We start from the raw sequence: 144,179 nt of genomic DNA on the forward strand, positions 1-144,179 counted from the left end.
TAAGCTGCAGGAAGCCTGTTCAGTGTGAGTGGAGAGCAGCCAAGTCTCCTCCTCTGATAAACCTCCATCTGTGCCACTGAAAACAGTTCATCTGACTGCAAACATGTTTCCATTTGGCACTTCAGTCTTTACTCTGAGATACAGGAAGTGATTTCATGCTCAAATTATTTGTGATTATTTATTTAAGATTCATAAAATTTTTATTTAACGGTGAAGGACTTGTGTAGCACCGGTGTCACACCGCTAACTGCGCCACTGGACCAGTTCTAGGCTCTAAGGAGTGGGGAGCAAGAATAACACCACCAGAGACCGCTGCTTTAAGTGGAACAGGCCGGCAATTTACTGAATGCAAAAACACACACATAAAATACAATACATAAAACAAAAATTACCCTGCAGGTTCTTAATAAGGAGGCAAATATAATTGAAAGGAAAAAAAATAAAGAGTATGTCACTCTTTCTTTTTGCTCTTTAGTTTACCTAGCTTATTTTGATAAGACTAATTTGAGTTAGTTAAACCAGTCTTTTTTTCCTAGGTTGCATCTATTTTAAGATTCCTATTTTTCTTCCTGAGTTAACTCAATCTCCTTTCTTTTAGAGGTAAGAAAAATACCTTCAAACACAATTAAATCAAAGTGGACCACAACTATTCAAATCACATTCAGACACATAAACATATGAAAATCAAAGTATGGCACTTTAAATTCAAGTTCAAGTCAAAATGTAAATTCAGGTACTCAGTTCAGTGAAAAGCTTCAGTTTGACTCAGTCCAAAAAGGATAATAATTCAATCAGTTCTCAGTTCTGGTCAGTTCAGTTCGAACTAGTTCCTGATATTCCTACCCGCTCCGGCAGCGAATCACCACACGCAGGAGAATCCCTCCCTAATGCGATGGAGAAGATGAATTGAAGGTCTGGGTCTGGCTCGCCATCTTGAATCCCGTCTGTGAATGTGCACGCCGCACACGGCAAACCAATCCTCGCTCCGACCGAGCTTCCAACCAAGCAAAAAACCTGACCTGTGTAACAGGTCACAAACACAATAAAACTCTTTTTAAATCCTCAAATTATACAAATAAACTCTTCTTCATAAACCCAATATATTAATCAGGTAACAGTTTATGACAGAGCATTTCTTTGTAACGGCTAAATTTTTTTAGCATTAGCCCTCCGCCAAAAGAAAAAGTACGACACGGTGAAAATGCAGGAAAATAAACATAAAACTCACCAAACCCGATGTAGCTTAGTTCTCATAAAATCCCCGTCAGTTCCCGACCAGGTAGATTATGTTTTTTTCACCATAATATTAACTTTTTTCTGTTAATTAATCACCGCTCTTCTCTCTGACTCCTCCTCTGCTCTCTCCCTCCGGTCTGTGTACTGCAGCGTCACTCAGGTGCTGCGTCTGTAACGCTAGTTCCTTAAAGGGGCAGTGACGTTATTTTCTGTCTGCAGACTTTTAATCAACTGTTTATTCTTTTTTATGTCAGATTTTAACATGGGTTACATCCTCCCCTCTTTACCTAATGCACGTCCCTGTGCATTTTGAATTTATACTGTCATAACTCTAGGAGTTTTTGGAAAGCTAGGTTCTTCAAGAGAATCTGTAAACACATCACTCAAGGTTTGAAATAAGGACTGAACTATTGTAACCAACGGGTTTCCTAGCTCAGGATAAGTCAGTCTTTTAGTCGGTTTTCTGTCTCTGACAGGTCTTCCCGAACAGTCACTTTCATTTTGGTTGTCCGTTTGACCCAGATCGCTTGTGTTTTCTTTGCTCTCCTGAGCAGGTTGAGTAGAAGGATGGACATTATCCAGGTCTTTCTCAGGTAGGCTTCCAATTTCCTGTTCAGCGATTGAGTTTCTCTCTTCAGGATCAGGTAGGTCTTTCTCTTCAGTATCAGGTAAGCCTAAATCATAAGTTTCTACTGGAGGATCTTCAGGGAAAGCTTTGGCTACGTCTGAAGGATCTTGCTCAACAGCAGTCAAGTCAGGTTCTGGTTCATTCCTTTCAGGTAAGTATTCCGTAGATTCTGAAGTCAGGTTGAAACCTAGTGTTTCCACTCTTAGGTTTCTGCGATAGTGATATCCCTCAGAATCAGACTGGGATTCATCCCCATCAGCTCCATTTGATGTGTCATTTTTAGAATCTTGTCGAGTTCTTGGTCGCCTTACTGCTTTTGGTGGGTTAGTTTCGCTTTCGACCGGGGTCGCAGGAAGGAAACCACATGGCAGCAGGAGGTCACGATGAAGAGTTCTTTGTGGACCATCTCTTGTCTCAGGTTTCACAACATACACTGGGATGTCTCTGGACTGTCTCAGGACAACATACACATCGGACTCCCACCTGTCAGCTAACTTGTGCTTGCCTCTGAGACGGACATTTCGAACCAAGACTCTGTCGCCTTCTTTCAAGGTGGAGTCAACAACATGCTTGTCAAACCTTGCTTTGTTGCGATTGGCTGTCTTTTTAGCATTCTCAGTTGCTACTCTGTAACTGTCTTCAAGTTGAGATTTCAGGTTGCGGACATATTGCGAGTGAGAGCCTGGCTGATGATTGACTGGTAGGCCAAAGGCTAGGTCAACTGGCAGTCTCGGCTGACGCCCGAACATTAACTCGTAGGGGGTAAAGCCGGTTGTCTCGTTCTTAGTACAATTATAAGCGTGTACTAACGGCCTGACATACTCATGCCAGTGACTCTTCTTCTGGTTTTCAAGGGTGCCCAACATGTTGAGCAGGGTCCTGTTGAAGCGTTCTACAGGGTTCCCTCTCGGATGGTAAGGCGTGGTTCTTGTCTTTTGAGTGCCAATGAGCTCACACAGTTCTTTTATTGTTTGAGACTCAAAGTCAGGACCTTGGTCACTGTGGAGTCTTTCAGGAATGCCATAATGAACGAAAAAGTGGTCCCACAAGGTCTTGGCCACTGTCCTGGCTTTCTGATTTGGGGTGGGGACTGCCACTGCATATTTCGTAAAATGGTCGGTAATGACCAAAATGTCTTTTGTGTTACTTGAGTCCGGCTCCACACTGAGAAAATCCATGCACACGAGTTCAAGTGGTCTTGTAGCCACAATGTTGATGAGTGGTGCCGCTTTTTCGGGCATGGTCTTACGTCGTATGCAACGGTTGCAGTTTCTGACTTTATTTTCCACCTCAGTTGACATTTTGGGCCAATAGAATCGCTTCCGGACAAGATCTAGCGTGCGCTCTGTGCCCATATGGCCCATGTCGTCGTGGAGGCTCTCGAGGACTACGGATCTCAGGGCTTCAGGGAGTACAAGCTGGTAGTGAGTCTGAGCACCCTCTTGTCGCCTGCGATACAAAACACCATTTGAGACCTCCAGTTTGTTCCACTCCCTCAATAAGAGACCAAGCTCAGGAAGTTCTTTCCTCAAGGAGGGTGGAGGTTTCTCTCCTGACTCCACTTGCCTGATGACTTCACCAATGCAGAGATCAGCATTTTGTTTGTCTCTTAGTTCAGCTGGTGCTAATGGTGGAATGACAGGTAAGCCACCAAGCTGATCCTCCTCTTCAAAGCTTTGAGGGAGAGCCTTTGGGTGGTGGGCAAGTGACACAACCAAGGCGGTGCTGGGTGATGTTTCCCCAGGGTGATTGTTGATTACTTCATGGACCAAATGCTTCTCACAGATGGCTTTGATGGTGCTTTCATTCAGGTGTGCATAATCAGCCTCTGACAAGTGTCTTTTTGTGAATTGTTGTATTCTCTCCAACTCTTTTTGTGATGATGTGTCATCAGGTACTCTGCCGTGAGGACGTCTGGACAGTCCGTCCGCGTCCTGGTTCTGCTTACCGGCTCTGTACTGTAGCTGGAAATCGAACGTCGACAGAGCGGCCAACCATCTGTAGCTCGTGGCGTCGAGCTTAGCTGAGGTAAGAATGTATGTTAATGGATTGCTATCTGTGACAGCAAGGAATGTGTTTCCGTACAGGTAATCCTGGAATTTCTCTGTTACTGCCCATTTAAGGGCGAGAAATTCTAATTTGTGAGCGGGATACCTGGACTCACACCTCGACAGACCTCGGCTCGCATAAGCAATGACGCGCTTCTGTTCCTGTTGCTCCTGGTAGAGAGCAGCACCGAGGCCCGACGTGCTTGCATCTGTATGTAAAATGTAGGAGAGCTTAGGGTCAGCAAACCCGAGAATGGGTGCGGTTGTCAGCTTTTCGATTATAGTGTCGAACGCTGTTTGGCAAGCAGGTGTCCATCTGTCACCAAAGAGGTCCTTTGGATTGAAATACTTCTCAGGGTTCACTGTGGTTTTAGCGTGCTTTCTTAGTGGTGGATAGCCAGCAGTGAGCTCGTTAAGTGGCTTCACGATCTTAGAATAGTCTTTAATGAACCGGCGGTAGTAACCGCAGAAACCCAGGAAGATTCTTAGCTCCTTCAAGTTGTTTGGTTTTGGCCAGGTTTTTAGTGCTGCTAATTTGTCAGGATCGGTCTCAATGCCCTTTTGAGACACAATGTGCCCGAGGTACTTTACAGAAGTTTGGTAGAACTTGCATTTCCCTGGTGACAGTTTCAAGCCAAACTCTTTCAATCGGTTGAGCACGTGCATCAACCTCTCCTCGTGCTCCTCCAATGTAGAGGAGAAGACGATGAGGTCATCCAGAAAAACTAGGACTTGCTTCAAGTTCAACTCTCCCATACAACGCTCCATGAGTCTCTGGAACGTGCTAGGGGCATTGGTTATCCCCTGAGGCATTCTGTTGAACTCGAAGAATCCTAGAGGGCAGACGAATGCGGTTTTGTGTTTGTCTGCCTCCTCCATCTCTATTTGATAGAAGCCCGATTTGAGATCGAGCACCGAGAACCACCTGGACCCGGTCAATGCTGAGAAGGACTCTTCCAGATTAGGTAAGGCATATGAATCCTTTACCATTTGTGCATTCAATTTTCTGTAATCTATGCAGAGTCTAACATCGCCATTCCTTTTCCTGACGACTACGATCGGCGAGGAGAAAGGTGACTCTGATTCACGGATGACTTCTGCATCGAGGAGTTGCTGGAGATGGGTACGCACAGCTTCTATGTCCTGCGGATGTATAGGTCTTGGCCTGTGTTTGAATGGTGTCTCGTCACCGAGAGTTATATGGTGTTTGGTTTTGTCAGTATGGCCAAAGTCAAGCTCGTGCATTGCAAACACCTCTGGCATGGAATTCAACTTCTCTTTTATCCTCTCCTTCCACTCGTTGGGTACAGGAGAATCAGTAAAGTCAAAGTCGAGATTTGGTTTTTTGTCAGATTTTGTAGGAGAGTCTGAGTCAGGGGTCTTGACAGGTTGAACACTCTTGACAGCGTGTATCTCTGCTATCACAGCTTTTGGGGGCAGAGTGACGTCATGCTGTGACTCGTTTCTGAGTATGACTGGTATGCAGCGTGATGGCTTTGGTGGTAGACTTACCAGGCTATCTGTCACCAGGATGCCACCAGGCAGGGACGATGACTTTGGTGACTCCACCATCACCCACTTTCCAACACCAGATGTTGTGCAGCTCACTGATCCTTGAAGGACCTTAGTCTGTCCAGCTGAAATGGTCTCGAGGTCCCTACTATGAAGCCTCACCACTCCCAGGCTGGAATCAACAGACTGTTTTTTCCGGATTTCAAGGGTCTTTAAGACGACTTTGTAGCCATAAGGAAGAGACTCAAAGTTCTGAGGTGCGATCTCTGCATACTTTTCATAGAGAACATCCAAAGTATTTGTGCCTATAAGCACTGATGACAATGTGGAGCGCATGTCAGGTACAACCAAGACCAGCGTAGGTACCTCGATGTCGACTCCAAGCAAGCTCTTTGGGAATCTGATGGTGGCCTCAACATAGCCAAGGTAAGGGACGCTTTGACCGTTGGCTCCTTCCACTTCAAGCAAGTCGTTCAAGGAATTGAGAGGCAAGTGAGACAGGTTCTCTAGATAGAAAGAGTTGGGGATCGTTGTTACTTGGGATCCTGAATCCAACAAGCAACTACAGTCTTTGTCAGCTATGGTCACTTGTGCGGTGCACTTGGCTCCAATCAGACCTTTTGGCAAAGTCACTGACTGTCTTTGTGTGTGAGAGTACACATGGGCTCTGTAAAACTCCTTTCTGGGACACTTTGCCTGTGCTCCAGTCCCCGTTTGTCCCACAACCGGAACTGGGTCTGGTTTAAAGGATCAGGCTTTGAAGTGCCATGTTGACTGTCCCATGCTAACTGCTTTTCTTTTAGCAGCTTCCTCTTCTCAGCCACAAGAGATGGGTTTGGCTCACTTTCACACTGAGGCTTAATGTGCCCATCCTCTCCACATCTAAAGCAATACCAGGGCCTTGGTCTATTGCTTGTGCTGTTGTTTGCACCTCGGCTGTGGGGCTGCAGCCTTTGAGATGTGTGAGTGATAGGTGGGGAATGTGTGTTAGCTGTTGGGGGAGCTAGTGGTCTGGTAGCTGATTTAGCTTTTCTACTGTCTTTCTGTGTGATACGTGTGAGCTGAGACTGTAGATCAGCTATTTGTTTCTTTAAGTCTTGGATTTCAGACCTGTGATCAGGAGCTGGCTGAGATGAGCTGCAGTCTTCTTCACCCTGCACATAAACACCTTGATAATGAGAAGACACTCTTGGCTTTGAAACATTGAAGTGCTGTTTCATGCGTGAAGCTTTGGAAGAACGTTTATTTTCTGCTGTGCGGAGTAACAGGAGAAGTTCAGCAAAGGTAGGTGGATCCTGCTTCTTCTGTTCTAGCTGGAGTTCAGCTATCAAGATGTTATCCCAGCAGCCCCTGACAAACTGCTTAAGAAGATGCCGGTCAAGGTCGCTTGCAGTTACACCTCCCCTTCTGAGGGTGGTGCTCAGCATCACCTGCAGCCGTTGTAGATAAGCTGAGGGTTTCTCACCATTATCCTGCATTGTGTTGAGATACTTTGCAAAGAGGTCGTCTCCATCTTCGACTGTGCTGAAAGCAGAGTCTAAGATCTCTAAGTACACACTAAGAGGAGAATCAGGTGTCAGGTGCTTCACAATATCAATGGCGGGTGATAAGAGACTTTCAAGAAGCTTTCGTGACTTGTAAATATCAGACTGTGTTGTGTCTTTAAGAAGAAGTTCCACATTGGAGCGCCATGTCTCATAATCCACTTCACTGTTGGGACGTGGGACACGCCCAGAGAAGGGTCTGAGTCTCAAGGAAGTGTGCACCTGCAGAGCAGAGTCTTCATTTCTCACTATGTGCTCAACAACTACTTTTTGTATGTCAGGTGGATTGACGTCAGAAAGTTTCAGAGCAGGCAGTGTCTTTTCCTTAGATGATGTCGACGGTGGGGACCAATGATGTTGAACATGCTGCTGTGGGGTCATACTGGGCAGGGAGCTTACCTGCGCAGCATTTTCGGGAGCATGTTGCTCTGGGGTATCAGGTGAGTTCTGCTCTGCATCTTCATCTTGGGACTCTGAGTGATCTAGATCAACAGTCTCACTGATGAGGGAGAGCTCCTCTCTGAGGACAGCTGCAAAGTCTTTACCAGTCTGTTTTGCAATGTCCTTTAACTCTGAAAGGTAAGTCTGTGTAGCTGTCTTGCTAGCTACAGGTGTGTAAACATTAGCTAGGGCTCTGATGTGGTAGGTGACGTCAGTCTTAGTCTTACTGTTAAGCCTGTATGGCAATGAAGGTAAGAGAGATTGCACAGCTGTACCATACACATACTCTACGATAACCTGTTTGGCTGAATCTGGTTCAGTGAGATCCACTGGGATTACTCTTTGAATGGAACCATATTGTTTCAGGAAGTCACTTAGTTCGTCATCAGTTTCTGTATCGGTCATGCCGCTAACTATGACTGAGTTAGGGATTTTTACACTACTGGTTTGAACGACATCCATTTTTTCTTTTTTTTTTCTGATAACAATATTATACGGTCTCTGGTTTCTAGTTTAAATGCTTTAAGCCACTCCTGGCTGGCTCGCCACGTTTGTAGCACCGGTGTCACACCGCTAACTGCGCCACTGGACCAGTTCTAGGCTCTAAGGAGTGGGGAGCAAGAATAACACCACCAGAGACCGCTGCTTTAAGTGGAACAGGCCGGCAATTTACTGAATGCAAAAACACACACATAAAATACAATACATAAAACAAAAATTACCCTGCAGGTTCTTAATAAGGAGGCAAATATAATTGAAAAGGAAAAAAAATAAAGAGTATGTCACTCTTTCTTTTTGCTCTTTAGTTTACCTAGCTTATTTTGATAAGACTAATTTGAGTTAGTTAAACCAGTCTTTTTTTCCTAGGTTGCATCTATTTTAAGATTCCTATTTTTCTTCCTGAGTTAACTCAATCTCCTTTCTTTTAGAGGTAAGAAAAATACCTTCAAACACAATTAAATCAAAGTGGACCACAACTATTCAAATCACATTCAGACACATAAACATATGAAAATCAAAGTATGGCACTTTAAATTCAAGTTCAAGTCAAAATGTAAATTCAGGTACTCAGTTCAGTGAAAAGCTTCAGTTTGACTCAGTCCAAAAAGGATAATAATTCAATCAGTTCTCAGTTCTGGTCAGTTCAGTTCGAACTAGTTCCTGATATTCCTACCGCTCCGGCAGCGAATCACCACACGCAGGAGAATCCCTCCCTAATGCGATGGAGAAGATGAATTGAAGGTCTGGGTCTGGCTCGCCATCTTGAATCCCGTCTGTGAATGTGCACGCCGCACACGGCAAACCAATCCTCGCTCCGACCGAGCTTCCAACCAAGCAAAAAACCTGACCTGTGTAACAGGTCACAAACACAATAAAACTCTTTTTAAATCCTCAAATTATACAAATAAACTCTTCTTCATAAACCCAATATATTAATCAGGTAACAGTTTATGACAGAGCATTTCTTTGTAACGGCTAAATTTTTTTAGCATTAGCCCTCCGCCAAAAGAAAAAGTACGACACGGTGAAAATGCAGGAAAATAAACATAAAACTCACCAAACCCGATGTAGCTTAGTTCTCATAAAATCCCCGTCAGTTCCCGACCAGGTAGATTATGTTTTTTTCACTATAATATTGACTTTTTCCTGTTAATTAATCACCGCTCTTCTCTCTGACTCCTCCTCTGCTCTCTCCCTCCGGTCTGTGTACTGCAGCGTCACTCAGGTGCTGCGTCTGTAACGCTAGTTCCTTAAAGGGGCAGTGACGTTATTTTCTGTCTGCAGACTTTTAATCAACTGTTTATTCTTTTTTATGTCAGATTTTAACATGGGTTACACTTGCAACACAAACTCAACAATAAAACAGCAAAAACATGAGGATCAAAATCATTCAGTACAAACTAACAAAAATAAGATAAGAACTGATTGTTTTCTGACTGCTGCAGAAATGCTAATCACTAACATGAACTAACAGCTAAAACACTGAAAGAAGGTTACAAATTACAAATACTGCAGCTAAATACAAATAACTAAATGCTAGAATAGAACAGAATGCTTTTGTCACTATATACAATGTACAATGAGACTGAAAGTACTACTGGCCTACAGCTACTGTTTCACAGCTCCCTCATCAGATCTTTACAGGAGATTCCATCAGAATTCTGTGGAGCCGGATCTCAAGGTTTTTAAGTTTGACCAGAAGAGGATCTTTGTGTGTCTGCAGATTCATTGTGATCCAGTGATGGGAATGATTTCAGGCCTGCATGATCACGCTGATGTTTGCACAGAGCAGATAATGAAGTGAATGTTTTTGCACATTGGTAACAGTGAAACAGTTTCTTTGCAGCGTGGGATCGTTTGTGTTGGGAGTATGAAGTGAGATTCCTGAAGCTCTTGTCACACTGGTCACAGCTGTAGTTCCCTTCAGTGTGTGTACTTTCATGAACGTTACGATTACCTGATCGTGAGAAGCTTCTGTCACAGTGTCTGCACTTGTATGGTTTCTCTCCTGTGTGGACTCGTTTATGCACTTTAAGGTTAGCTGCTGTGATAAAGGATGACCCACACTGGTCACAGAGGTGCTTTTTAACCCCACTGTGGAAGAGCTCATGGTGTTTTAATTCACCTGTTGTGGTGAAGCTTCTCCCACATTCTTTGCAGTACTTCAGTTTGTGTCCAGTGTGTCTACGCTGATGTGTTTTTAGGCTCAGTTGCTGATTGAAAGTTTTCCCACAAAGGTCACACCGAAACGCTTTCCCACCACCACAGCGATGACAGGGTTGAGAACTGGATCCATCTGTGTGGCTTTGCTTCTAAACAAAGACACAAAGACAGTGTAAGTCAGGGAATTCCTTCAACATTTTTATCCTGTACGTCGCCTGGAATAAAGAGCATCTCTGCCAACGTCCAATTACATTTTACTGTTTACATTACAACACTCAGCTTACTGGGATACAATATTACAGTAATACTCATTTATTATTATAATAGTAAAATAATGTTGATGTTGTTGTGCTACAATAATAATGTCACACTATAATAATACTAATGTAATACTATAAAAATATTGCAGTATTGCATTACCACCACTGTAAAGGTGCAATAACATCAGTGTAATACTAGGACCAGAAGACCACAGTAATACTACAATATTGCTAATGAATGACTATATAACCACAACATATTATACAGAGTACATTCACAACAAACTGTGGGACTCACTATAAGTGAGCAGTGAGTGATTTTGGACACAGCTATGTCTGTTCATTTTTCATACGGCTCATTTCATACAGACTTTCTCCTGCAGCCTTCAATCAAGTCATACTTTGACTCTGTGAGCTGGAGAACGGTGGAACAAAGAGAGGACATGAGAGGAAGATGAGATTCTTTCTAAGGTAAAGACTGCTCAGCAAGTGTCCTTTGATAAACTACTAATTTAAAGCTTACAGGTAACGTTATCATTCATTTTAGAGTTTTAGTCAGATATTGGATCTGTACATGATGTTTCATCTTCTAGAAAGTTTTCTGAAAGCAAATGAAATGATAATTCATGTTATTCAACGTTTATAGTGGACAGTAAGTGCAGGATAAACTGGGTAGTTTGCAGTGTTGTGGTTCAGTTTACAGTGATGTTGGACTGCTGCAGGGCAGACTGTGGGATCCTTGGTCACTGCTAGGTTAGGTCCTGGTAGCAGCAGAGACATTATGAGAGAGAGACATGGAGCTCAACTCTGAACTGAAATTTCTGACTAAATATTAGATAGAAAGATGGTGAAAGTATAACTACCAGGAGAGAAGCTGTTAAAATCTTATTTGTGTACAAAGTCAGAAAACTTTAGCTGATTTTATCAGATCTGGCTGAATATTCTGTGCATGAAGTTTTTATGTCCCGTTGATCTTTGAAATGAAAGTTAATTTAGATAATGCTTCAAAATAACTGTAAGTGCTCCAGTGTGTTTCAATATGGCTGCAAAGTAACAGGACTCACTTCTAGAAGGAGTCATCAGTTTGAATTTAAGCTGATTGTGTTCTTTAGGGACACTTGCCAAACTCCAGCAGCCATAATGGCAAATGTAACATGGATCTATATATGGTAGGAAGAGGTTACACCACCCAGGAAGCTCCGCCCACACACAGCAACAGGAAACCAGGTGAGTCAAAGACAAACAATGTAAATGGTTTTTACCTGGAGAGAGAAGAATTTATGCCCCAAAGCAAGGATTTAAACAGAAACGTTTCGATAATTTGTTCTGTGGTTGTATATTTTCTAATTAATTTTTTATAACACTAAATTTTTTTATTGTATATACACCTGACTGAAGAAGGCTAAAGTTACAAGATCAAAATAAAAACACATACCTCACAGTAACTGCACTTGTAGAGTCTCTTTCTGCTGTGGATCTGTTGGTGTGCTCTCAGGTGCTGTGGAAGTTTAAAAGTCTTATTGCACAGGTCACATTGATAAGGTCTCTCCTCAGTGTGGGAAAACATGTGGCGTTGTAAGTGTGAGTCTCTTCCAAACAGTTTGCCACACTGATCACAGCAGTACACATCATGTCCAGTGTGAATGCGTAGGTGTATATTTCTGTTCTCTTTGCGGCTGAAAGTTTTTCCACAATAGTCACAGCTGTATGCCTTAATTCCAGAGTGGGTGACTTGATGCCTCTTTAAGCTGCTACTGCGATTAAAAGCTCTGCCACACTGATCACAGCTGTACGGCTTCTCTCCACTGTGGATGAGTTGGTGTTTTTTTAAGCTTCGAGCCCAGGTAAAAGACTTTCCACACAAGTGACAGCTGAATCGTCTCTCTCCAGTGTGGATGACTTGGTGCATTTTTAATGTTTTGACCTGGAAAAATCCTTCCCACACTGATCACAGGTGTATTTTTTGTCTCCCTTCCTTCTGTGAGGTTTGTCAGCATCCTGAGAGCGCTGACTTGTCACTCCATGTTGGTCCTGCAGTGACAGAGATACAAACAGAGGCAGTGAGTGAAATGCAGTCGTGGAACAAACGCAAACTTCAAACTCTATTAACACTAGAGTTTTTTTGGAGCCTCCAAAGATCTATTAGGACTATTACTTCCACCTACTGGTGAAAGTAGCACATTACATGCAGCCTTGTACAAGCAGGGGTGAAAGTTAGCCGGTATGGTCCGGTACTGTGTACCACTAAAAGATTCTGCGCCGGTACTTAGTACCGGCAAAAGTTGGGGCGGCTGTCTACTGTAAAGCCGTCATTCACAACCGGTCACGGCTGTACTTTGGGTCAGAATAAATCCGCTAGCAATAAGCAGTCTAAAACACGATGTAATCAGTTAATAAATTACTTTTTTTTCTCATTTCAAATAGTTTCTGAACTGTTCGTGCTGTGCTGGTGCCTCAAATCTCTAGCTTCTCTCCCCTCAGAGATCGAGGACAGCCACATAAAATGCACTGCATCCGTTCCGCTTACGGAAGGATGCAGTGCATTTTATATGGCAGGCTAGACCCTCCTATTTTGATTGACACCTCGTTCGGCCAATCATGTAATTGGCTGCACCAAAATCAACCGAAAAGCTACGGGACACCCCCTGGTTAGTATTGGCTCTGGAAAACCCATTTCTTAATATGATTGGCCGAATGAGGTGTCAATCAAAATGTGAGGGTCTAGCCTTTCATATAAAATGCACTACATCCCGGAGGACAGGACACGGCCACTTAACGGGCAACGACATGGGTTTTCCAGAGCCAATAATAAGGGTGAAGTTTTTTCAGGTGATTTTGGTTTGGCTAGTTAACAGGTTAAAACGTTCACCACTACGTGTAATGTCGGTCTGCTTGTTACAAACTATCTCAATTAGAAGAAAATAGAGATTAACTAATTGTGTTTCATGTTATTTTGCTCAATTTCAACAATACAGCACAGCTCACAAACACTGCTTATGATGAGAGATTTCATATATATATATATATATATATATATATATATATATAGTACCGGCAAGAATTTAAAGCTACTTTCACCCCTGTGTACAAAGGAAAAGAACAGGAAACGTAAATTTATGTAAAATGATTTCAAAGCATTAATTGGACATCCTGGTTATAAAGAATCATAACAGTCCAGCTTCAAAATGCCAAAAATGGGACAACACTGCAAATGGATGAAAGCCATCCTGGAAATTTGTTTTATCTGTGAGCTTACAGACACATCCTGGTCAAAGATGAATCCAAGATTCCTCACAGGACTACTGCAGGCCACATGAATGCCATAAAAGGACAGCAAACACACACTTTTTCCAAGTACTGTATGAATATATTTTCTAACAAATAACAAAGCAAATATGAGCTCTCTCTCACTGAGTTTCTGATCATACTGACAGACAACCTCCACAGTGTTGAACTGCAGTTTGTGATGGTAGTTGTTCTGCTCTGCAGCCTCTGTGAGTTTGGTGTAGCAGCACATGAAGCAGCTCTCCACCTTCTGCAGCTTCTGCTTAGAGTGACCCTAAAGCTTGAAGCAGATCTTCAGAGCAGAACAAGGACTACTGCCACCAGCTGCAGTCCAACACAGTGGAGTTGGAGTGTGTTGAATCACGGGATGAGAGACTCTGGGGATCACCACAACAGCAACGTCAACAGCTACTGGTACAGCATTTCCAAACCAGTAAGAACTGGAATCAAACTGGTTCAAAAACAATGAGATCTAATGAGGAGAGAGTGGAAAAGTGCTATGAAAATATGAAATGTGTAATTATAACAGTAATGAAAATGACATTATAGATCAAATACTGCTCAATGAAAATGATGTATTGTATGATAAATTGTGGGTTTGATCTGAATCTTGATTATTGTCTTTGTTTCAGTGTCCTGTTAAAATGTGACCTTTTTATTTGGTCTTGTTGTAACTTCAGTGCTAATTGGGACCATAATAAAACAAACCAACAGCAGCTGATGAAGTCACACAGTTTCAATAATAGTGTAACACTGATATTTTTCTCACCTGTTGTGTTGAACTCATTGTTTCCTCTGTAGAGGCTGAAAATGTTCCTCTGCTGCCCCGTCAGACTCTCCTCCTCCTGATAATCAGCTGCAGGAGAACAGATCTGTATTAGAAGCTACCACACTGCACTGTTTGGGGGAATGAGCCCTTTAAGGCTGGATTTGGATTTAGACACTTTTGTGGGATACGGCCGGTTCTAGCCGGCTATGTTAGGGTGGGCATCTAGAAACAGTAGGTCGGAAACTTGTTTGGAACAAAGACAGAAGGACAGCTGTTGTGTGTTGTAATGTTGGTCTTTTTTTTTTCTTATTTTTGATATGTTTATCTTATCCTTAAAGGTTTTGCCAAAACATGTATGTCTAAGAAGAGTGTTTATAGGTCATCGCTCACCGTTGCTAAGCAGAATAACATTGCTGAGTCATGATTAAGGACATGTGAGGACAGGAAGGTATGCATTTCTTTTACAGAGCTATTATTGCTGATTGGAGAAGCTTGTGCCATGATGCACGAACCAACCACTGGATGAACCAATCTGAGACGGCCAAGTCTAAACCACGGCTCTCTCCATCTGTTTTTGAATTGATAGTGCTTGTTGATAGTGCATGTATTAGAAAATTGTTATGTCTGGCTTAGAGGCTTCACTCTGTGGGGAGGGGAGCACAGGCAGCTGCTGGGAAGGTCTGTGTCTGCCTGAACCCATTGCCCGTGTACACGTAATTATTGTGATTCTTTAATATATTAAATGTCTTAATTTTTTAATTAAAGTGTTTTAGGTGTCTTCCTTCTCCTTCCTTGACTACGTGGTATAATTCACAAATGCACAGCTTAAAGCAGATAACCCAAAAGCTGGAGAGGGAATGGCATCTCACTAAATTAGAAGATGCTCATTTAGCCTGGAAAAAGAGTTTGTTGCTCTATAAAAAAGCCCTCCGTAAAGCTAGGACATCTTACTATTCATCATTAATTGAAGAAAATAAGAACAACCCCAGGTTTGTTTTCAGCACTGTAGCCAGGCTGACAAAGAGTCAGAGCTCTGTAGAGCCGAGTATTCCTTTCACGTTAACTAGTAGTGACTTCATGGATTTCTTTACAAATAAAATTTTAGACATTAGAGAAAAAATTATTCATAACCATCTCAAAGATTATTCTTCATGTTCGGCTGCTTTCAGCACTGCTGTTATTTGTTTAGACTCTTTTGCTCCAGTTGATCTTTCTGAGTTAACTTCAATAGTTACTTCCTCCAAACCAGCAACATGTTTGTTAGATCCCATTCCTACTAGACTGTTCAAAGAAGTCTTTCCAATTATTGATGCTTCAATCTTAAAAATGATCAATCAGTCTTTATTAGTTGGCTATGTACCACAGACCTTCAAGGTGGCTGTAATTAAACCTCTACTTAAAAAGCCATCACTTGACCCAGCTGTCTTAGCTAATTATAGGCCAATCTCCAACCTTCCTTTTCTCTCAAAGATTCTTGAAAGAGTAGTTGTAAAACAGCTAACTGATCATCTGCAGAGGAACGGTTTATTTGAAGAGTTTCAGTCAGGTTTCAGAATTCATCACAGTACAGAAACAGCATTAGTGAAGGTTACAAATGATCTTCTTAGAGCCTCTGACAGTGGACTCATCTCTGTGCTTGTCCTGTTGGACCTCAGTGCAGCCTTTGATACTGTTGACCATAACATTCTATTACAGAGATTAGAGCTTGCTATAGGTATTAAAGGTACTGCACTGCAGTGGTTTGAATCATATTTATCTCATAGACTCAAATTTGTTCATGTAAATAGGGAGTCTTCTTCACACACTAAGGTTAATTATGGAGTTCCACAGGGTTCTGTGCTAGGACCAATTTTATTTACATTATACATGCTTCCCTTAGGCAGTATTATTAGAAAGCACTGCATCAATTTTCATTGTTATGCAGATGATACTCAGCTTTACCTATCAATGAAGCCAGATGACACACATCAATTAGTTAAACTGCAGAAATGTCTTAAAGATATTAAGGCCTGGATGACCTCTAATTTCCTGCTTCTAAATTCAGATAAAACTGAAATTCTTGTTCTCGGCCCCACAAATCTTAGAAACATGGTGTCTAACCAGATACTTACTCTGGATGGCATTACTTTGGCCTCCAGTAACGCTGTGAGAAATCTTGGAGTCATTTTTGACCAGGATATGTCCTTCAATGTACATATTAAACAAATATGTAGGACCGCTTTTTTGCATTTGCGCAATATTTCTAAAATTAGAAACATCCTTTCTCAGAGTGATGCTGAAAAGCTCATTCATGCATTTATTACTTCTAGGCTGGATTATTGTAATTCATTATTATCAGGCTGTCCTAAAAGCTCCCTGAAAAGCCTTCAGCTGATCCAAAATGCTGCAGCTAGAGTCCTGACAGGGACTAGAAAGAGAGAGCAGATTTCTCCCATATTGGCTTCTCTTCATTGGCTCCCTGTTAAATCTAGAATAGAATTTAAAATTCTTCTCCTCACATACAAGGTCCTGAATAATCAGGCACCATCTTATCTCAAAGACCTCATAGTCCCATATCACCCCAATAGAGCACTTCACTCTCAGACTGCTGGCTTACTTGTGGTTCCTAGGATACTTACGAGTAGAATGGGAGGCAGAGCCTTCAGCTTTCAGGCGCCTCTTCTGTGGAACCAGCTTCCAGCTTGGATTCGGGAGACAGACACCCTCTCTATTTTTAAGATTAGGCTTAAAACTTTCCTTTATGATCAAGCTTATAGTTAGGGCTGGATCAGGTGACCCTGAACCATCCCTTAGTTATGCTGCTATAGGCCTAGGCTGCTGGGGGGTTCACATAATGCACTGTTTCTTCTCATTCACCTTATTTACTTTGTTTATACTCCACTCTGCATTTAATCATTAATTGTTATTAATCTCTGGCTCTCTTCCACAGCATGTCTTTCTCTCCCCTCAGCCCAACCGGTCGCGGCAGATGACTGCCCCTCCCTGAGCCTGGTTCTGCTGGAGGTTTCTTCCTGTTAAAAGGGAGTTTTTCCCTTTCCACTGCCAAGTGCTGCTCATAGGGGGTTGTTTTGACTGTTGGGTTTTCTCTGTATTATTGTAGGGTCTTTACCCACAATACAAAGCCCCTTGAGGTGACAGTTTGTTGTGATTTGGCGCTATATAAATAAAATTGAATTGAATTGAATTGAATTGAATTGAACTGAATTCCTTCACAAATAAAAAACATGCACTGAGAGCAGAAAGAACCTCCCACATTCCTGTGGGACGGAGATAACAGAGGACAGATTGTGACTCAGTGATTGTGTTTGTGTGTTTTTTCTCTGACTTTGTGAAGTTTGCTGTTTGAAAAACACCTAAAGCTTTAATGATGGGGCCTTTTAACTCACACATTCAACACTTTTTACCAGCTTTCCTTCCTGGCTTTGACTGCTGCAGCTGTGTTTGACACTGGAAGACATTTTAAAATTCTTCTTCATTCTTCATGATTATAGTTTATTCTTTTGGGGAAATGCAGCTTTAAACCTTTAAATGCAAGGTTAATACAGGAATCCTAGAGTTCAATTTATTACCTTTTACCAGCACAAAATTGAGCAGCAGCCTCCTTTGGGGTAGCGGTGGATTTACAGCCCTAAGATGATAGCCCATCTCTCACCTAAGACAAAACTTTATCTTGACTACGACCTCATACACATTAATATTCAAAACGCATTTCAAGAAGACACAGGAAATTCATTTTTAACAATATAAATAAAATGCAATGAAATTCAAGTTTCACAAGCTGATGATTTATTTTCCAATAGAATACTGGTTTGCTGCTGAGGTGTGACAGCAATACTTCTGCTTGTAGCTGACCTTCAGGTTGCTGTTGCAGTGCTTTGTGTAGCACCAAAAAACAAAATAGGGATCTGCTCCCCGCGCACGAATCCACTGCTGGTGAACGGTGGATGCTCGGTGTGATTTGATTGCTGTCACACCGTTACAGATCAAATTTATATTTTTTTCTGCACACTTTACAAAATGCCTCTCGATCATTCCCCTTGACCGGCTTAACCTCTGGGGTCCAGGGTATATTTGGCCATTTTTGACTACTTTTGTTTTTAGCTTCATAGTTGACCTCAGAAACTAAGGTCAAAACTAAGGTTTGATACCAAACCTTGCCTTGTTTGGTATCATATTGATATCATATTTTTATCACCACTGTATAGTTATTCTTTCATTTTGACATACTGTATTAACACATTGGACTTATAATCACATAAAAACATAAAATCAGAGTAGAAAAAAGTTTGATTTTTTTATTTACTGTAAAAATCACAAACATGCTTAAATAATTATTTTTACAACTTAAAATGCAAATATAAGCTGTAAATTTTCAAAACTTGTGTAAAAATATTGTAAATAATGAAGTTATATACAACCATTCACATTAAAATACAGGAAAGGCCTCTGGCGTTTTTCTGTATAAATATCTGCAGAGCAATCAGGACTCACATTAAGATGCTACACAAATTATTTATGCCACCTCAGAAAACAGTTTCTGTCCTCCAAAAGACTGAGAGGCCCATCATAGGCAAAACTTGCCAGTAATGTTGTCTCTTTTACCACTTTTTCACCTGCTCCACAGCAGCCAAATGCACCCAAATGCATCGTGTTACCGCATAATTTTCTGATTGGTTGATATGGTGCATTTTTCCACCAATAGGAAAGAGGTTGTTGGGAATTATTTTGTTTTGTTCTGTTTTGTTTTTATTAGCAGACACTTCCTGTTAGCGAAACTCATGTTTTTGCTGTTTATTACTGCACAAAACGTGCATCGAAAGTGAGGACAATATACAGGAAAAAGAACGGCATAAATTATTGGGCATAACTCATTGGGCATAACTCCAGTTTTACTTGGCTTATCAACGTAATTTAAAAAACTGGTACGTAATTTGAAGTCTGCACTTTCGATTCATGTTGAAATCGAGACTCGGGGATGCAGCATCCCGATGCTACGTCATCTCAAAACGGCAATGTCATTTTGACATCCCAGCGTGTCCGTGGACTCCAGAGGGTTGAGCCAGTCTTTGAATGCCGGGCCATCGAGTCAAAGTTGTGAAAATTTACATTTTCCCATGACGAGGTGCCAAATGACTTGTTAGTCTCAACAATAGACAAATATACGTAGACGCCTCGTTGACTGGGTTGGCCCGCTGATGTGACGTAACTGTGTGTCCGTCAAATTACTCTCAGTGGCAGGGGAACAATATGATAACAGCACCCCCACCAAGGCTGGAGACGGAGCAATCCTGGAAGAGCATATGGAAATAGGCCCCAGTAACCATCACAGTGGCAGATATCCAAGAAAGAGTCTCACACATGAGAGCTGGACAGCACCAGGCCCTGATATGATTCACACCTACTGGCTAAACATTCCAAATGAACCAGCTGCTAGAGGCTAAGACACACCCAGAATGGCTGAATGAGGGCTGGACAGTCCTGATCCCCAAAGCCCCCCCCCCCAGAAGAGACCAGTCCCATCCAACTACCGGCCCATAACCTGCAACATGGAAACTCCTCTCAGGCATCATAGCAGCTAAGATGAGTAGGCATGTGGCACAATATATGAGTGAGGCCCAAAAAGGGATAGGCAGAGAGACCAGGGGAGCAAAAAACCAGCTACTAGTAGATATAGCAGTCACTCGAGACTGCAAGACCCGACTGACCAACCTGTGCATTGCCTGGATTGACTACAAGAAAGCCTATGACTCAATGCTGCACACATGGATCCTGGAATGCCTGGAACTGTATGAGATCAACAGGACCCTAAGAGCCTTCATCAAGAACTCAATGGGTATGTGGAGAACAACACTAGAGATGAACTTCAAATTACCTCCTGTACATGGATGACATCAAGCTGTATGCTACGAGTGAACGAGATGTCGATTCACTGATCCACACCACCAGGATCTACAGCAATGATATTGGAATCGAATTCGGACTGAAGAAGTGTAGTCGGATGGTAACTAAGAGAGGGGAAAAGTAGTCAGAACTGAGGGGATTACACTATCATTTTTTTTAATTACATTTTTAAATTTTATCTTCTCTTGTCCTGATATGTTTTATGTACAGCACTTTGGTCAGTGGTTACTGTTTTTAAAGTGCTTTATAAATAAACTTGGCTTGGCTTGGCTTGGCTATCAGAAGGCAACATTGCAGACATCGAGGACAGCTAGTACCTTGGAATCCCACAGGCAAATGGGAACCATGAAGAGGCTGCTAGGAAAGCTGCAACCTCCAAGTACCTGCAGAGAGTAAGGCAAGTCCTGAAGAGTCAGCTGAATGGGAAGAACAAGATCCGGGCTATCAACACCTATGGCCTGCCAATTGTCAGATACCCTGCTGGGATAATAAGCTGGCCAAAGGAGGAGATGGAAGCCACTGATGTTAAGACAAGTAAAGCTCCTTACCATGCATGGGGGGGGGTTTCGCCCCAAATCCAGCACCCTGAGACTGTACGCTAAACGGAAGGAAGGTGGCTGAGGACTGGTGAGTGTCAGAACCACTGTCCTAGATGAAACAATGAAGATCCATGAATACATCAGGAAGATGGCCACAAAGGATTATGTGCTTAGTGGCAGCAGGAACCTGAGAAAGAAGAGGACGAAGAACAGGAACCATCATGGAAGGACAGGAACCATCATGGAAGGACAGGCCTCTGCACGGCATGTACTACCGGCAGATAGAAGAAGTGGCCGACATAGAGAAATCCTACCAATGGCTGGACAAGGCTGGACTGACAGACAGCACAGAGGCACTAATCATGGCAGCACAAGAGCAAGCTCTAAGTACAAGATCAATAGAGGCTGGGGTCTACCACACCAGGCAAGACCCCAGGTGCAGGCCGTGCAGAGATGCTCCTGAGACAATTCAGCACATAACAGCAGGGTACAAGATGCTAGCAGGCAGGGCATACATGGAACGCCATAACCAAGTGGCCGGCATAGTATACAGGAACATCTGTGCCGAGTATGACCTGGAAGTCCCGAGCTCAAAATGGGACACGCCCCCAAGGGTGGCTGAGAACAACAGAGCTAAGATCCTGTGGGACTCCCAGATACAGACAGACAAACTTGTGGTGGCTAACCAACCGGACATTGTAGTGGTGAACAAACAAAGGAAGAAAGTCATGGTGATAGACGTTGCAATACCAAGTGACGGGAACACCAAGAAGAAAGAACACAAGAAGCTCAACAACTACCAAGGGCTCAGAGAGGAGCTGAAAGGATGTGGAAGATGAAAGTAACTGTGGTCCCCATGGTAATCGGAACACCCGGGGCAGTGACCCCCAAACTGGGAGAGTGGCTCCAGCAGATTCCTAGAACAACATCTGAGATCTCTGTTCAGAAGAGCGCAATAATGGGAATAAACAAATAAACAAAATTTTGAAGCTTAACCTTATGTATATTGATTCATTCTTCAACCAAACTTAAATTAATATTTATCATGTTAAATATTTAAATGTGATTAAAATGCGATTAATTTCGATTAATTAATTACAAAGCTCCTAATTAATTAGATTACTTTTTAAATTTTTTTTAATCGAGTCCCACCCCTAGTGGAACAGAGAGGAGGGTGGAGAAAATGGAAACAGACTGTCAAAGGTGTGGGAGCATTTGACAGAAATATTTTGGTGGGCCTCAGGCCTTATGTTTGACAACCCTGAATTTAACACATCTGAGACAAAAGATCCATAAGATTGAAATGTTTGAGGAAACCTTTTTCCTGGATTTAAAGTGTTTTAGCTGTTAGAGTTCGTGTTAGTGATAAGCTTTTCTCCAGCAGTCAGATTAAAAATCAGTTCTTATCTTACATGTTAGTTTGTACTGAATCTGTTTCATCCTCATCTCGTTGCTGTTTCATTGTTTGTGTTGTCAAATCCTGCAAAGGTTAAATAAAAATATTTAAAATGAAAAGAAACAGTTTAATCATTTGAGCCATGATGTCACTTCCATTTCAATTTTATTTATAAAGCACATTTTAAACAAGGTTGACCAAAGTGATGGGCATGGTAAAATAAAATTACCAAGGACCCACATCAATAAATATACGTAAGAAGTCCCAAAAATATCAAAGATAATATAAAAGCCTCAAATAGCTCTCACTCCAGCGTAAAGCCAAAGAATAAAAATGAGATTTAAGGTGAACTTTAAAAACATGCAGAGTGGAGCTGACCTAACATGAGGGCGCAGCTCATTCGACAGTTTAGGGGCCGCGGCTGAGAAAGCTCGACACCCCGCACCCCTCCGTTCTTAAATCTAGGTTTAGGAACACTGAGGAGGAGCAGGTCAGTTGATCTCAGTGACCCTGAGGGGTCATAAGGTGTTAGTTCAGCCAGATATGATGGAGCCAACCCATTAAGAGATTTTATAAACATAGAATAAAATCTTAAAATGAATCCTAAAACACAGGAAGCCAGTGAAGGGAGCCCAGAACAGAGGAGAGATGTTCTGTTTTACAAGTTCTGGTAAGAAGGCTGAATTTCGGAGTAAAGACTGAAGTGCCAAATGGAAACATGTTTGCAGTCAGATGAAATGTTTTCAGTGGCACAGATGGAGGTTTATCAGAGGAGGAGACTTGGCTGCTCTCCACTCACACTGAACAGGCTTCCTTTCAATTATACTGAAATAATTTCTTAAAGTTGTGGTTTTAATGCTGGTTTTTGTTTTACTTGCTCAGAGTTGTTCCTTTGTTATCAACTTCTCTTTAATCTGCACTGACTGCCACTTTATTAGGTCCTCAGAGATTTTGGTCTATATTGACAGCATCACACAGTTGCTGCAGATTTGTTGGCTGCGTATCCATGATGAGACTCTCCCGTTCTTCCACATCCCAAAGGTGCTCTGTTGGATTGAGATCTAGTGACTGTGGAGGCCGTTTGACTGCAATGAACTCAGAGTCAGGTTCAGTAAAGCAGTTTGAGATGATCTGAGCTTTGTGACACGGTGTGTTATCCTGCTGGAAGCAGCATCAGAAGATGGTACGCTGTGGTCATAAAGGGATGGACATGGTCACCAACAACACTCAGGTAGGCTGTGGTGTTTAAATGATGCTGAGCTGGTACTGAGGGGCCCAGAGGGTACCAAGAAAATATCCCCACATCATCACACCAACACCAGCAGCCTGAACCTCTGATACAAGCAGGATGGATCCATGCTTTCATGTTATTGATGCCACAGTCTGACCCTACCATCTGAATGTTGCAGCACAAACTGAGACTCATCAGACTAGGAAACATTTTTCCAACCTTCTGTTGTCCACTTTTAGTGAGTCTGTGTGAACTGTAGCCTCAGTTTCCTGTTCTTAGCTGACAGCAGTGGTACCCGGTGTGGTCTTCTGCTGCTGCAGCCCGTCTGCTTCAATGTTTGACATGTGCTCAGAGATGCTCTTCTGCATACCTTGGTTACAATGAGTGGTATTTGAATTACTGTTGACTTTATATCAGCTCAGAGCAGCCTGACCTTTCACCTCTGACCTCTGGCATCAACAAGGTAGATTCTCTGCACAACAGACACATTCTCAGACACAGTGTTGCTGTTTGGCTGCAGGTTTCTGTTCTTCAGTCACACGATCCTGAAACAGGACAGCTACACTGCTGACCTGAGATCAGATCCACACGCAGACTGATCCTGTGTTTGAATGCAGTTTTTAGACTGAATCTTTGCTCTCAGAGTTCAGAGAGTCCAAACTTTAAACGGGTTCACTGACGGAGCTGACAGCCAGCTTCACCTGACTCCATGTTAGGTTAAATTAATCCAGCTAACAGAAACATAAACTATTCTGAGCTCACTCTGCAGCCCAGGCCTCAGGTCCACCACTGCCGACTGCTGCCAAGTTCTCCCTTTTTCTCAGCTTCAGAGAGGTGAGGAGGCTCTGATCTGAAAGGCCTTCCACCACAAACAGACTCTGAGGCTTGATTCAGACTCTGCAGGGGGTCTTTGCAGAGCTTTGCAGAGATTATGATTCCTTATATTGATGCTATGATTAGGTTGGTGTGAAACAGGGAGCATAGCAGTTAGAAAACAGGTGAAGGGGGTCAGAGGTCAGACTCCTTCATCCTTCTCCAGCGTGAGGCCATCCTCAGACCCACATGAAGTCTCTGCTCTGTTTGGGGTCAGATCCCCGTCTAGTAGCGCCCCCTGTCTGTGTTCCTGTCTCAGCCCTGTGCTGTTTTCACCTCTTCACTCTCCATCCAGCCACCAGGTGTCCTCACACTCTCCTCCTGCTTTCAGTCACCTGACTCCCACAGCACCCTCACCTGTTTGCATCCATCCTTTACATTACTGCTGTCTTGTGGCCACAGTTGGCTATTGTCACTGAAGCTTCAGTGTGTGTGTGCTGTTAAGAAGCTGGAGGAGGCTGGAGCTTGTTGGGTGGAGCAGCTTTTCTCTGGTTGTTTGTTCATTGTGGATAAACCTGCAGTCTTTGATGGAGACCAGCGTGTGAGACAAGCTGCTGCTGCTCTGCTTTCACTGCTCTCAGATCAGCTGGAAGTTGGAACAACTGCAGAGACCTCAAACAGTCAGAGTGGCCTCATCTCTGTTCACTCCAATGGAGCTTTGTTTTTGAAATATCAGCTAAATATAATATAGAAATAATTGTGTGTGTGAGCTCAGGAGGATTCAGCTTGAAGACTCGCAGTGAGACAGCACCCTGACCCTGAGACTCTCCCTGACAGCTTCAAGCTGCTGATTTTTAATAAAGCCAACATTACGCTTCCCAGTGCTCCGATCTTTGTAAGGAAAAGGAAAGGTCAAAGGTGGAGCTTGAATAGGATTCATTTCCATATTTGCTGCTGTTTGAATCCATAGCTGAGATTGTTGTTTGTAAATGAAGCCAAACATTTGTCTCCTCCTGGTGTCGGTGGGATAAGTGTACATGTACACTGATCTGTGAGTGAGTGCAGCACAGCACACAGCAGCAGAGACTGGATACAAGGAGAAGAGCAGAAAGGACACACAAAAACTGGGAGACATGCTGTTCATTTGATGAGTTTATTAGAGATTTCCATCATGGAGTCATTGTGGGAACTAACTGCAGGGAAAAGAGCAAAGATCCAGAAATCAAATCCAGAGTTTCTCTGTGAAAAACAGAAAGATGTTAAAGACACAAATATACATTAATAGTCTTTAGTGACTGTTCATCCACATCAATGTTTGTGTTGAAGACATCAGTGTTGGTCTCAGTGTGGTTAACAGCAGTCAGCAGTCCAATTAGAAAAACTTATTGTGAAAAGGTGCTCCTGCTGAGAGCTTCCTTCCTGTCCTGCTTCCATCACAGCTTCCAAAAAGGAGTCAAACAGTAAGAGCATGTGGAGAGGTTGGAAAAATGCCATTAAGAAAGAGAAATCAAAGATTTGGATTGATTTGAATGAGCTCAGACTTGTTGAAAATGCAGAGGAGCTGGTTGTGAAGTGAGCTTCAGAGAAACACAACATCCTGATATTCACTGTGAAGCTTTGAGTGGAAACAGACAGAAAAACAACATGTGGATCCTGGAATAATCACAGCTTCCATCTTTAAAGGACTGAAGAGGAAGAAGTTTACAAGGAATCATTGAGAACAGTTTCAAACATCAACTGATTGAATCCATGAATGTGAAAACGTGTTTGTGAGTGAAAGAGACAGACATGTACAGACTGAACTATCTGTTCAACAGTCAGAGTGTTTCTCTAACAGGAGGACGCTCTTTACACTCAGCTCAGCACAGACACACTGAGGAAGCAGGAGACCAGACTCCAAACCCAGGATAAAGAGGTTCAGTGAATGTGGAGTTGAAGGTGTGGAGGTGGATCAGAGTGTGAGAGGAGACTCTGTAGAAGGACAGAGTGCCAGCAGGACAGTCCACAGGCTCTGCCCTGAAAGGAGGAGGGGGGTCAGAGGTTATTTCCTGTCTTCCTCTGAGTGTCTGCGTCTCTGTTTTCTACATGTTTTTGTTCTTGCTCAGCTGCACAGCTAATTTCCCTTTAGGGCCAATGAAAGTGAAGCTGTGAGCACCACGAGGGATGACTGGATCATTGAACTGTTCTCAGATCAGCATCAAAACCCTGCAGCTGCAGGTCTGACCCGGCTACAGGCAGAGGCAGTGATGGCCAGTGGGAGCCTGTTTGAACACTTTGGAGTTCATTCTTTGAAGCTTTCAGTCTGGATGTTGTTGATGAGAAAGAAAGCATTCAAATGCAGCACTGGTCTCATCAAACTTCTTCTCCATCATTAAGTAGAGGAAAAGAAGTGACAGAGTCACAGCTGTGCTTCAGAGGCACACACACACTTGAAGATGTCTGACCTTTGAATATGACAAGTATAGGAAAATGATCCATCAATCAAGGAGATCAGATCCTGTGGATTAGTCTGCAGCACCATCAGATTGTTTTCCTCGGCCTGTTTTTGTCTCGGAGTGTCGTTTATACAGTCAGAAAGACACAAAAGTCACGAGGATTTAACCCAACAGCTGAAATGATTTTAGAACAGAGGATGTCCACGTGTTGGGCTCTTTGTCTTTCAGCAGTGCTTCACAGGATCTTCCAGTTACACATTGTTTTCACACTGGAACAACATTTGAATCTTCATTTGAACATCAATTCAAAATGACTCATTTAAGGGAATTTGCAGCTTTTGTCTCCCAGCTGAGAACTTAGAAGATCTGCAAACTGCAGAAGGTTGTTAAAAGACTTGAAGCTGGAATGAACTCAAAATGGAAAATTGGCTCTGAAATCTGCGACTACATCACGCAGAATAATCACACCAAGAAGAACAACTTCCTCTGTGGAGCTCAGGGGTGGAGCTCAGGGCTGGCTCCGCCTTCTTGTCTGCAGCAGATCTGTATCTCTATCACATCTATATCAGCCTGTGGCTCGTATTCTTCTTCTTCACCAAATCCATGAACCTACTCTGAGGTCTTCCTCTTGTTTCTCCTGCCTAGCAGCTCCAATGGAGCCACTCTCCCTCCTCAGCTCCTTATGAAGGTAAACACAACAATGCCGAGAAGAAGAAGAGGCTCAGTTTTAGTGTGGAGCATAAAATCAATATTTTAACCTGTGATGTTCCCAGTGGATCTTTCTGCTCTGACTTTAGAGGCTTTCTTTTGGCACCAGTAAGAAGATCTAAGCTATGGTGATGAAAGCTGATATGGATCCTTTCAGGAGGAAAAATAAAGCAGTGATTCTGCTCATTAAGTACAAAGATGGTTGAAGTTTATTTGTCCAAAACAAAGCGAGGATGAACCATCAGGACCTGGGATTCAATCAAACACAGGAGTGTTGAATGGAAGGTGGGACAATACAGAAACGTCTCCTTCAGTGTGCTAAATGATCAAAGTGTGTGACAGCTGTACACCTACATATCTGTAATGATTAAAGGCTTTTGAGCAATCCTTAGTGTTTAAGAAGATAGCAGTGCTCATGCTGGTAGTTCCCTCTGCCCGTCTGTGGGGCTCTGCCATGCTTACAGTAAGGCATTAGAAACTACTGATCTGTGACCTTTGAACTTTGAGTTTATTTGATCGATACAAAGAAAGATCAATGCTTTATTCATCCTGCTGAAAAAGACCATCCTAATGACAAATATAGAATCTACCATTTGGAGAGCAGATTTGAAAACATGAAGCAAACTTTGTGTGAGTTTACAGCTGCCATGGCGATAGCAGCATGCTATGTTTATAGCTGATTATTAGGCCGGACATAAGACAGGGAATACTGTTCTTAACCTGTGAGGTTTCAGAGGCATTTGACTTTCTGTACTGATGATATCGGCACTCGGCCCACGGTAACCTCTGATTATAGCGCTATAATTGATATATAAATTATATTGTTTTGCCTCTTTAATCTCTTTGTATGCGATAAGCCTCGGTGATGGAGGATACTCCAGGATGAGTGTCGCCTATGTGTTGAAGGAAGTAATTTTATGAAAATCCCAAATATAATTATTTTATGCATTTCTGCCTTTGCTGATTTAAATGTATTAAACTGCCTTAGAAGAGAGAAATGAAGAAAGTGTTGCTAATCACCACAGAAGAAGTACATTTTGTGTTTCTTTGGTAGCACAGACAGGCTGGGCCTTCTGTGTCTCTGTGTTTGTCATAACAGAGTCCAGAAAGTGCTGGCCAAGGCAGCAAAGGCCGACTGAGGCGCCTGAGGAGACAAACAGAACGATAATGGGAACATCCAAGGTCCCCAAAACCAGCAGCTGATGGGAACCAGCCTGAACCACCATTGCATTGTTGTTGCGTGTTGTTCTGGTTTTGTGTTGAAGAAATCCTTCGCCGACACAGTCTCAATGAACAACATAAGGTTTATTACAAAAAAGACAATGTCAAAACAGATGCTCGAGACATCTGGGTGAGAGAAAGCCAATGATCTTCTGCACACCGAACAAAGAAACTTACAGCCTTATATAGGCTTTAACATATGGTAGACACGCTGCCACACAGACTGGTTCAAACCAGCTTTCTTGGGGGGTCAGAGAATCCTCGGTTTTACAACTTTCCTGGTAAAGATAAAGAGTGAAGATGAGCTCCCAAACTGAGAGGCCCCTTGCTGGAATGTTCCTATATGTTTAGGAGACAACATACATGCAGTTTCACATAGGCATTTCAGACACTACAGCATATTTCAGACATTTTTTTTAATGATGTAATATAATGGGATTACCAAAAATTATATGTCTGGGTCTAGCCAGAGAGGGGTTCAGACTTCATGCCCTGAACCAGCTGATTTGTATTAGCTCAGATAGGTTGCAAGTCTCACCCAGACCGGTCTGTCACTTGTGTGAGTCTTGGCTGATTAAATTCAAGTTATTGATTTTTATTCCATTGTCGTTTGAATCCTTTTTGTGTAAAAGAACACACACATGCATCAGGGCTTAATTAAACTCCAACAAATCTGATGGAGTGCAGAAATACTGAAATGGAAGAAGTCAATGAAACGGCTGTATTTACAGGAACCCTGCAGCATGGATACAAATGTTTCCAGAGGAAATGCTCAACATGGACAATTTTGTTCAGAAGAAGAAAATGAATTTGATTTGTGCTGATCTGAAGACAGATTTATGAAATAACTGATTTCATCCACACAGTGTGCAGCATCAGAAGCTGCTGCTGGAAGTATACCTGGAAGACAGACATGCTTCTAGAAGAATGGTCAAAAATTCCCATAAACACTCCTAAAACTGTGGAAAGCCTTCCCAGAAGAGCTGAAGCTGTTACAGCAGCACAGCGTGGGCCCACATCATATTAAAGCCTCTGGATTAAGAATGAATGTTACTGAGGAGTCACGTGGGCACGCCGAACAAGATGGCAGCTGGTTAGGTGCTCTCCGTACACGACATGTAACTAGTTGACAAGACTGCATAAGAGGCTCCTTTTAAGTGTCATTCTCCTTTAGTGAGGTAGTATTATTGGTTTGTTGGCTTTTTTCTTAAGTAATTTAATCCTGCAATGGCCACCTTGAAGCACCCCAAGGGTACAGGCCACATAACTACCCGTAGCAGCCCTCCACAGGAGGAAGAACAGGGAGAAACACCTCCTCCTCCTAATCTGGCGAGTCTGTTTGCTGAAGTTGTCAAAATGTGTAATGTGCTACAAAATGTGGCTGTGGATGTTTCTACAATAAAGCAGACGATGTCGGAACTGAATACAGCAGTGGCAGCAATACAGGAAAGGCTAACGGAGACACGTATCTCCCGCTTGGAAGACACCTCGGAGCGGCTGCACACAGCAGATGGCGAGAGAAGTAAGCTGATGGAAGCTATGTGGGACCGCGTGCAAGTCCTCGAAAACCACAGTAAGAGGAATAATGTGAGATTTATTGGGTTGAAAGAGACTTTTGTTACTGATGGGACACTTTTGAGCCGTGTGCGGAAGATGCTGACCGAGGGGCTCGGAATTCGAGATGATGCCGAGTTTGAAATTGAGCGAGCCCATCGGGCCCTCGCGTTGCTTCCTGATCCTAACCAAGCCCCGAGGCCGGTGCTCATCCGGTTCCTGAGGCAGGCAGCGAGGGATAAAGTTATTGTGGGTACTAAGGAGAAACCCGGGTTTGTGTGGCGGGGCTGTAGGCTGTCAGTGTTTCCGAATATGACTACAGAGTTGGCGGAGAAGAGGAAGGCTTTCACAGCTGTGAAAAGAAAGCTGCAGGAGCGCAACGTTAAATACACCCTGTCATTTCCAGTGACACTGCGTGTGAGGTGGAAGGGCAAAAATGTAAACTTCAGCTCAGTGAAGGCAGCAGAGAAGTTTTTCAACGAGGAGAATCAAGAGGAGAATGAGCAGCAGGAGGAGATCCCAAATACAACCAACTGATGTGATTTCCAGGAGCCCCACAATGGATGCTGTGTTTGACTGTCGGAGGACGGATCCCCCGCCACCTGTCATCACAGAGGGAGCGACGCAGTGTTCCACGGACCTGATAAGGTCGTCTTTTCGTTTACGTGATGGGAATATACATCACCCATGTAAATTGCTTTTATTTTGGCTGGGTGCACTTAAAGTGTAAGTTTTTGTTTAGGGGACAGGGACACAGCAATATTTGTTTAAAACTGTGTGGTTACAGGCTTAAAACATGCATCAATTGGTAATCTGTAATGACTGGGAAATATATAAAATTTACATCCTGGAATATTATGGATGTGGAAATCCAACTAAAAGGCACAAAATACTGGCTTATTTAAGGGCAAATCAAGCAGACACAATATTTCTTCAGGAAACTCACCTAAATGAGGGGGAAGAGTCCAAGTTTAAAACAGGCTGGGTAGGAAATATTTTTCCCAGCTCTCATTCAACTGCTCACAATGGGGTAATTATAAAAAGAAATATTCAGTTTTCATTGATCAAACAAGTTAAAGACACAAATGGAAGAATGATTTGTGTCCAAGCACTGATAGCGGGGGTGAAGGTTACACTTTGTAATATATATGCACCAAATAAGGCGGACCCTCATTTCTTTCATAACATAAAGAGGGTACTGGGAGATATGGCAGGAGAAATAATATTAGCAGGAGATTTTAATGAAGTTATGGATCCTATTCTTGATAAGAGCACACCTAAAGGTTTACTCAGATCTAAAGGAAGAGATGCAGTCCATATGTTAAAGGAAGATGTGGGCTTAACTGATGTTTGGAGGCTAACTAATCTCTCTAAAAGAGAATACACATTTTATTCTCTTTTAGAGAGATTAGTTAGCCTCCAAACTGATGTTTGGAGGCTAACTAATCAATTGGCTAACTAAGAGGCTCAAGGTGGAGGGTGAATGTCTCGCTCTTACGGGACAAATCTTTAAAAGAACAGCTGGGGGAGGACCTAAGACATTACTTTGAAATAAACATTGGTAGCACAGAACATATTCAAACTGTTTGGGAGGCCTTTAAGGCATTTTTGAGGGGTAAACTTATAGCTTATTCTTCAAGGAGAAAAATGGAAAGTCTATATAAAATTCAAGAATTGGAAAAAGAAATCAAATGGAAAGAAAATAATCTGGCTAAGCATTACAGTGATTTACTCTATCGAGATATTTGTGGGCTTAAATTTCAATTAAATGAAATTTCTAATAAAAAAGTGGAATATTCCCTATTTAGGTTAAAAACTTCATTTTATGAGGGAGGGAAAAAAAACAGGGAGATTATTAGCAAGACAAGTTAAAAAGGAGGATTTCTTGAATATAATACCTGCTATTAAACAAGGAGATACTCTATTAACCTCGGCAAAAGATATAAACAGTGTGTTTAAACAATATTATGAAGTGTTATACACATCCACAGTGTCTGATGAGATAAACCAGTGAGACAGTGAAGTTTTTCTTTCTAAACTCAGTTTAATCAGGTTATCTCAGGAACATGCAGAAGGGTTGGAAGCACCAGTTACAGAGGTGGAAATTCTGGCGGGATAGCAAAGTTCAATGATTCGCCATGAATACAAAAATGGCTGTAACTCAAAGCCATCTTGTCCAATCTGGCTCAAACTTCAGTGGCTTGATAACCATCCTACCCTGAACACATTAATATGCATAACGTCCATAAATGTTAGAGCGCCACCTAGTGGCACCTGGAAATATAATAAAATAGCAAGTTTTTTGAGCAGCCCCAGAGCTACATTTTATCTACACATCTGAAAATGTATAAGCTCATGTAACATCCTAAGACGTACAAAAAAGTCTCTTGGACCTATACACCAAACCCTACAGGAAGTCGGCCATCTTCAATTGAAGGTGTCAATTTGTGCGATTTTCAGGCCTGCTATTTGAATCAATTCCTCCTAGGGCATTTCACCCACTGACACCAAAATGGCTCCAGATCATCTACACAAGTAGCCCATCGAAAGTTATTCATGGTTTTGTAGAATATTGAACGGTGTTGCCATGGCAACCCTCTGAAATTGGACTTTTTTCAATTTTTTTTTTTTTTTTTTTTTTTAGCCTGTCATGTCTGGTAGATCTTGCAAGCAGAACTGTGATCTGAATGCGTTGTTGTGCCAAACATATTTGCTATTTCAAGATGAGCTCTATAGGTTCTCAATAGGCTCTTCTTGTTGATGTTTTAACCCTTTATTTTATTTATCTGAGTTATTTTTCCACATACTATGTAACAGCCAGAGCTGACAGGCTGAAGAAGAGGAAAATAAAGAGAAGAAAAAGGGAGAGAGAAAGGGAGCAAAAAAAAAGGGGAAAGAGCACAAGTCTATTAATCAGATACTTCATCACTTTAACATATAAAAAAAATACTATCAATACTTGCAAAAATAAATTTGTGTGTGAAAAACAAAACTAACAAAGCATGTTACGCACACCAACAATTTTGTTGAGTTGTGATTGAGTGGGCGTTTGTGTCTGTGTCATGTTTGTGTCTGTGTCATGGAACGTACTTACCAATGAGGGCAAAACGCTGCAGCTCCACCCATCAGAAGCCAGAGGCAGGTACGGAAAGCCCCCGGAAACCCAGGCCACCAGCAGCCCACCAAGAGCCAGGAAGACCCCCGGCCACTCAGTCCAAAGACAACCGCACACCTACCCCAGCAGACGGGAGAGGGTGGTCTCAGACGGAGCCCCCCCAGTCGAGGAGCGAGGGCTCCAGGGAACCCAAGGCGATGAGAAGCCAGCCCCCCCCCAGCGGCCAGCCCCCTGCACTGGCCGGCGGCAGGGCTCCCGGGCCCACGGCACCCAAGGACCGCCCGACCCTCCACAGAGCCCCCCCCCACGCCGAAGAAGCCAACGCACTTTTTTCAATTTAAACCCCAGAAAGACTCTAAACATCAGCCCCAGGGCTGTGCTTTCTCCGTGTATCTGAAATTGTGCCTGCTGATGTAACATCCTAAAATCTACAAAAAAGTCTCTTGGACCGATAGCCGAAACCCAACAGGAAGTCAGCCACCTTCACATTAAAGTGTCATTTTTGCAGCATTTTTTTGAGTTTTTCAGGCCTTTTTGAATCAACTCCTTCTAGGGCATTTGACCCAATGAGACCAGTACACCAGCCTTTTTGTTTTGTTTTGTTTTGTTTTGTTTTGTTTTCTTTTCTTTTCTTTTCTTTTCTTTTCTTTTCTTTTCTTTTCTTTTCTTTTCTTTTGTTTTGTTTTTTTGTTTTGTTTTGTTTTTTTGTTTTGTTTTGTTTTGTTTTGGAAATTAAGTTTTGGAAATCAATAAAAAAAGACCTTAATAATAAAAAAGAATGGATGTTACTCAGGTTCGTGTGTGTGTGAAGGCAGACAAGTGAGTACTTCAGTCAGTACAGTGTAGTACTGTTTTGGAGAAAGTCACAAATAAGTGTTGGTTTAATGTTCACATGATCAGTTTGAGTTTCAAATTAAGAGCCAAAAGAGCTGATTTAGAGTTTCCAATGAGCTGCATGTTTTTGGATAATGGGAAAAACTGGAGAGCAAACAGCAGGTTTTTGATGCTGTAACAGGAATTTCCTATTTTTGAGTGTCAGTAAAGTAGCCTCTAACTAATCATCTAAAAATATGCAGGAAATGTCTTTAATTGAGTTTTTCCTTTAATTTGTCCAAATGAGTGAACAGAAGCAGCCTGAGGAGCCACTGCTGCAGGTGTTTCTGGGATGTCTGAATCTAAATGACATCTCAGGCTCAGCTGCTGAGACAGAGACAGTCAAAGAGGCGTCGCCAGCAACAGTGTGTCAGATGTTCCTGCTGCTCAGCTCTGAACTGGCCCCTGACCAATAACACTCATTCCATTGTAGAGAAACACTCAGACTGACTCTGAGAGTGAGAGCAGCTCAAAGCTGAGGGACAAACATGAAACAAAGTCACTGTGAGAACCAACTGGAACCAAACTGAGCTCCAACTAAAGTTTACAGAATCACATCATTCAAATATGAACCAACGTTTCAGTGCAGTGAACTCAGGAAAAGGAGAAAGGACGGATTTGGACTCATTTCTTTGGGAGCTCAGACTCGACTCTGGAGCGCCCCCTGCTGCGCCCCCGGCTCAATCGCAGCCACTTCCTGTTCAGTGGGATTGACCGGAAGTGGGATGGGTCTGCCGTTAAGCGCGCGGGTCTGTGCTCGCTGACTTCTTTGTGTGTTTGGAAAGCGTTGCAGCTTCATCCCGCAGCTTGTCATCTAAAGGTAAGCAGGAGCTAACTTTAATGTGAGTTCAGTTAATCTGGAGCTGAGCTCCTGAATGAGCTCTTCTGCTGCTCTCCTCGGTGTCTGTTCACTTTATTGTGAACACGCTGAGAGGAGAGTGAGAGAGTGTTTGGAGACAAACACCAGCTAATCATTAGCTCAGCATGCTGGGAGAAGGTGGAGCAGAAACTCTGTTTTTCTGCCTGCTCCAAACCTCTACAGCCTCATTTCTATTTGAAGGGAGAACAGGAAATGGATGAGAGCGATCTGCTGCAGTATCAGGGTCACAATAAACTTTATTGTCCAGCTGCTGTGATGAACACGTGAGAGGAAGTGAACTCCTAAAATGATGTGCAGAGAGCAGCTGGGCGGTGAGGAGAGAGAAAAGAGGAGCATAGAGATCCCAGCAGCAACACACAGGACAAAACACAAAGTGCAGGAGACAAAAAGCTAAAGACACGCAGCAGCGACCGCGCTCACTGCAGCTACATCGTTATGTACGGTTCAGTGTGTGCAGGAAAGGTGGGACTTCATGGTGCCTTTACGTGCACCTCGGAAACTGAACAATCTGTGCGATAAACGTCATGAAGTTTGTTTAAAATTCTTTTTAAATTTACCTTTGTTAACCCCTTAACTGGCGGCGCCAAGATCACAAAAAACGCCTGAAAAAGCATACCCAAATTAAATCAGCTGCTGTTCCTGAACTCTTTGGAGTACACACAAAAGTTTAGTGTCTTTGCGAAGCAGACAACCTATATTTTTCATTTATGTAGTCAAAAGCACTGTAACTGTAATGAGTATGTAGCTATTAAGTTTGGAACACAGAAAAAGTAGACAATTTTTGCCTCGCCTAGATTTTTCCTGAATGTTATCATGTAACTACACACTGAATATAGAAGGTATCGACTGGAAAATACATTGGAGCTGTAGAATGAAGTCTTTTTGTTGTGCATTTCGAATTTCATCAAGATAGCACAAAAGCCTATTGTTTTGTAAAGGTTTTTGTGCATTGATGCCCTGGCGTGGTCTCTCACGTGCCATTTGGAGACTCCGAGTGCCACATGTTAGCAGCCTTTGACATGCAAATTTTAAAGGGCTGTAACTCCTCAATGCTTCAACATACAGTCATAAATGAGGGCTCTAATCAAAGATACTACCCTGAGGAATCCTGTACTACACACAAAATTACTGAATAAATCATAAATAAAGCCATACTAATCTAATAAAATATGAATGACACTATTGTAGATTGTAAAAAAAATAGTCACAAAACAAATCACCATTTCTGTAAATGCTATTTTATTTTTCAGAGTAATGTAAAAAAAAAAACCACAGCACAGCAAACTGCAACTATTTACAATTATTCTGCTCTACCCCCACCCCCCCTCACATGGAATTTTCAATGTGCCACTGGTTATAGCAGTCTCTGTTTGGGACAAAGCACAATGGCTTGTCACATGTGGTGCACTGAACTGCAGTTTTCATACCACATACACGGCATTTTAGTCTTCCAGCAGTCTTGTGCCCAGTGATGAACTGTAGCCGGTGTTGTGAGCCACTTGGCTGAGATGGCTGATGATCAGAGGTTCCCCTAATTTGTAAAAGAAGGAAAATGTCAGGCCTTCATGCACCAAAAACCCAGTCATTTTTCAGTGATTCCCTTACACACACAAATAAATACATTGTATATCAAAAAAAGTTACAATAAATGCAGACAGTGCATACACACATAAAATAAAAACCACACAATCCTCCCAGTAGTCCTTGTGTGATACAAAATGTACAACCTCCTCCCATACAATAACCCCCACCCCCAACTTGTAAAACTTTAGACACTTACTGGTCATCTCCATCGGAAAACAAATCTTCTTCTGATGTTGGATCATCAGTTGAACCCGAAAAGTCTGATGCTGAAACGTCGCTCTGTCTCCGTGTGAGCAATTCCATTTCAAGTGCCATTTCGCAAAACTCCAAAACAACGATGCGATCACGACGAATCTCAAATGAAGCTCTGAGACGCTGTCCACCTCACCTTGCCCTTTTATCGGGTGATGCTGACGTAATAGAGAAGCCCGCGAAACCCCTAATCGATACTTACAGTACACCTTTCCCTACCCCCAAACACCTGGCACATTTCAATATGTAAATCACACCACTATACAGCGCCCACGCAAACACACAGTATAAGTGGCGCCACAGCGGCGCACGGTTATATTTTCTGTGTAATGGTGCATGCCAAGCTCAGCATTACATACATATTTACATCAGAACGGCATATAATACGAGGACGAGCTGAGAATAAAAACTTACCTTCTGCCTTCTGAGTAACAGGTGTTCATTTGCAGCGATAAAACTGGTCAAATCAGCGACGACATTCTCTAATACAAAATAATCCACTCTCGTGAGTCATTTAGTCACTTCGTATAATAAATGTAGTCTGTTTTTGATGCATTCTGACAATCCGTTGCCGAGAGAAAACATTGTAAATACTGTTTATGCACGTCAGCGCATAGACTCCTACTTCCTGTTTGGTTTACGCATGGAGGACGCAGCAATAACGCACTGAATACGCAGGGAGTTTATGCCTTCATGTGAAAACACACCCCATAGTGCCATATACCCACGTGTCGGGAATTTTATTGGCTATCCATCTGTGGTTTTAGATTTCAGGTTAGAGTTGACCAATAAGAACGATTGGAGAACATTTGGGGGCATGTCCTTAAATGTCACATGACGCTCTCTGGATATTATTGGCTCTGGAAAATCCATTTCATAACATGATTGGCTAAATGAGGTGTCAATCGAATTCTGAGGGTCTAGTCTGTCATATAAAAGCATCATGAGGGCGAACGGCAGCGTTACTGTGACGCTATGAGGCTTCAAAGTCGGAAATCGCTACAGAGGGCCCGGGGGCGGGCCCTTGCCAGTTAACAGGTTAACAGAAACACACCTCTAGTCACTTTATCATTCCTTTTGATGCATCCTTTTAAATGTTTCAGTACAAACATTGTAACAATAAAATAGGTTGTAGAAGTATACGTTTTATATTTATTTATAGTCTAATTATAGTTACATTTCTAGAAAGGCACAAGTCAGGTTATGGTGTAGAGTTTCAGTACGGTTTGTAGTTACCATATACCTACAGTACAAATTTAACACAGCAGTGTGTATCCATTGTTAAGCATGTGTATTGTTTGTGTAGCTGTTGGCCCTTTTCCATTAGTGCCTACTCTGCTCGGTTTTTAGGGTTTTCCATCAGATGGTAGTACCTGGTATCAGGTAGTTTTTCAGCACCTACTCAGCCAGGGTTCCAGTTGGTTTAGTTCAGCTGAAGATGTGATGTCAGTAGACTGCATGTCAGGCAGTGATGTCACTAGATGAGTCATGAGAGCGACTCTTTAACAAGAATCAAAACCAAGGGAGCAACAAGGGAATTGGCTCCACACTAACCAACACAGACTTTTTTGTGCTCGGTGGCTGAAGTCACCTTTGTGTTGGTGTCACACACAAATGAATCACAGGACTTTCAGGCTGCTTTGCTGACGCGGTACTCAAATGTAAGCGACAATGAACAATACCAAGTCAAACTGAATTGTGCGGTGTAGATTGTTGTGGCAAAGAATGAAGCAGAACAGGGGGAGCTACTCGGCTGTGGTGTCTCCAGTTGTCTTTGTTCCCAGCAGAGTAGAATCCAAAGCTCACTCTCAGCTCTCCTTCCAGGAACGATGATGCTGATTTTCTGTTGTTTTTCACTTTGTGCTTCAAGTCTCATGAGGTTCAAATGGGGCACCAAACTGCAGTTTCTCAGCAGTGGAGGTGCAGCCGTGCAGTTTCTCAGCAACTGGAGACATTTAGTCTGAGTGGATCTGAACTTTCCTTCTTGATGGTTTCCATCTTGCTTTGACTGCAGCTGTAACAACACTGATTCCAGCAGGATGTGTACAAAACATTTTGACAGACAGACAAAGCTGGACAGCTTTTGTTCTGAGGGTTTGGAAAGAGTCTGTCTCTGTGTGTGTCTGCATTCACTTTGTTCCTCTAAGGCCTCGTTCCCAACAGGGTTCCGGTGCCGGTGCCTTTATTTGAATCGTTAGGCGGGTTTTCCACCGTGGAAGTACTCGGTGCTCGGCCGAAAAACGGGTTCGACTCCGGCCCCACAAACTAGCTGGTCTGTAACCAAGAACCCATGACGAAAGCGGCAGAAGGGCGTGACTCTACCATCTCAACATCAAGTTTTCTACCATATTACATGTGTATTACATGAGAAAAGCAAAGCGATTTTTTATGGTTGTGAATTAGGTTTGGCTCTAAAGGCTGAACTTGCTGCTTTGTATCAGTTCATATCACAGATAAAAAGACACAAAGTGCGTACTCGTCATCTTGCTCTAATCGCTGTCTGTGTTTCCCTCTGTGCTGCACACAGATGCTGCAGTAGTTTGGTTTGGACCGTAAAACGTATTTGCAGCACAAGAAAGAGGAGCGTGTTCTCCCACGTTTGTGCGCTTCGGTTTCTGTGTCCAGACGAGGACCCGCCCACACTCATACATAAAGGAGCAGTTCACAGAAACGCGGTGGGAACGCGGGCCCGTTCTTAAGCGTTTCGCCGCTTCATTGGGAACAGCACGAGCACTGGCACACGAACCAGCTCCTCAGCGGTGGGAAAATAGCATCAGAGATGTCAGCACATGAACAGGGACTCCAACCACAAACCTGTGGGTTACTAGTCGGCTGTTCAGACCTTCTGTCTTTGTTTCAAACTAGTTTCCCACCTACAGTTTCTAGATGCCCACCCTAACATAGCCGGCCAGAACTGGCCGTATCCCACAAAAGTGTATAAATGCAAATCCAGCCTTAAAGGGCTCATTTCCCCAAACAGTGCAGTGTGGTAGCTTCTAATAAAGATCTGTTCTCCTGCAGCTGATTATCAGGAGGAGGAGAGTCTGACGGAGCAGCAGAGGAACATTTTCAGCCTCTACAGAGGAAACAATGAGTTCAACACAGCAGGTGAGAAAAATATCAGTGTTACACTATTATTGAAACTGTGTGACTTCATCAGCTGCTGTTGGTTTGTTTTATTATGGTCCCAATTAGCACTGAAGTTACAACAAGACAAAATAAAAAGGTCACATTTTAACAGGACACTGAAACAAAGACATTAATAATCAAGATTCAGATCAAACCCACAATTTATCATACAATACATCATTTTCATTGAGCAGTATTTGATCTGTAATGTATTTGGAAATGCTGTACCAGTAGCTGTTGACGTTGCTGTTGTGGTGATCCCCAGAGTCTCTCATCCCGTGGTTCAACACACTCCAACTCCACTGTGTTGGACTGCAGCTGGTGGCAGTAGTCCTTGTTCTGCTCTGAAGATCTGCTTCAAGCTTTAGGGTCACTCTAAGCAGAAGCTGCAGAAGGTGGAGAGCTGCTTCATGTGCTGCTACACCAAACTCACAGAGGCTGCAGAGCAGAACAACAACTACCATCACAAACTGCAGTTCAACACTGTGGGGTTTGTCTGTCAGTGTGATCAGAAACTCAGTGAGAGAGAGCTCATATTTGCTTTGTTATTTATGAGAAAATATATGCATACAGTACTTGAAAAGTGTGTGTTTGCTGTCCTTTTATGGCATTCATGTGGCCTGCAGTAGTCCTGTGAGGAATCTTGGATTCATCTTTGACCAGGATGTGTCTGTTAGCTCACAGATAAAACAAGTTTCCAGGATGGCTTTCATCCATTTGCAGTGTTGTCCCATCCTTTGGCATTTTGAAGCTGGACTGTTATGATTCTTTATAACCAGGATGTCCAATTAATGCTTTGAATTCATTTTACATAAATTTAAGTTTCCTCTTTTTTTTTCACCAGTAGGTGGAGGTAATAGACCTAGTAGATCTTTGGAGGCTCCAAAAAAATTCTAATATTAATGGAGTTTGAAGTTTGTTCCACAACTGCATTTCACTCACTGCCTCTGTTTTTTATCTCTGTCACTGCAGGACCAACATGGAGCGAGAAGTCAGCGCTCTCAGGAGGCTGACAAACCTCACAGAGGGAAGGGAGGAAAAAAATACACCTGTGATCAGTGTGGGAAGGATTTTACTAGTAAGGGTTCATTAAAAAATCATCAAGTCATCCACACTGGAGAGAAGCACTTCAGCTGTGACTTGTGTGGAAAGTCTTTTACCCTGGCTGGAAACTTAAAAATGCACCAACTTATCCACACTGGAGAGAAGCCGTTCAGCTGTGACTTGTGTGGAAAGTCTTTTACCCTGGCTGGACACTTAAAAACGCACCAACTCATCCACAGTGGAGAGAAGCCGTTCATCTGTGACTTGTGTGGAAAGTCTTTTGCCCTGGCTGGAAATTTAAAAGGACACCAACTCATCCACAGTGGAGAGAAGCCGTACAGCTGTGACTTGTGTGGAAAGTCTTTTACCCAGGCTGGAAACTTAAAAATGCACCAACTTATCCACACTGGAGAGAAGCCGTTCAGCTGTGACTTGTGTGGAAAGTCTTTTACCCAGGCTGGAAACTTAAAAATGCACCAACTTATCCACACTGGAGAGAAGCCGTTCAGCTGTGACTTGTGTGGAAAGTCTTTTACCCAGGCTGGAAACTTAAAAATGCACCAACTTATCCACAGTGGAGAGAAGCCGTACAGCTGTGACTTGTGTGGAAAGTCTTTTACCCTGGCTGGACACTTAAAAACGCACCAACTCATCCACAGTGGAGAGAAGCCGTTCAACTGTGACTTGTGTGGAAAGTCTTTTGCCCTGGCTGGAAATTTAAAAGGACACCAACTCATCCACAGTGGAGAGAAGCCGTACAGCTGTGACTTGTGTGGAAAGTCTTTTACCCAGGCTGGAAACTTAAAAATGCACCAACTTATCCACACTGGAGAGAAGCCGTACAGCTGTGATCAGTGTGGCAGAGCTTTTAATCGCAGTAGCCACTTAATGAGTCATCAAGTTACCCACTCTGGAATTAAGGCATACAGCTGTGACTATTGTGGAAAAACTTTCAGTCAGCTAGGGAGCAGAAATGCACACCTACGCATTCACACTGGACATGATGTGTACAGCTGTGATCAGTGTGGGAAAAAGTGTGGAACAGATGCACAGTTACAACGCCACATGTTTACCCACACTGAGGAGAGACCTCATAAATGTGACCTGTGTGATAAGACTTTTAAAACTCCACAGCACCTGAGATCACACCAACAGATCCACAGCAGAAAGAGACTCTACAAGTGCAGTTACTGTGAGGTATGTGTTTTTATTTTGATCTTGTAACTTTAGCCTGACTGTTGGGAACAACTGTTCAGTTATGATTTTTGCTTCTATGATCAAAAGAAACAAAATTATTACTTTTTGTAGTGACAAACATTTATATCACTGTATTATTTATGATACACCAGTTTCCTGGTATATCATGGTATTATTATTTCTGCATATATGGGTCTTTATGTTGGTTTACAGTGGCTCCTTTTTCAGTCAGGTGTATAAAGAATAAAAATAATTTTATTCTCATAAAAAATAATAAAATACAACCATAGAACAAATGATCAAAACATTTCTGTTTAATTCTTTGCTTTGAAGCCCAAATTCTTCTCTCTGCAGGTAAAAACACCTGTAAGCTTTGTTAGCACAGAGTAAACAGAGCCAAACTACAAACAGTTTAAATATTTGTCACAGGGAGTCGGTCCTTAACAGGCTGCCTGCTCTGCTGTTTGCTTGTGATGCCACTTTTTGTCGTATATTTGGCTCATTTACGTTAATGTTTCCACTGGAGAGCTGGAAGTGGGCCTTTAAAAGAGTCTCATCTTCCTCTCATGTCCTCTCTTTTTTCCACCGTTCTCCAGCTCACAGAGTCAAAGTGTGACTTGTTTGAAGGCTGCAGGAGAAAGTCTGTATGAAATGAGCCGTATGAAAAATGAACAGACACAGCTGTGTCCAAAATCACTCACTGCTCACTTATAATGAGTCCCACAGTGTGTTGTGGTCTATGAACGCAGTCTGGATAGTATGATGGTGGTATATAGTATTTCATTAGCAGTATTGCAGTATTACTGTGGTATTCTGGTACTATATAAAGATTATAGTGTTAGACTGATATTCTTGCACATTTACAGTGGTGGTAATGTAGTACTACAATTTTATTGTAGTATTACATTAGTATTATAGAGTGACATTATTATTGTGCCACTACAACATTAAGGTTATTACAGTTTTAAATGAGTATTAGTGTAGTATTATGGTGGTAGTATTGTAGTTATTGTATCCCAGTAAGCTGAGTGTTGTAATGTAAACAGTAAAATGTAATTGGACGTTGGCAGAGATGCTCTTTATTCCAGGCGACGTACAGGATAAAAATGTTGAAGGAATTCCCTGACTTACACTGTCTTTGTGTCTTTGTTTAGAAGCAGAGCCACACAGATGGATCCAGTTCTCAACCCTGTCATCACTGTGGTGGTGGGAAAGCGTTTCGCTGTGACCTTTGTGGGAAAACTTTCAGTCATCAAGTGAGCCTAAAAATACATCAGCGTAGACACACTGGACACAAACTGAAGGACTGCAAAGAATGTGGGAGAAGCTTCACCACAACAGGTGCAATAAAACGTCATGAACTCATCCACAGTGGGGTTAAAAAGCACCTCTGTGACCAGTCTGGGTCATCCTTTATCTCTGCAGGTGTCCTTAAAGCGCATAAACGAGTCCACACAGGAGAGAAACCATACAAGTGCAGACACTGTGACAAAAGCTTCTTACGATCAGGTCATCGTAACCTTCATGAAAGTACACACACTGAACACACTGAAGTGAACTACAGCTGTGACCAGTGTGACAAGAGCTTCAGGAATCTCACTTCATACTCCCAACACAAACGATCCCACGCTGCAAAGAAACTGTTTCACTGTTACCAATGTGCAAAAACATTCACTTCATTATCTGCTCTGTGCAAACATCAGCGTGATCATGCAGGCCTGAAATCATTCCCATCATTGGATCACAATGAATCTGCAGAAACACACAAAGATCCTCTTCTGGTCAATCTTAAAAACCTTGAGATCCGGCTCCACAGAATTCCGATGGAATCTCCTGTAAAGATCTGATGAGGGAGCTGTGAAAGAAAATGTTACCATAGTTACATTTTTTCTAGAAAGTAGTAGCTTGAAGTTATTTTTACCTTCAACTGTATCTAGTTTTAGTATTTGTATTATAAAGTTATCTTACATGTTAGTTTGTACTGATTCTGTTTTATCTTCATGTTGTTGCTGTTTTATTGTTTGTGTTGTAAATCTTACAAAGGTTAAATAAAAATATTTAAAAATGTTAAAGAAACGGTTTAATAATGAATCATTTGAGCCATGATGTCACTTCCAATCCAAATTTATTTATAAAGCACATTTAAAACAACAAGGTTGACCAAAGTGATGGACGTGAAAAAAGGATAACACAATAAAATAAATATAACACACACACAACAATAAATAAGAAATCACAAAAATGTAAAAAGAAATCTAGTTTTAGGAACACTGAGGAGGAGCAGGTCACTTGATCTCAGTGACCCTCAGGGGTCATAAGGTGTTAGTTCAGCCAGATATGATGGAGCCAACCCATTAAGAGATTTAAAAACATACAATAAAATCTTAAAATGAATCCTAAAACACAGGAAGCCAGTGAAGGGAGCCCAGAACAGAGGAGAGATGTTCTGTTTTACAAGTTCTGGTAAGAAGGCTGTATTTCAGAGTAAAGACTGAAGTGCCAAATGGAAACATGTTTGCAGTCAGATGAACTGTTTTCAGTGGCCTCAGGTTTATCAGAGGAGGAGACTTGGCTGCTCTCCACTCACACTGAACAGGCTTCCTGCAGCTTATTAAAAACTCTGACATTAACATGAAGAAAAATAAGGCCTTAAAATGTTTCATGTTTCCAGATATTTGCTGGTTATTTCAATTATATTGAAATAATTTGTTAAAGTTGTGGTTTTAATGCTGGTTTTGGTTTTACTTGCTCAGAGTTGTTCCTTTATTATCAGCTTCTCTTTAATCAGCACTGACTGCCACTTTATTAGGTCCTCAGAGATTTTGGTCCATATTGACAGCATCACACAGTTGCTGCAGATTTGTTGGCTGCGTATCCATGATGAGACTCTCCCGTTCCTCCACATCCCAAAGGTGCTCTGTTGGATTGAGATCTGGTGACTGTGGAGGCCATTTGACTGCAGTGAACTCAGAGTCAGGTTCAGTAAAGCAGTTTGAGATGATCTGAGCTTTGTGACATGGTGTGTTATCCTGCTGGAAGCAGCATCAGAAGATGGTACGCTGTGGTCATAAAGGGATGGACATGGTCACCAACAACACTCAGGTAGTAAAATGGACTCCCCCTATATCTCTGACAGAATTTCCTGGTCTCCCTTGGCCCTGCCTGTGCCATCCCATTGATAAATATTTTGGAAACAGCCCTGGGAAAAAGCTCTCATTGATCAGTCCAAAGGAGCATCCACACAGAGGAACTAGGAGTCATCATCAAAGTGTCAATCAATGAACAGATGATGGATCAATAACTGATAGATAGATAGATAGATAGATAGTGTTTTATTTGTCACATGCACAGTTATACACAGTACAATGCACAGTGAAATGTATTTTGTACCTGCAACCATATATACACACACATATAAATAAGAAGAAGAATAAAAATTTAAAAAAAGTAATTCACACTATACACTATACTTTATATACTATACACTATACACACTTTTATAAATTATAATATTTACATTGTGCAATAATGGTCCAGTTAGGGCTCAGAGTTGAGCAGACGGATGGCTTGTGGGTAAAAACTCTTCTTCAACCTTTCAGTCTTAGCCCTCAGGCAGTGGTAACGCCGGCCTGATGGGAGCAGGGAGAAGAGAGAGTGTCCGGGGTGGCTGGGCTGTTTTAGGATCTTCATGGCCCTCAGCCTGCACTGCTTGGTGTAAATATCCTGCAGGTTGGGGAGGGTGGTTCTGATGGTCCGTTCAGCTGAACGAACCACCCTTTTTAGGGCCATGAAGTCCTGCTTGGTGCAGTTTCCCATCCCATAACTGCAGCTGGATTGTGTTTGTTCTCTCCATCAGATTCCTGTCGACTCACAATCGACACAAACACAGTACACACAAACCTACAACTGTGTGACAACAACAGGAAGGTGACACATGTGGAGGAGGTTCAGTCATATCCTGATCATCCAGAGAGATTTGATGGTTTTTATCAGCTGCTGTGTAGAAATGGTCTGACTGGTTGCTGTTACTGGGAGGTCGAGTGGAGAGGAGACGTTTCTATATCAGTGAGTTACAGAAGAATCAGAAGGAAAGGAGGCAGTGAAGACTGTTTGTTTGGAGGGAAAAAAAAACTGTGGATAAACCTGCAGTTTTTCAAGGAGACCAGCATGTGAGACAAGCTGCTGCTGCTCTGCTTTCACTGCTCTCAGATCAGCTGGAAGTTGGAACAACTGCAGAGACCTCAAACAGTCAGAGTGGCCTCATCTCTGTTCACTCCAATGGAGCTTTGTTTTTAAAATATCAGCTAAATATAATATAGAAATAATTGTGTGTGTGAGCTCAGGAGGATTCAGCCTGAAGACTCTGCAGTGAGACAGCACCCTGACCCTGAGACTCTCCCTGACAGCTTCAAGCTGCTGATTTTTAATAAAGCCAACATTACGCTTCCCAGTGCTCCGATCTTTGTAAGGAAAAGAAAAGGTCAAAGGTGGAGCTTGAATAGGATTCATTTCCATATTTGCTGCTGTTCGAATCCATAGCTGAGATTGTTGTTTGTAAATGAAGCCAAACATTTGTCTCCTCCTGGTGTCGGTGGGATAACTGCTGACTGCTGACTCCTGAGGGAACATTTAGCATCTTTAGTGAGTTTAGTGGAAATGTGCCTCACAAAGATGACATGCTGCTAATGAGAATTCAAATGCAGCTCTGATAGAAACACTCTCACTTTGTCTAATGTGAGAAACAGCTTCAAGTTCCTGAAGAAGAAATGATGATGTGGGAAATAATCAGCTGCAGTTTGTTCCATCGGCTCATTGCAGGGACGCTGCAGATGCAGAGACTCTGTCACAGCCCGTCAAACGGTCGTGACCTTTGACCCATCGATTTGTGTTCCAGGTCACACATTTGGTGTCCGTGATTGTTGTGAGCAGCAGATCCTCAGTCAGATCAGAAAGTATTTAATGTCAGATGGAGGAAGCAGAGCTCTCAGCCTGAGACTGCATGAACATGAGAACAAACAGCCTGCAGTGCAGGAAGGCAGATGGAGGAAAGGCAGTGGATGAGGTGCGGTCCCACTACTGAAACTCACATCAGTGATCTCTGATTCAAACATGTCGTCTGCTGACGTTCAGTCATTCAAACAACTTGGTTAAGGTCGGCATTAAAGCTGCCGGCTCAGGTTTAGAAAGAAGATCACGGTTTGGATTCAAACACAACGCTCAGCCTTTGTTTGCTTGGTTGCCATGGTCACGCCTTCTTCCTGTTGAAGTGCATCACTTATAAATTTGTGCTCGCTGACATGAACAAAGTGCGACAGGTTGTGTCCAAGAACACAAACAGAGACTGCTTTGACACTTTGACTGTTTGACTGTGTGGCGTCAGACTGGGCTGTGTGTCAGATACACTCCTCTTCATCTGTGTGACACTCTGACAGACACACAATCCAACATGACCTTTGATGTGTGTGAGTGTCACTCTAAGGTGAGTGTGTCCCTTCATGGCTCTGCCTTTAGCAGCAGTGCATTAATGATGCAGCTGCTTCACTTTAGATCCTGTTGCTGCTTTTTAGAGCCAAACTGCTCGGACACGCTTCAGGAAAAACAGCTCAGAGAGAAGAAATGTCCAAAGACTTTTTGTGCATTTCAACAACCAAACTTGTGGCTGTGACTCAAACAAAGTTGTGTTGCTAAAAGGTGAACAAAGACTCGTGTACATTTGCACCTTTGTTAGACAGATGAGCAGAGTCGGGGATCACGGGGCCCTTATCTACTCCACTAACAGGCCCACTCATGATGGACGACAGCAAAATGTCTCAGTGTGACCACAAAGCCTTCAAATCACTTTGCTTTACAAACACAACATTTACACACACTCACATCCACTCAGTCACAATAATCTTTGTGTTAATAATTACACTGCTACTACTACTATTTAAGGAGCACATTCAGTCCTATCATTTCATTTGGATCATAGCGGGAGGATTAGATTTAAAAACTAAACGTCAGCAAATGTAGAAATACAGCACTGTGCAAAAGTCCTGAGCCACCCTTCATTCCTCTCCAATGCAAGTGTTGGAGTATGAATGTGTGTGAATGTTAGACAATAGAAGCACTTAGCTTAGTTATATATGGAAGTGCTTGTATGAATGGGTGTGAATGGGTAAATGTAAACATGTTACTTTGAGTGCTCAGATGGAAAAGAGTCTATAAGAACTATTTAGAAAGGAAAGTTTGAAGCTGATCTTAAAAATAGAGAGGGTGTCTGTCTCCTGAATCCAAACTGCTTCCACAGAGGAGGGGCCTGAAAGCTGAAGCTCCGCCTCCCAGTCAGGAAACTGAAACACGTGTTTGTTTTGTTGCTCCTACAATTCTGTGAGCTGTGCTCTTCAACAACATTTGCTGCTCCAACAACTGAGCACACATTTAGCTTGTGTGATGTTTGCAGAGTAAGAATGGAGAAATGGAAGAGATGGAGCTCAACACTGAACTATTTCATAGCTTTCAGACTGTTTGCTCAGGTGTCCCACAGCACTTACAGGCTGCTAATATCTGAATATTTGTGCAGGACTTTGTGTAACATACAGGTGTGAGACTGGAGCTGCAGACACAGGATGAAAGACAGCAGCCAGAAGCAGCACCTGTCACTGTTGTCTAATCAGTGTGTGAGTCTTTAAGTCCTCCTCCAGCTTAAAGACAACATCCAGGTGAGGTGGATCAGTGGATACACCTGTCAGCGCTTTATCCTGGCTGCACCCTGGGTGGTTCTCCGCTCCATCAGAGTTGTGTCCAACATTTGAACGAGATCAGAGCTGCAGCAGCAGCATGAAGGCAGGGTGCAGTCTAAACTCTGCTTTATGAATATGAACATACGCTCTGACATCAATCATCAGCCCGCTTTATGAAGACAAACTTACAGGAAGTTCAGAAGAAGAAGAACTTTATTGATCCCAAAGGGAAGTTCATGTGTCTGAAGCTCAGCTGCTGTTTGTATGAGCAGTGAAAAGCCTGACGGCTGTGGGTACCAATGATTTCCTGGATCTCTGCGTTTCACAGCAGAGAGAGAGAGAGGAGGCTTCCAGCACTGATGCTGAAGCGGCTGATCATATTAAGCTCTGCTCACAAACATTGATGTCTCAGAAAGAAGCACAGCTGCTCACATTTGTCATTAAAGTTGGATTTCAGAGAAGTGTGAGCTTCACATTGTGTCTCTGATCTCAGAGTTTGATGAGACTGTTTCCTTCCTCTGCCCTGTGACAGCTGGGAGAAAGTCTCATGATCATTGGAGCTCAGCAGACTTCAGTCAGATCTGAGCTAAACAGTGGATACAGGCTGAAACTGGATCCCAGCTTCATCTGTGCATCCTCACAAACAGACAGCTGCTGTTTAAAAACAGCTGCACACACACATCACTGCTCCATGTGCTTTTTGGAAACACTTCCAGATCAGAGTGAAGCAGCCCAGTCTCATAATGAGCTCACTAAAATGTGTCTGTATGAGATCTCTATGAGAGAAGAGAGAAGAGCAAAGATGATGTCCAAGGAAACAGGAAGAAAGAACTAAACTAAAGCTTTGGAAACAAGGCTGCAGGTGCTCCTCAAAATAGAAACCAGAGCTCAGCTGTTATCCTCTACACAACCTAGCATGCAGTAATATGACACAGCTCCAAACAGCACACATTTCAGAGCTTTCTATGTCTCTGACCATTTCACTTCCATCATCCATTTAACTCAGGGAGGTCAAAGGTCAGCTTGGTGCAGGCTGCTGAGTTTAGGAGGATGAGCATTTGCTCCTCTGCTGTCATTGGCTCAATGATGTGCTTCTCTCTGTGGCTGGGCTGTATCTGGGCTTATGTCATACCTATCTCCTTTCAGGCTCAGTGAGGTTCTCGGGGAACCCGCCGTGTTTAGGTGGCCGTGAATGTGGGTGGGAGAACGTCTGTGGCTGTGCAGGCTGCTGCTTTGTTGCTGCTCTCTTTACCCCACTGCTTTGGAGGGTGGAAATACCCCCTCCAAACAAGATGGCGCCGGTGAGGTCAGCAGCCGTCATACCTGCTCCTACGCTTTGTCTGTATATACTAGCTTTAGCTTTAATTTTTGACGTTATAATTCCGCCTGCTCTGTGTCATATCACGTATGACAGACAGACCCTTTTTAATATCAGAATACAGCACTCTGGCTGTATTCTGACACCTTTTTCTTCTGACCCAGGAGATCCTGCGCCAGTGGGCCAGCTCAAACAAATGAAGGCGCGGAGCACCCAGGTCACGGACAGGGCCCCGAGGGAAAAGAGCCGGCGTAAGAGAGAGGCTGAGGCGTAGAGCGCACCAAACGCCATTGCCGAGCATCCTGTTGGCTAATGTCCAGTCACTGGATAACAAGCTGGACGAAATCAGGGCCAGGATACAGTTTCAGAGGGACATAAGGGACTGCAACATCATCTGTCTCACGGAGACATGGCTGACCCCCCCTCATACCGGACCACGCCGTACAGCCGGCGGAGTTCTTCACTGTTCATCGCATTGACAGAACGAGTGAGTCTGGAAAATCAAGAGGAGGAGGTGTGTGCCTAATGATTAATAACAACTGGTGTGACAGTAGGAATGTCGTCCCTCTGAAACAATCATGTTCGCCTAACCTGGAGCTCCTAACCCTGAAATGCCGCCCCCACTACCTGCCCCGCGAGTTCACTTCGGTCATCTTCAGCGCCGTCTATATTCCACCTCAGGCGGACACAAACACTGCACTATCCGAGCTACATGAGGCGATTTCCACCTATCAGGCTAACCAGCGTGATGCGGCTCTCATCGTAGCCGGGGACTTTAACAGTGCAAACTTGAAAAAGCTGATACCGGAATTGATTCATCACATCGACTGCCCCACCAGAGGAGAGAGGACCCTAGACCACTGCTATTCTCCATTCAAAGAGGGCTACAAAGCAAAGCCTCTTCCTGCTTTTGGGAAGTCTGACCACACCTCTGTCTTTCTCATGCCGAAATACAAACAACGGCTCAGGCAGGAACCCCCTGCTGTGAGAGAAGTGACACGGTGGTCTGATCAAACAGAGGCCGCTCTGCAGGGTGCGTTGGATTCAACCGACTGGGACATGTTTCGCAGCAGCGCGGGCGGAGACATCAAGGAGTTTACGAAAACGTTTCTGGGATTTATTGGGAAAGTTGTTGATGACACTTCACTTAGGAGGACCATCAGGACCTTTCCCAACCAGAAGCCATGGGTGGATAAATCTGTCCGGGACGCTCTGAGGTCCCGCACCGTTGCCTACAACTCCGGCCTCGCCTCTGGGAACATGGAGTACTACAAGGTTGCATCATACAACGTCCGCAGAGCGGTGAAAGAGGCTAAACATCGCTACGGCCGCAGACTGGAACAGCAACTACAACAGTCTGACTCCAGGGGACTGTGGCAGGGACTATGCACCATCACGGACTACAAAGCACCACACACACCCCGGTGAGTGCCGATGCTTCTCTGGCTGATGAACTCAACAACTTCTTTGCGCGCTTCGAGTTGGGAAGCCGACAGCCCGCTGCGCTCCTGGCTGGAGGGGCGGAGACACTCACTGTGACGGAGCGCGACATGAGGAGGGCGTTTAGATGTGTAAACACCAGGAAAGCTGCTGGACCAGACGGTATTAGTGGACGTGTCCTTAAGACCTGCGCTGACCAGCTGGCACCTGTGTTTACACTAATATTCAACCTCTCACTGAAACTGTGTGTGATTCCCACCTGCTTTAAAAAGTCCATCATAGTCCCTGTCCCAAAGAAACCACACCCCAGCAGCCCCAATGACTTCAGGCCCATAGCGCTCACCTCTGTGGTGATGAAATATTTTGAGAGACTCATCAAGACATTCATCACTTCCTCACTGCCCACCACCGTCGACCCACTACAGTTCGCATACCGGCCAGACAGATCCACAGACGATGCCATATCCTTCCTCCTCCACAAGACCCTTTCACACATAGACACCGGTAAGGGGAACTATGTGAGAGTGCTGTTTGTAGATTACAGCTCAGCATTCAACACCATAGTTCCCTCCAGGCTGGTCTCTAAGCTGCTGGACCTGGGCCTGGGCCCATCACTGTGCAGGTGGGTTCACAGCTTCCTGACCAGCAGACCACAGGTGGTACGTTTGGTTCACCTCACCTCATCCTCCCTCACCCTCAACACTGGATCCCCCCAGGGCTGTGTGCTCAGCCCTCTGCTGTACTCACTGTACACCCATGACTGCGAGGCCACGTCAGAGTCCAACGTCATCATCAAGTTTGCTGACGACACTGCTGTTGTGGGACTAATCTCCCACAATCAGGAGACACCCTACAGGAGAGAGGTCTCCCGCCTGGAGAACTGGTGCCAGGAGAACCACCTCCTGCTCAACGTCAGCAAAACAAAGGAACTGATCGTGGACTTCAGCAGGAAGCAGCAGAGGGACTACCATCCACTTGTCATCAGTGGTGCTGAGGTGGCGCTGAGAGACTTCAAGCTTCCACTCAAGGTGCTCAGGAACTTTTACACCTGCACCATCGAGAGCATCATGCGTGGGAGCATCACCACCTGGATGGGAAACTGCACTAAGCAGGACTTCATGGCTCTAAATAGGGTGGTTCGTTCAGCTGAACAGACCATCAGAACCACCCTCCCCAACCTGCAGGACATTTACACATGGCAATGCAGGCTGAGGGCCATGAAGATCCTAAAACAGCCCAGCCACCCCGGACACTCTCTCTTCTCCCTGCTCCCATCAGGCCGGCGTTACCGCTGCCTGAGGACTAAGACTGAAAGGCTGAAGAAGAGTTTTTACCCACAAGCCATCCGTCTGCTCAACTCTGAGCCCTAACTGGACCATTATTGCACAATGTAAATATTATAATTTATAAAAGTGTGTATAGTGTATAGTATATAGAGTATAGTGTATAGTGTGAATTACTTATTTTTATTTTTATTCTTATTTATATGTGTGTGTATATATGGTTGCATGTACAAAATACATTTCACTGTGCATTGTACTGTGTATAACTGTGCATGTGACAAATAAACACTATCTATCTATCTGTCTACTTGTTAGCTTTGGCTACTTAGGTAATGGGACAGGGGGGGTGTCACCCATTAAACTTTAAGCTCCACTTTAATGGCGAGATATAAAAACAATCATCAAGGACACATGAGCTTCATACGGTCGGCCATCTTTATATTTGATATTCATTTCTATGTGAAGGAGCTGAATCAGACTCTTCAATGGTCGAGCTCTCAGTGATCTAAGCAGCTGTTCCACATCTGTTCTGATTGTTGTATCTTCATGTTTCTGCTGCTTCTGTCTCCAGATCTCTGTGGGAAACGGGCTCATTAATCTCAGAGCTTCTTCCTGAACAGCTTCAACAAGGTTACAGATGCTTCATGGCTCAATAACAGCTGCTGCTGTCTGATAGTGTCAGCGAGACCTGAAGCAGCGGCTGACGAGGAAGATGAGGAACACAACGATCTGCAGAGATCCTCCATGTGCAGTCAGCACAGCGGCTGCATTAGTGGCTCTTTGAGTTTCCTTCCATCTGCTGTGAAGCTGCAGCACAACAAACACAAAAACACATCTTTGGCAAATCTGGGATCTTAATTCCAAATGTGTCCTAATCAAAGTGTCACTGCTTAGTGGAAACGCAGCATCAGGACCCAGAAAGCTCTGAGATGAAGTCCAGCAGCTCAGATATAGTGTGATGATCAGAAGATCAAAGCTGCTTAAAGTCACATTTTTTGTAACTGTGAATCAGTTCAAAGAAGTGAGCTTTTCTCTTTGTGTTAAACACCAACAGCAGCTTCTCAGACCGAGCTTCACTGAAGCACAACCAGAAACTGAGTGGCAGCAACCGTCCCTCCAAATGTCTCATGATAACAAGAAAAACAGCCTTTCAGTTCACGCCCTCAAACATTTCTTCCTCCACTTCTTCTGAATGTGCTCTGCTGTGTGTGCTGCTGTGAAGACAACAACAACTACAGAGGAGGATCTTTGTGTTTGCAGCGTGCAGCTTGAATGTGCTGTGTAAGGGGGAAGAACAGCCACAGTGATGGACAGCAAACAATCCTCAAGTGTAACGTTAAACATGGATTTAAAGGTCATGTTTCCATGTGGTTCCTCTGCCGTGTCGGCAGGGCTGTACTGTGCAGCCTCTGATTGATCTGTAAGGAACACTTCTGTAATATGAGCACAAACAGATGCTCTGATATCATTACAATATACACAGCAAGGATGATGACACTAAATTTACTGAACAGCTGGATGAACATGAAAATATCTCCATCATTTCATAGAGCCAGCAGAGTCATTAGAATCACAGTGAGCTAAAAGATGCTCTGAAACAAACTGCACTGGATGCTGCAGCTGAGGAGAAAAGAAAACTGCTTTGATCAAACTGGAGATTTGAACTCTGAGCTTCACCTGTGAGGATTTTCATATATGACCTTTGACATGCGCAGCAGGAACAGCCATTTCTACCTGCAGAGCTTCATGTGTGGAAACCTTCACAATATTTAATAAAAACATGAGCAGCTAAACAGGAAAAAACTGATTGTGAACCAAAAGTCCAACATCCAGTGAAGAAGAAAAGCTCAGAACAGTTGAAGGAAGAAAAAAGCAGAGAAACAGCTGTGAATGAAAATGACATGAAATATTGATGACATCATTCAGCTGGATCAGCTCCAACCCTGTCATCCTTTATATTTTTGTGAGTTCTAACATATATTTATTGCTGTGTGTGTGTTAAATTTATTTTATTGTGTTATCACGTTTTCATGTCCATCACTTTGGTCAAACTTGTTGTTTTAAATGTGCTTTATAAATAAAACTGAATTGGAAGTGACATCATGGCTCAAATGATTCATTATTAAACCGTTTAAAATTTGTAAAAAAATTTTATTTAACCTTGGATTTGTGGGATATGACAACAAAAACTCAACAATAAAACAGCAACAACATGAGGATAAAACAGATTCAGTACAAACTAACATGTAAGATAAGAACTGATTTTTAATCTGACTGCTGGAGAAAAGCTAATCACTAACACGAACTCTAACAGCTAAAACACTTTAAATCCAGGAAGAAGGTTTCCTCAAACATTTCAGTCTTATGGATCTTTTGTCTCAGATGTGTTAAATTCAGGGTTGTCAAACATAAGGCCTGAGGCCCACCAAAATATTCAATTAGTCCAATCCAGCCCACTGGATGGCAAACTTATAATACTGCTGCAATCTCACCTGAACACAACACACATTTCTACAACTTTATAATACAAATACTAAAACTAAATACAAATAACTGCATGCTACTAATTTCTAGAAAAAAAATGTAACTATGGTAACATTTTCTTTCACAGCTCCCTCATCAGATCTTTACAGGAGATTCCATCGGAATTCTGTGGAGCCGGATCTCAAGGTTTTTAAGTTTGACCAGAAGAGGATCTTTGTGTGTCTGCAGATTCATTGTGATCCAATGATGGGAATGATTTCAGGCCTGCATGATCACGCTGATGTTTGCACAGAGCAGATAATGAAGTGAATGTTTTTGCACACTGGTAACAGTGAAACAGTTTCTTTGCAGCGTGGGATCGTTTGTGTTGGGAGTATGAAGTGAGATTCCTGAAGCTCTTGTCACACTGGTCACAGCTGTAGTTCCCTTCAGTGTGTCTACTTTCATGATGGTTACGATTACCTGATTGTGAGAAGCTTTTGTCACAGTGTCTGCACTTGTATGGTTTCTCTCCTGTGTGGACTCGTTTATGTGCTTTAAGGTCACCTGCAGTGATGAAGGATGACCCACACTGGTCACAGAGGTGCTTTTTAACCCCACTGTGGATGAGTTCATGGTGTTTTAATTCACCTGTTGTGGGGAAGCTTCTCCCACATTCTTTGCAGTACTTCAGTTTGTGTCCAGTGTGTCTACGCTGATGTGTTTTTAGGCTCAGTTGATGATTGAAAGTTTTCCCACAAAGGTCACAGAGAAACGCTTTCCCACCACCACAGCGATGACAGGGTTGAGAACTGAATCCATCTGTGTGGCTCTGCTTCTAAACAAAGACACAAAGACAGTGTAAGTCAGGGAATTCCTTCAACATTTTTAACCTGGACGTCGCCTGGAATAAAGAGCATCTCTGCCAACGTCCAATTACATTTTACTGTTTACATTACAACACTCAGCTTACTGGATACAATAACTACAATACTACTACCATAATACTACAATAATACTCATTTAATACTATGATAACCTTAATGTTGTAGAGGCACAATAATAATGTCACACTATAAAAAATATTTTAGTACTGCATTACCACCACTGTAAATGTTCAATAACATCAGTGTAATACTATAATGCGTAGCTAGTACCAGAAGACCACAGTAATACTACAATACTGCTAATGTAATACTATATACCACCATCATGTTATACAGAGTACATTCATAGACCACATCAAACTGTAGGACTCACTATAAGTGAGCAGTGAGTGATTTTGGACACAGCTGTGTCTGTTCATTTTTCATACGGCTCATTTCATACAGACTTTCTCCTGCAGCCTTCAAACAAGTCACACTTTGACTCTGTGAGCTGGAGAACGGTGGAACAAAGAGAGGACATGAGAGGAAGATGAGACTCTTTCTAAGGTAAAGACTGCTCAGCAAGGGTCCTTTGATAAACTACTAATTTAAAGCTTACAGGTAACGTTATCATTCATTTTAGAGTTTTAGTCAGATATTGGATCTGTACATGATGTTTCATCTTCTAGAAAGTTTTCTGAAAGCAAATGAAATGATAATTCCATGTTATTCAAAGTTTATACTGGACAGTAAGTGCAGGCTAAACTGGGTAGTTTGCAGTGTTGTGGTTCAGTTTACAGTGATGAACTCTGTTGGACTGCTGCAGGGCAGACTGTGGGATCCTTGGTCACTGCTAGGTTAGGTCCTGGTAGCAGCAGAGACATTATGAGAGAGAGACATGGAGCTCAACTCTGAACTGAAATTTCTGACTAAATATTAGATAGAAAGATGGTGGAAGTATAACTATCAGGGGAGAAGCTGTTAAAATCTTATTTGTGTACAAAGAAAACTTTAGCTGATTTTATCAGATCTGACTGAATATTCTGTGCATGAAGTTTTTTATGTCCCGTTGATCTTTGAAATGAAAGTTAATTTAGATAATGCTTCAAAATAACTGTAAGTGCTCCAGTGTGTTTCAATATGGCTGCAAAGTAACAGGACTCACTTCTAGAAGGAGTCATCAGTTTGAATTTAAGCTTATTGTGTTCTTTAGGGACACTTGCCAAACTCCAGCAGCCATAATGGCAAATGTAACATGGATCTATATATGGTAGGAAGAGGTTACACCACCCAGGAAGCTCCGCCCACACACAGCAACAGGAAACCAGGTGAGCCAAAGACAAACAATGTAAATGGTTTTAAAGGCCCACTTCCAGCTCTGCTGTGGAAACATTAACGTAAACGAGCCAAATATACGACAAAAAGTGGCATCACAAGCAAACAGCAGAGCAGGCAGCCTGTTAAGGACCGACTCCCTGTGACAAATATTTAAACTGTTTGTAGTTTGGCTCTGTTTACTCTGTGCTAACAAAGCTTACAGGTGTTTTTACCTGCAGAGAGAAGAATTTGGGCTTCAAAGCAAAGAATTAAACAGAAATGTTTTGATAATTTGTTCTATGGTTGTATTCTATAATTTATTTTTTATGACAATAAAATTATTTTTATTTTATATGCACCTGACTGAAGAAGGAGCCACTATAAACCAACATAAAGACCCATATATGCAGAAATAATAATACCATGATATACCAGGAAACTGGTGTATCATAAATAATACAGTGATACAAATGTTTGTAACTACAAAAAGTAATAATTTAGTTTCTCATGATCACAGAAGCAAAAATCATAACTGAACAGTTGTTCCCAACAGTCAGGCTAAAGTTACAAGATCAAAATAAAAACACATACCTCACAGTAACTGCACTTGTAGAGTCTCTTGCTGCTGTGGATCTGTTGGTGTGCTCTCAGGTACTGTGGAGCTTTAAAAGTCTTATCACACAGGTCACATTTATGAGGTCTCTCCTCAGTGTGGGTAAACATGTGTTGTTGTAATTGTGGGTCTGTTCCAAACTTTTTGCCACACTGATCACAGCTGTACACATCATGTCCAGTGTGAATGCGTAGGTGTGTATTTCTGCTCCCTATGTGACTGAAAGTTTTTCCACAATATTCACAGCTGTATGCCTTAATTCCAGAGTGGGTAACTTGATGCTTCTTTAAGTTGCTAATGAGATAAAAAGCTCTGCCACACTGATCACAGCTGTACGGCTTCTCTCCACTGTGGATGAAATGGTGTGTTTTTAAGTGTCCAGCCTGGGTAAAAGACTTTCCACACAAGTCACAGCTGAACGGCTTCTCTCCAGCGTGGATCACTTGATGTCTTTTTAGATTAGCCTTCAAGGTAAATTCCTTCCCACACAGATCACAGGTGTATTTTTTTCCTCCCTTCCTTCTGTGAGGTTTGTCAGCCTCCTGAGAGCACTGACCTCTCGCTCCATGTTGGTCCTGCAGTGACAGAGATACAAACAGAGGCAGTGAGTGAAATGCAGTCGTGGAACAAACTTCAAACTCCATTAATATTAGAGTTTTTTTGGTAGCCTCCAAAGATCCACTAGGTCTATTACCTCCACCTACTGGTGAAAAAAAAAGAGGAAACATAAATTTATGTAAAATGAATTCAAAGCATTAATTGGACATCCTGGTTATAAAGAATCATAACAGTCCAGCTTCAAAATGCCAAAGGATGGGACAACACTGCAAATGGATGAAAGCCATCCTGGAAACTTGTTTTATCTGTGAGCTAACAGACACATCCTGGTCAAAGATGAATCCAAGATTCCTCATAGGACTACTGCAGGCCACATGAATGCCATAAAAGGACAACAAACACACACTTTTTCAAGTACTGTATGCATATATTTTCTAATAAATAAAGCAAATATGAGCTCTCTCTCACTGAGTTTCTGATCACACTGACAGACAAACTCCACAGTGTTGAACTGCAGTTTGTGATGGTAGTTGTTGTTCTGCTCTGCAGCCTCTGTGAGTTTGGTGTAGCAGCACATGAAGCAGCTCTCCACCTTCTGCAGCTTCTGCTTACAGTGACCCTAAAGCTTGAAGCAGATCTTCAGAGCAGAACAAGGACTACTGCCACCAGCTGCAGTCCAACACAGTGGAGTTGGAGTGTGTTGAACCACGGGATGAGAGACTCCGGGGATCACCACAACAGCAACATCAACAGCTACTGGTACAGCATTTCCAAACCAGTAAGAACTGGAATCAAACTGGTTGGAAAACAATGAGATCTAATGAGGAGTGAGTGGAAAAGTGCTATGAAAATATGAAATGTTTAATTATAACAGTGATGAAAATGACATTATAGATCAAATACTGCTCAATGAAAATGATGTATTGTATGATAAATTGTGGGTTTGATCTGAATCTTGATTATTAATGTCTTTGTTTCAGTGTCCTGTTAAAATGTGACCTTTTTATTTTGTCTTGTTGTAACTTCAGTGCCTAATTGGGACCATAATAAAACAAACCAACAGCAGCTGATGAAGTCACACAGTTTCAATAATAGTGTAACACTGAGATTTTTCTCACCTGTTGTGTTGAACTCATTGTTTCCTCTGTAGAGGCTGAAAATGTTCCTCTGCTGCTCCGTCAGACTCTCCTCCTCCTGATAATCAGCTGCAGGAGAACAGATCTGTATTAGAAGCTACCACACTGCACTGTTTGGGGGAATGAGCCCTTAAGGCTGGATTTGGATTTAGACACTTTTGTGGGATACGGCCGGTTCTGGCCGGCTATTTTAGGGTGGGCATCTAGAAACAGTAGGTGGGAAACTTGTTTGAAACAAAGACAGAAGGTCTGAACAGCCGACTAGTAACCCACAGGTTTGTGGTTGGAGTCCCTGTTCAGATGCTGACATCTCTGAGACGATTGTTTGTATTTGATCCCTGACAAAAAGAATCAGAGCAAACAAAAACCTGAGCACAGCAACATTTAGAAGATTCATTTGTTCAAATTGTTCCAGCAGCTACAGGATGGTTTCTACAGGTTGATGAACATCAGTCAGTGCAGGAATCAACATCTGCCCATTGATTTTCTATCAGAGGAACAAAGTGATTGCAGACACACACACACAGACAGACTCTCTCCAAACCCTCAGAACAAAAGCTGTCCAGCTTTGTGTGTCTGTCAAAATGCTTTTTACACATCCTGCTGGAATCAGTGTTGTTGCAGCTGCAGTCAAAGCAAGATGGAAACCATCAAGAAGGAAAGTTCAGATCCACTCAGACTAAATGTCTTCAGTCAGTGTGTCAGCCTCCAGTTAACACCACTGCTGAGAAACTGCACAGAATGTCAACCAGCATGAACGTGAGGGGGGAGAAGAGGAACAGGGACACTTATGGTCTTCCTATTTAACATAAAATCCCAGGAGCTGTGAGAGGCCTTGTCATGCTGACAACGTGATGATGGATATTCTAACGTAGGGGGTAGTTTGAGCAGCTGATCGGATTGAGAAAACATCTGGATTATATTTTTGTTGTTTATGCTTTTTACATGAATTCTGCAATCTAATTAGTGGAAGAACTCTTCTGATTCATATGGAAATAGAATTATTGATCTATAATGAGGCCTGAATTAGAGTTTTGCCTCAATCCTACACACGTAACCAGAAATCCCCTCTGAACTCTACACTCTACCTCTCGAGAAATTAACAACACATCCACAAAAATTGTGATTACCACTTAGGCTTTAGCCGTGATTTCCAGTTACCTAAAAAGACCCGAGGCAGAAGTCTAATTCAGGTCTAACTGTTAATTAGTAATTGGGTGCAGCATTACAGTAATGAATAAGGTGTGTGTGGCTAACTTTTTAAATGAGCATTTCATAAAGTTAGCTGTGTTTCTGCCTACACACCTGCAAGTCTAGATAATAGTTCACAACTCTTGAACCCACCTAAACTATCTTGTGCCGGTTCTATTCTTACTCAGTTTCATCCCATTCATCAGAATTTTTCTTTTCAACTGATTAAAGAAAATGAGGTTAGTACAGAATTGCTCTCCTTAAATTAAAAAAAAAGGGCAGGCCTAGTTGGAGTTGACCCATTATTCTTTAAAACAGCGATTCTGATCATTGCAGGACCACTGAAAACTATTTTCAGTCTCTCTCTTTCAACTGCAGAAATTCCTGCTGATTGGAAAGCTGTTATTGTTCATCCTCTTTTTAAGGGTGGTAATCAAGTTGATGTTAACTGCTGTTAACAGCTGTTCCAAATGATATAATCTCAGCATTAGATTCTAAGGAGCACTGTGCAACCACATTTATTGGCTTAGCCAAAGCCTTTGGTTCTGTTGATCATGTCATCCTACTACAAAGATTAGACTGAATTTCAGGTCAGCCATTGAATGGATTAATTATTATCTGTTTAACAGGTGACAGCAAGTAAAGATTGATTCTCATGTTTCGCAGTTACTTCCTGTTCTTGCTGGTCTCAGGGCTCAGTTCTTGGTTCAACCCTTTTTTTAATATTTATTAATGATATCCCACAATCTGTCACTGAGGCTACAGTCCATCTATACACTGATGATACCATTTTATACATAACCAGTCCCACTGCTGACGAGGTCGTAAAGTCACTTGCTCATGCCTTCCATGAAATACAGCTGGCCTTCACTGAGCTGTATTTGTTTTTAAATGTTAAGAAAACCAAAGTCATGTGGTTTGGTCACGGGAATAGGGCCCCCTCACCCTTGATGGATTTCATCAACATTGCCCCCCCCCTCCCTCACCGCTTCACCCATAAATGAGCAGCATGGAAAAATGAAGGAAGTAACAGCATGGAAAAGTAAACAGACACGAAGCTATTGAAGAGGAGCTGGTTAGTAAAAAGAAAAATGCTCAATTATTTGTTGATGTTCGGATTCAAAGTGTCAGATGAGCAGCAGAATAATGTATTATGTAGAGATTGCAGCAAAGAAGTCCCAACAAAAGGTCCGAGCGCCACTAATCTTTCCCACTATGCATACCGATGCTAATGCTAATGGCAGCGTCGCTAGCCAACTGTTACGATAACAGCTGAAGTCCTCGGCCGGTGTTACGTCGAGCCGCGTTTCCCCATCAGATACGGTTTCCCCAGCGTCTCTGCGCCGCCCACGCGGCAAAAATCGCGCGTGCTTGTTCAGCGCTCGTAACCACACCGCCGTGCTTGAGCCGCAAGAGAACTACGGACACCGTGAAAGCTCAAACAACGTGTTTCGGCGAAGTTGTCCCACTTTTTGCAAATGCGCTCCCATCAGATACGTGCGCTCTCTCTCTCTCTTTGTTTAGATGTTTATCGATAGATAGATAGATACTCCATATAGCCCATGCGGATAGCTCTATATAACCCAAAACTGGGTGAACACATCTTGATAGCCTAATAACAGCCATCAGAAACCGTTCCCCCTGTGTTAAACTGGGAGAACACATTCTGATGGCCCAGGGACAGCCATCAGATACCGTTCCCCCTGTGTTAATCTGGGGGAACGTTTCCTGATGGCCCAGGGACAGCCATCAGATACCGTTCCCCCTGTGTTAAACTGGGGGAACGCATCCTGATGGCCCATGTACAGCCATCAGATACCGTTCCCCCTGTGTTAAACTGGGGGAACGCATCCTGATGGCCCAGGGACAGCCATCAGGAAACGTTCCCCCAGATTAACACAGGGGGAACGGTATCTGATGGCTGTCCCTGGGCCATCAGAATGTGTTCTCCCAGTTTAACACAGGGGGAACAGTTTCTGATGGCTGTTATTAGGCTATCAAGATGTGTTTACCCAGTTTTGGGTTATATAGAGCTATCCGCATGGGCTATATGGAGTATCTATCTATCGATAAACATCTAAACATAGAGAGAGAGAGAGCGCACGTATCTGATGGGAGCGCATTTGCAAAAAGTGGGACAACTTCGCCGAAACACGTTGTTTGAGCTTTCACGGTGTCCGTAGTTTTCTTGCGGCGCAAGCACGGTGCGCTGGTTACGAGCGCTGAACAAGCACGCGCGTTTTTTGCCGCGTGGGCGGCGCAGAGACGCTGGGGAAACCGTATCTGATGGGGAAACGCGGCTCGACGTAACACCGGCACGATGGCACCTCAGCAAGGCGCAGCTAGCTAGAACCCTGCTGACTGAAGGATGGAGTTTTGTTCAGTCTGTTTACATGTTTTGTTATTTGCACAGAGTACTAGATGTACAGGAGTACACACAGGAGGAAGTACTCTGGTGAAGTCTACTTCACTGGAGACTGGCTTTTGAAAGAATAAGTCAGCCTTTTTGCTATTTTTGCTCTCTAACTTTTCTGTTTGCATTTTAATTGATGCACAGATTCTGCGGCGGCAGAAGTGCAGCGAAGTGTAAAGAGAGACAATTTTAAAGCTGAGCGAACTCTGACTGAGGATTTATGTGTGTTTTCAGTGACTCCAGCAAAACTTGAAGACTTTTAAACATTAATATCTGCGCTGCAGATTTATTTACACATTTACAAATCTGATTACAGACACCGATCTGAACACGGACACAGATCAAAAAACAGATCGCGACACGAGGATTCAGTTACGGACACACAAAAGTTTTGCTACAATAATAGCCCCATGTAGGTGTAGCTGCAGTGAGCGCGGTCGCTGCTGCGTGTCTTTAGCTTTTTGTCTCCTGCACTTTGTGTTTTGTCCTGTGTGTTGCTGCTGGGATCTCTATGCTCCTCTTTGCTCTCCCCTCACCGCCCAGCTGCTCTCTGAACATCATTTTAGGAGTTCACTTCCTCTCACGTGTTCATCACAGCAGCTGGACAATAAAGTTTATTGTGACCCTGATACTGCAGCAGATCGCTCTCATCCATTTCCTGTTCTCCCTTCAAATAGAAATGAGGCTGTAGAGGTTTGGAGCAGGCAGAAAAACAGAGTTTCTGCTCCACCTTCTCCCAGCATGCTGAGCTAATGATTAGCTGGTGTTTGTCTCCAAACACTCTCTCACTCTCCTCTCAGCGTGTTCACAATAAAGTGAACAGACACCGAGGAGAGCAGCAGAAGAGCTCATTCAGGAGCTCAGCTCCAGATTAACTGAACTCACATTAAAGTTAGCTCCTGCTTACCTTTAGATGACAAGCTGCGGGATGAAGCTGCAACTCTTTCCAAACACAGAAAGAGGTCAGCGAGCACAGACCCGCGCGCTTAACGGCAGACCCATCCCACTTCCGGTTAATCCCACTGAACAGGAAGTGGCTGCGATTGAACCGGGAGCGCAGCAGGGGGCGCTCCAGAGTCGAGTCTGAGCTCCCAAAGAAATGAGTCCAAATCCGTCCTTCCTCCTTTTCCTGATCACTTTACCTTCATGTGGATGGAAAACGTCATGAGGTGAAGAAAAGGAGTGAAGGAGAGTTGATAAGGAGTTAGGAGCCTCAGACTGCTCTGACACTGAGTAATAATGTGATGGAGGATGACAAGAGTCTGCTGGGTGGTCACATTGTGAGTCGCTGCTCATTCTGTGCGCTCATATTTCCTCTTCCTGTTGCAGAGATGATCCAGTGTAACTCCTCCTTTATGAAGACTTTCTGGGACTCAGTCACATTCATTCATGATGATCCTCAAGGCTGCAACACAGCAACACACACAACTAATGCAGCCTGAATGATGGCGAGCCTTCAGCTCACACTGATGCTTTGAGTAAAGCTCCGAGTCTTTGAATGAAGCTTTTCTATAAAAATGTGATGTGACTGCAGCAGTTTGATGTTCAGAGTTCAGCTTTAGCTTTAACACAATCTGAAGGTTCAAACATTTCAGCAGGTTATGGCACCAAATGGAAAACACACTGTTAATGAACATTTCCATTATCTGTGTCCCTCCTCAGTTATGGGACGTTAGTTTCTTCTTTCCTTGGAATGAAGGAAGCTCCAGTGTGTCCTCTGATAAAGGCAGGAATAAAGGAAGCACTGAAGCAGCTTTCCTCAGTATTCAGAGGATCTGAGCAGCTCTCATTGTGGCTGCATGCACACACTTGAGGCTCACTTCACTGAGCAACCTTCCAAAGCAACTTTCACTGGACCAGCAGCTATTTAACACTCACTAGCCACTTTATTAGGTACACCTGTCCAGCTGCATTCTAACACAGAGGTCAGAGGTGAAGGTCAGGCTGCTTTGAAGTGGGTTACAGCAGCAGAAGACCACAGCGGGTGCCCCTGCTGTCAGCTAAGAACAGGAAACTGAGGCTACAGTTCACACAGGCTCAGCAGACGTGGACAACAGAAGATAAAGAACACCTGGAAACACGTCACCTGGTCTGATGAGTCTCAGTTTGTGCTGCAACATTCAGGTGGTCACAATCTGGCATCAACAACATGACAGCACGGCTCCATCTTTGGACCAAGAGTTCAGGCTGATGGTGCTGTGATGGTGAGGGGAGGTTTTCTTGGCACACTGTGGGCCCCTCAGTACCAGCTGAGCATCACTGAAACACCACAGCCTACCTGAGTGTTGTTGCTGAGCACGTCCATCCCTTTAGGAGCTCAGTGCTCCATCTTCTGATGCTGCTTTCCTCAACATTACAGTGAGTTCACTGCACTGAAACGTTGGTTCATATTTGAATGATGTGATTCTGTAAACTTTAGTTGGAGCTCAGTTTGGTTCCAGTTGGTTCTCACAGTGACTTTGTTTCATGTTTGTCCCTCAGCTTTGAGCTGCTCTCACTCTCAGAGTCAGTCTGAGTGTTTCTCTACAATGGAATGAGTGTTATTGGTCAGGGGCCAGTTCAGAGCTGAGCAGCAGGAACATCTGACACACTGTTGCTGGCGACGCCTCTTTGACTGTCTCTGTCTCAGCAGCTGAACCTGAGATGTCATTTAGATTCAGACATCCCAGAAACACCTGCAGCAGTGGCTCCTCAGGCTGCTTCTGTTCACTCATTTGGACAAATTAAAGGAAAAACTCAATTAAAGACATTTCCTGCATATTTTTAGATGATTAGTTAGCGGGTACTTTACTGACACCCAAAAATGGGAAATTCCTGTTACAGCATCAAAAACCTGCAGTTTGTTCTCCAGTTTTTCCCATTATCCAAAAACATGCAGCTCATTGGAAACTCTAAATCAGCTCATTTGGCTCTTAATTTGAAACTCAAACTGATCATGTGAACATTAAACCAACACTTATTTGTGACTTTCTCCAAAACAGGTCTGGTTGAAGGTCTGCAGTAAATCTAACTTCTAAGTCACTTCCATTGTGTCACTGCTTTCTTCTTCTTCTACCATCATAAAGATATTAGGGTAACAGGGTTGCTTCCATGCTGCAGGACACAGAGTCCCTGCATAATAATTCATCTTTTAAATATTTTCTTGATCAAATCAAATGTTTCTACAATTATCAGAGAATCTATGAACAAAATAAAGCAAAAGAAACAACTTTTTATTGTATTTGAACAGTTTTATTTCAGATTCAATTTTGTCATCATGGGGTGGCACAAGAGAAACGGCATTTTAAGGGACACTCCAGTTCAAGTTACTATATTTGTACCCGAGAGGTAAATTTGTTGTGCAGTACAGTGAGTCAGTTTATAACAATACAGACATGATTAAAAGACTAAGACAAAACATGTTAAAAACAAACACCACAGAAAAGAACAAATGGAATAAAAACAAAACATGATGAGACATAAAACATAGTAAAAAACAGAACAAGGGGTTAAAATTTGTTAAATGGCCGTAGGAACAAAACTGCTTTTAAAACTCTTGGTTTTACATTTGGGCATTTTATATCTGCGTCCTGATGGGAGAAGCTGGAACTCAACCCTTTAAGACTGATCTAGAAATCCTCTGTACCTGCCCAGAGTACAGAGACCAGGGCTCTTCAACTCCAGGCCTGAATCAAATATCTGAATTACCTCCTCAGTATGCAGTGAAGTTCTCCAGAGTCCTGCTAATGACTTCTATATTTGACTCAGGTGTGTTGAAGCAGAGACACATCTAAAACCTGCAGGACAGGAGCTCTCGAGGCCTGGAGTTGAAGAGCCCTGCTCTAGATTTAACTGCAGCTCTCCCATCAGCTTACTGCGCCACTTTACTATATGGTTCAGGTAATTCTTATTTTTAAGAGACAGATTACCGAACCATGCCACCAAGCAAAAGGATAAAACCGATTCAATAAAAGCAGATAAAACAGGGTCAGCAGTGTTTTATCAATGATAAAGGAAGACAGTTTCCTGAGGCAATGAAGACGCTGGTTCCCTTTTTTAGAAACAGCTTCACAATTTGCCTCAAAAGTCAGTTTACTGTCAATAATTGTGCCGAGATATTTATATGTTTTGACGCATTCTACCGCCTGACCCTTTATAACCGTGAGTTCCTGTGCCTGAGTGAGTTTCCTAAAATTAATGAGCATATCCTGAGTTTTTTTTTTTTTTTGGCTATTCATCTGCAGAAAAGATTCATCACACCACTGAACAAAGTCCTCAATGACTGGACCGTGGTGAGTTTCGCTGCCTGTCAGCAGACTGACAATAACTGAATCATCCTCATACTTTACATTGAATCTGTCCTCCTGCTGCTGCTGCTGCTGCTACAACACGTTTGTATACATGGGTTTCTGGAAGAACACACGTAGGCTGCCATGACAGACTGCTACTTCCGCTGTTTGGTTTTATACTTCCACTTACCCAAAGTTAGAGCCAGAGATTGTAATGACAAAATTCGGTTTCTTTGTGCTGTAACAGGCGGCTTTATTAGTTGGAACATGAGCTCGGATTCAACTTGTGCGGTTGGCGGTTGTCACTACATCAGTCTGTACATTTTTTCAGATTATTTTATTCTGTAAATTTGTCCTTTTTCCCCCAAATTATACTACCCAGTTGCGTATACTATTACCGTATTTTTTCCTTATGTTTGAAGTTTTCCTTTAATGTACAGCCTCTTATTTTTTTTTTAGGTTATTTTATTTATAGTGTGACACTACAGCATACAGCCTACACAAAGCTTAAACAACGCCTGCCTTCATGTAAACACGTAGCAGTTAGCGAGATGACAGCTGCGTGTCTCCTCGGCCAGTCCAGTGTTTCTGTTTCAGTGATCTGAACACTCTGATATCCAGATAAGTGATTTACCTTCCACAGAATAGCTGCAGCATCACTACACGATTTCCCTAATCCGCAATACAGGAACAGCTGACTGTCTCCTCCACTCCACCTTCCCTTAGCATGACCCATGCTAAGTCCTTAGCTTGGCCGATGCTCTGGCTCGGCTCTACAGCTGCTTTAAGGAAAACAAAGTTGCCTTGTTTGTTCAGCATTACTTTATTGATTTTATTGCTTTGAAGATAATCTGGTGCTCTTATAATTACGTGATTCCCCACCATCAACACCTTCGGGAAAAAAAAGGTAACTGAAAATGTCGATGTAGCTGACTTCAGGCCATAATTTCATGTCGACGGGTGAAGCACTGTTACCTCGCTGCTTTTTAAAACATCCTTGCAATGTATCCACCTCCGATGTGGTACCTTTTAGGCCAGGTAAAATATAGTCTACATTTTTTTATCTTTTAATTAGTCTCTGCACTGTATATTTTGTAATTTTGTAATATTGTGCTATAGTTATAGCTCTAATATCTCTGTATATTTGCAATTTGTATACTTGTATATTGTCTTATAGTTTTTATACTTATTTGTTTTTTTTCTGTAAGCACGAAGTACCGCAGCAATTTCCTAATGCTGTGAACCTGTTCACCCATATGGCAATAAAAACCTTCTGATTCTGATTCTGATTCTGATTCCAGGCATTCCAGGATCCATGTGTGCAGCATTGAGTCATAGGCTTTCTTGTAGTCAATCCAGGCAATGCACAGGTTGGTCAGTCTGGTCTTGCAGTCTCGAGTGACTGCTATATCTACTAGTAGCTGGTTTTTTGCTCCCCTGGTCTCTCTGCCTATCCCTTTTTGGGCCTCACTCATATATTGTGCCACATGCCTACTCATCTTAGCTGCTATGATGCCTGAGAGGAGTTTCCATGTTGCAGGTTATGGGCCGGTAGTTGGATGGGACTGGTCTCTTCTGGGGGGGGGGTCTTTGGGGATCAGGACTGTCCAGCCCTCATTCAGCCATTCTGGGTGTGTCTTAGCCTCTAGCAGCTGGTTCATTTGGAATGTTTAGCCAGTAGGTGTGAATCATATCAGGGCCTGGTGCTGTCCAGCTCTCATGTGTGAGACTCTTTCTTGGATATCTGCCACTGTGATGGTTACTGGGGCCTATTTCCATATGCTCTTCCAGGATTGCTCCGTCTCCAGCCTTGGTGGGGGTGCTGTTATCATATTGTTCCCCTGCCACTGAGAGTAATTTGACGGACACACAGTTACGTCACATCAGCGGGCCAACCCAGTCAACGAGGCGTCTACGTATATTTGTCTATTGTTGAGACTAACAAGTCATTTGGCACCTCGTCATGGGAAAATGTAAATTTTCACAACTTTGACTCGATGGCCCGGCATTCAAAGACTGGCTCAACCCTCTGGAGTCCATGGACACGCTGGGATGTCAAAATGACATTGCCGTTTTGAGATGACGTAGCATCGGGATGCTGCATCCCCGAGTCTCGATTTCAACATGAATCGAAAGTGCAGACTTCAAATTACGTACCAGTTTTTTAAATTACGTTGATAAGCCAAGTAAAACTGGAGTTATGCCCAATGAGTTATGCCCAATAATTTATGCCGTTCTTTTTCCTGTATATTGTCCTCACTTTCGATGCACGTTTTGTGCAGTAATAAACAGCAAAAACATGAGTTTCGCTAACAGGAAGTGTCTGCTAATAAAAACAAAACAGAACAAAACAAAATAATTCCCAACAACCTCTTTCCTATTGGTGGAAAAATGCACCATATCGACCAATCAGAAAATTATGCGGTAACACGATGCATTTGGGTGCATTTGGCTGCTGTGGAGCAGGTGAAAAAGTGGTAAATAAGACAACATTACTGGCAAGTTTTGCCTATGATGGGCCTCTCAGTCTTTTGGAGGACAGAAACAGTTTTCTGAGGTGGCATAAATAATTTGTGTAGCATCTTAATGTGAGTCCTGATTGCTCTGCAGATATTTATACAGAAAAACGCCAGAGGCCTTTCCTGTATTTTAATGTGAATGGTTGTATATAACTTCATTATTTACAATATTTTTACACAAGTTTTGAAAATTTACAACTTATATTTGCATTTTAAGTTGTAAAAATAATTATTTAAGCATGTTTGTGATTTTTACAGTAAATAAAAAAATCAAACTTTTTTCTACTCTGATTTTATGTTTTTATGTGATTATAAGTCCAATGTGTTAATACAGTATGTCAAAATGAAAGAATAACTATACAGTGGTGATAAAAATATGATATCAATATGATACCAAACAAGGCAAGGTTTGGTATCAAACCTTAGTTTTGACCTTAGTTTCTGAGGTCAACTATGAAGCTAAAAACAAAAGTAGTCAAAAATGGCCAAATATACCCTGGACCCCAGAGGTTAAGCCGGTCAAGGGGAATGATCGAGAGGCATTTTGTAAAGTGTGCAGAAAAAAATATAAATTTGATCTGTAACGGTGTGACAGCAATCAAATCACACCGAGCATCCACCGTTCACCAGCAGTGGATTCGTGCGCGGGGAGCAGATCCCTATTTTGTTTTTTGGTGCTACACAAAGCACTGCAACTGCAACCTGAAGGTCAGCTACAAGCAGAAGTATTGCTGTCACACCTCAGCAGCAAACCAGTATTCTATTGGAAAATAAATCATCAGCTTGTGAAACTTGAATTTCATTGCATTTTATTTATATTCTTAAAAAATGAATTTCCTGTGTCTTCTTGAAATGCGTTTTGAATATTAATGTGTATGAGGTCGTAGTCAAGATAAAGTTTTGTCTTAGGTGAGAGATGGGCTATCATCTTAGGGCTGTAAATCCACCGCTACCCCAAAAGGAGGCTGCTGCTCAATTTTGTGCTGGTAAAAGGTAATAAATTGAACTCTAGGATTCCTGTATTAACCTTGCATTTAAAGGTTTAAAGCTGCATTTCCCCAAAAAGAATAAACTATAATCATGAAGAATGAAGAAGAATTTAAAAATGTCTACCAGTGTCAAACACAGCTGCAGCAGTCAAAGCCAGGAAGGAAAGCTGGTAAAAAGTGTTGAATGTGTGAGTTAAAAGGCCCCATCATTAAAGCTGTAGGTGTTTTTCAAACAGCAAACTTCACAAAGTCAGAGAAAAAATACACAAACACAATCACTGAGTCACAATCTGTCCTCTGTTATCTCCGTCCCACAGGAATGTGGGAGGTTATTTCTGCTCTCAGTGCATGTTTTTTATTTGTGAAGGAATTCAGTTCAATTCAATTCAATTCAATTTTATTTATATAGCGCCAAATCACAACAAACTGTCGCCTCAAGGTGCTTTGTATTGTGGGTAAAGACCCTACAATAATACAGAGAAAACCCAACAGTCAAAACGACCCCCTATGAGCAAGCACTTGGTGACAGTGGAAAGGAAAAACTCCCTTTTAACAGGAAGAAACCTCCAGCAGAACCAGGCTCAGGGAGGGGCAGTCATCTGCCGCGACCGGTTGGGCTGAGGGGAGAGAAAGACATGCTGTGGAAGAGAGCCAGAGATTAATAACAATTAATGATTAAATGCAGAGTGGAGTATAAACAAAGTAAATAAGGTGAATGAGAAGAAACAGTGCATTATGTGAACCCCCCAGCAGACTAGGCCTATAGCAGCATAACTAAGGGATGGTTCAGGGTCACCTGATCCAGCCCTAACTATAAGCTTTATCATAAAGGAAAGTTTTAAGCCTAATCTTAAAAATAGAGAGGGTGTCTGTCTCCCGAATCCAAGCTGGAAGCTGGTTCCACAGAAGAGGCGCCTGAAAGCTGAAGGCTCTGCCTCCCATTCTACTCTTAAGTATCGTAGGAACCACAAGTAAGCCAGCAGTCTGAGAGCGAAGTGCTCTATTGGGGTGATGTGGGACTATGAGGTCTTTGAGATAAGATGGTGCCTGATTATTCAAGACCTTGTATGTGAGGAGAAGAATTTTAAATTCTATTCTAGATTTAACAGGGAGCCAATGAAGAGAAGCCAATATGGGAGAAATCTGCTCTCTCTTTCTAGTCCCTGTCAGTACTCTAGCTGCAGCATTTTGGATCAGCTGAAGGCTTTTCAGGGAGCTTTTAGGACAGCCTGATAATAATGAATTACAATAGTCCAGCCTAGAAGTAATAAATGCATGAATTAGCTTTTCAGCATCACTCTGAGAAAGGATGTTTCTAATTTTAGAAATATTGCGGAAATGCAAAAAAGCGGTCCTACATATTTGTTTAATATGTGCATTGAAGGACATATCCTGGTCAAAAATGACTCCAAGATTTCTCACAGCGTTACTGGAGGCCAAAGTAATGCCATCCAGAGTAAGTATCTGGTTAGACACCATGTTTCTAAGATTTGTGGGGCCGAGAACAAGAATTTCAGTTTTATCTGAATTTAGAAGCAGGAAATTAGAGGTCATCCAGGCCTTAATATCTTTAAGACATTCCTGCAGTTTAACTAATTGATGTGTGTCATCTGGCTTCATTGATAGGTAAAGCTGAGTATCATCTGCATAACAATGAAAATTGATGCAGTGCTTTCTAATAATACTGCCTAAGGGAAGCATGTATAATGTAAATAAAATTGGTCCTGGCACAGAACCCTGTGGAACTCCATAATTAACCTTAGTGTGTGAAGAAGACTCCCCATTTACATGAACAAATTGGAGTCTATGAGATAAATATGATTCAAACCACTGCAGTGCAGTACCTTTAATACCTATAGCAAGCTCTAATGTCTGTAATAAAATGTTATGGTCAACAGTATCAAAACCTGCACTGAGGTCCAACAGGACAAGAACAGAGATGAGTCCACTGTCAGAGGCTCTAAGAAGATCATTGGTAACCTTCACTAATGCTGTTTCTGTACTGCGATGAATTCTGAAACCTGACTGAAACTCTTCAAATAAACCGTTCCTCTGCAGATGATCAGTTAGCTGTTTTACAACAACTCTTTCAAGAATCTTTGAGAGAAAAGGAAGGTTGGAGATTGGCCTATAATTAGCTAAGACAGCTGGGTCAAGTGATGGCTTTTTAAGTAGAGGTTTAACCCCTTAACTGGCAGCAAAAAAATCACCTGACAAAAACTACATAACACCCTCTGGTTATTATTGGCTCTGAACAACCCATTTCATAGCCTATTAACTGGCTGCGTCTGGTCCGCCGGCCGAATGAAGTGCATTTATATGGCAGGCTAGACCCGCCCATTTTTTTTTTTTTTTTTTTTTTTTTTTTTTTTTTAGCTGACAGGCTGCAGAAGAGGAAAATAAAGAGAAGAAAAAGGGAGAGAGAAAGGGAGCAAAAAAAAAAAAAAAAGGGGGGAAAGAGCACAAGTCTATTAATCAGATACTTCATCACTTTAACATATAAAAAAATACTATCAATACTTGCAAAAATAAATTTGTGTGTGAAAAACAAAACTAACAAAGCATGTTACGCACACCAACAATTTTGTTGAGTTGTGATTGAGTGGGCGTTGTGTCTGTGTCATGTTTGTGTCTGTGTCATGGAACGTACTTACCAATGAGGGCAAAACGCTGCAGCTCCACCCATCAGAAGCCAGAGGCAGGTACGGAAAGCCCCCGGAACCCCAGGCCACCAGCAGCCCACCAAGAGCCAGGAAGACCCCCGGCCACTCAGTCCAAAGACAACCGCACACCTACCCCCGCAGACGGGAGAGGGTGGTCTCAGACGGAGCCCCCCCAGTCGAGGAGCGAGGGCTCCAGGGAACCCAAGGCGATGAGAAGCCAGCCCCCCCCCAGCGGCCAGCCCCCTGCACTGGCCGGCGGCAGGGCTCCCGGGCCCACGGCACCCAAGGACCGCCCGACCCTCCACAGAGCCCCCCCCCACGCCGAAGAAGCCAACGCAGCCCCGCACCGCACCCCCAGGGGGGCAGGCCAGTACCCACGCCAGAACACCCAGCCCCACCCAGGAACCCCGAGGCACCCCCATCCCAGGGGGGTAGGGGGGAGGAGGCAACCAGCAAGGAGTGGCCAGGAGGCAAGGCACAAGGCCCAGACCCAGGTCCAGCCATACATACAAACACACCCAGACACCCGTGTACACATTTATACACAGATACTCATACATGCCCATACATACTTACCCACACACAGATATGCCATACATACACATTCACTCACCCACCCATACTCACGGAGACGGTGACAAATACACAAAGACACACATTCATCCATAGCTACCCACCCTCTGAAGGCGGGGCAAGTGGAAACCACCCCAGGGCCAACAGCGACCCCAGGACGCCACCAGCCCGGTCCCCAAGGAACCACCCGACCCCTACCCCGGGCGAGACGCAAGAAATCGGGGTGTAAGATGACCCATCCACCCCTCCTCCTCCCCAACTTGTAGGTCTATGTGTTAATGTTTGTGAGTGAATGAGGTGTATAGGGTGCAGTTAAAATTGAGGGGACAGTTATGCCACAAGCGCCAACTGTTGGTCGTCAGCGCTTGCCCACACTGCCCCCCCAAAACCCTCCATGTCTAAAGTGCAAATAAAATTTGGAGACAGACAGTGACGAGGATCCGAGTGGGGCCGCCTCAGCGGCCCATCTCATCAACCTCTGAGTAACATGCCTGCCCCAAAGGTCCTATGTGTATCAGGGTGTAAGTGTGTATGTGTTGTGAGTTATAATGACTAAAGTGCAATTAAAACGGAGAGGCAAGTGGTGGTGCAGCTCTCCACGTGGCCTCTCCATCCTACATCTGTGAGTGATGTGTATTCTGTGTGTGTGTGTGTGTGTGTTTGTGTATGGGGAGGGGGCGGGCGGGGGGGCATATGACCAGGAAAAATCCTGGAAGAAGAGAGCCAGCTGTCCGCTGGCTCAATAGGCACCCCGACCTCCCACACCCCAGCACAGGGCAGGGGGAGGTGAGCCCGGGGCCGCGGTGACAGCATCCCGGAGCACTGCAGCACCCGAGGTTGGCGCCCTCGCCCCCACCGCAGAGGGCGGCCCGCTCCTCCTAGATGCCCATTCACTCAACAATAGACACAAACAGGCGACAGGACATACTGGCCTGGGCATGGAAATGCAGTGCCCAGTCCCCCCCAACCACCCCACCGCGGCCCCATCCCCCACACCACCCCCCTGCAATGCAGGCACCCCAGGGCCCCAAAAGCGTAGACCGGACATCCCGACGTCAGGCCAACCCACCCCACCCGGCGGCGCGGCTGGTTTGGAGGAAGTAACTGTTGAAGTTAACTCTGAAAGATCAACTGGAGCAAAAGAGTCTAAACAAATACCAGCAGTGCTGAAAGCAGCCGAACATGAAGAATAATCTTTGAGATGGTTATGAATAATTTTTTCTCTAATGTCTAAAATTTTATTTGTAAAGAAATCCATGAAGTCACTACTAGTTAACGTGAAAGGAATACTCGGCTCTACAGAGCTCTGACTCTTTGTCAGCCTGGCTACAGTGCTGAAAAGAAACCTGGGGTTGTTCTTATTTTCTGCAATCAATGATGAATAGTAAGATGTCCTAGCTTTAAGGAGGGCTTTTTTATAGAGCAACAAACTCTTTTTCCAGGCTAAATGAGCATCTTCTAATTTAGTGAGACGCCATTCCCTCTCCAGCTTTTGGGTTATCTGCTTTAAGCTGTGCATTTGTGAATTATACCACGTAGTCAAGGAAGGAGAAGGAAGACACCTAAAACACTTTAATTAAAAAATTAAGACATTTAATATATTAAAGAATCACAATAATTACGTGTACACGGGCAATGGGTTCAGGCAGACACAGACCTTCCCAGCAGCTGCCTGTGCTCCCCTCCCCACAGAGTGAAGCCTCTAAGCCAGACATAACAATTTTCTAATACATGCACTATCAACAAGCACTATCAATTCAAAAACAGATGGAGAGAGCCGTGGTTTAGACTTGGCCGTCTCAGATTGGTTCATCCAGTGGTTGGTTCGTGCATCATGGCACAAGCTTCTCCAATCAGCAATAATAGCTCTGTAAAAGAAATGCATACCTTCCTGTCCTCACATGTCCTTAATCATGACTCAGCAATGTTATTCTGCTTAGCAACGGTGAGCGATGACCTATAAACACTCTTCTTAGACATACATGTTTTGGCAAAACCTTTAAGGATAAGATAAACATATCAAAAATAAGAAAAAAAAAAGACCAACATTACAACACACAACAGCTGTCCTTCTGTCTTTGTTCCAAACAAGTTTCCGACCTACTGTTTCTAGATGCCCACCCTAACATAGCCGGCTAGAACCGGCCGTATCCCACAAAAGTGTCTAAATCCAAATCCAGCCTTAAAGGGCTCATTCCCCCAAACAGTGCAGTGTGGTAGCTTCTAATACAGATCTGTTCTCCTGCAGCTGATTATCAGGAGGAGGAGAGTCTGACGGGGCAGCAGAGGAACATTTTCAGCCTCTACAGAGGAAACAATGAGTTCAACACAACAGGTGAGAAAAATATCATTGTTACACTATTATTGAAACTGTGTGACTTCATCAGCTGCTGTTGGTTTGTTTTATTATGGTCTCAATTAGCACTGAAGTTACAACAAGACAAAATAAAAAGGTCACATTTTAACAGGACACTGAAACAAAGACAATAATCAAGATTCAGATCAAACCCACAATATATCATACAATACATCATTTTCATTGAGCAGTATTTGATCTATAATGTCTTTTTCATTACTGTTATAATTACACATTTCATATTTCATAGCACTTTTCCACTCTCTCCTCATTAGATCTCATTGTTTTCCAACCAGTTTGATTCCAGTTCTTACTGGTTTGGAAATGCTGTACCAGTAGCTGTTGACGTTGCTGTTGTGGTGATCCCCAGAGTCTCTCATCCTGTGGTTCAACACACTCCAACTCCACTGTGTTGGACTGCAGCTGGTGGCAGTAGTCCTTGTTCTGCTCTGAAGATCTGCTTCAAGCTTTAGGGTCACTCTAAGCAGAAGCTGCAGAAGGTGGAGAGCTGCTTCATGTGCTGCTACACCAAACTCACAGAGGCTGCAGAGCAGAACAACAACTACCATCACAAACTGCAGTTCAACACTGTGGAGTTTGTCTGTCAGTATGATCAGAAACTCAGTGAGAGAGAGCTCATATTTGCTTTGTTATTTGTTAGAAAATATATTCATACAGTACTTGGAAAAAGTGTGTGTTTGCTGTCCTTTTATGGCATTCATGTGGCCTGCAGTAGTCCTGTGAGGAATCTTGGATTCATCTTTGACCAGGATGTGTCTGTAAGCTCACAGATAAAACAAATTTCCAGGATGGCTTTCATCCATTTGCAGTGTTGTCCCATTTTTGGCATTTTGAAGCTGGACTGTTATGATTCTTTATAACCAGGATGTCCAATTAATGCTTTGAAATCATTTTACATAAATTTACGTTTCCTGTTCTTTTCCTTGTACACAGGGGTGAAAGTAGCTTTAAATTCTTGCCGGTACTATATATATATATATATATGAAATCTCTCATCATAAGCAGTGTTTTTGAGCTGTGCTGTATTGTTGAAATTGAGCAAAATAACATGAAACACAATTAGTTAATCTCTATTTTCTTCTAATTGAGATAGTTTGTAACAAGCAGACCGACATTACACGTAGTGGTGAACGTTTTAACCTGTTAACTAGCCAAACCAAAATCACCTGAAAAAACTTCACCCTTATTATTGGCTCTGGAAAACCCATGTCGTTGCCCGTTAAGTGGCCGTGTCCTGTCCTCCGGGATGTAGTGCATTTTATATGAAAGGCTAGACCCTCACATTTTGATTGACACCTCATTCGGCCAATCATATTAAGAAATGGGTTTTCCAGAGCCAATACTAACCAGGGGGTGTCCCGTAGCTTTTCGGTTGATTTTGGTGCAGCCGAATGATTGGCCGAACGAGGTGTCAATCAAAATAGGAGGGTCTAGCCTGCCATATAAAATGCACTGCATCCTTCCGTAAGCGGAACGGATGCAGTGCATTTTATGTGGCTGTCCTCGATCTCTGAGGGGAGAGAAGCTAGAGATTTGAGGCACCAGCACAGCACGAACAGTTCAGAAACTATTTGAAATGAGAAAAAAAAGCAATTTATTAACTGATTACATCGTGTTTTAGACTGCTTATTGCTAGCGGATTTATTCTGACCCAAAGTACAGCCGTGACCGGTTGTGAATGACGGCTTTACAGTAGACAGCCGCCCCAACTTTTGCCGGTACTAAGTTCCGGCGCAGAATCTTTTAGTGGTACACAGTACCGGACCATACCGGCTAACTTTCACCCCTGCTTGTACATGGCTGCATGTAATGTGCTACTTTCACCAGTAGGTGGAGGTAATAGTCCTAATAGATCTTTGGAGGCTCCAAAAAACTCTAGTGTTAATAGAGTTTGAAGTTTGCGTTTGTTCCACGACTGCATTTCACTCACTGCCTCTGTTTGTATCTCTGTCACTGCAGGACCAACATGGAGTGACAAGTCAGCGCTCTCAGGATGCTGACAAACCTCACAGAAGGAAGGGAGACAAAAAATACACCTGTGATCAGTGTGGGAAGGATTTTTCCAGGTCAAAACATTAAAAATGCACCAAGTCATCCACACTGGAGAGAGACGATTCAGCTGTCACTTGTGTGGAAAGTCTTTTACCCAGGCTCGAAGCTTAAAAAAACACCAACTCATCCACAGTGGAGAGAAGCCGTACAGCTGTGATCAGTGTGGCAGAGCTTTTAATCGCAGTAGCAGCTTAAAGAGGCATCAAGTCACCCACTCTGGAATTAAGGCATACAGCTGTGACTATTGTGGAAAAACTTTCAGCCGCATAGAGAACAGAAATATACACCTACGCATTCACACTGGACATGATGTGTACTGCTGTGATCAGTGTGGCAAACTGTTTGGAAGAGACTCACACTTACAACGCCACATGTTTTCCCACACTGAGGAGAGACCTTATCAATGTGACCTGTGCAATAAGACTTTTAAACTTCCACAGCACCTGAGAGCACACCAACAGATCCACAGCAGAAAGAGACTCTACAAGTGCAGTTACTGTGAGGTATGTGTTTTTATTTTGATCTTGTAACTTTAGCCTTCTTCAGTCAGGTGTATATACAATAAAAAAATTTAGTGTTATAAAAAATTAATTAGAAAATATACAACCACAGAACAAATTATCGAAACGTTTCTGTTTAAAATCCTTGCTTTGGGGCATAAATTCTTCTCTCTCCAGGTAAAAACCATTTACATTGTTTGTCTTTGACTCACCTGGTTTCCTGTTGCTGTGTGTGGGCGGAGCTTCCTGGGTGGTGTAACCTCTTCCTACCATATATAGATCCATGTTACATTTGCCATTATGGCTGCTGGAGTTTGGCAAGTGTCCCTAAAGAACACAATAAGCTTAAATTCAAACTGATGACTCCTTCTAGAAGTGAGTCCTGTTACTTTGCAGCCATATTGAAACACACTGGAGCACTTACAGTTATTTTGAAGCATTATCTAAATTAACTTTCATTTCAAAGATCAATGGGACATAAAAACTTCATGCACAGAATATTCAGCCAGATCTGATAAAATCAGCTAAAGTTTTCTGACTTTGTACACAAATAAGATTTTAACAGCTTCTCTCCTGGTAGTTATACTTCCACCATCTTTCTATCTAATATTTAGTCAGAAATTTCAGTTCAGAGTTGAGCTCCATGTCTCTCTCTCATAATGTCTCTGCTGCTACCAGGACCTAACCTAGCAGTGACCAAGGATCCCACAGTCTGCCCTGCAGCAGTCCAACATCACTGTAAACTGAACCACAACACTGCAAACTACCCAGTTTATCCTGCACTTACTGTCCACTATAAACGTTGAATAACATGGAATTATCATTTCATTTGCTTTGAGAAAACTTTCTAGAAGATGAAACATCATGTACAGATCCAATATCTGACTAAAACTCTAAAATGAATGATAACGTTACCTGTAAGCTTTAAATTAGTAGTTTATCAAAGGACACTTGCTGAGCAGTCTTTACCTTAGAAAGAGTCTCATCTTCCTCTCATGTCCTCTCTTTGTTCCACCGTTCTCCAGCTCACAGAGTCAAAGTATGACTTGATTGAAGGCTGCAGGAGAAAGTCTGTATGAAATGAGCCGTATGAAAAATGAACAGACACAGCTGTGTCCAAAATCACTCACTGCTCACTTATAGTGAGTCCCACAGTTTGTTGTGAATGTACTCTGTATAGTATGTTGTGGTTATATAGTCATTCATTAGCAATATTGTAGTATTACTGTGGTCTTCTGGTCCTAGTATTACACTGATGTTATTGCACCTTTACAGTGGTGGTAATGCAATACTGCAATATTTTTATAGTATTACATTAGTATTATTATAGTGTGACATTATTATTGTAGCACAACAACATCAACATTATTTTACTATTATAATAATAAATGAGTATTACTGTAATATTGTATCCCAGTAAGCTGAGTGTTGTAATGTAAACAGTAAAATGTAATTGGACGTTGGCAGAGATGCTCTTTATTCCAGGCGACGTACAGGATAAAAATGTTGAAGGAATTCCCTGACTTACACTGTCTTTGTGTCTTTGTTTAGAAGCAAAGCCACACAGATGGATCCAGTTCTCACCCTGTCATCGCTGTGGTGGTGGGAAAGCGTTTCTGTGTGACCTTTGTGGGAAAACTTTCAATCAGCAACTGAGCCTAAAAACACATCAGCGTAGACACACTGGACACAAACTGAAGTACTGCAAAGAATGTGGGAGAAGCTTCACCACAACAGGTGAATTAAAACACCATGAGCTCTTCCACAGTGGGGTTAAAAAGCACCTCTGTGACCAGTGTGGGTCATCCTTTATCACAGCAGCTAACCTTAAAGTGCATAAACGAGTCCACACAGGAGAGAAACCATACAAGTGCAGACACTGTGACAGAAGCTTCTCACGATCAGGTAATCGTAACCTTCATGAAAGTACACACACTGAAGGGAACTACAGCTGTGACCAGTGTGACAAGAGCTTCAGGAATCTCACTTCATACTCCCGACACAAACGATCCCACGCTGCAAAGAAACTGTTTCACTGTTACCAATGTGCAAAAACATTCACTTCATTATCTGCTCTGTGCAAACATCAGCGTGATCATGCAGGCCTGAAATCATTCCCATCATTGGATCACAATGAATCTGCAGACACACAAAGATCCTCTTCTGGTCAAACTTAAAAACCTTGAGATCCGGCTCCACAGAATTCTGATGGAATCTCCTGTAAAGATCTGATGAGGGAGCTGTGAAACAGTAGCTGTAGGCCAGTAGTACTTTCAGTCTCATTGTACATTGTATATAGTGACAAAAGCATTCTGTTCTATTCTAGCATTTAGTTATTTGTATTTAGCTGCAGTATTTGTAATTTGTAACCTTCTTTCAGTGTTTTAGCTGTTAGTTCATGTTAGTGATTAGCATTTCTGCAGCAGTCAGAAAACAATCAGTTCTTATCTTATTTTTGTTAGTTTGTACTGAATGATTTTGATCCTCATGTTTTTGCTGTTTTATTGTTGAGTTTGTGTTGCAAGTCCTTCAACCGTTAAATAAAAATTTTATGAATCTTAAATAAATAATCACAAATAATTGAGCCATGAAATCACTTCCTGTATCTCAGAGTAAAGACTGAAGTGCCAAATGGAAACATGTTTGCAGTCAGATGAACTGTTTTCAGTGGCACAGATGGAGGTTTATCAGAGGAGGAGACTTGGCTGCTCTGCACTCACACTGAACAGGCTTCCTGCAGCTTATTAAAAACTCTGACATTAACAGGAAGAAAAATAAGGCCTTAAAATGTTTCATGTTTCCAAATATTTGCTGATTATTTCAATTATATTGAAATAATTTGTTAAAGTTGTGGTTTTAATGCTGGTTTTGGTTTTACTTGCTCAGAGTTGTTCCTTTATTAACAGCTTCTCTTTAATCTGCACTGACTGCCACTTTATTAGTCCTCAGAGATTTTGGTCCATATTGACAGCATCACACAGTTGCTGCAGATTTGTTGGCTGTGTATCCATGATGAGACCCTCCGGTTCCACCACATCCCAAAGGTGCTCTGTTGGATTGAGATCTGGTGACTGTGGAGGCCTTTTGACTGCAATGAACTCAGAGTCAGGTTCAGTAAAGCAGTTTGAGATGATCTGAGCTTTGTGACACAGTGTGTTATCCTGCTGGAAGCAGCATCAGAAGATGGTACGCTGTGGTCATAAAGGGATGAACATGGTCAGCAACAACACTCAGGAAAATGGACCCCCCGTATATCTCTGACAGTGGTTTGGTCCACTGCCTGCCATTCCCTCCCTGTGTTACTCTCTAAACCAAAGGACATGTAAGACATTTTTTATTTGTGTAACTCTGTGAAAACAAACAGATTTACAGTTGGAACCAGACTTCATTGTGTTTGCAAAGATAAATTCTATCTGGATAACTGGAGGTCAGTTAGTTTATTAAATAATGATGCAAAAGTATCTCTGCCCTGATCTCTGTAAAGGTCTAATACCACTTCAGACTGGGTCAGAGTAAAGTTCACTTGTTAACATGAAACCTCGTTGTAGCTGCCAGTGTGACACACTGATCCCAGCTCAGCTCTGACAGGCACACTGTTTGCTTTCAGGAGGAGCAGGAAACAGGCGTGCTGATGGATGAGGGCATCGGGTGACTGGAAACACAGTGAGGCCAACTACAGGACAAGTGGGGAACAGCAGGGATCTGAAATCAAAGAGATTTTAGTGAGAAATTTCACAGTGACTGCAGATGACTGTGAGTGATAAAGAGAAGAAAAATCCATTCTGTAAAGTTCAGCTTCTTCTGATCAATGTTTTTATCATGTGAACATTTAGAGCTGATTACAGGATCATTGAAGGGCTGCAAACATCTTTAATAGTGTCACATGTGACGAGTTTGTCATTGATCAAACTGGACAAACACTGTAATGATGTTTAAAGATGGATTATTGATGAGGCTCAGCAGAGCTCTAATATAACTAACGTAGTTGCCATTAACTGTGAAGGAGTTTGTAGCGCCATTGAAGCTGATTTGTTGCCCTCTGCTGGTGAGAAGACAAACTGCAGGAGATGCTCCTGCTGCTGCTGATGGAGATGATGCTGTGTCTGTGATGAAGCTGCAATTCAGCACTCACTGAGACAGGCTGAGCTGCTCCTGGATCAGTGGCCCACGCTAACATCAGTGATTATATTAATAAAGGGCTCAAAGAGCTGAGCAGAACACTCTGTGCGTTACAGCTTTCAGCTGCTTTACAGAAAACAAAGAGGCTTCACTTGGAGCATCAGTTAATGTCTCCTAACTTCAGCAGCTTTCTCTTCTCACTGATCTTGAAGTGTTGCTGCAGTACCCGCTCATGTTCCTGTCCTCTGTTTAGATGGAGCATGCTCACATGAGGCCTGAGCCCTGAGCAGGCTAAAGGTCAAAGAGCCCAGAGGTGGATAAAGAGGGGATGGAGGAGGATGTCTGGGACTTCCTTGTCTTCTAGCCTCCAGCACGGTGCCAGTGGCCCGCTCAGGTGATCCAGCCTACGTACCCAGGTGTGACCCTCAGGTGTCACCGTCTGTCTCCATGAACACAGCCCTGACGTCCAGGCTCCTGCTCCCCGGCGCTCCTCAGACTCTGAGCTAACTCTCCCTGCTACACCCACTGCTAATGACCATGTAACTGTGCAAATGTCATTTTCAGCACAAAACCCAAACAGTTTTCTTGGTTTCCTGATTCTGTTTGAGCTTCATATGAACACCAGCCACGGTAAACCAGACCAGTTCATCCACCCCAGGTGTTACTAACAGGCAGTTTGGTTGGACGCTGCTCAGACAGGTGCAACGTGCACTCCTCCAAAGCTGCAGCTGAATAAATGACCACTTTATTTCTCCCTCTGCAGAAAGTGGAGTCAGCTGATCTGAGTACAGTTTCTCAGAGATGAACTTGGATATTTAGCATGGTGAAAATGCATGAATGTAAATTTGTGTTGCAGCTGTGAGCTGAAATAAATACAGTCTGCTGTGTGGGAAATAATCAGCTGCAGTTTATTCCATCGGCTCATTGCAGGGACACAACAGGTTGTGTCCATGAACACACAAACAGAGACTGCTTTGACACTTTGACTGTGTGTCAGATACACTCCCCTTCATCGGTGTGACACTCTGACAGACACACAATCCAACATGACCTTTGATGTGTGTGAGTGTCACTCTAAGGTGAGTGTGTCCCTTCATGGCTCTGCCTTTAGCAGCAGTGCATTAATGATGCAGCTGCTTCACTTTAGATCCTGTTGCTGCTTTTTAGAGCCAAACTGCTCGGACACGCTTCAGGAAAAACAGCTCAGAGAGAAGAAATGTCCAAGGACTTTTTGTGCGTCTCAACAACCAAACTTGTGGCTGTGACTCAACCAAAGTTGTATTGCTAAAAGGTGAACAAAGACTCGTGTACATTTGCACCTTTGTTAGACAGATGAGCAGAGTCATACTCCACTAACAGGCCCACTCATGATGGACGACAGCAAAATGTCTCAGTGTGACCACAAAGCCTTCAAATCACTTTGCTTTACAAATGCAACCACACAACATTTACACACACTCACATCCACTCAGTCACAATAATCGTGGTGTTAATAATTACACTGCTACTACTACTATTTAAGGAGCACATTCAGTCCTATCATTTCATTTGGATCATAGCGGGAGGATTAGATTTAAAAACTAAACGTCAGCAAATGTAGAAATACAGCACTGTGCAAAAGTCCTGAGCCACCCTTCATTCCTCTCCAATGCAAGTGTTGGAGCATGAATGTGTGTGAATGTTAGACAATAGAAGCACTTAGCTTAGTTATATATGGAAGTGCTTGTATGAATGGGTGTGAATGGGTAAATGTAAACATGTTACTTTGAGTGCTCAGATGGAAAAGAGTCTATAAGAACTATTTAGAAAGGAAAGTTTGAAGCTGATCTTAAAAATAGAGAGGGTGTCTGTCTCCTGAATCCAAACTGCTTCCACAGAGGAGGGGCCTGAAAGCTGAAGCTCCGCCTCCCAGTCAGGAAACTGAAACACGTGTTTGTTTTGTTGCTCCTACAATTCTGTGAGCTGTGCTCTTCAACAACATTTGCTGCTCCAACAACTGAGCACACATTTAGCTTGTGTGATGTTTGCAGAGTAAGAATGGAGAAATGGAAGAGATGGAGCTCAACACTGAACTATTTCATAGCTTTCAGACTGTTTGCTCAGGTGTCCCACAGCACTTACAGGCTGCTAATATCTGAATATTTGTGCAGGACTTTGTGTAACATACAGGTGTGAGACTGGAGCTGCAGACACAGGATGAAAGACAGCAGCCAGAAGCAGCACCTGTCACTGTTGTCTAATCAGTGTGTGAGTCTTTAAGTCCTCCTCCAGCTTAAAGACAACATCCAGGTGAGGTGGATCAGTGGATACACCTGTCAGCGCTTTATCCTGGCTGCACCCTGGGTGGTTCTCCGCTCCATCAGAGTTGTGTCCAACATTTGAACGAGATCAGAGCTGCAGCAGCAGCATGAAGGCAGGGTGCAGTCTAAACTCTGCTTTATGAATATGAACATACGCTCTGACATCAATCATCAGTCGCTTTATGAAGACAAACTTACAGGAAGTTCAGAAGAAGAAGAACTTTATTGATCCCAAAGGGAAGTTCATGTGTCTGAAGCTCAGCTGCTGTTTGTATGAGCAGTGAAAAGCCTGACGGCTGTGGGTACCAATGATTTCCTGGATCTCTGCGTTTCACAGCAGAGAGAGAGAGGGGAGGCTTCCAGCACTGATGCTGAAGCGGCTGATCATAATAAGCTCTGCTCACAAACACTGATGTCTCAGAAAGAAGCCGAGCTGCTCACATTTGTCATTAAAGTTGGATTTCAGAGAAGTGTGAGTTTCACATTGTGTCTCTGATCCCAGAGTTTGATGAGACTGTTTCCTTCCTCTGCCCTGTGACAGCTGGGAGAAAGTCTCATGATCATTGGAGCTCAGCAGACTTCAGTCAGATCTGAGCTAAACAGTGGATACAGGCTGAAACTGGATCCCAGCTTCATCTGTGCATCCTCACAAACAGACAGCTGCTGTTTAAAAACAGCTGCACACACACATCACTGCTCCATGTGCTTTTTGGAGACACTTCCAGATCAGAGTGACGCAGCCTAGTCTCATAATGAGCTCACTAAAATGTGTCTGTATGAGATCTCTATGAGAGAAGAGAGAAGAGCAAAGATGATGTCCAAGGAAACAGGAAGAAAGAACTAAACTAAAGCTTTGGAAACAAGATCTGGGCTGCAGGTGCTCCTCAAAATAGAAACCAGAGCTCAGCTGTTTGGAGGAACACACCCTAGCATGCAGTAATATGACACAGCTCCAGACAGCACACATTTCAGAGCTTTTCCTCAGTGTTTGGATCGTGGCAGTGAACACACATGTTGCTTTAAAGCCACATGCAGTGTGTGAGCATGACTGGCAGCCTGTGCACTGAGACCATGAACGCAGCTGCTTCCCTGAAGCAGCTTCTTCTTCTTCTCTGCATCAAAGTTGCAGAAAGAGCCCAGGCTGCTGTGATCTACCAAAAGGAGGAGGAAGAACATGTGAGGGGAAATCACTCAGATATATCCAGGAATTCAATGCATCGTCTCAGGGAGCTCAGTCTGTCACAGCTGCTGAGATCAGCTCACTACAGGAACACTCACAGTGTCAGGGAGCTCCTGTCTGGGAACCAGTGCTTTTTATGTCTCTGACCATTTCACTTCCATCATCCATTTAACTCAGGGAGGTCAAAGGTCAGCTTGGTGCAGGCTGCTGAGTTTAGGAGAACGAGCATTTGTTCCTCTGCTGTCATTGGCTCAATGATGTGCTTCTTTCTGTGGCTGGGCTGTATCTGGGCTTATGTCGTACCTATCCCATGTCAGGCTCAGTGAGGTTCTCAGAGGAACCCGCCGTGTTTAGGAGGCCGTGAACATGGGTGGGAGAACGTCTGTGGCTGTGCAGGCTGCAGCTTTGTTGCTGCTCTCTTTACCCCACTGCTTTGGAGGGTGGAAATACCCCCACTAGTTAGCTTTGGCTGCTTAGGTAATGGGACAGGGGGGGTGTCACCCATTAAACTTTAAACTCCACTTTAATGGTGAGATATAAAAACAATCATCATGGACACATGAGCTTCATAAGGTCGGCCATCTTTATATTTGATATTCATTTCTATGTGAAGAAGCAGAATCAGACTCTTCAATGGTCGAGCTCTCAGTGATCTAAGCAGCTGTTTCACATCTGTTCTTATTGTTGTATCTTCATGTTTCTGCTGCTTCTGTCTCCAGATCTCTGTGGGAAACGGGCTCATTAATCTCAGTGCTTCTTCCTGAACAGCTTCAACAAGGTTACAGATGCTTCATGGCTCAATAACAGCTGCTGCTGTCTGATAGTGTCAGCGAGACCTGAAGCAGCGGCTGACGAGGATAATGAGGAACACAACAATCTGCAGAGATCCTCCATGTGCAGTCAGCACAGCGGCTGCATTAGTGGCTCTTTGAGTTTCCTTCCATCTGCTGTGAAGCTGCAGCACAACAAACACAAAAACACATCTTTGGCAAATCTGGGATCTTAATTCCAAATGTGTCCTAATCAAAGTGTCACTGCTTAGTGGCAACGAGCATCAGGACCCAGAAAGCTCTGAGATGAAGTCCAGCAGCTCAGATATAGTGTGATGATCAGAAGATCAAAGCTGTCAAAGCTGCTTAAAGTCACATTTTTGTAACTGTGAATCAGTTCAAAGAAGTGAGCTTTTCTCTTTGTGTTAAACACCAACAGCAGCTTCTCAGACCGAGCTTCACTGAAGCACAACCAGAAACTGAGTGGCAGCAACCGTCCCTCCAAATGTCTCATGATAACAAGAAAAACAGCCTTTCAGTTCACGCCCTCAAACATTTCTTCCTCCACTTCTTCTGAATGTGCTCTGCTGTGAATAGAATAGAATAGAATAGAATGCCTTTATTGTCATTATACAGGATGTACAATGAGATTGGAGGGCCACTCCTGTTCAGTGCCATGCAACAGAAAATCAAACTTACTAAAATAAAAATAAAAATATTATAATAAAGAAATATACAGAAAATAAACAATGTGTAAAATATACAAAAAATAGAATGTATAAAAATATATACATACATACCTACATTGGTGCATCTGTACATTGTAAGAAAAGTAAAAAGTGTATACATATAATAATGAAGATGATGAGTATTGCATTAGTGAATGAATACTGGATATTACACAATGTGGGAATGCTAGATATTGTTCAGTATGAATAATATAATATTGCACAGAGATGTGGGTGTTGCACAGTTACAGTGGGTGAGTGTGTGAGTTCAGGGTGGTGATTGCTCTGGTGAAGAAACTGTTCTTGAGTCTGTTTGTTCTGGCTTTGATGCACCTGTAGCGCCTGCCAGAGGGCAGCAGGTTAAACAGGTCAAAGCCAGGGTATGAGCTGTCCTTGATGATGTTCCTGGCTCTGCTGATGCAGCGGGAGGTGTAGATGTCCATCAGGGAGGGGAGAGGGCAGCCAACGATTCTTTGTGCTGTCTTGACTACCCTCTGAAGCCTGACCCTGTCTGCCTCAGTGCAGCTGCCGTACCATACTGTGATACAGTACGTCAGCAGGCTCTCAATGGATGAGCGGTAGAAGGTCAGCAGCAGGTTTGAGTCCAAGTTGTTCTTCCTGAGGACCCTCAGGAAGTGAAGTCGCTGCAGAACCTTCTTGATAACAGCTGTGATGTTATGTCGTGTATTTTTATCTTGATGACATCAGTATTTTCTATCAATATTTTTATATCATGTATTGTTATATATATATTAATCACACACTCTAATTAATGGTCACATTATGTATTATTTGTCACCTATATTGTCACTCACACACTGAAGCTCTGCATGCTGTAGACAGGTAAAAATGCTGAGGCCTGCTCTGCAGGCAACCTGGGATTTTTCCATTAAGTAATGCTAGCCCCCACCTTTGTGAGGAGCTTCACCTTTTACACAGTGCACTTTTGACCCAGCTTCTCCCGAGGGGAGGGGCAGAGACGCACCTGGACTTCGGAACGTGGGAAAGTTGGGTGTTTTGCTAGCTCCCGTGACCGATGTATAGAACTGTTGCCTGAGGAGCATGCTACTATGTCCCCTCCGCCTGATAACAGCTGGAGGAGGTGTGAGATTGGGCTATATAAGGGCATGGCAAACTTGGGAGGGAGCGCTCTTCTTTGCTCTTCCTCTCACCCGTGTTTGCAGCGGCTGCAGGCTCTCACTCCCGAGAGGGCTTCTGTTTTTATATTCTGTTAAACTCTGGACGTTTATTTCTTTGCTTTCTACCACCTTATAACAGCACCAAGGCACTCACTCTCGGGAGGCTTTTTGCTTTCTTGCATTTTGTTTAACTTTTGCTATCTTGTATTTTGTTTAACTTTTTGCTATCTCGAACTTCGTTTAACTTTGTGCTTCAATAAATCCTGGAAACGAAACCTGCTCATCTCCAGTGAGTTTCTGTGAAGTGTGGAGCTTTTCTCAAGGTGCATTTGCTTCCATTGGTCTCCCCTCCGCCTGGTAAGAGCAACAGGGGGAGAGAGCCGCAAAAAAAACCCGACAGTTATCTGACCAAGAGAGATCAGCAGAGATGAGGACACCAAGAAAGTGAAGGTGTGGACCCTCTCCACACGCTCGCCGTTGATGTAGAGGGGAGCTGGGTCAGTCCTGTGCTTCCTGAAGTCGATGAGTGTGTGTGTGGTGCTGTGAAGACAACATCAACAACAGAGGACGATCTTTGTGCTTGCAGCGTGCAGCTTGAATGTGCTGTGTAAGGGGGAAGAACAGCCACAGTTATGGACAGCAAACAATCCTCAAGTGTAACATTAAACATGGATTTAAAGATCATGTTTCCATGTGGTTCCTCTGCCGTGTCAGCAGGGCTGTACTCAGAGGTGGCAAAAGTACTGACATTCTGTACTTAAGTAGAAGTACAAGTACTTATGTTAAAAAATACTTTAGTAAAAGTCGAAGTACTGGTTCAACTTCTCTACTTAAGTAAAAGTAAAAAAGTACAGGCTCTGAAATGTACTCAAAGTAAGAAAGTAAAAGTAGTTCTTTGGAGGACGTTTCTACCTGCTATTTTTGTGTAACACTAACCAAACCTCATTACATATTATTGTAATAATATAAAATAATATTACATGAGAATACAAACGTTATTCCAATCTAAATTTTAATTCTAATGAATGCTCTCAGCTTGAATCTGTTATGTAGGACACAAACTGTGAAAGGGAATTTAACCACAGCTCTATTCTCTGTGTCCTCCATAGTAGAGGGTGACTGTGCCTCCACCTAAACACCAACATGAGGATACTCAGGGGTTACAGTGGGATTCAGAAGGTGGAGGAACCCTAAGATCAGCTGTAGTGGCTCTGCATGGGGAGAAGAATCACAGCTTTCTATTGTGAGCTGCAGTAAATGATGTTGGTGTGCAGGCTGTGATCAGCTGACCTGCTGCTGCTGCTCTGAGGTTTACTGCTCTGTGTGGATGAAGTGAACTCACAAAGATGTAACCCAGTATTTCACAGCTCTCTGAGCTGATCTCCATCCCCTACACTGACAGCATACAGGCTGTAGTAATGTTGGATTCAGTGAATGAATCTCAGCATCAGCAGCTTTGATTCAAACTCATCTCTGCTGCACTGATGTAACCTGTAACTCTGACCATGAACACAAAGTGCACCAACACAGAGCTTTACTGTAAATAAAGTACAACAAGCTAACCTAAACTGCAGTATTTTCATAGAATCTTTGAATTACACAACGTCAGCATACTTCAGTTTATTTTCCAGTCCTTACCTTTAATTCTAACCTCTCTTCTTCCTCTCCTGTCCTCTTTCTCCATCTCTGAGTGAACTTCTCTCTCTTTGCTCTCCCTGAAATACAGCAGCTCTTCTTTTAGCTAGCTGTGTAACAAACTGCACACACTTTGTGTGTTTGCTGATATTTGTTGAGCATTTAGAAACGTTGCATTTACCTGCCACACGTTACTCCCTTCGTGCTCACTCCTCTTCAGTAGCGCTAGCTAAGCTGTTTATGTGCCGCAGCTTAACTTACGGACTCGGTCCGGCCCGCTGTAACCCCTGATTATAGCGCTATAAATGATACATTAATTATATGGGTTTGCGTATTTAATCCCTTTGTACGAGATAAGCCCCGGTGATGGAGGATACACCAGTACGATTGTCTCTTATGTGTTATTATTCCTCCGTTTAGGCTCAGATCGTTTGATGTTTGACGGCGCACTGACCGGAAATGCAAACTTCTCTCTGACGTGTTAAAAAGTAACGAGTCTGTTTGAAAATGTAAGAAGTAGAAAGTACAGATACTTGTGTAAAAATGTAGGGAGTAAAAGTAAAAAGTAGTCAGAAAAATAAATACTTAAGTAAAGTACAGATACCTGAAAAATCTACTTAAGTACAGTAACGAAGTATTTGTACTTCGTTACTTCCCACCTCTGGCTGTACTGTGCAGCCTCTGATTGATCTGTAAGGATCACTTCTGTAATATGAGCACAAACAGATGCGCTGATATCATTACAATATACACAGCAAGGATGATGACACTAAATTTACTGAACAGCTGGATGAACATAAAAATATCTCCATCATTTCATAGAACCAGCAGAGTCATTAGAATCACAGTGAGCTAAAGGACGCTCTGAAACAAACTGCACTGGATGCTGCAGCTGAGGAGAAAAGAAAACTGCTTTGATCAAACTGGAGATTTGAACTCAGAGCTTCACCTGTGAGGACTTTCATATATGACCTTTGACATGCACAGCAGGAACAGCCATTTCTACCTGCAGAGCTTCATGTGTGGAAACCTTCACAATATTTCATAAAAACATGAGCAGCTAAACAGGAAAAAGCTGATTGTGAACCAAAAGTCCAACATCCAGTGAAGAAGAAAAGCTCAGAACAGTTGAAGGAAGAAAAAAGCAGAGAAACAGCTGTGAAGGAAAATGACATGAAATACTGATGACATCATTCAGCTGGATCAGCTCCAACCCTGTCATCCTTTATATTTTAGTGAGTTCTTACATATATTTATTGCTGTGTGCGTCATATGTATTTTATTGTGTTATCCCATTTTCATGTCCATCACTTTTGTCAAACTTTTATAAATAAAATTGAACTGGAAGTGACATCATGGCTCAAATGATTCATTATTAAACCGTTTAAAATTTTTTTAAATTTTTATTTAACCTCGGATTTGTGGGATATGACAACAAAAACTCAACAATAAAACAGCAACAACATGAGGATAAAACAGATTCAGTACAAACTAACATGTAAGATAAGAACTGATTTTTAATCTGACTGCTGGAGAAAAGCTAATCACTAACACGAACTCTAACAGCTAAAACACTTTAAATCCAGGAAGAAGGTTTCCTCAAACATTTCAATCTTATGGATCTTTTGTCTCAGATGTGTTAAATTCAGGGTTGTCAAACATAAGGCCTGAGGCCCACAAAAATATTCAATTAGTCCAATCCAGCCCACTGGATGGCAAACTTATAATACTGCTGCAATCTCACCTGAACACAACACACATTTCTGCAACTTTATAACAAAAATACTAAAACTAAATACAAATAACTGCATGCTACTAATTTCTAGAAAAAATTAGGGGTGGGACTTTAACGCGTTAATTTCGATTAATTAATTATGGGGAAATTAACACGTTAAAACTTTTAACGCATCTTAATCGCACTTTGCACCGTGGAACGTTTCTCAGTGCGCGAGTTCCCGGCATACAGATTATATCGACGCACAATGTCCAAATTAGGGGCCGCATCCTGCGAAGGACCCGGCCCACGTCTTTCGCAGCCCACGAACACCACAAAGGCCGGAAGTGAGCGGCTAGCCTTCATATCAGCTGCCCTCACCTCTGCGTAGCTCATGTCGCCTAGCAACCGTGAGTGTGAAGCACAGCTGTGTAAAAACAGCTGGTTAAACGGAGAACGAACTTTTTCTCCTTTTTGTGGTTTAATTTTAAGTCTTTAATTCAAAATAAGCTGTTAAAACAAGCATAACACATTTCAACATCAAGGAATACAGCTGAGCGAATGATTAATTTCCAACTATATTAAGTGAGACATTAATGTTGAATAAAACTATCCAGTTATGATGCTTAACTTTAATTTCAGGAGTTTGCTTATCACAGGAGCACTTCCACCCTTCATTGGTCTGTGTAGTAGACTGGTGGGAAAATAAACAAGATTTTGAAGTTTAAGCTTATGTATATTGATTCATTCATCAACCAAACTTAAATTAATATTTCTCAAGTTAAATATTTAAATGCAATTAAAATGCGATTAATTTTGATTACAAAGCTTGTAATTAATTTGATTAATTTTTTTAATCGAGTCCCACCCCTAGAAAAAATGTAACTATGGTAACATTTTCTTTCACAGCTCCCTCATCAGATCTTTACAGGAGATTCCATCAGAATTCTGTGGAGCTGGACCTCAAGGTTTTTAAGTTTGACCAGAAGAGGATCTTTGTGTGTCTGCAGATTCATTGTGATCCAATGATGGGAATGATTTCAGGCCTGCATGATCACGCTGATGTTTGCACAGAGCAGATAATGAAGAGAATGTTTTTGCACATTGGTAACAGTGAAACAGTTTCTTTGCAGCGTGGGATCGTTTGTGTTGGGAGTATGAAGTGAGATTCCTGAAGCTCTTGTCACACTGGTCACAGCTGTAGTTCCCTTCAATGTGTTCAGTGTGTGTACTTTCATGAACGTTACGAGTACCTGATCGTGAGAAGTTTCTGTCACAGTGTCTGCACTTGTACGGTTTCTCTCCTGTGTGGACTCGTTTATGCACTTTAAGGTGAGCTGCAGTGATGAAGGATGACCCACACTGGTCACAGAGGTGCTTTTTAACCCCACTGTGGAAGAGTTCATGGTGTTTTAATTCACTTGGTGTGGGGAAGCTTCTCCCACATTCTTTGCAGTCCTTCAGTTTGTGTCCAGTGTGTCTACGCTGATGTCTTTTTAGGCTCTCTTGCTGATTGAAAGTTTTCCCACAAAGGTCACAGAGAAACGCTTTCCCACCACCACAGCGATGACAGGGTTGAGAACTGGATCCATCTGTGTGGCTCTGCTTCTAAACAAAGACACAAAGACAGTGTAAGTCAGGGAATTCCTTCAACATTTTTATCCTGTACATCGCCTGGAATAAAGAGCATCTCTGCCAACGTCCAATTACATTTTACTGTTTACATTACAACACTCAGCTTACTGGGATACAATAACTACAATACTACCACCAAAATACTACAATAATACTCATTTAATACTGTAACAACCTTAATGTTGTAGTCTCACAATAATAATGTCACACTATAATACTAATGTAATACTACAATAAAATTATAGTACTACATTACCACCACTGTAAATGTGCAAGAATATCAGTCTAACACTATAATGTTTATATAGCACTAGAATTCCACAGTAATGCTACAATATTGCTAATGATCTACTATATACCACCACCATACTATACAGAGTACATTCATAGAGCACAACAAACTGTGGGACTCACTATAAGTGAGCAGGGAGTGATTTTGGACACAGCTGTGTCTGTTCATTTTTCATACAGCTCATTTCATACAGACTTTCTCCTGCAGCCTTCAAACAAGTCACACTTTGACTCTGTGAGCTGGAGAACGGTGGAACAAAGAGAGGACATGAGAGGAAGATGAGACTCTTTCTAAGGTAACGAGTCAAAGACAAACAATGTAAATGGTTTTAAAGGCCCACTTCCAGCTCTGCTGTGGAAACATTAACGTAAACAAGCCAAATATAAGACAAAAAGTGGCATCACAAGCAAACAGCAGAGCAGGCAGCCTGTTAAAGACTGACTCCCTGTGACAAATATTTAAACTGTTTGTAGTTTGGCTCTGTTTCCTCTGTGCTAACAAAGCTTACAGGTGTTTTTACCTGCAGAGAGAAGAATTTGGGCTTCAAAGCAAAGAATTAAACAGAAATGTTTTGATCATTTGTTCCATGGTTGTATTTTATAATTTATTTTTTTAAAACAATAAAATTATTTTCATTCTATATACACCTGACTGAAGAAGGAGCCACTATAAACCAACATAAAGACACATATATGCAGAAATAATAATACCATGATATACCAGGAAACTGGTGTATCATAAATAATACAGTGATATAAATGTTTGTCACTACAAAAAGTAATAATTTAGTTTCTTATGATCATAGAAGCAAAAATCATAACTGAACAGTTGTTCCCAACAGTCAGGCTAAAGTTACAAGATCAAAATAAAAACACATACCTCACAGTAACTGCACTTGTAGAGTCTCTTTCTGCTGTGGGTCTGTTGGTGTGCTCTCAGGTGCCGTGGAGTTTTAAAACTCTTATCACACAGGTCACATTTATGAGGTCTCTCCTCAGTGTGGGTAAACATGTGGCGTTGTAAGTGTGAGTCTGATCCAAACTTTTTGCCACACTGATCACAGCAGTACACATCATGTCCAGTGTGAATGCGTAGGTGTCTATTTCTGCTCCCTATGTGACTGAAAGTTTTTCCACAATAGTCACAGCTGTATGCCTTAATTCCAGAGTGGGTGACTTGATGCTTCTTTAAGCTGCTACTGTGATTAAAAGCTCTGCCACACTGATCACAGCTGTACGGCTTCTCTCCACTGTGGATGAGTTGGTGTGTTTTTAAATTTCCAGTCAGGGTAAAAGACTTTCCACACAATTCACATCTGAATGGCTTTTCTCCAGTGTGGATGAGTTCGTGCGTATTTAGGTTACTCTTCGAGGTAAAATCCTTCCCACACTGATCACAGGTGTATTTTTTTCCTCCCTTCCTTCTGTGAGGTTTGTCAGCCTCCTGAGAGCGCTGACTTCTTGCTCCATGTTGGTCCTGCAGTGACAGAGATACAAACAGAGGCAGTGAGTGAAATGCAGTCGTGGAACAAACTTCAAACTCCATTAATATTAGAGTTTTTTGGTAGCCTCCAAAGATCTACTAGGTCTATTACCTCCACCTACTGGTGAAAGTAGCACATTACATGCAGCCATGTACAAGGGAAAAAAGAGGAAACATAAATTTATGTAAAATGAATTCAAAGCATTAATTGGACATCCTGGTTATAAAGAATCATAACAGTCCAGCTTCAAAATGCCAAAGGATGGGACAACACTGCAAATGGATGAAAGCCATCCTGGAAACTTGTTTTATCTGTGAGCTAACAGACACATCCTGGTCAAAGATGAATCCAAGATTCCTCACAGGACTACTGCAGGCCACATGAATGCCATAAAAGGGCAGCAAACACACACTTTTTCAAGTACTGTATGCATATATTTTCTAATAAATAACAAAGCAAATATGAGCTCTCTCTCACTGAGTTTCTGATCACACTGACAGACAAACTCCACAGTGTTGAACTGCAGTTTGTGATGGTAGTTGTTGTTCTGCTCTGCAGCCTCTGTGAGTTTGGTGTAGCAGCACATGAAGCAGCTCTCCACCTTCTGCAGCTTCTGCTTAGAGTGACCCTAAAGCTTGAAGCAGATCTTCAGAGCAGAACAAGGACTACTGCCACCAGCTGCAGTCCAACACAGTGGAGTTGGAGTGTGTTGAACCACAGGATGAGAGACTCTGGGGATCACCACAACATCAACGTCAACAGCTACTGGTACAGCATTTCCAAACCAGTAAGAACTGGAATCAAACTGGTTGGAAAACAATGAGATCTAATGAGGAGAGAGTGGAAAAGTGCTATGAAAATATGAAATGTGTAATTATAACAGTAATGAAAATGACATTATAGATCAAATACTGCTCAATGAAAATGATGTATTGTATGATAAATTGTGGGTTTGATCTGAATCTTGATTATTAATGTCTTTGTTTCAGTGTCCTGTTAAAATGTGACCTTTTTATTTTGTCTTGTTGTAACTTCAGTGCTAATTGGGACCATAATAAAACAAACCAACAGCAGCTGATGAAGTCACACAGTTTCAATAATAGTGTAACACTGATATTTTTCTCACCTGTTGTGTTGAACTCATTGTTTCCTCTGTGGAGGCTGAAAATGTTCCTCTGCTGCTCCGTCAGACTCTCCTCCTCCTGATGATCAGCTGCAGGAGAACAGATCTGTATAGTAGCTCTTTGGAGGACGTTTCTACCTGCTATTTTGTGTAAAGCTAACTGAACCTTATTACATATTACTGTAATAATATAAAATAATACATGAGAACACAAACGTTATTCCAATCTAAATTTGAATTCTAATGAATGTACTCAGCTTGAATCACAAACTGTTAAAGGGAATTTAAACACAGCTCTGTTCTCTGTGTCCTCCATAGCAGAGGGTGACTGTGCCTCCACCTAAACACCAACATGAGGATACTCAGGGGTTACAGTGGGATTCAGAAGGTGGAGGAATCCTAAGATCAGCTGTAGTGGCTCTGCATGGGGAGAAGAATCACAGCTTTCTATTGTGAGCTGCAGTAAATGATGTTGGTGTGCAGGCTGTGATCAGCTGACCTGCTGCTGCTGCTGCTCTGAGGTTTACTGCTCTGTGTGGATGAAGTGAACTCACAAAGATGTAACCCAGTATTTCACAGCTATCTGAGCTGATCTCCATCCCCTACACTGACAGCATACAGGCTGTAGAAATGTTGGACTCAGTGAATGAATCTCAGCATCAGCAGCTTTGATTCAAACTCATCTCTGCTGCACTGATGTAACCTGTAACTCTGACCATGAACACAAAGTGCACCAACACAGAGCGTTACTGTAAATACAGTACAACAAGATAACCTGTTTATTACACACTAAACTGCAGTATTTTCATACAATCTTTGAATAACACAAAGTCAGCATACTTCTGTTTATTTTCCAGTCCTTACCTTTAACTCTAACCTCTCTTCTTCCTCTTCTGTCCCCTTTCTCCATCTCTGAGTGAACTTCTCTCTCTTTGCTCTCCCTGAAATGCAGCAGCTCTTCTTTTAGCTAGCAGTCACACTGTGTGACAAACTGCACACACTTTGTGTGTTTGCTGATATTTGTTGAGCATTTAAAAACGTTGCATTTACCTGCCACACGTTACTCCCTTCATGCTCGCTCCTCTTCAGTAGCGCTAGCTAAGCTGTTTATGAAGAAGCTACCACACTGCACTGTTTGGGGGAATGAGCCCTTTAAGGCTGGATTTGGATTGATACACTTTTGTGGGATACGGCCGGTTCTAGCCGGCTATGTTAGGGTGGGCATCTAGAAACAGTAGGTGGGAAACTTGTTTGAAACAAAGACAGAAGGTCTGAACAGCCGACTAGTAACCCACAGGTTTGTGGTTGGAGTCCCTGTTCATGTGCTGACATCTCTGAGAAGACTGTTTGTATTTGATCCCTGACAAAAAGAAGCAGAGCAAACAAAAACCTGAGCACAGCAACATTTAGAAGATTCATTTGTTCCAGCAGCTACAGGATGGTTTCTACAGGCTGAAGAACATCAGTCAGTGCAGGAATCAACATCTGCACAGTGATTTTCTATCAAAGGAACAAAGTGAATGCAGACACACACAGAGACAGACTCTCTCCAAACCCTCAGAACAAAAGCTGTCCAGCTTTGTGTGTCTGTCAAAATGCTTTTTACACATTCTGCTGGAATCAGTGTTGTTGCAGCTGCAGTCAAAGCAAGATGGAAACCATCAAGAAGGAAAGTTCAGATCCACTCAGACTAAATGTCTTCAGTCAGTCTCCAGTTGCTGAGAAACTGCAGTTTGGTGCTCCATTTGAACCTCATGAGACTTTAAGCACAAAGTGAAAAACAACAGAAAATCAGCATCATTGTTCCTGGAAGGAGAGCTGAGAGTGAGCTTTGGATTCTACTCTGCTGGGAACAAAGACAACTGAAGACACCACAGCCGAGTAGCTCCTCCTGTTCTGCTTCATCAGGTTCACCACCTGGGGCGCATGTGTAGTTGGTGCATCCATAAAGTCTCTGCAGAGGAGTCAGTGCGGTCATAAAAAGCTGGCAGGTGCACACAGACTCACACTGACTTTCTGATGATGAATTCTAAGTCAATCTGTGACTTGAGTCTACTCAGTTTTGTTTGTTTTTGATTACATTTGAGTACTGCGTTAGCAAAGCAGCCTGAAAGTCCTGTGATTCATTTGTGTGTGACACCAACACAAAGGTGACTTCAATGAGCTAGCTCTAGATTCTGTTGTCAGCCACCGAGCACAAAAACGTCCGTGTTGGTTAGTGTGGAGCCAATTCCCTCGTTGCTGCCTTGGTTTTGATTCTTGTTAAAGAGTCGTTCTCATGACTCATCTAGTGACATCACTGCCTGACATGCAGTCTACTGACATCACATCTTCAGCTGAACTAAACCAACTGGAACCCTGGCTGAGTAGGTGCTGAAAAACTACCTGATACCAGGTACTACCATCTGATGGAAAACCCTAAAAACCGAGCAGAGTAGGCACTAATGGAAAAGGGCCAACAGCTACACAAACAATACACATGCTTAACAATGGATACACACTGCTGTGTTAAATTTGTACTGTAGATATATGGTAACTACAAACCGTACTGAAACTCTACACCATAACCTGACTTGTGCCTTTCTAGAAATGTAACTATAATTAGACTATAAATAAATATAAAACATATACTTCTACAACCTATTTTACTGTTACAATGTTTGTACTGAAACATTCAAAGGGAGCATCAAAAGGAATGATAAAGTGACTACAGGTGTGTTTCTGTTAACAAAGGTAAAGTTAAAATAAATCTCCATGGATTTTAGATTTAAGATTGTTGAGTTTCCGAGGTGCGCCTAAAGGCACACACTCAATCGTTCATAACGATGTAGATGCGCACAGTATTTTGCAGCCAGGTGTAGCTGCAGTGAGCGCGGTCGCTGCTGCGTGTCTTTAGCTTTTTGTCTCCTGCACTTTGTGTTTTGTCCTGTGTGTTGCTGCTGGGATCTCTATGCTCCTCTTTTCTCTCCTCACCGCCCAGCTGCTCTCTGAACATCATTTTAGGAGTTCACTTCCTCTCACGTGTTCATCACAGCAGCTGGACAATAAAGTTTATTGTGACCCTGATACTGCAGCAGATCGCTCTCATCCATTTCCTGTTCTCCCTTCAAATAGAAATGAGGCTGTAGAGGTTTGGAGCAGGCAGAAAAACAGAGTTTCTGCTCCACCTTCTCCCAGCATGCTGAGCTAATGATTAGCTGGTGTTTGTCTCCAAACACTCTCTCACTCTCCTCTCAGCGTGTTCACAATAAAGTGAACAGACACCGAGGAGAGCAGCAGAAGACCTCATTCAGGAGCTCAGCTCCAGATTAACTGAACTCACATTAAAGTTAGCTCCTGCTTACCTTTAGATGACAAGCTGCGGGATGAAGCTGCAACTCTTTCCAAACACACAAAGAAGTCAGCGAGCACAGACCCGCGCGCTTCAAGGCAGACACATCCCACTTCCGGTCAATCCCACTGAACAAGATGTGGCTGCGATTGAGCCGGGAGCGCAGCAGGGGGCGCTCCAGAGTCGAGTCTGAGCTTCCAAAGAAATGAGTCCAAATCCGTCCTTCCTCCTTTTCCTGATCACTTTACCTTCATGTGGATGGAAAACGTCATGAGGTGAAGGAAAGGAGTGAAGGAGAGTGAAGGAAACTCCAACGTCCTGAAGATGGACTCTTAGATGTTTGTCCAGCGTGTTGTTGCAGTGTTGTTTCATGCAGCTCATATAAAAGCAGAGCAGCAGCAGGAACATCTGCCTTCATCACTGAGGCTGTTATTGGAGAGAAAAAGGAGCAGGAAGCCCAAAAAGTCACATTCAATGTTGGTCACATTGTGAGTCGCTGCTCATTCTGTGCGCTCATATTTCCTCTTCCTGTTGCAGAGATGATCCAGTGTAACTATTAACAATATAGTCATTCTTATCAAAGTGTCTTGAATAGGAATCAAATAAACACAAAAAAGAACTTTAATCATATAATATATATCTTTCAAATAAAAAGTGCACTTAACGTCCACTTCAAAAACACAGCTTGAACATAACAAATGCCACAACAATGTGGTCTTATAGTAGAAAACTTCAGTGTTTTGCAAACTCTAATTCTGTCTCATTCTATTACCAGGAATAACACAACACAACAATACATGAGATAGAGGCAAGCTCACAGCTAATGCCAGTTTAATATCATCATCATACATAAGTCCCCGTACAGTGTTTTAATGGATGAAGGTTATCAACCCTATACCACCGAACATGTCATAATCGGCTCAGTGTACTTCAAAAGTGCCGCCGTTCGCGGAGTTGTGGCAACAATTTGCGTAATAACGCCGTAATAATACCCTATTGTGAAGTGCAGTTTCTCAGCTTTCAGAAACCGTTTGAATTTTTCCGATAGTACAGTAACTCAAAGTTCCTTTGATCAGCCGCTCCTCAGGCTCTGTGCTAACCAGCTGTTCGGCCGGTAGCGGCGATCGCCCGGCAGTATAGTGTTATAATATGTATGCTGTGTGTGCGTTTCAGATGGCTCTCATGTTGCAAAACTACCGCTGTAAACTGTCGGTCTGGGCATTCAGCCGGTGCTTTGCGCCTCCAGTTTGTTGCTGTTGGGTTTTAAAAACGATTGTGGTGAAGGAGTCGCTCTCACGCCTCTGCTAGTGACGATACTCCCTGGCCAATCAGTGGCATGCTGTACTCCGCGTCATATTTTTGTATCGCCTTGGATCGCTTAGAACCTCGGGTTAGTGAGTACGGAAAAAGGACCAGCAAAGTGTACCTGATTCTAATGGAGATGCCGTCAAATCGCGGTGAGTCGTTCCGTATGGAAACACTGCTTTATTCTCTTGTCTCTGTGTACAATGCAATTTGCTACCTGCTGCTATCTAGTCTAGTGATATGGAAGAGTATTACATGATTATGCTCCAGTCACAACTACAGCAGAGACACTCGTGGCATATTACGTGAAACTGGATAATTTCCTGAGGCACACCTGACGATCTCCCACGGCACACTAGTGTGCCGCGGCACACTGGTTGAAAAACACTGTTTTAAATGCTTTTAAACCTCTAGTTTGAACTCCTGATTTAGCTTTAGTTTGTTTTCTGTAACCCTGAAGTCTCATGTAAGTGTGCTGAGAGGAAAAAATAAAAATACTACTCTATCTTTGAACAGCTCAGACTTTATTAAGGTACAATTCAATTCAGTTCAATTCAATTCAATTCAATTCAATTCAATTCAGTTCAATTCAATTCAATTTTATTTATATAGCGCCAAATCACAACAAACAGTCGCCTCAAGGCGCTTAAGGTCTGTGGTTAATTAGGCACCTGTATTTGTCTATTGTTGTTTTGCAAAGTAGTGAGGACAGCTCAGTTTGTACAGACTCTGGCTCCTCACTCTGCTCTTTTTCATAAGAGCCATGGCTGCAGCAGATTCCTCAGGCCTGACCTAATGTTTGTGGGCCGCTACATTACAGGAGCTCTAAAACTCTCTGTGTGCATCAGACTATTGGTCTGCTCTGCTGTGAAATGAGTGATATGTGGCTCTGATGAGCAAAAATGTCTCTTTATGCCATAGAAACTGTGTTAATGAGAAAAGTATAGAAGTTTGCTTTATGGCCAATGTGTCATTTTGACTTGCAAACAAAAGGATTTTTATTAAAGCAAACACATCATGACCGAGAACAAGAAGAAGATCAGGCTCAGTTTTAGTGCGCTGCAGAAAAACAGTGTTTTAAGTTGTGATGTTTCCACCGTGTCTTTCTGTTCTGACTTTAGACTCTTTCTGTTGGCAGCAGTAAGAGGATATAAGCTATGGTGCTGAAAGCTGGTACAGATCCTTTCAGGAAAAAATAAACCGATGATCTTCCTAATTTAGTGAAAAAGTAGTTTAGCTTTATTTATCCTACGCAAAGATAGGCTTAACCATCAAACTGTGGAGAAACTAAAGTAGCTCAGACCCTGCTAGTTAGGATGCATCATCAATGTGTGTGTGACTGTGAGGCCTTTTCTTTATGAATAAAAACATTTTACACCTCACATGACAGAGACTTTGTTTTTTTAGCTGATTATTAGGCTGTACACTATACAGGTGATACTATTCTTAACCTGTGATGTTTTAAAGCTGTTTCACTTTATGTTCTGACTTTATTGAGTCAAACTTATAACACACTTAGAAAAGGATGTGAAGAAGCTGCTGCAATAATGCTTTCACAGAGCCAAAGGGATTATTGAATAAAAACAAGCAGTGTCATGCCCTGTGGATGTTGGTGTGTGTGTGTGTGACGATTTTGTCGGGACTTTCTCCAGCTGGTCCTCTACGCGAGAGGCGTGGATACCACTAACGGGTGGATCCCAAGGCGGCGACTTTCCGAGATACCTCCCTCTTGGGCGGCCCTTCCACGGCGCTGCTCCACACCTGTTTCCCATTAAGGCTTTCACGCAGACTTCTTAAGCTGACAGCAGACCTCAAGTCATCGCTGGATCATTGATTAAGTTGCAGTCAGTGTCGGCTCAGTATCTTGATGGTTGCTTACCTGTACCGTTGTCTTACCTTGTTTTCTCGTCTCTCGTCTCAGGCCAGCTGTAGATCCCTGCCTGTGCCCAGTCGCCGCCACTGCCTCGTCCTCTCGTTTCTGGAGACCCTTGGGTGTCACCGTCACTCTCCTTCCTCGTCGGAGCCAGTTGTTCCACTCCCTCAGCGACCCCTGCTCCTGCTTCCTTCCCCTTCGCTCAGTCTACACGATAAATAAACCTGTTAACCGTAACGTTCCGTGTGTCACCTCATTCTGCTGGTCTTGACAAGCAGGGTATTCAGAAGTTTTAACTTTGGACTTTAAAACACAAACTAAAGTAGCTCAGACTCTGATACTGGGTTGATTGTCAAAGTGTATGTGTGGCTGTGGGGACTTAGATCACCTAATGGAGCTCATGTGAGTGCAGATCCCTTTGGTCTCTTTGTCTTTGTGACTGCAAAATAGTGGCAGCTGCTGTTTGAAGGAAATGCAGATGTGATAACAGAAATACAGGAGAGCTGTAAGAACTCTTTGGTCCCCTTAGAGAGGAAAATACACACCTACTGCTTTAACCACAGGATAAGCGGAAGAAAATAGATGGATGGATGGATGGATGATTGTTCCCATATAAAAAATACTTGGAATGGCATAAAAGTCTACAAAAGGTTTTATCCTTGTAACATCTGTAGCATCACCCTTACATAAGTCATGAATATGGGCAATTAGGTTCATAGCTTAGTGAGAGTATTACTATTTTTAATATTCAAAGTATCATAAGCTTGCCATGGTTGAGATGATTCTTCATCAGGAGTCGGGACAAACAGTTGATGCTGGGTAGCTGTGGGTACAGACACATGATGAGTGAAAAGTGGGAGGTGGAGAAAAAAGCTCAGTGATTCATGGGACGTTCCCAACACCCTAGGCCTATAGTAGTGTCACTAGGGGAGATGGGGGTGGTTCAGGGTCACCTGATCCAGCCCTAACTATAAGCTTTATCATAAAGGAAAGTTTTAAGTCTAATCTTAATAACAGAGAGGGTGTCTGTCTCCTGAATCCAGACTGGGAGCTGGTTCCACAGAAGAGGGGCCTGAAAGAAACTGTATTCATTCAGAATCAGGAGCTGCTACACCACCCAACATCTCACTGTCCATGATTATGAAATGCTGCCACCTGTCCTCTGATCTCCTGTCTGTTTGTTCTGCTGTTGAAATGAAGATCTAAAGTTATCTAACCTTGAGCTCTAATATTTAGTAATATAATATTCTTCACTTCTGCATGTGATTTTCTCCAACTAGCTTTAATCACAGAGGAAGCAGCAGAGCAGCAGACAGTTTGAGAGGTTTGGGCCCACAGATGGTGACAGCATGGAGAGACTGTGGTCCTTACCCTGAAGAACTGCAGGAGTCACAGAGGAGATGAGTCCATCTCACTGTCTGGACCTGCTGACTGATGTTCTTCTGCACTGCAGGTGTAGCACAGCACTTACAGGCTGCTAACATCTGAGTCTTTGAATATTGGTGCTGTGTTTTTGTAATAAATAGGCTGAGTTTGGGACTTTTATACACACAATGAAACCCAGCAACCAAGCAATACCTGTTACTGTTGTCTAATAAGTGTGTAACTCTTTAATCTTACCTGCTGCCCATCTTAGAAGGAGTGTTCATATAAACATGGAGGAAAAAGATGGAAGAATCTGAGCTGAACTTCCTGTTTCCTGCTACAGATGCTGAGTATGACCTCAGAGGACAGCTGGTCCGCAGAGTTACAAGTGAATCAAGGCAGAGGGCAGTCTGCCTGCAGCTTAAAAGAAAACATGCAGGTGAAGGTATGTGGATCAGTCGATAACCCTGTTGCTACTTTCAAATGAGAGCCTGTTAGAGAGAGACAGTCTGAGCCACTTTAGCCTCACAAGAAGGACAAAAATGAAGATCCAACTTTGACCATAATACAAACTAATCACTGCTGTGTGTTTTCAGACTCAGATGGGCAGGATCTCAGCATCAGACTGTCCAAACAGGCTCCAGCTTCAACAGCAGACTGAGACAGACAAAAGAAAACAGCAGCTTCAGTGGGCTCTACAGGTGAGCGTGTTCCTGCACAATCAGCATCTGTTCTCTGTCGGTCTGTGTGCTTTAATAAATGTAGTATTGATAAGTACAGTAACCAGAGTAACCATGCAGCAGTCACTCAAAACATCTACTTTCTAACTGCCTGGCTGCTGCCTGCCACTCATTTTAGAAACCACGTGGTAACAGGCCTGAACCTCTGCTTCCTTTATTCCCCTCAAGGTCAAAGGTGACGTCTCAGAGTCTTCAGAGAGAATACGTATCGATCACAGCGATTATGAAGATGACAGCGAGAGCAACTACGACTGTAAAAGTCTGACCACGACTGTTTTGCACTTGTTTTACAAACAAAATTCAACAAACTCAGTTTAACTGAAAAAACTGCATTTTTACAGGCCACACTCACGGCACATAAGAAAAGGATAATTTGAATATTAACACTTACCATATTGTACATGTACAGCGTGTTTATGTACATGTATGATGTATGAGATGTTTTTCATGTTGAGGTCATTTCCTGATTTAGTTTGTAATCTTTGTTGGTTTTCTCTGCTTTGGAGCTGATTGTGAGTCAGTGTGTAACCTCACCTGCTTCCCTTTGTTCCACATGACTTTTAAGTTTTTTGATTTCTGTTTATTTAAATTTCTGTTTCATTTTGATCTGTGTTGTGTGACCCTTGCAGACTGTTTTGTGGACTGCTCGCCTCGCTGTGTGTACCCACTGCCTGTTTTTGACTAAAGATTTGGATTTTTGACTTTTACCTCGTCTCTGTGTGTCCTTTGAGTCCTCTTCCTCTAAGTGAGGCACATGCACACGTTTGAATTCAATAACTCAGCTTTGCCACTGTTTTCAGCTGTGGTCAGCAGCAGCGACTCACAGCATGTTTGAGAAAGGAAATTCACTTTTATAAAGTGATTATAGTTGGGATAATAACAGTGTTTTTATGCTTTTATTATTGAGTTATTACCTTTTAAACATACATGAGGTCAAATTATAAAGTTCTGTATAAAGCAGGAGCTGTGAAAAAGTCCTTCTGGCATTAGGACTGGCATATGATTAAGTATAATTAAAATAAAATATCAAAGTAAATTATAATTAAAACAAAGTATCAAATCTTTAATAAAATATTAGAAAAATGTGCTCTTATGCTATTGATAATACTGTCAATCAAATCAAATTTATATACAATTTTTTATTGTTTTTGCATATAAGTGAAACTGGATTGGAGGTGGTGACCATAAGCATACCAAAACAATGACAATTCACATGAACATGAATTAATGGTCTAAGTCATCATTAATAATGAGCCTAATCCTCTCATCAGTGTTACATTGTTCTTCCAAGTCTTCACAATGTTAAGCTTTTTGTTTGCTTATATTTTCCCTTTTATTTTATAATCAAAACTGTGACCAAAACTACTCTCTTTCTTAAACTAATAATACTGGCAATCCAGGGCATCACTGTATGCTGAGCTAGGGTTAGGGTTAGTAATTCAGACTCTAAATGTCATTCATATTACTTTTGCTGAATCTAACAAATAAGTAGGACTTTGCATAAGAAGTGGATTATTATTTAATATCCATATTGATTATCTGTCTTCATTTTCACCATTGATCCTCCCAGGGTCTTGGTGGGGATGGGCTCTATCCTGGGATCCTTGGGTGAAAGTTATGTTGCACCCTGCAGGTCTGCAGCCCATCAGTCATATCTAACATTTGGTTCGAGATTATAAATCAAACTAAAATCAAAGCAGGCTCCTTGCATGGAAATGATGAGCTGGCTGTGATCATTCTTTGACTCTCCTCCACCTGCTTCATCAAACCTCAGCAGTAAACATATATGAAGGCAGCAGCTGACACAGTAACAGTGAGCGCAGCCCACTGTGCAGTCTAAACTCTGCTCTGATGATCTGTATGAATGTACAGTGAGTCAATCAGGATTGTGAAACGTCAGCTGCAGACCCCCCAGTCTCCATCATCAGAGCCCTGCCCGGTTCATTTTCCATTTTATAAACAATACTTTAGAGGTTTTAATGAAGTCACACTGTGACAGTGACGTGCATTAGTGTGTGTGTGTCATCAGTGGCTATAAAAGGCCTTTTTTTAAAGGATAAAGTGGTGTTTGAGCCACAGTTACAGCGGAGCGGCGGCTCTTTGAAATGGGACTCAGCCTTCCTGCGGCAGACAGCTAGCAGCAGGAACCGGAAGCGCCAGGTTAGCCCAACAAGCTAATGAAGCGTCCATGACAACCACCATAGAAACAGCCTTTTAAGACCGTTTTAAAAACATCCTCAGAGTTCAAACGAGCAAAAATATATGATTTGAAACAGTTACAGCTGCAGAGCTGCGGCGGCATCTTTAAGCGTTGTTTACACAGATGATCATGAATGATACTTTGTAGCTAGCAGTGAATGAGGTGACGTCATTGCCTGCGCATTTCACAGGGTAAAGGCATCACCTGAATATTATTTTAATTAATATGTGTTTACTTTCTCTGGACCAGCTCAGGTCCACATTACAATTTCAGCCTACAAATGATCTCAATATTAACATACACTAACATCAGTGCGCTTTATGAAGCCAAATATTTAAAGTAAATTAATAAATGTTCATTCATGTCTCTGAAATAAGTACAGCTGTTCACTTTTGTGAACTTCAAATTGTGTATCTAATCAGAGTTTAAAATGTATCATGATAATTAAAGCTTAGCAACCTCCAGTCAAATCAAACAGTGGATCCAGGCTGAGACTGGATCACAGCTTTAATCTCTGCAGAGTCACAAACAGATACAAACTTCCAAATCACAGACAAGCAGCCCAGTCTCATAATTAGGAAACTAAAATGTCTCTACTGTACACTACACAGCAGTGTGAGCATTAAAAAAATAACAAATGAAAAGATAACATCCACATGAAGATGATTTAAAAGTAAAATTAATAGGCACTTTTTAATATTTTAAAGGCTCTCTGTTAGAGAAAAGACAGAGCCATGACACTCAAGAGCTAGAGACAGAAATATGGAAAAAATGAGAGACGTGTAACAGCAAAGATTTTGTCCACTGGAAAATAAATAAACTTTTTAAAATCAAAGCTTGGGGTGCAGCTGTCATCAAAATAGAATGCACCATTTTGTTTAATAACACATCTTAGCATGCAGTAAATAGCGCAGCTCCTAACAACAATCCATAATCAAAGAATTTGTTCAATGTTTTGATTGTGGCAGTGAAAACACATGTTGCAGTGTGTGAGTGTGACTGGCAGCCTGTGCACTGAGACCATGAAGCCCACTTCTCTGAAGCAGCTTCTTCTTCTTGGCATCATAACAGAGGTGGGAGAAACAGCACGCGGTGCTTTGATCTACCAAAAGGTGAAAGAAGAACATCTGAGGTCAAATAATTAAATTATATGTAGTTCAATACAGCGTCTCAGGTAGCTTTGTGTGTTTCAACTGTTGATTTCAGCTCACTGCTTCTGTCTGCGGACCAGTGGTTTTTATGTTTGTACTCATCTAACTTCCATCCATATATTTAACTCAGGGAGGACAAATGTCAGGTTGGTGCAGCTGGTGAGTTTAGGAGGGAGGTGCATTTGGTTCTCTGTTGTCATTATCTGACAGATTTGGTTCACCATGAGCTCAGTGTATCTGGGGTTACGTCGAATCTATTCCCTGTCATGCTTAGCAAGTTTCTCAGGGTGGTGTACAAAGACCACCCTGAGAAACCACCCTTATTAATCTCAGTGCTTCTTCCTGAATAGGTTAAACAAGGTTATACATCGCCACCCTCCTAAAATAATGGTCAAAGTCATTTTTTAATTTTATTTTGGTCTAAATTTAATTTTCAACATTCGGTTCAGTTTTTTGTGTTTTCTGAAAAGCCTGAAAAAAATTAAGTAGACCATAATTTTGTGAGGGTGACGACATGTTTCTTGGCTGAATTACATAACTGCTGCGGTCTGATGGAGTCAGCAAGAGCTGAAGCAGTGGGTGACGAGGAAGAGGAGGAATACAACAATTTGAAGAGATCCCTCAGTCTACAGTCAGCACAACGACTACATTAGTGGCTGTTTGAATTTTCTTCCATCTGCTGTGAACCTGAAGCACGGAGAACACAAAAACATGTTAGAATACATTTGTAATTAGAATACAAATGTGGTCTAATTAAACTGTCCCTGGTTGGTGTAAATGGCTCACCAGGACCTTTGAAATTAAATCACAGCACCTCATGTACAGAGTGATGATCAGAATATCAAACTTGTAAAAGCTGTTTAACTTTTCTCTTTGTGTTAAATATCAACAGCAGACGTCTTAGACTGTAAGCATTAAGCACAACAAAAAATGAAAACTGTCACCCCAAATGTCTCATGATGACAGGTAAAAATACTGTTTCAGTCCGTGGCCTCAAATATTTCTTCTTGGACTTCTTCTGAAGGCCGTCTGCTGCGTCTGCTGCTTTCAAGACAATAAACCACAACAAGAGAAGATTTGGTCATTTCTCTTGCACCATGCAGCTTCATGTGTTGTGTACAGCCACAGTTATGTATGGCAAGTAACACTCAAGTGAATGTTAAACATGTATTAAAAGAAAATAAATAATTTAGCTCACCGTTTGTTTCCATGTCATCCCTCTCCTGTGTCAGCAGTGTTGGACTGTGGAGTATCTGATATGTAAGGAACACTTCTGTAATATGACCATAACAACCATCTGCTCTAATATCCTTAAAATACACAGCAAGGATGACAGTCAATAGATAGACACTGAATAGCTGGAGGAACATAAAAATATTCCCATGATTGCAAATCAGAGTCATTAAAATATAAGATGAGATAATTGAAATACAGTCCATCCATCCACCTTCTTCTGCTTATTTAATTTAGGACAACAGGGAGTTTGGAGCTTATCCCAGCTAGCACAGGGTAAAAGCCAGAGTCCACCCTGGACAGGCTGCCAAATTTGTTGCAGGGCTAACACATTGTATGTGTTACAAAATCCACTATATTATTTATATTGAATGAAATTGTTCAAAAATATAAAGCTAACTATCACAGTTTTGTCACATTACAAAACCTGTTAACAATTTTTAATGTAATAATATGATAATACGTAAAGCTTCTTTCCAAACCTGAGCTGCTTCAGATGCTTTGTTATTCTGAGCTCCTGATCTCAGGGTTGAGGTGATCTCAGTGCAGCAGCCTCTTTAAACTACTTCTGCCGCTTGTCTCCTCCTAATGTTTTATCATTCACTGTATCTATGGGGGAAAAAAGACAAAGAAACATGCCTTCCTTTAATAAGTATACACATACAGAGGTCATCTATGGAAACACACTAGTTCACCCTTTGGTAGAAAAATCTAGTTCTCTAAAAATCATGTAAAAAATGAATGAAATGACACTGCAGCTGACAGCAGCCTCACACTGAAACTTCTGTGGAAGAAGAAACTGCTGGATACATTCTGGAAAATGTCTAATGAATACAAGGCCACTATGAGCAATGACAAACCGTTAAACATGCTAATCAAAAGCACACATTAAGTATTATCGCTCACCTTTGTTTCTGAGAATGTCACTGAGATAAAGATTGCATGCTGTCAGCTCTCATGGCAGAAGTTTGTCGGAGAAAAAGCTTTGCAGCACCTTTGAATTTCCAATTCAGTTCTGAAAGAGCAAAGGCACAAACTACAATGATGTATGAACCGGATATGTTTGATTGTTGCTGCAGCACAAAACAGGTTTACAGACTGGTAGCTGACAGAGCCTGAAGTATTAAAGAAGCTCCTCTTCCTTAAAAAAAAAAAAAAAAAAAAAAGATGAGAAAGATTGAGTGCTTCTTTTTGCCGTTTTCAAATCTGCTCCCTCCACTAATAAACAACAACAGTGTAAAACATATTAATGAATCAGTAACAAAAAGATGGTGTTGAAAGTGAGTAGTCTGATGCTTCTGGATTAGTGACTCCAAAGCAGCCTGAGCCAAAACCTGACATAGATGAACTCTGGGTTTGTTTAAAGCTGAGGACAGTGAATCAGGATTCCCAGAGTCTGACAGCCTCTCCATGATGGGAATATTACTGGAAGTTTCAGCTCACTCTCAGGTGCCAGCAGGTTGAATAAAGCTGCATCCTCGGGTTTGCCACGGAGGATTAAAGGTAGCCAGTTTCTGCTGGGAGGAGCAAAGTGATTATTGTTCCATTGTTATATGATAGTAGACTGTTGTGGCTTCCTGATGGGAAATGATGGTTTGGATGAAGCTCTCATAATTGTGAACATTTGTGATATTTGTCCAAAGCTCAAAGTTCTTTAATGATCACAGCTTTTTGTCCTTCAGCTGCTCCTGTAACTTTGATCTTGCGCTTTGATCCATGTTGATTGAATGTGGTTTTGTCTCCTTAGTATTGGTGCTTGTGGTGTTGTGTCTGCATGTTTCTTTGTCAGAGGCTCATTTGTGTCTGCATTGGTTCCTTTCAGCTTCTTTCTTTGTCTTGGAAGCTCCTTTTTTGCTTCCTGACATCTTTGAGCTGCTTGACTTTGTCACACAGCTTGTGTTTAAGGGCCTTCGTGATTGAGCAGCTCTGCAGTAATCAGGCCTGAGTGTGGCAGTGAGACTGAAGTCAGCTTTCCAACAATCTGCTTCATCACAGTTCATTGATCATTGAAGACGAGGGGAAATGAGTTTTTCCCACAGGGCAGGTAGGTTTGGATGACTTTGTTCCCTTAATGCATGAAATGATTGAAAAAGTGCAGTTTGTATTTACTCAGGTTATTGATGATTAATATGAATTGATGATGATTTCCCTCCTCTTTGTTTCTTTGTTGCTCTTTTTCGTGTCTTTATAAGTTGCTGCTGTTGTAGAGAATTTCCAGCCCACGTGGTTTCTGAGCGCAGCGGAGTCACGTGACTGCGCAGCAACAAACCACAGCAGAGCAGGAAGGAGGGGGCGGAGCAAAGTGCGGCTGCGTGGTTGGAGCAGAGAGAGAGAGCTGCTTTTTCCTGGAGGAAACCAAGTGAACTTAGAGGAGAAACAAACTAAAGCATCGATCCAACATCACTACCAACGTTTGTATCGATACTATTGATACTTGGATCGATCCGCGCACCCTGATCTCCTGGATCTGACCTGAGAACAGCGTTAATCTCTGTCTGTGGGCTCAGCTAAAGGTAAGCATCGAGGTAACTTTAGTAGTTCAGTAGAAAACTGCTGTGGATGAACACATGAGAGGAAGTGAACTCCTAAAAAGTCTCATTTGAATGACTCGCTGCTATAAACTAATGCAGAGGAAGATGTTAACAAACACTGATGAAAGTAAACAGAGTTCATATCTGAAATCACTGAGAATAAAAACATATTGTGGTGCTTCATGTGCAGCTCTTGGTGTTTTGGGACAAGAAGAAAGTTTTAATCATGTTGTGGATTAAATGTTGGATTTTATTTTGTCTACAGAAGCCAGAAGTTTGTCCACTTGTGATCAATCAGATTGATTTTTCTTGAGTATTGTTGGGTTCACTTTAACATTTGAAGGTTTAAAGCTGCATTTCCCCCAAAAAGAATAAACTATAATCATGAAGAATGAAGAATAATTTAAAAATGTCTTCCAGTGTCAAACACAGCTGCAGCAGTCAAAGCCAGGAAGGAAAGCTGGTAAAAAGTGTTGAATGTGTGAGTTAAAAGGCCCCATCATTAAAGCTCAGGTAGATCTGACTATGATTACAATTGTTCCTTCTATCAAATGAATGTTTAGCACAGAGTGAATTCAGATGTTCTCCTCTTTTATTTCTATATTTGCTTTCTACTGGGATCCACTGTGTGGTAGATGATGGAGACACTGAGTCTGGTCCAGCTGCTTTGTGGGGGTTCTGTCTCTGAAAGAGTATTTACATCTCTCTCAACTATGGAGAGAGGCGTCATGGGGGGTGGAGAGACTTGTGAGGTGGTGAGCAGGTCCCTGTTGTAGTATGAATGGTGGAGGTGGTGGGACTGGGGTGTGGGAGTAACAGGTCTGTCCCATTGTTGAAGCTACAGGAGAAGCTGTTCAGGCTGTTGGTGAGGTGTGAACTGCTGGTGCAGTGGGGGGGGGGGCTTTAGGCTTGTGGTTGGGTCACTGAGAACTTTCCAGACAGAAGCAGAGTCGTTCACTGAAAACTGGTTTTGGAGTTTCTCTCAGTTCACCTGTTTAGCCTCTCACTGCTTTGCTAAACCTGAACTTTGAAACTGCCTCTGTCTCCACTCTGAAACACTTCCTCCTTTTCCAGCCTCATTGTTGAATTGTATAAATCCAAATCCAGCCTTAAAGGGCTCATTCCCCCAAACAGTGCAGTGTGGTAGCTTCTAATACAGATCTGTTCTCCTGCAGCTGATTATCAGGAGGAGGAGAGTCTGACGGAGCAGCAGAGGAACATTTTCAGCCTCTACAGAGGAAACAATGAGTTCAACACAACAGGTGAGAAAAATATCAGTGTTACACTATTATTGAAACTGTGTGACTTCATCAGCTGCTGTTGGTTTGTTTTATTATGGTCCCAATTAGCACTGAAGTTACAACAAGACAAAATAAAAAGGTTACATTTTAACAGGACACTGAAACAAAGACATTAATAATCAAGATTCAGATCAAACCCACAATTTATCATACAATACATCATTTTCATTGAGCAGTATTTGATCTATAATGTCATTTTCATTAGTTATAATTACACATTTCATATTTTCATAGCACTTTTCCACTCTCTCCTCATTAGATCTCATTGTTTTTGAACCAGTTTGATTCCAGTTCTTACTGGTTTGGAAATGCTGTACCAGTAGCTGTTGATGTTGCTGTTGTGGTGATCCCCAGAGTCTCTCATCCCGTGGTTCAACACACTCCAACTCCACTGTGTTGGACTGCAGCTGGTGGCAGTAGTCCTTGTTCTGCTCTGAAGATCTGCTTCAAGCTTTAGGGTCACTCTAAGCAGAAGCTGCAGAAGGTGGAGAGCTGCTTCATGTGCTGCTACACCAAACTCACAGAGGCTGCAGAGCAGAACAACAACTACCATCACAAACTGCAGTTCAACACTGTGGAGTTTGTCTGTCAGTGTGATCAGAAACTCAGTGAGAGAGAGCTCATATTTGCTTTGTTATTTATGAGAAAATATATGCATACAGTACTTGAAAAAGTGTGTGTTTGCTGCCCTTTTATGGCATTCATGTGGCCTGCAGTAGTCCTGTGAGGAATCTTGGATTCATCTTTGACCAGGATGTGTCTGTTAGCTCACAGATAAAACAAGTTTCCAGGATGGCTTTCATCCATTTGCAGTGTTGTCCCATCCTTTGGCATTTTGAAGCTGGACTGTTATGATTCTTTATAACCAGGATGTCCAATTAATGCTTTGAAATCATTTTACATAAATTCAATAAAAACTCTAATATTAATGGAGTTTGAAGTTTGTTCCATGACTGCATTTCACTCACTGCCTCTGTTTGTATCTCTGTCACTGCAGGACCAACATGGAGCGAGAAGTCAGCGCTCTCAGGAGGCTGACAAACCTCACAGAAGGAAGGGAGGAAAAAAATACACCTGTGATCAGTGTGGGAAGGATTTTACCTGGAAGTGTAAGCTAAAAAGACATCAAATGATCCACACTGGAGAGAAGCTGTTCAGCTGTGACTTGTGTGGAAAGTCTTTTACCCGGGCTGGAAGCTTAAAAACACACCAACTCATCCACAGTGGAGAGAAGCCGTACAGCTGTGATCAGTGTGGCAGAGCTTTTAGTCAAAGTTGCAGCTTACAGAGGCATCAAGTTACCCACTCTGGAATTAAGGCATACAGCTGTGACTATTGTGGAAAAACTTTCAGTCACCAAAGGAGCAGAAATGCACACCTACGTATTCACACTGGACATGATGTGTACAGCTGTGATCAGTGTGGCAAAAAGTTTGGAACAGACTCACACTTACAATTCCACATGTTTACCCACACTGAGGAGAGACCTCATAAATGTGACCTGTGTGATAAGAGTTTTAAAGCTCCACAGTACCTGAAAGCACACCAACAGATCCACAGCAGAAAGAGACTCTACAAGTGCAGTTACTGTGAGGTACCGTATTTTTCGGACTATACGTCGCTCCGGAGTATAGGTCGCACCAGCCAAAAAATGCATAATAAAGAAGAAAAAACATATATAGGTCGCACTGGACTATAAGTCGCATTTTTTGGGGGGGGGGGGGTTGATAGAATCCGAGACCCAGAGCACAAATTCCATCTTGAACGGCAATTTAAAATAATAATGGATTAAAGATTCAGCTACGGTGCCGTTTACACGAAGCCGTTTTCACTGGAAACGGTGTCGTTTTGATGCGTTTCAGCCTTTCGTTTACACGATGGCGTTTCAGAAACGATCCGCGTTTACACGAGGACATGTGAAACGATGAAAACGATGTAGTTCCCATGCCAGGCCACAAGTTGGCGTTGGTTTTCTCTTTGCAGTTTGTTTACGCAAGACGCGCATGCGTGGAGTGACGCAGTAGGTAGTGCGGCAAATTGTTCATTACTTACAAAACGGCCAATGTGAGAGGTTTTGTGTGGACAAATGATGAGGTTGGATCGCTGCTGCACACAACGCTGAATTACAAAACGGTAAAAACACAGGAAAAGCATAAGAAGCACTCGTGAATCCGCGAGTACTGTTTATCAGTTTGCGCGTGCGCGAAAAACTGGCCGTCTCAACCATAGTGCGCATGTGCGAGTCAAGCGTTTTCAAATCACCCCGGTTTCAAGTGTTTACACGAAAACGCAAGCCGGTGCGTTTCTGAAACGCTCCACTCTGGACCCCGTTTCTGAAACACATCGTTTTCACTCTGTTGTCGTGTAAACAGAAGGGCGAAACGCATCAAAACGACACCGTTGTCGTGTAAACGCAAGGCCGAAACGCATCAAAACGACACCGTTTCAAAATGAAAACGGTCTCGTGTAAACGGCACCTACATGACGCACAACGAACACGTGTTCGGTATGTTAACATAACATTAAGTTATTCAGATAACCATAGCATAAAGAACATACTAACAAGTTAACCAAACCATCAATCCATTGAATTCTTCATCCTCGGTGTCACTTCTAAACAATTCCGTACTCTCCGTAGACGAAGCGCCGCTTCCTCTTCTGTGTCGCGTTAGTCAGACTCGTCGTCAGCTGCAGTTCCAATTATTCCAGCCTTTCTGAATCCCAACAGGATGGTTTGTCACTGAAGCCCATGTTTTCTTGATCCATCCAATGACTTCCAGGAAAGTTGGGTGGCGCATTCTCCCAGTTGCCGTTAAGCTGTGCTCTCCGTCCATCATCCACTGCGCCCACAGGTTACGCAAGACTGCCTTAAAGCTGCAGTTCACGGAGATGTCAAGTGGCTGGAGTATTTTGGTTCATGTGTTATAAATGTCACATATACGTCGCTCCGGAGTATAGGTCGCACCCCCAGCCAAACTATGAAAAAAAGTGCGACTTATACTCCGGAAAATACGGTATGAGTTTTTATTTTGATCTTGTAACTTTAGCCTGACTGTTGGGAACAACTGTTCAGTTATGATTTTTGCTTCTATGATCATAAAAAACTAAGTTATTACTTTTTGTGGTGACAAACATTTATATCACTGTATTATTTATGATACACCAGTTTCCTGGTATATCATGGTATTATTATTTCTGCATATATGGGTCTTTATGTTGGTTTACAGTGGCTCCTTCTTCAGTCAGGTGTATATAGAATAAAAATAATTTTATTGTCATAAAAAATAATAAAATACAACCATAGAACAAATGATCAAAACATTTCTGTTTAATTCTTTGCTTTGAAGCCCAAATTCTTCTCTCTGCAGGTAAAAACACCTGTAAGCTTTGTTAGCACAGAGTAAACAGAGCCAAACTACAAACAGTTTAAATATCTGTCACAGGGAGTCGGTCCTTAACAGGCTGCCTGCTCTGCTGTTTGCTTGTGATGCCACTTTTTGTCGTATATTTGGCTTGTTTACGTTAATGTCTCCACAGCAGAGCTGGAAGTGGGCCTTTAAAACCATTTACATTGTTTGTCTTTGACTCACCTGGTTTCCTGTTGCTGTGTGTGGGCGGAGCTTCCTGGGTGGTGTAACCTCTTCCTACCATATATAGATCCATGTTACATTTGCCATTATGGCTGCTGGAGTTTGGCAAGTGTCCCTAAAGAACACAATCAGCTTAAATTCAAACTGATGACTCCTTCTAGAAGTGAGTCCTGTTACTTTGCAGCCATATTGAAACACACTGGAGCACTTACAGTTATTTTGAAGCATTATCTAAATTAACTTTCATTTCAAAGATCAACGGGACATAAAAACTTCATGCACAGAATATTCAGTCAGATCTGATAAAATCAGCTAAAAGTTTTCTGACTTTGTACACAAATAAGATTTTAACAGCTTCTCCCCTGGTAGTTATACTTCCACCATCTTTCTATCTAGTATTTAGTCAGAAATTTCAGTTCAGAGTTGAGCTCCATGTCTCTCTCTCATAATGTCTCTGCTGCTACCAGGACCTAACCTAGCAGTGACCAAGGATCCCACAGTCTGCCCTGCAGCAGTCCAACAGAGTTCATCACTGTAAACTGAACCACAACACTGCAAACTACCCAGTTTAGCCTGCACTTACTGTCCACTATAAACTTTGAATAACATGAATTATCATTTCATTTGCTTTCAGAAAACTTTCTAGAAGATGAAACATCATGTACAGATCCAATATCTGACTAAAACTCTAAAATGAATGATAACGTTACCTGTAAGCTTTAAATTAGTAGTTTATCAAAGGACACTTGCTGAGCAGTCTTTACCTTAGAAAGAGTCTCATCTTCCTCTCATGTCCTCTCTTTGTTCCACCGTTCTCCAGCTCACAGAGTCAAAGTGTGACTTGTTTGAAGGCTGCAGGAGAAAGTCTGTATGAAATGAGCCGTATGAAAAATGAATTGTTGCATTGTTATGCTCCTCAGTGCCATGTGCCAACACAGTGCAGAGCAGCTACCTAAACTCTGCTCCCAGTGAGGTTGATTATCTCGTCAATAGTTTTACATCCTCACTGCATATAACTTTGGATACTGTGGCTCCTCTGAAAAGGAAAGCTTCAAATCAGAAGTGCCTGACTCCGTGGTATAATTCACAAACGCACAGCTTAAAGCAGATAACCCGAAAGCTTGAGAGGGAATGGCGTCTCACTAAATTAGAAGATGCTCATTTAGCCTGGAAAAAGAGTTTGTTGCTCTATAAAAAAGCCCTCCGTAAAGCTAGGACATCTTACTATTCATCATTGATTGAAGAAAATAAGAACAACCCCAGGTTTCTTTTCAGCACTGTAGCCAGGCTGACAAAGAGTCAGAGCTCTGTAGAGCCGAGTATTCCTTTCACGTTAACTAGTAGTGACTTCATGGATTTCTTTACAAATAAAATTTTAGACATTCGAGAAAAAATTATTCATAACCATCTCAAAGATTATTCTTCATGTTCGGCTGCTTTCAGCACTGCTGGTATTTGTTTAGACTCTTTTGCTCCAGTTGACCTTTAGAGTTAACTTCAATAGTTACTTCCTCCAAACCAGCAACATGTTTATTAGATCCCATTCCTACTAGACTGTTCAAAGAAGTCTTTCCAATTATTGATGCTTCAATCTTAAAAATGATCAATCTGTCTTTATTAGTTGGCTATGTACCACAGACCTTCAAGGTGGCTGTAATTAAACCTCTGCTTAAAAAGCCATCACTTGAGTTGTCTTAGCTAATTATAGGCCAATCTCCAACCTTCCTTTTTCTCTCCAAAATTCTTGAAAGAGTAGTTGTAAAACAGCTAACTGATCATCTGCAGAGGAACGGTTTATTTGAAGAGTTTCAATCAGGTTTCAGAATTCATCACAGTACAGAAACAGCATTAGTGAAGGTTACAAATGATCTTCTTAGAGCCTCTGACAGTGGACTCATCTCTGTTCTTGTCCTGTTGGACCTCAGTGCAGCTTTTGATACTGTTGACCATAACATTCTATTACAGAGATTAGAGCATACTATAGGTATTAAAGGTACTGCACTGCAGTGGTTTGAATCATATTTATCTCATAGACTCCAATTTGTTCATGTAAATGGGGAGTCTTCTTCAGACAGTAAGGTTAATTATGGAGTTCCACAGGGTACTGTGCTAGGACCAAATTTATTTACATTATACATGCTTCCCTTAGGCAGTATTATTAGAAAGCACTGCATCAATTTTCATTGTTATGCAGATGATACTCAGCTTTACCTATCAATGAAGCCAGATGACACACATCAATTAGTTAAACTGCAGGAATGTCTTAAAGATATTAAGGCCTGGATGACCTCTAATTTCCTGCTTCTAAATTCAGATAAAACTGAAATTCTTGTTCTCGGCCCCACAAATCTTAGAAACATGGTGTCTAACAAGATACTTACTCTGGATGGCATTACTTTGGTCTCCAGTAACACTGTGAGAAATCTTGGAGTCATTTTTGACCAGGATATGTCCTTCAATGCACATATTAAACAAATATGTAGGACCGCTTTTTTGCATTTGCGCAATATTTCTAAAATTAGAAACATCCTTTCTCAGAGTGATGCTGAAAAGCTCATTCATGCATTTATTACTTCTAGGCTGGATTATTGTAATTCATTATTATCAGGCTGTCCTAAAAGCTTCCTGAAAAGCCTTCAGCTGATCCAAAATGCTGCAGCTAGAGTACTGACAGAGACTAGAAAGAGAGAGCAGATTTCTCCCATATTGGCTTCTCTTCATTGGCTCTCTGTTAAATCTAGAATAGAATTTAAAATTCTTCTCCTCACATACAAGGTCTTGAATAATCAGGCACCATCTTATCTCAAAGACCTCATAGTACCATATCACCCCAACAGAGCACTTCGCTCTCAGACTGCTGGCTTACTTGTGGTTCCTAGGATACTTAAGAGTAGAATGGGAGGCAGAGCCTTCAGCTTTCAGGCGCCTCTTCTGTGGAACCAGCTTCCAGCTTGGATTCGGGAGACAGACACCCTCTCTATTTTTAAGATTAGGCTTAAAACTTTCCTTTATGATAAAGCTTATAGTTAGGGCTGGATCAGGTGACCCTGAACCATCCCTTAGTTATGCTGCTATAGGCCTAGTCTGCTGGGGGGTTCACATAATGCACTGTTTCTCATTCACCTTATTTACTTTGTTTATACTCCACTCTGCATTTAATCATTAATTGATATTAATCTCTGGCTCTCTTCCACAGCATGTCTTTCTCTCCCCTCAGCCCAACCGGTCGCGGCAGATGACTGCCCCTCCCTGAGCCTGGTTCTGCTGGAGGTTTCTTCCTGTTAAAAGGGAGTTTTTCCTTTCCACTGTCGCCAAGTGCTGCTCATAGGGGGTCGCTTTGACTGTTGGGTTTTCTCTGTATTATTGTAGGGTCTTTACCCACAATACAAAGCACCTTGAGGCGACAGTTTGTTGTGATTTGGTGCTATATAAATAAAATTGAATTGAATTGAATTGAACAGACACAGCTGTGTCCAAAATCACTCACTGCTCACTTATAGTGAGTCCCACAGTTTGTTGTGCTCTATGAATGTACTCTGTATAGTATGGTGGTGATATATAGTATTTCATGCAGTATTGTAGTATGACTGTGATATTCTGGCCCTATATAAGCATTATAGTATTACATTGATGTTATTGCACATTTACAGTGGTGGGAATGAAGTACGACAATATTATTGCAGTATTACATTAGTATTATTATAGTAAGACATTAGTATTGTAGCACTACCACACTAAGGTTATTCTAGTATTAAATGAGTATTATAGTATTATGGTGGTAGTATTGTAGTTCTTGTATCCCAGTAAGCTGAGTGTTGTAATGTAAACAGTAAAATGTAATTGGACGTTGGCAGAGATGCTCTTTATTCCAGGCGACGTACAGGATAAAAATGTTGAAGGAATTCTCTGACTTACACTGTCTTTGTGTCTTTGTTTAGAAGCAGAGCCACACAGATGGATCCAGTTCTCAGCCCTGTCATCGCTGTGGTGGTGGGAAAGCGTTTCTCTGTGACCTTTGTGGGAAAACTTTCAGTCATCAAGTGAGCCTAAAAATACATCAGCGTAGACACACTGGACACAAACTGAAGGACTGCAAAGAATGTGGGAGAAGTTTCCCCACAACAGGTGAATTAAAATGTCATGAACTCTTCCACACAGGAGAGAAACCATACAAGTGCAGACACTGTGACAAAGGCTTCTCACATTCAGGTCATCGTAACCTTCATGAAAGTTCACACACTGAACACACTGAAGTGAACTACAGCTGTGACCAGTGTGACAAGAGCTTCAGGAATCTCACTTCATACTCCCGACACAAACGATCCCACGCTGCAAAGAAACTGTTTCACTGTTACCAATGTGCAAAAACATTCTCTTCATTATCTGCTCTGTGCAAACATCAGCGTGATCATGCAGGCCTGAAATCATTCCCATCATTGGATCACAATGAATCTGCAGACACACAAAGATCCTCTTCTGGTCAAACTTAAAAACCTTGAGATCCGGCTCCACAGAATTCTGATGGAATCTCCTGTAAAGATCTGATGAGGGAGCTGTGAAAGAAAATGTTACCATAGTTACATTTTTTCTAGAAATTAGTAGCATGCAGTTATTTGTATTTAGTTTTAGTATTTCTATTATAAAGTTGCAGAAATGTGTGTTGTGTTCAGGTGAGATTGCAGCAGTATTATAAGTTTGCCATCCAGTGGGCAGGATTGGACTAATTGAATGTTTTGGTGGGCCTCAGGCCATATGTTTGAGTTCGTGTTAGTGATTAGCTTTTCTCCAGAAGTCAGATTAAAAATCAGTTCTTATCTTACATGTTAGTTTGTACTGAATCGGTTTTATCTTCATGTTGTTGTTGTTTTATTGTTTGTGTTGCAAATCCTGCAAAGGTTAAATAAAAATATTTAAAAATGTTAAAGAGACAGTTTAATAATGAATCATTTGAGCCATGATGTCACTTCCAATCCAAGTTTATTTATAAAACACATTTAAAAAAACAAGGCTGAGCAAAATGATGGACATGAAAATGGGATAACACAATAAAATAAATATAACACACACACAACAATAAATATATGTATGAAATCACAAAAATCCATCCATCCATCCATTTTCTTCCGCTTATCCGGGGCCGGGTCGCGGGGGCAGAAGCCTAAGCAGAGAAGCCCAAGCTTCCCTCTCCCCAGCCACCTCCTCCAGCTCATCCGGAGGGACCCCAAGGCGTTCCCAGGCCAGCCGAGATACATAATCTCTCCAGCGTGTCCTGGGTCTACCACGGGGCCTCTTCCCGGTGGGACATGCCCGGAACACCTCACCCAGGAGGCGGCCAGGAGGCATCCTAATCAGATGCCCGAGCCACCTCAACTGGCTCCTTTCGATGTGGAGGATCACAAAAATATCAAAGATAAAATAAAACCCTCAAATAGAACTTGAATTAAAATCCAAGGTAAAAAGGTGAGTTTTTAGAGAGGATTTAAATGACTGTATAGACTCTGCAGTACGAATATGAAATGGCAGATTATTCCAGAGTCTGGGTGCTGCGACTGCAAAAGCCCGATCCCCTCTATGTTTAAAACGAGACCTTGGCTGCACTAAGAGCTTCTAGCTAGCTGATCTCAGTGCTAGTTTAGGGTTACATAGACTGAGCAGCTTCGCTACAGTGGGGGAAAAAGTGTTTAGTCAGCCACTGATTGTGCAAGTTCTCCTACATAGAAAGATGAGAGAGGTCTGTAATTCCCATCATAGGTACACTTCAACTATGAGAGGCAACATGAGGAAAACATCCAGGAAATCACATTGTAGGAATTTTAAAGAATTTATTTGTAAATCATGGCGGAAAATAAGTAAAGAACAAATAAAGCTCCTCAGCTCTGACGCAGCCACAGTCAGACTGTTATCTGAACATTTCTACTGCAGAGCTTCAAATGTTCAGCAGCCTGTGTCTCTGTGTACAGTCCACTAGATCCAGTCAGAGCAGCAGCTGCTCCAATGATCCAGAAGGAACCATGTGACCTCAGCAGCAGCTCTCAGAGACTAAACATAAAGTTTTGGGGCACGTGGGGTGATGGTTTAATGGATTAACGCTAAAATGCAGGACAAGTAAAAAGGGACACATATATTGATGACTTTCAGTACTAATAATTACCTTCATGTTTATCTTTCAGATATAAACCTCTGAGAAACACTGGACAGAGATGCTTCTGTAGCAAGGAGGGCAGGAAATGCCACAGCAGGTGTTACAGTGGAGGTGCAGCGGTACATGACTGACCCACCACTGGAAAGATCAGATGTGGAGAAGCTGTGAGCAAGAACAGGTGGGCTGATGGATGAGGGGATCAGGTGACTGGAAACAGTGGGAACACACTGAGGCCACCTACAGGGCAGGTGGGGAACAGCAGGGACCTGAAATCATCTGAGCTGTTAGTGAGAACTTACAAAAAATGTCCTTCAGATGCTCTAAGTGATCAGACTTGATGCCAAACAGAAGATAAATCCACTGATTCTTTGTAAAGTTCATCTGCTGCTCACATGAATCCTGTGATCAAAGCTTTATTTGATTGAAGCTTCTTCAAAGCACATTTGAACATGTTGAGCTCATCAATGAAAGTGCAGACTGAGAGTGGATCACATGATTTTGAAGGAGTGTCAAACATGTCCAGTATTGTCACACATGTCTAGATTGTCTCTGATATCATAGCTGCTCAAACACTGATGATCATTTTTGAAGAATTATTACTGATGGCAGCAAAGTTTGAATGGAGCTCTCTGTCTGTGCTGATTTGTGCTGGAAGTACAAACGCAAACTGCATGATGTCACTTTAAAGTGACATGAAAATGAAAATGTGTCTGTGAACATTGATGTGTGTGTGACTGCATCCTCCTCCTGCCCCACCAAAGCTGCAGCAGGTAAACTTTCCTCCTGACACATGTGAAGGTAACGAGATCAGAGCTGCAGCAGCAGCATGAAGGCAGGGTGCAGTCTAAACTCTGCTTTATGAATATGAACATATGCTCTGACATCAACCATCAGCCCGCTTTATGAAGCCAAACTTACAGGAAGTTCAGAAGAAGAAGAACTTTATTGATCCCAGAGGGAAGTTCATGTGTCTGAAGCTCAGCTGCTGTTTGTATGAGCAGTGAAAAGCCTGACGGCTGTGGGTACCAATGTTTTCCTGGATCTCTGCGTTTCACAGCAGAGAGAGAGAGAGGAGGCTTCCAGCACTGATGCTCTTTGTTCCATAAAGATGTTAGAAAGTGGCTGATCATAATAAGCTCTGCTCACAAACATTGATGTCTCAGGAAGAAGCACAGCTGCTCACATTTGTCATTAAAGTTGGATTTCAGAGAAGTGTGAGCTTCACATTGTGTCTCTGATCCCAGAGTTTGATGAGACTGTTTCCTTCCTCTGCCCTGTGACAGCTGGGAGAAAGTTTCATGATCATTGGAGCTCAGCAGACTTCAGTCAGATCTGAGCTAAACAGTGGATACAGGCTGAAACTGGATCCCAGCTTCATCTGTGCATCCTCACAGACAGCTGCTGTTTAAAAACAGCTGCACACACACATCACTGCTCCATGTGCTTTTTGGAGACACTTCCAGATCAGAGTGAAGCAGCCCAGTCTCATAATGAGCTCACTAAAATGTGTCTGTATGAGATCTCTATGAGAGAAGAGAGAAGAGCAAAGATGATGTCCAAGGAAACAGGAAGAAAGAACTAAACTAAAGCTTTGGAAACAAGATCTGGGCTGCAGGTGCTCCTCAAAATAGAAACCAGAGCTCAGCTGTTTGGAGGAACACACCCTAGCATGCAGTAATATGACAGAGCTCCAAACAGCACACATTTCAGAGCATGAGGTTCTAAGGGGGAACTCGCCATGTATAGGTGGCCGTGAACGTGGGTGGGAGAACGTCTGTGGCTGTGCAGGCTGCAGCTTTGTTGCTGCTCTCTTTACCCCACTGCTTTGGAGGGTGGAAATACCCCCACTGGTTAACTTTGGCTGCTTAGGTAATGGGACAGGGGGGTGTCACCCATTAAACTTTAAGCTCCACTTTAATGGCGAGATATAAAAACAATCAAGGACACATGAGCTTCATAAGGTCGGCCATCTTTATATTTGATATTCATTTTTATGTGAAGAAACAGAATCAGACTCTTCAATCAATCAATCAATCAATCAATCAAAGATCTTTATTATCCCCTAAGGGCAATTGTTTCCACAGCCAGTAGTACAGTAATCCTAAAACAGTTATACCATGAAAACATACATAAAAACAAACATAAAAACAAACATTAAATCACAACAGATCATTTAAAAACATAATCGCTGTTGGGACAAAAGATTCCCTCAATCTATTTGTCCTACAACCTGGTACCCGATATCTGCGTCCAGAAGGAAGCAACTTAAACTCCTGGTGCAGTGGATGGTCTAAATCTTGCCTTTTTCACTGACCTCACCTTTTGTAGGTCAGTGAGGTTGCTTAGGGCTGTGCCAGCAATTTTTCCGCACACCTTTACAACTCCTAGTACTGTATTTCTATTCTTAACATTTAAAAAAAACAAACCAGCAGATGAGATTAAAAGTGATAACCGACTCAATAAAACAAGATTAAAACATTATCATAAAACTTGAATCCACATTAAAACAACAGAGCTTCCAATAAAAATACATGGTGCAATGGTCGAGCTCTCAGTGATCTAAGCAGCTGTTCCACATCTGTTCTTATTGTTGTATCTTCATGTTTCTGCTGCTTCTGTCTCCAGATCTCTGTGGGAAACGGGCTCATTAATCTCAGTGCTTCTTCCTGAACAGCTTCAACAAGGTTACAGATGCTTCATGGCTCAATAACAGCTGCTGCTGTCTGATAGTGTCAGCGAGACCTGAAGCAGCGGCTGAGGAGGAAGATGAGGAACACAACGATCTGCAGAGATCCTCCATGTGCAGTCAGCACAGCGGCTGCATTAGTGGCTCTTTGAGTTTCCTTCCATCTGCTGTGAAGCTGCAGCACAACAAACACAAAAACACATCTTTGGCAAATCTGGGATCTTAATTCCAAATGTGTCCTAATCAAAGTGTCGCTGCTTAGTGGAAACGAGCATCAGGACCCAGAAAGCTCTGAGATGAAGTCCAGCAGCTCAGATATAGTGTGATGATCAGAAGATCAAAGCTGCTTAAAGTCACATTTTGTAACTGTGAATCAGTTCAAGAAGTGAGCTTTTCTCTTTGTGTTAAACACCAACAGCAGCTTCTCAGACCGAGCTTCACTGAAGCACAACCAGAAACTGAGTGGCAGCAACCGTCCCTCCAAATGTCTCATGATAACAAGAAAAACAGCCTTTCAGTTCACGCCTTCAAACATTTCTTCCTCCACTTCTTCTGAATGTGCTCTGCTGTGTGTGCTGCTGTGAAGACAACAACAACTACAGAGGAGGATCTTTGTGTTTGCAGCGTGCAGCTTGAATGTGCTGTGTAAGGGGGAAGAACAGCCACAGTTATGGACAGCAAACAATCCTCAAGTGTAACATTAAACATGGATTTAAAGATCATGTTTCCATGTGGTTCCTCTGCCATGTCAGCAGGGCTGTACTGTGCAGCCTCTGATTGATCTGTAAGGATCACTTCTGTAATATGAGCACAAACAGATGCTCTGATATCATTACAATATACACAGCAAGGATGATGACACTAAATTTACTGAACAGCTGGATGAACATGAAAATATCTCCATCATTTCAAAGAGCCAGCAGAGTCATTAGAATCACAGTAAGCTAAAAGATGCTCTGAAACAAACTGCACTGGATGCTGCAGCTGAGGAGAAAAGAAAACTGCTTTGATCAAACTGCAGATTTGAACTCAGAGCTTCACCTGTGAGGACTTTCATATATGACCTTTGACATGCACAGCAGGAACAGCCATTTCTACCTGCAGAGCTTCATGTGTGGAAACCTTCACAATATTTAATAAAAACATGAGCAGCTAAACAGGAAAAAACTGATTGTGAACCAAAAGTCCAACATCCAGTGAAGAAGAAAAGCTCAGAACAGTTGAAGGAAGAAAAAAGCAGAAAACAGCTGTGAAGGAAAATGACATGAAATACTGATGACATCATTCAGCTGGATCAGCTCCAACCCTGTCCATCCTTTATATTTTTGTGATTTCTTACATATATTATTGCTGTGTGTGTTAAATTTATTTTATTGTGTTATCACGTTTTCATGTCCATCACTTTGGTCAAACTTGTTGTTTTAAATGTGCTTTATGAATAAAATTGAACTGGAAGTGACATCATGGCTCAAATGATTCATTATTAAACCGTTTAAATTTTTTTAAAATTTTTATTTAACCTTGATTTGTGGGATATGACAACAAAAACAATAAAACAGCAACAACATGAAGATAAAACAGATTCAGTACAAACTAACATGTAAGATAAGAACTGATTTTTAATCTGACTGCTGGAGAAAAGCTAATCACTAACACGAACTCTAACAGCTAAAACACTTTAAATCCAGGAAGAAGGTTTCCTCAAACATTTCAATCTTATGGATCTTTTGTCTCAGATGTGTTAAATTCAGGGTTGTCAAACATAAGGCCTGAGGCCCACCAAAACATTCAATTAGTCCAATCCAGCCCACTGGATGGCAAACTTATAATACTGCTGCAATCTCACCTGAACACAACACACATTTCTGCAACTTTATAATACAAATACTAAAACTAAATACAAATAACTGCATGCTACTAATTTCTAGAAAAAATGTAACTATGTAACATTTTCTTTCACAGCTCCCTCATCAGATCTTTACAGGAGATTCCATCAGAATTCTGTGGAGCCGGATCTCAAGGTTTTTAAGTTTGACCAGAAGAGGATCTTTGTGAGTCTGCAGATTCATTGTGATCCAATGATGGGAATGATTTCAGGTCTGCATGATCACGCTGATGTTTGCACAGAGCAGATAATGAAGAGAATGTTTTTGCACATTGGTAACAGTGAAACAGTTTCTTTGCAGCGTGGGATCGTTTGTGTCGGGAGTATGAAGTGAGATTCCTGAAGCTCTTGTCACACTGGTCACAGCTGTAGTTCCCTTCAGTGTGTTCAGTGTGTGTACTTTCATGAAGGTTACGACTACCTGAACATGAGAAGCTTTTGTCACAGTGTCTGCACTTGTATGGTTTCTCTCCTGTGTGGACTCGTTTATGCACTTTAAGCTCACCTGCAGTGATGAAGGATGACCCACACTGGTCACAGACGTGCTTTTTAACCCCACTGTGGATGAGTTCATGTAGTTTTAATGCACTTCTTGTGGTGAAGCTTCTCCCACATTCTTTGCAGTCCTTCAGTTTATGTCCAGTGTGTCTACGCTGATGTATTTTTAGGCTCTGTTGATGACTGAAAGTTTTCCCACAAAGGTCACAGAGAAACGCTTTCCCACCACCACAGCGATGACAGGGTTGAGAACTGGATCCATCTGTGTGGCTCTGCTTCTAAACAAAGACACAAAGACAGTGTAAGTCAGAGAATTCCTTCAACATTTTTATCCTGTACGTCGCCTGGAATAAAGAGCATCTCTGCCAACGTCCAATTACATTTTACTGTTTACATTACAACACTCAGCTTACTGGGATACAATAACTACAATACTACCACCATAATACTACAATAATACTCATTTAATACTAGAATAACCTTAATGTTGTAGTGGCACAATAATAATGTCACACTATAATACTAATGTAATACTATACATTTAAATTGTAGTACTACATTACCACCACTGTAAATGTGCAAGAATATCAGTCTAACACTATAATGTTTATATAGCACTAGAATTCCACAGTAATGCTACAATATTGCTAATGAAATATTATATACCACCACCATACTATACAGAGTACATTCATAGAGCACAACAAACTGTGGGACTCACTATAAGTGAGCAGTGAGTGATTTTGGACACAGCTGTGTCTGTTCATTTTTCATACGGCTCATTTCATACAGACTTTCTCCTGCAGCTTTCAAACAAGTCACACTTTGACTCTGTGAGCTGGAGAACGGTGGAACAAAGAGAGGACATGAGAGGAAGATGAGACTATTTCTAAGGTAAAGAGTCAAAGACAAACAATGTAAATGGTTTTAAAGGCCCACTTCCAGCTCTGCTGTGGAAACATTAATGTAAACGAGCCAAATATACGACAAAAAGTGGCATCACAAACAAACAGCAGAGCAGGCAGCCTGTTAAGGACCGACTCCCTGTGACAAATATTTAAACTGTTTGTAGTTTGTCTCTGTTTACTCTGTGCTAACAAAGCTTACAGGTGTTTTTACCTGCAGAGAGAAGAATTTGGGCTTCAAAGCAAAGAATTAAACAGAAATGTTTTGATAATTTGTTCTATGGTTGTATTTTATAATTTATTTTTATGACAATAAATTATTCTTATTCTATATACACCTGACTGAAGAAGGAGCCACTGTAAACCAACATAAAGACCCATATATGCAAAAACAATAATACCATGATATACCAGGAAACTGGTGTATCATAAATAATACAGTGATATAAATGTTTGTCACTACAAAAAGTAATAATTTTGTTTCTTTTGATCATAGAAGCAAAAATCATAACTGAACAGTTGTTCCCAACAGTCAGGCTAAAGTTACAAGATCAAAATAAAAACACATACCTCACAGTAACTGCACTTGTAGAGTCTCTTTCTGCTGTGGATCTGTTGGTGTGCTCTCAGGTGATATGGAAGTTTAAAAGTCTTATCACACAGGTCACATTTATGAGGTCTCTCCTCAGTGTGGGTAAACATGTGGGATTGTAAGTGTGCGTCTGTTCCACACTTTTTCCCACACTGATCACAGCAGTACACATCATGTCCAGTGTGAATACGTAGGTGTGCATTTCTGCTCCCTATGCTGCTGAAAGTTTTTCCACAATAGTCACAGCTGTATGCCTTAATTCCAGAGTGGGTAACTTGATGCATCTTTAAGTTAGTACTGCGATTAAAAGCTCTGCCACACTGATCACAGCTGTACGGCTTCTCTCCACTGTGGATGAGTTGGTGTCTTTTTAAGTGTCCAGCCAGGGTAAAAGACTTTCCACACAAGTCACAGCTGAACGGCTTCTCTCCACTGTGGATGAGTTGGTGTCTTTTTAAATTTCCAGCCAGGGTAAAAGACTTTCCACATAAGTCACAGCTGAACGGCTTCTCTCCAGTGTGGAAGAGTTGGTGGGTATTTAGGTTACTCTTCCAGGTAAAATCCTTCCCACAGTGATCACAGGTGTATTTTTTTCCTCCCTTCCTTCTGTGAGGTTTGTCAGCGTCCTGAGAGCGCTGACTTCTCGCTCCATGTTGGTCCTGCAGTGACCAGAGAGATACAAACAGACGGGACAACACTGCAAATGGATGAAAGCCATCCTGGAAACTTGTTTTATCTGTGAGTTAACAGACACATCCTGGTCAAAGATGAATCCAAGATTCCTCACAGGACTACCGCAGGCCACGTGAATGCCATAAAAGGACAGCAAACACACACTTTTCAAGTACTGTATGCATATATTTTCAAATAAATAACAAAGCAAATATGAGTTCTCTCTCACTGAGTTTCTGATCACACTGACAGACAAACTCCACAGTGTTGAACTGCAGTTTGTGATGGTAGTTGTTGTTCTGCTCTGCAGCCTCTGTGAGTTTAGTGTAGCAGCACATGAAGCAGCTCTCCACCTTCTGCAGCTTCTGCTTAGAGTGACCCTAAAGCTTGAAGCAGATCTTCAGAGCAGAACAAGGACTACTGCCACCAGCTGCACATCCTTGATGAAAATGATGTATTGTATGATAAATTGTGGGTTTGATCTGAATCTTGATTATTAATGACTTTGTTTCAGTGTCCTGTTAAAATGTGACCTTTTTATTTTGTCTTGTTGTAACTTCAGTGCTAATTGGGACCATAATAAAACAAACCAACAGCAGCTGATGAAGTCACACAGTTTCAATAATAGTGTAACACTGAGATTTTTCTCACCTGTTGTGTTGAACTCATTGTTTCCTCTGTAGAGGCTGAAAATGTTCCTCTGCTGCTCCGTCAGACTCTCCTCCTCCTGATAATCAGCTGCAGGAGAACAGATCTGTATTAGAAGCTACCACACTGCACTGTTTGGGGGAATGAGCCCTTTAAGGCTGGATTTGGATTGATACACTTTTGTGGGATACGGCCAGTTCTGGCCGGCTATTTTAGGGTGGGCATCTAGAAACTGTAGGTGGGAAACTTCTTTGAAACAAAGACAGAAGGTCTGAACAGCCGACTAGTAACCCACAGGTTTGTGGTTGGAGTCCCTGTTCAGATGCTGACATCTCTGATGCTATTTTACCACCGCTGAGGAGCTGGTTCGTGTGCCAGTGCATGAAAATCGCTTTGCTTTTCTCATGTAATACACATGTAATATGGTAGAAAACTTGATGTGAGATGGTAGAGTTACGCCCTTCTGCTGCTTCGTCATGGGTTCTTGGTTACAGACCAGCTAGTTTGCGGGGCCGGAGTTGAACCCGTTTTTCGGCCGAGCACCGAGTACTTCCACGGTGGAAAACCCGCCTAACGATTCAAATAAAGGCACCGGCACCGGAACCCTGTTGGGAACGAGGCCTTAGAGGAACAAAGTGAATGCAGACACACACAGAGACAGACTCTTTCCAAACCCTCAGAACAAAAGCTGTCCAGCTTTGTCTGTCTGTCAAACATCACTACCCTATACACCTCATTCACTCACAAACATTAACACATAGACCTACAAGTTGGGGAGGAGGAGGGGTGGATGGGTCATCTTACACCCCGATTTCTTGCGTCTCACCCGGGGTAGGGGTCGGGTGGTTCCTTGGGGACCGGGCTGGTGGCGTCCTGGGGTCGCTGTTGGCCCTGGGGTGGTTTCCACTTGCCCCGCCTTCAGAGGGTGGGTAGCTATGGATGAATGTGTGTCTTTGTGTATTTGTCACCGTCTCCGTGAGTATGGGTGGGTGAGTGAATGTGTATGTATGGCATATCTGTGTGTGGGTAAGTATGTATGGGCATGTATGAGTATCTGTGTATAAATGTGTACACGGGTGTCTGGGTGTGTTTGTATGTATGGCTGGACCTGGGTCTGGGCCTTGTGCCTTGCCTCCTGGCCGCTCCTTGCTGGTTGCCTCCTCCCCCCTACCCCCCTGGGATGGGGGTGCCTCGGGGTTCCTGGGTGGGGCTGGGTGTTCTGGCGTGGGTGCTGGCCTGCCCCCCTTGGGGGTGCGGTGCGGGGCTGCGTTGGCTTCTTCGGCGTGGGGGGGGGGCTCTGTGGAGGGTCGGGCGGTCCTTGGGTGCCGTGGGCCCGAGGGCCCTGCCGCCGGCCAGTGCAGGGGGCTGGCCGCTGGGGGGGGGGCTGGCTTCTCATCGCCTTGGGTTCCCTGGAGCCCTCGCTCCTCGACTGGGGGGGCTCCGTCTGAGACCACCCTCTCCCGTCTGCTGGGGTAGGTGTGCGGTTGTCTTTGGACTGAGTGGCCGGGGGTCTTCCTGGCTCTTGGTGGGCTGCTGGTGGCCTGGGTTTCCGGGGGCTTTCCGTACCTGCCTCTGGCTTCTGATGGGTGGAGCTGCAGCGTTTTGCCCTCATTGGTAAGTACGTTCCATGACACAGACACAAACATGACACAGACACAAACATGACACAGACACAAACGCCCACTCAATCACAACTCAACAAAATTGTTGGTGTGCGTAACATGCTTTGTTAGTTTTGTTTTTCACACACAAATTTATTTTTGCAAGTATTGATAGTATTTTTTTATATGTTAAAGTGATGAAGTATCTGATTAATAGACTTGTGCTCTTTCCCTTTTTTTTTTGCTCCCTTTCTCTCTCCCTTTTTCTTCTCTTTATTTTCCTCTTCTTCAGCCTGTCAGCTCTGGCTGTTACATAGTATGTGGAAAAATAACTCAGATAAATAAAATAAAGGGTTAAAACATCAACAAGAAGAGCCTATTGAGAACCTATAGAGCTCATCTTGAAATAGCAAATATGTTTGGCACAACAACGCATTCAGATCACAGTTCTGCTTGCAAGATCTACCAGACATGACAGGCTTTAAAAAAAAAAAAAAAAAAAATGTTTTGTACACATCCTGCTGGAATCAGTGTTGTTACAGCTGCAGTCAAAGCAAGATGGAAACCATCAAGAAAGAAAGTTCAGATCCACTCAGACTAAATGTCTCCAGTTGCTGAGAAACTGCACTGCTGCACCTCCACTGCTGAGAAACTGCAGTTTGGTGCCCCATTTGAACCTCATGAGACTTGAAGCACAAAGTGAAAAACAACAGAAAATCAGCATCATCGTTCCTGGAAGGAGAGCTGAGAGTGAGCTTTGGATTCTACTCTGCTGGGAACAAAGACAACTGGAGACACCACAGCCGAGTAGCTCCTCCTGTTCTGCTTAATTCTTTGCCACAACAATCTACACCGCACAATTCAGTTTGACTTGGTATTGTTCATTGTCGCTTACATTGAGTACCCGCGTCAGCAAAGCAGCCTGAAAGTCCTGTGATTCATTTGTGTGTGAGACCAACACAAAGGTGACTTCAATGAGCTAGCTCTAGATTCTGTTGTCAGCCACCGAGCACAAAAAAGTCTGTGTTGGTTAGTGTGGAGCCAATTCCCTCGTTGCTCCCTTGGTTTTGATTCTTGTTAAAGAGTCGCTCTCATGACTCATCAAGTGACATCACTGCCTGACATGCAGTCTACTGACATCACATCTTCAGCTGAACTAAACCAACTGGAACCCTGGCTGAGTAGGTGCTGAAAAACTACCTGATACCAGGTACTACCATCTGATGGAAAACCCTAAAAACCGAGCAGAGTAGGCACTAATGGAAAAGGGCCAACAGCTACACAAACAATACACATGCTTAACAATGGATACACACTGCTGTGTTAAATTTGTACTGTAGGTATACGGTAACTACAAACCGTACTGAAACTCTACACCATAACCTGACTTGTGCCTTTCTAGAAATTATAATTAGACTATAAATAAATATAAAATGTATACTTCTACAACCTATTTTATTGTTACAATGTTTGTACTGAAACATTTAAAAGGATGCATCAAAAGGAATGATAAAGTGACTAGAGGTGTGTTTCTGTTAACAAAGGTAAATTTAAAAAGAATTTTAAACAAACTTCATGACGTTTATCGCACAGATTGTTCAGTTTCCGAGGTGCACGTAAAGGCACCATGAAGTCCCCACTTTCCTGCACACACTGAACCGTTCATAACGATGTAGATGCGCACAGTATTTTGCAGCCAGGTGTAGCTGCAGTGAGCGCGGTCGCTGCTGCGTGTCTTTAGCTTTTTGTCTCCTGCACTTTGTGTTTTGTCCTGTGTGTTGCTGCTGGGATCTCTATGCTCCTCTTTTCTCTCTCCTCACCGCCCAGCTGCTCTCTGAACATCATTTTAGGAGTTCACTTCCTCTCACGTGTTCGTCCACAGCAGCTGGACAATAAAGTTTATTGTGACCCTGATACTGCAGCAGATCGCTCTCATCCATTTCCTGTTCTCCCTTCAAATAGAAATGAGGCTGTAGAGGTTTGGAGCAGGCAGAAAAACAGAGTTTCTGCTCCACCTTCTCCCAGCATGCTGAGCTAATGATTAGCTGGTGTTTGTCTCCAAACACTCTCTCACTCTCCTCTCAGCGTGTTCACAATAAAGTGAACAGCCACCGAGGAGAGCAGCAGAAGACCTCATTCAGGAGCTCAGCTCCAGATTAACTGAACTCACATTAAAGTTAGCTCCTGCTTACCTTTAGATGACAAGCTGCGGGACGAACTGCAACTCTTTCCAAACACACAAAGAAGTCAGCGAGCACAGACCCGCGCGCTTCAAGGCAGACACATCCCACTTCCGGTCAATCCCACTGAACAAGATGTGGCTGCGATTGAGCCGGGAGCGCAGCAGGGGGCGCTCCAGAGTCGAGTCTGAGCTTCCAAAGAAATGAGTCCAAATCCGTCCTTCCTCCTTTTCCTGATCACTTTACCTTCATGTGGATGGAAAACGTCATGAGGTGAAGGAAAGGAGTGAAGGAGAGTGAAGGAAACTCCAACGTCCTGAAGATGGACTCTTAGATGTTTGTCCAGCGTGTTGTTGCAGTGTTGTTTCATGCAGCTCATATAAAAGCAGAGCAGCAGCAGGAACATCTGCCTTCATCACTGAGGCTGTCATTGGAGAGAAAAAGGAGCAGAAAGCCCAAAAAGTCACATTTAATGTTGGTCACATTGTGAGTCGCTGCTCATTCTGTGTGCTCATATTTCCTCTTCCTGTTGCAGAGATGATCCAGTGTAACTCCTCTTTGATGAAGACTCACTAGCCATTTTATTAGGTACAGCTGTCCAGCTGCATTCTAACACAGAGGTCAGAGGTGAAGGTCAGGCTGCTTTGAAGTGGGTTACAGCAGCAGAAGACCACAGCGGGTGCCCCTGCTGTCAGCTAAGAACAGGAAACTGAGGCTACAGTTCACACAGGCTCAGCAGACGTGGACAACAGAAGATAAAGAACACCTGGAAACACGTCACCTGGTCTGATGAGTCTCAGTTTGTGCTGCAACATTCAGATGGTCACAATCTGGCATCAACAACATGACAGCACGGCTCCATCTTTGGACCAAGAGTTCAGGCTGATGGTGCTGTGATGGTGTGGGGAGGTTTTCTTGGCACACTGTGGGCCCCTCAGTACCAGCTGAGCATCACTGAAACACCACAGCCTACCTGAGTGTTGTTGCTGAGCACGTCCATCCCTTTAGGAGCTCAGTGCTCCATCTTCTGATGCTGCTTTCCTCAACATTACAGTGAGTTCACTGCACTGAAACGTTGGTTCATATTTGAATGATGTGATTCTGTAAACTTCACACACACATTCATGCTCTCATTCACACCTAGGGCAATTTAGATAGCCAATTAACCTAACCCCAGTAAGTGCATGTCTTTGGAATGTAGGAGGAAACCGGAGTACCCGGAGGAAACCCACGCAAGCACGGGGAGAACATGCAAAACTCCACACAGAGAGAGGGAGAGGCCTGGGCCAAGGTGGAATCGAACCCAGGCCTTCCAGTGAAAGGTCGTCTGTCCCTCTGTGTTGGCCCTGCAACAGGCTGGCGACCTGTTCAGGGTGTACCCTGCCTCTCGGCCCTATGACAGCTGGGATAGGCTCCAGCCCCCCCGCGACCCTTAAAAGGATGTGCGGAAGCGAATGGATGGATGGATGGATGGATGATTCTGTAAACTTTAGTTGGAGCTCAGTTTGGTTCCAGTTGGTCCTCACAGTGGACTTTGTTTCATGTTTGTCCCTCAGCTTTGAGCTGCTCTCACTCTCAGTGTCAGTCTGAGTGTTTCTCTACAATGGAATGAGTGTTATTGGTCAGGGCCAGTTCAGAGCTGAGCAGCAGGAACATCTGACACACTGTTGCTGGCGACGCCTCTTTGACTGTCTCTGTCTCAGCAGCTGAGCCTGAGATGTCATTTAGATTCAGACATCCCAGAAACACCTGCAGCAGTGGCTCCTCAGGGCTGCTTCTGTTCACTCATTTGGACAAATTAAAGGAAAAACTCAATTAAAGACATTTCCTGCATATTTTTAGATGATTAGTTAGAGGCTACTTTACTGACACTCAAAAATAGGAAATTCCTGTTACAGCATCAAAAACCTGCTGTTTGCTCTCCAGTTTTTCCCATTATCCAAAAACATGCAGCTCATTGGAAACTCTAAATCAGCTCTTTGGCTCTTAATTTGAAACTCAAACTGATCATGTGAACATTAAACCAACACTTATTTGTGACTTTCTCCAAAACAGTACTACACTGTACTGACTGAAGTACTCACTTGTCTGCCTTCACACACACACGAACCTGAGTAACATCCATTCTTTTTTATTATTAAGGTCTTTTTTTTATTGATTTCCAAAACTTAATTTACAAACAAAACAAAACAAACAAAAAAAAAAAAACCAAACAAAAACAAAACAAAAAGGCTGGTGTACTGGTCTCATGGGTCAAATGCCCTAGGAGGAGTTTGATTCAAAAAGGCCTGAAAAACTCTGCTGCAAAAATGACACTTTAATGTGAAGGTGGCTGACTTCCTGTTGGGTTTCGGCTATCGGTCCAAGAGACTTTTTTGTAGATTTTAGGATGTTACATCAGCAGGCACAATTTCAGATACACGGAGCAAGCACAGCCCTGGGGCTGATGTTTAGAGTCTTTCTGGGCTTGAAATTGAAAAAAGTCAAATTTCAGAGGGTTGCCATGGCAACACCGTTAAATATTCTACAAAACCATGAATAACTTTCGATGGGCTACTTGTGTAGATGATCTGGAGTCATTTTGGTGTCCAGTGGGTGAAATGCCCTAGGAGGAATTGATTCAAATAGCAGGCCTGAAAATCGCAAAAATTGACACCTTCAATTGAAGATGGCCGACTTCCTGTAGGGTTTGGTGTATAGGTCCAAGAGACTTTTTTGTACGTCTTAGGATGTACATGAGCTTATACATTTCAGATGTGTAGATAAAATGTAGCTCTGGGGCTGCTCAAAAACATGTATTTTATTATATTTCCAGGTGCCACTAGGTGGCGCTCTTACATTTATGGACGTTATGCATATCAATGTGTTCAGGGTAGGATGGTTATCAAGCCACTGAAGTTTGAGGCCAGATTGGACAAGATGGCTTTGAGTTACAGCCATTTTTGTATTCATGGCGAATCATTGAACTTTGCCATCCCGCCAGAATTTCCACCTCTGTACTGGTGCTTCCAACCCTTCTGCATGTTCCTGAGATAACCTGATTAAACTGAGTTTAGAAAGAAAAACTTCACTGTCTCACTGGTTTATCTCATCAGACACTGTGGATGTGTATAACACTTCAATATTGTTTAAACACACTGTTTATATCTTTTGCCGAGGTTAATAGAGTATCTCCTTGTTTAATAGCAGGTATTATATTCAAGAAATCCTCCTTTTTAACTTGTCTTGCTAATAATCTCCCTGTTTTTTTTCCCTCCCTCATAAAATGAAGTTTTTAACCTAAATAGGGAATATTCCACTTTTTTATTAGAAATTTCATTTAATTGAAATTTAAGCCCACAAATATCTCGATAGAGTAAATCATTGTAATGCTTAGCCAGATTATTTTCTTTCCATTTGATTTCTTTTTCCAATTCTTGAATTTTATATAGACTTTCCATTTTTCTCCTTGAAGAATAAGCTATAAGTTTACCCCTCAAAAATGCCTTAAAGGCCTCCCAAACAGTTTGAATATGTTCTGTGCTACCAATGTTTATTTCAAAGTAATGTCTTAGGTCCTCCCCCAGCTGTTCTTTTAAAGATTTGTCCCGTAAGAGCGAGACATTCACCCTCCACCTTGAGCCTCTTATATTCCCCAGTCCTAGTTTTATACATAGTTCGATAGCTGCGTGGTCAGTAAGTACAATAGTTTTAATATCACAGCTTTTCCCATTGTGTACCATGAGTTTTGAGATTAAAAACAAGTAAATCCTGGAATAAGATTTGTGACGATGAGAATAAAATGTGTATTCTCTTTTAGAGAGATTAGTTAGCCTCCAAACTGATGTTTGGAGGCTAACTAATCTCTCTAAAAGAGAATAAAATGTGTATTCTCTTTTAGAGAGATTAGTTAGCCTCCAAACATCAGTTAAGCCCACATCTTCCTTTAACATATGGACTGCATCTCTTCCTTTAGATCTGAGTAAACCTTTAGGTGTGCTCTTATCAAGAATAGGATCCATAACTTCATTAAAATCTCCTGCTAATATTATTTCTCCTGCCATATCTCCCAGTACCCTCTTTATGTTATGAAAGAAATGAGGGTCCGCCTTATTTGGTGCATATATATTACAAAGTGTAACCTTCACCCCCGCTATCAGTGCTTGGACACAAATCATTCTTCCATTTGTGTCTTTAACTTGTTTGATCAATGAAAACTGAATATTTTTTTATAATTACCCCATTGTGAGCAGTTGAATGAGAGCTGGGAAAAATATTTCCTACCCAGCCTGTTTTAAACTTGGACTCTTCCCCCTCATTTAGGTGAGTTTCCTGAAGAAATATTGTGTCTGCTTGATTTGCCCTTAAATAAGCCAGTATTTTGTGCCTTTTAGTTGGATTTCCACATCCATAATATTCCAGGATGTAAATTTTATATATTTCCCAGTCATTACAGATTACCAATTGATGCATGTTTTAAGCCTGTAACCACACAGTTTTAAACAAATATTGCTGTGTCCCTGTCCCCTAAAAAAAACTTACACTTTAAGTGCACCCAGCCAAAATAAAAGCAATTTACATGGGTGATGTATATTCCCATCACGTAAACGAAAAGACGACCTTATCAGGTCCGTGGAACACTGCGTCGCTCCCTCTGTGATGACAGGTGGCGGGGATCCGTCCTCCGACAGTCAAACACAGCATCCATTGTGGGGCTCCTGGAAATCACATCAGTTGGTTGTATTTGGGATCTCCTCCTGCTGCTCATTCTCCTCTTGATTCTCCTCGTTGAAAAACTTCTCTGCTGCCTTCACTGAGCTGAAGTTTACATTTTTGCCCTTCCACCTCACACGCAGTGTCACTGGAAATGACAGGGTGTATTTAACGTTGCGCTCCTGCAGCTTTCTTTTCACAGCTGTGAAAGCCTTCCTCTTCTCCGCCAACTCTGTAGTCATATTCGGAAACACTGACAGCCTACAGCCCCGCCACACAAACCCGGGTTTCTCCTTAGTACCCACAATAACTTTATCCCTCGCTGCCTGCCTCAGGAACCGGATGAGCACCGGCCTCGGGGCTTGGTTAGGATCAGGAAGCAACGCGAGGGCCCGATGGGCTCGCTCAATTTCAAACTCGGCATCATCTCGAATTCCGAGCCCCTCGGTCAGCATCTTCCGCACACGGCTCAAAAGTGTCCCATCAGTAACAAAAGTCTCTTTCAACCCAATAAATCTCACATTATTCCTCTTACTGTGGTTTTCGAGGACTTGCACGCGGTCCCACATAGCTTCCATCAGCTTACTTCTCTCGCCATCTGCTGTGTGCAGCCGCTCCGAGGTGTCTTCCAAGCGGGAGATACGTGTCTCCGTTAGCCTTTCCTGTATTGCTGCCACTGCTGTATTCAGTTCCGACATCGTCTGCTTTATTGTAGAAACATCCACAGCCACATTTTGTAGCACATTACACATTTTGACAACTTCAGCAAACAGACTCGCCAGATTAGGAGGAGGAGGTGTTTCTCCCTGTTCTTCCTCCTGTGGAGGGCTGCTACGGGTAGTTATGTGGCCTGTACCCTTGGGGTGCTTCAAGGTGGCCACTGCAGGATTAAATTACTTAAGAAAAAAGCCAACAAACCAATAATACTACCTCACTAAAGGAGAATGACACTTAAAAGGAGCCTCTTATGCAGTCTTGTCAACTAGTTACATGTCGTGTACGGAGAGCACCTAACCAGCTGCCATCTTGTTCGGCGTGCCCACGTGACTCCTCAGTAACATTCATTCTTAATCCAGAGGCTTTAATATGATGTGGGCCCACGCTGTGCTGCTGTAACAGCTTCAGCTCTTCTGGGAAGGCTTTCCACAGTTTTAGGAGTGTTTATGGGAATTTTTGACCATTCTTCTAGAAGCATGTCTGTCTTCCAGGTATACTTCCAGCAGCAGCTTCTGATGCTGCACACTGTGTGGATGAAATCAGTTATTTCATAAATCTGTCTTCAGATCAGCACAAATCAAATTCATTTTCTTCTTCTGAACAAAATTGTCCATGTTGAGCATTTCCTCTGGAAACATTTGTATCCATGCTGCAGGGTTCCTGTAAATACAGCCGTTTCATTGACTTCTTCCATTTCAGTATTTCTGCACTCCATCAGATTTGTTGGAGTTTAATTAAGCCCTGATGCATGTGTGTGTTCTTTTACACAAAAAGGATTCAAACGACAATGGAATAAAAATCAATAACTTGAATTTAATCAGCCAAGACTCACACAAGTGACAGACCGGTCTGGGTGAGACTTGCAACCTATCTGAGCTAATACAAATCAGCTGGTTCAGGGCATGAAGTCTGAACCCCTCTCTGGCTAGACCCAGACATATAATTTTTGGTAATCCCATTATATTACATCATTAAAAAAATGTCTGAAATATGCTGTAGTGTCTGAAATGCCTATGTGAAACTGCATGTATGTTGTCTCCTAAACATATAGGAACATTCCAGCAAGGGGCCTCTCAGTTTGGGAGCTCATCTTCACTCTTTATCTTTACCAGGAAAGTTGTAAAACCGAGGATTCTCTGACCCCCCAAGAAAGCTGGTTTGAACCAGTCTGTGTGGCAGCGTGTCTACCATATGTTAAAGCCTATATAAGGCTGTAAGTTTCTTTGTTCGGTGTGCAGAAGATCATTGGCTTTCTCTCACCCAGATGTCTCGAGCATCTGTTTTGACATTGTCTTTTTTGTAATAAACCTTATGTTGTTCATTGAGACTGTGTCGGCGAAGGATTTCTTCAACACAAAACCAGAACAACACGCAACAACAATGCAATGGTGGTTCAGGCTGGTTCCCATCAGCTGCTGGTTTTGGGGACCTTGGATGTTCCCATTATCGTTCTGTTTGTCTCCTCAGGCGCCTCAGTCGGCCTTTGCTGCCTTGGCCAGCACTTTCTGGACTCTGTTATGACAAACACAGAGACACAGAAGGCCCAGCCTGTCTGTGCTACCAAAGAAACACAAAATGTACTTCTTCTGTGGTGATTAGCAACACTTTCTTCATTTCTCTCTTCTAAGGCAGTTTAATACATTTAAATCAGCAAAGGCAGAAATGCATAAAATAATTATATTTGGGATTTTCATAAAATTACTTCCTTCAACACATAGGCGACACTCATCCTGGAGTATCCTCCATCACCGAGGCTTATCGCATACAAAGAGATTAAAGAGGCAAAACAATATAATTTATATATCAATTATAGCGCTATAATCAGAGGTTACCGTGGGCCGAGTGCCGATATCATCAGTACAGAAAGTCAAATGCCTCTGAAACCTCACAGGTTAAGAACAGTATTCCCTGTCTTATGTCCGGCCTAATAATCAGCTATAAACATAGCATGCTGCTATCGCCATGGCAGCTGTAAACTCACACAAAGTTTGCTTCATGTTTTCAAATCTGCTCTCCAAATGGTAGATTCTATATTTGTCATTAGGATGGTCTTTTTCAGCAGGATGAATAAAGCATTGATCTTTCTTTGTATCGATCAAATAAACTCAAAGTTCAAAGGTCACAGATCAGTAGTTTCTAATGCCTTACTGTAAGCATGGCAGAGCCCCACAGACGGGCAGAGGGAACTACCAGCATGAGCACTGCTATCTTCTTAAACACTAAGGATTGCTCAAAAGCCTTTAATCATTACAGATATGTAGGTGTACAGCTGTCACACACTTTGATCATTTAGCACACTGAAGGAGACGTTTCTGTATTGTCCCACCTTCCATTCAACACTCCTGTGTTTGATTGAATCCCAGGTCCTGATGGTTCATCCTCGCTTTGTTTTGGACAAATAAACTTCAACCATCTTTGTACTTAATGAGCAGAATCACTGCTTTATTTTTCCTCCTGAAAGGATCCATATCAGCTTTCATCACCATAGCTTAGATCTTCTTACTGGTGCCAAAAGAAAGCCTCTAAAGTCAGAGCAGAAAGATCCACTGGGAACATCACAGGTTAAAATATTGATTTTATGCTCCACACTAAAACTGAGCCTCTTCTTCTTCTCGGCATTGTTGTGTTTACCTTCATAAGGAGCTGAGGAGGGAGAGTGGCTCCATTGGAGCTGCTAGGCAGGAGAAACAAGAGGAAGACCTC

General features: G+C 42.5%; 2 protein-coding genes and 1 long non-coding RNA gene across 3 annotated transcripts; 1 reads left to right on the plus strand and 2 right to left on the minus strand.

Moving 5' to 3' along the window:
* The first annotated feature begins 41,084 nt into the window (after positions 1 to 41,084).
* LOC115775629 (zinc finger protein OZF-like) lies at positions 41,085 to 106,937 on the plus strand. The gene is made up of 4 exons (XM_030723098.1): positions 41,085 to 42,259; positions 43,414 to 43,600; positions 43,685 to 43,723; positions 106,882 to 106,937. Exons 1-4 carry the CDS (start codon positions 41,198 to 41,200, stop codon positions 106,935 to 106,937), a joined length of 1,344 nt encoding a protein of 447 aa, XP_030578958.1. The 5' UTR covers positions 41,085 to 41,197.
* Positions 106,938 to 108,852: 1,915 nt separating this feature from the next.
* On the minus strand, positions 108,853 to 111,853 carry LOC115775792 (uncharacterized). The gene is made up of 5 exons (XR_004019384.1): positions 111,743 to 111,853; positions 111,319 to 111,445; positions 110,802 to 110,856; positions 110,548 to 110,644; positions 108,853 to 109,554 (listed from the first exon to the last, which is right to left on the minus strand). It is a non-coding gene; the product is annotated as an uncharacterized LOC115775792 (long non-coding RNA).
* A 15,200-nt stretch (positions 111,854 to 127,053) lies between these two features.
* Positions 127,054 to 132,312, minus strand: LOC115775630 (zinc finger protein 235-like). The gene is made up of 4 exons (XM_030723099.1): positions 132,290 to 132,312; positions 130,945 to 131,625; positions 129,561 to 129,747; positions 127,054 to 127,154 (listed from the first exon to the last, which is right to left on the minus strand). Exons 1-4 carry the CDS (start codon positions 132,305 to 132,307, stop codon positions 127,054 to 127,056), a joined length of 987 nt encoding a protein of 328 aa, XP_030578959.1. The 5' UTR covers positions 132,308 to 132,312.
* Between the last annotated feature and the right edge of the window lie 11,867 nt (positions 132,313 to 144,179).

The sequence above is a fragment of the Archocentrus centrarchus genome, unplaced genomic scaffold (genome assembly GCF_007364275.1).
Source record: "Archocentrus centrarchus isolate MPI-CPG fArcCen1 unplaced genomic scaffold, fArcCen1 scaffold_24_ctg1, whole genome shotgun sequence".
Lineage (NCBI taxonomy): Eukaryota > Metazoa > Chordata > Actinopteri > Cichliformes > Cichlidae > Archocentrus > Archocentrus centrarchus.

Bases quoted from the DNA above. Each gene is read 5' to 3' on its own strand.
- LOC115775629 (XM_030723098.1), top strand. From the start codon at position 41,198: ATGCACCAACTTATCCACACTGGAGAGAAGCCGTTCAGCTGTGACTTG. The intron at 42,260-43,413 runs GTATGTGTTTTT...GTCTTTGTTTAG, and splicing joins ACAAGTGCAGTTACTGTGAG to AAGCAGAGCCACACAGATGG. The intron at 43,601-43,684 runs GTGCAATAAAAC...TTATCTCTGCAG, and splicing joins GAGAAGCTTCACCACAACAG to GTGTCCTTAAAGCGCATAAA.
- LOC115775630 (XM_030723099.1), bottom strand. The intron at 129,748-130,944 runs GTATGTGTTTTT...GTCTTTGTTTAG, and splicing joins ACAAGTGCAGTTACTGTGAG to AAGCAGAGCCACACAGATGG. The intron at 127,155-129,560 runs GTGCATTAAAAC...CTTCCTCCTCAG, and splicing joins GAGAAGCTTCACCACAAGAA to CCGCTGCTTCAGGTCTCGCT.